The sequence below is a fragment of the Cyprinus carpio genome, chromosome A3 (assembly GCF_018340385.1).
Source record: "Cyprinus carpio isolate SPL01 chromosome A3, ASM1834038v1, whole genome shotgun sequence".
NCBI classification, from domain to species: Eukaryota; Metazoa; Chordata; class Actinopteri; order Cypriniformes; family Cyprinidae; genus Cyprinus; species Cyprinus carpio.
Genome location: NC_056574.1, coordinates 5228181 through 5372359, shown reverse-complemented (window position 1 = coordinate 5372359; position 144179 = coordinate 5228181). Strand labels below are relative to the sequence as shown.

General features: G+C 38.1%; 6 protein-coding genes, 1 long non-coding RNA gene and 2 pseudogenes across 13 annotated transcripts; 6 read left to right on the top strand and 3 right to left on the bottom strand.

Moving 5' to 3' along the window:
* The first annotated feature begins 3293 nt into the window (after positions 1-3293).
* On the top strand, positions 3294-24612 carry LOC109079178 (tripartite motif-containing protein 16-like). Its single transcript, XM_019094350.2, has 7 exons — positions 3294-3503; positions 12290-12884; positions 13553-13639; positions 15689-15922; positions 16017-16167; positions 16282-16341; positions 23684-24612. Exons 2-7 carry the CDS (start codon positions 12294-12296, stop codon positions 24223-24225), a joined length of 1665 nt encoding a protein of 554 aa, XP_018949895.1. The 5' UTR covers positions 3294-3503; positions 12290-12293; the 3' UTR covers positions 24226-24612.
* A 6870-nt stretch (positions 24613-31482) lies between these two features.
* LOC109110585 (E3 ubiquitin/ISG15 ligase TRIM25-like) lies at positions 31483-37693 on the top strand. Its single transcript, XM_042734413.1, has 8 exons — positions 31483-31601; positions 33613-34204; positions 34292-34387; positions 34643-34876; positions 35461-35611; positions 36031-36090; positions 36276-36844; positions 37041-37693. Exons 2-7 carry the CDS (start codon positions 33617-33619, stop codon positions 36812-36814), a joined length of 1668 nt encoding a protein of 555 aa, XP_042590347.1. The 5' UTR covers positions 31483-31601; positions 33613-33616; the 3' UTR covers positions 36815-36844; positions 37041-37693.
* A 2526-nt stretch (positions 37694-40219) lies between these two features.
* LOC109046583 (E3 ubiquitin/ISG15 ligase TRIM25-like) lies at positions 40220-55750 on the top strand. Of its 5 annotated transcripts, none has more exons than XM_042734387.1 (7): positions 40220-40301; positions 42906-43494; positions 46341-46436; positions 52956-53189; positions 53298-53448; positions 53562-53621; positions 54218-55750. In XM_042734387.1, the coding sequence occupies exons 2-7, from the start codon at positions 42910-42912 to the stop codon at positions 54745-54747; spliced, it is 1656 nt and encodes a 551-aa protein (XP_042590321.1). In that variant the 5' UTR covers positions 40220-40301; positions 42906-42909; the 3' UTR covers positions 54748-55750. The 5 variants fall into 5 exon arrangements, with proteins under 5 accessions (XP_042590321.1, XP_042590328.1, XP_042590336.1 ...); XM_042734394.1 differs by lacking the exons at positions 52956-53189; positions 53298-53448; positions 53562-53621; positions 54218-55750 and adding exons at positions 46572-46805; positions 46943-47093; positions 47180-47239; positions 47712-48281; XM_042734402.1 differs by lacking the exon at positions 40220-40301 and adding an exon at positions 41562-41601.
* A 648-nt stretch (positions 55751-56398) lies between these two features.
* LOC109046571 (ran GTPase-activating protein 1-like) lies at positions 56399-69958 on the bottom strand. Its single transcript, XM_042734754.1, has 17 exons — positions 69839-69958; positions 69121-69243; positions 68907-69034; positions 67650-67709; positions 67331-67510; positions 67079-67213; positions 65384-65542; positions 65004-65117; positions 64796-64895; positions 63647-63731; positions 63396-63504; positions 59640-59687; positions 59433-59549; positions 58357-58462; positions 58154-58242; positions 56647-56768; positions 56399-56560 (listed from the first exon to the last, which is right to left on the bottom strand). The coding sequence occupies exons 2-17, from the start codon at positions 69230-69232 to the stop codon at positions 56479-56481; spliced, it is 1746 nt and encodes a 581-aa protein (XP_042590688.1). The 5' UTR covers positions 69233-69243; positions 69839-69958; the 3' UTR covers positions 56399-56478.
* On the bottom strand, positions 59951-61802 carry LOC122139054. The gene is made up of 4 exons (XR_006155957.1): positions 61701-61802; positions 61292-61405; positions 61080-61180; positions 59951-59995 (listed from the first exon to the last, which is right to left on the bottom strand). It is a non-coding gene; the product is annotated as an uncharacterized LOC122139054 (long non-coding RNA).
* A 679-nt stretch (positions 69959-70637) lies between the features above and the next one.
* Positions 70638-88274, top strand: LOC109052582 (zinc finger CCCH domain-containing protein 7B-like). 3 transcript variants are annotated; one of them, XM_042734267.1, is made up of 23 exons: positions 70638-70910; positions 74905-74980; positions 75090-75126; positions 75323-75520; positions 76409-76567; positions 77384-77464; positions 77600-77656; positions 77790-77829; positions 79448-79653; positions 80047-80290; positions 80379-80437; positions 80519-80621; positions 81259-81420; positions 81535-81740; positions 82634-82734; positions 82827-83008; positions 83835-83890; positions 84213-84451; positions 84544-84649; positions 84825-84933; positions 86029-86162; positions 86262-86431; positions 86520-88274. In XM_042734267.1, exons 2-23 carry the CDS (start codon positions 74922-74924, stop codon positions 86698-86700), a joined length of 2889 nt encoding a protein of 962 aa, XP_042590201.1. In that variant the 5' UTR covers positions 70638-70910; positions 74905-74921; the 3' UTR covers positions 86701-88274. The 3 variants fall into 3 exon arrangements, with proteins under 3 accessions (XP_042590201.1, XP_042590193.1, XP_042590207.1); XM_042734259.1 differs by having other exon boundaries at positions 70640-70910; positions 86259-86431; XM_042734273.1 differs by having other exon boundaries at positions 70641-70910; positions 79463-79653; positions 86259-86431.
* Positions 88275-88547: 273 nt separating this feature from the next.
* Positions 88548-99576, top strand: LOC109052591 (annotated as a pseudogene).
* Positions 99577-105162: 5586 nt separating this feature from the next.
* LOC109065776 lies at positions 105163-107511 on the top strand. The gene is made up of 4 exons (XM_042734693.1): positions 105163-105262; positions 105533-105615; positions 106235-106543; positions 106750-107511. The coding sequence occupies exons 2-4, from the start codon at positions 105555-105557 to the stop codon at positions 107085-107087; spliced, it is 708 nt and encodes a 235-aa protein (XP_042590627.1). The 5' UTR covers positions 105163-105262; positions 105533-105554; the 3' UTR covers positions 107088-107511.
* Positions 107512-123882: 16371 nt separating this feature from the next.
* LOC109046513 lies at positions 123883-141464 on the bottom strand (annotated as a pseudogene).
* Between the last annotated feature and the right edge of the window lie 2715 nt (positions 141465-144179).

Here is a 144179-nt window from a genome sequence, read left to right as displayed (position 1 = left end):
AGTATTCTGTACATCTCCATCAGATAATCATGTGTTGACTCTGGATCTGAACTCAGTAAACAAGTTTATCAATCTGTCTGAAGCAAACACAGTGATTCTATTGCTCATTCTGGCACAAAAACATCGAGAACCGTGTGTCCAGTAGAGTAGGAGTGTATGTGGATCACAGTGCAGGGATTTTGTCCTTCTACAGCATCTCAGACACAATGAACCGCATCCACAGAGTCCAGACCACATTCACTCAGCCGCTCTGTGCTGTGTTTGGACTGGATAAGCAGACAGTGGTGGAACTGTCTAACCAATTAAGTAATTCAGACATTCTACAGATTGCTTTGCTATATCACAGAATGATGATGTTATGAGGCTTATTTTTAAATTAAAGGTACCACTACTGAAATATTAATAAGCACAACTAAATATTTTCATAGGTCTTATTCCTGCCTCTGTATCAAAAGAGTTGTCTTCACCTGCATATTCAGAACACAGACAATTTAATGCTGGCATATATTGTTCGCTAAATCAGTTGTTTGTTTAAAAGAAATTGTGTTTTGTGTCTGTTACTGGAACATTGTGTGCATGACTTAAGATAAAATACATCTCTAACATCTGTTTAAGAAATCTCGATGCTTCTGCTACTTGCAGATAATCAGCATTGTTTTTAGTTCACTATTTCCTCCAGTAAATAGATGAAAAAAAGTTTGAATATACAGGTGCTTCTCAATAAATTAGAATGTCGAGGAAAAGTTCATTTATTTCAGTAATTCAACTCAAATTCAATGCACACAGACTGAAGTAGTTTAAGTCTTTGGTTCTTTTAATTGTGATGATTTTGGCTCACATTTAACAAAAACCCACCCCGCCCTGGCTTTTACGGCTGGAGCCTTACTACCCCTCTCCCCCCAAAAAAATCACTGGGGGGACTTACAGGGCTGAACTTGGGGCACCAGGAGCCCCGTGGGCTTAACGGGGGATCAGGAGTCCTCCCTGGGTTTAACGGCGGATCAGGAGCCCTCCCTGGGCTAAAAGGGGAATTAGGGGACCTCCCTGCGCTTAACTGGGGATCAGGAGCCCTTCCTGGGCTGAGCTGAGGATCTGGGAAGTGCTTATGAGGTACTGGCACTGGATGGTGCTTTAGAGGAGCAGGTACACCAAAGCGCTTTTGAGGGGCTAGGGCTGACACTGGAGTGAGCTCGGGGGCTGGAGCCGACACTGGAGCGAGCTCTGGGGCCGGAGCCGACACTAGAGCTCGGGGGCTGGAGCCGACACTGGAGTGAGCTCTGGGGCTGGAGCCGACACTAGAGCTCGGGGGCTGGAGCCGACACTGGAGCGAGCTCTGGGGCCGGAGCCGACACTAGAGCTCGGGGGCTGGAGCCGACACTGGAGTGAGCTCTGGGGCCGGAGCCGACACTGGAGCGAGTTCTGGGGCTGGAGCCGACACTGGAGCGAGCTTTGGGGCTGGAGCCGACACTGGAGTGAGCTCTGGGGCTGGAGCCGACACTGGAGCGAGCTCTGGGGCTGGAGCCGACACTGGAGCGAGCTCTGGGGCCGGAGCCGACACTAGAGCTCGGGGGCTGGAGCCGACACTGGAGCGAGCTCTGGGGCTGGAGCCGACACTGGAGCGAGCTCTGGGGCTGGAGCCGACACTGGAGCGAGCTCGGGGGCTGGAGACAATACTGGAGCGAGCTCGGGGGCTGGAGACAATACTAGAGCTCGGGGGCTGGAGCCGACACTGGAGTGAGCTCTGGGGCCGGAGCCGACACTATAGAGCTCGGGGGCTGGAGCCGACACTGGAGTGAGCTCTGGGGCTGGATCCGACACTGGAGCGAGCTCTGGGGCCGGAGCCGACACTATAGAGCTCGGGGGCTGGAGCCGACACTGGAGTGAGCTCGAGGGCTGGAGCCGACACTAGAGCTCGGGGGCTGGAGCCGACACTGGAGCGAGCTCTGGGGCTGGATCCGACACTGGAGCGAGCTCTGGGGCCGGAGCCGACACTATAGAGCTCGGGGGCTGGAGCCGACACTGGAGCGAGCTCGAGGGCTGGAGCCGACACTAGAGCTCGGGGGCTGGAGCCGACACTGGAGCAAGCTCTGGGGCTGGAGCTGACACTGGAGATCGGGGGCTGGAGCCGACACTGGAGCGAGCTCTAGGGCTGGAGCCGACACTGGAGCGACCGGCAGGCTTGCCATAGGAATGGACGGCAGGTTAGAGTGCTGAACGGCTGGCAAACTTGACTTCTGAGCAGCTGGTTGGCTTGTCTTCGGCATGGCTGGTGGGCATGGAAAACAAAAAAATATTCAAAAAGGTGGATACAAACACGTGGAAAAGACGCCACTTACTTTTTGTTTAGGTCCGGTATTCTGTCACAGTGCTATTGTGAGGAAGCACAAAGCGAGGAACGAGGAGACCAGGAGTATCATCCAAGGGTAACAGGAAAACATAGGTGGCACAGGTTGACAAAAACAATACCGGACAAAGGAACTCAAAACAGGAAACACTATTAAAAAACAAGACAGGAGGAGGGGATGATGAGACACACATGGGATCAAGAGAAATAGATGGGGAACACCTGGAATCAAATAATAAACGATCAGGGAGCAGGAACCGGAAAACCAAATGGGGAACAAAACACACACAAAACATGAAACAGAGGCTGACAGTAAGCACCTTGTTTGTCTGTATTGACATATTTTCTGTTAGAAAATGAACATATTTACATGTAAAACTACATTTAAAAATGATAAGTGTTACACATTAAACAATGTGTTGCTTTTAAATTAGGCTTTTATTTCATATACAGTGGGTTAATGTGACTTATTTTTCAGTGTTACAGTTGCCCCCAAAAACTGTTACAATTGTCCCCACAGAGGACACAGTAACACTCTGACTTCTTGCATTTAACTTAATATTTAGTCTTGTCCTTATTAGTGAAAATATATTAATCGTATAATTAATTCGTGCACATATATTTGTTTCTTGTATAAAAATGTGACTAGTGTATTTCAAGTAGGTGAGCTATGAAGGAAAATTTAATTTTTTTTTTTACAATTGCCCCGCATGAGTCGAATCATAACGCAATGCCAGTCAAGACTAACTGATTCATAATTTATTAGCTCAGAAACAACATTCTGCTTTGTTTTGTTTATAAAGACTAAATATTACCGATGATGATACCGCGCATTATTAAAAAACAACAGGTGTAGTAATAAAAATGATCAAGTATCAGCAAATGAAAAGCGACCCACAGGCTTGGGCTTTTGGTTTTGCTTAAATATAAGAACTGTGTGACTTTCATTTTAGTGTTGATCAGATGAGCCTACGGGAAGCATAAAGTGTCCGACTTCACAGCCTCTGCATCGACTAGAAGACTCTTCTCACAGATCGACGGGTCATTTGTCCTTCATTCAACTAGCGAGTCAAAAAAATAAAGATAAAAAACCCAACTAAACGCACGCTGGAATCAAAGCCGCAGAACGCGCTGTTTGTGGTGATTTCTCCAGGAACAGGTGAATTCTTTGAATTTATGACTGGGCTTTTACTCTAACTGTGCTTTGCTGTTCTAAAAAGTTTTATTATATATATATATATATATATATATATATATATATATATATATATATATATATATATTATATATATATATATATATATATATATATATATATATAGGCTATATAACGTTAGTATAGTTCTGTTAGTTTTGGTTAATAACGCGGAAATAAACTGAAAAATAGGATTATCATTATTGGATATTGAGGGTTAATCTGAACATTCAATAAACATCAGACAATCAAGCATTTTTTTTTATGATAGAACTTTAATAATTAGAACTTAAACGTGGCATTCTTGTATGAGTTAAAACAGGCAGCTTAATCAGCCCATCATAGCTAAAGGCTATTTAATGGTTGTGCGTTATTTGTCATTAAGTATTTTTAAAGAAGACTGAAATTAAAAACTGTTAATTTAAATGTTTTGAACAGAACACTTTTTTATTTTTATTTTATTTTTTATTTTTTTTAGTTTTTGCTTAGCCTACTGGTCACCGGTAGATTATCAACTGTCGCGCTAAATCCTGTTGGGCTTTTTTATTATTTATTTATTTATTTATTTTATAAACTCAATTAAATTAAACGTAACTCTTGGAGTAGACCCATAATTCTGTTATTAAACGAAAACTGCCATATGTGAAATTTACATTTTTGTATAGCAAAAATCCGTTTTTATTTGAGTGTTGGTTATTAAAAACATTGGAATAATTAATTATATAATTATTAACCCGTTTAATCCCACCGGTCACAATAGTGACCGTAAAAAAGGTTTTCATTTATAAAAACATTACTGACTGATGTTTTAGTGCACTTCCTGCAAATATGGAAAGAATGTTGTATTTTTGTTCATTTCTTAATCTTGGTTGCCAATGCACTGCAGTGTTTAGCTCTAACCCTGATCAAACTCACCTACCTGTGATTTTCTAATGATCCTGAAGACACTGATTAGCATGCTCAGGTGTGTTTGATTAGGGTTACAGCCAAACTCTGCAGGAAAGTGGATCTCGTGGGCCAGATTTGAGGATCCCTGGAATAAAGGGTCTCAATTACATATGTGCAGTTTCACATGATTAGTGCAAATTGTCACATGACCAGAGCAGCTTACTTCCTGTTTGCACCTTGAGAAGATGATGGCTGTATCAAAGCTCCGAAACTAAAGGCTAGTAAAGTGTCTTAACATAAATATATGACAAAGATTTTTGGTACACGTGATCTTTAGGGTGTCTAGTATTAATATATGCATTCACATATATTAGTTTTGTTGAGTGTGATCCCAGAATGAGTAAACATGTTGATGGTCACAATAGTGACCGGTGGGATAACAGTGAACTTGGGTCTAATAAATCCAACTGCAGTTGCTGGTGAAAATGACAATAAAATGTTGCAATGACAAACTATTGCACTAAATTAAAAATTCAAATGTTACCAAAAAATTTACAATAATGATGTTGTAATACTCGAAGCATTAATATAAAAATTTCATGTTAGATTTTACAAAAAAAGTAACAATTTTGAAATTCGGTGATGGTGAATTTTTAAAATCAAAATTTTGTAATTTTATTTTTTATATCAATGTTGCATAAGGTTTTTTATGCATAATAGTAACCCTAAAATGTGATTAAACAATTTAAAATAGCTGGGCTAAAATATCTAACCATTTTTGTATGACTGCAGAAATATGTTATTTCAACTGTGACTGAACATGAAACACAATTGTTTTTAAAACTTAAATAAATATTAAAATTCAAAAAAATAATTATTGATTATTTCAAAGTGTTACTAATGACACATCCTTTGGATATTTTCATGTCTGGGAAAAGTTTGGGATTAAACGGGTTAAATAGAATTTAATCTCGGTTTCAGCTAAATGAAAACTTTAATTTCGTTTTTAAGTAAATATTTTTTATCACTTTGTTTTAATTATTTATTTATTATAATAATTATAATTATTATTTTAATTACAGATTTTTGATTGTGCTTTTATGAATATGAAGTTTAGGCTTATGTGACTTTCATTTACTCTAGATCAGATGACAGGGAAACAGTAAACGAGTTCACAGAAGAGTTTCCTCTTAATTAGGCTTTGATTAGCCCTGATAGCACACGTACGTCACGGAGATGTCTATTTGATGTCTGCCTTTACATCTGCAAGATGCATTTTTTTAGTGTTTGCTCATCTGCAATAGCCTACGTCTGATGTTTCCTATCAGATGTCAAAAAGATGTTTAGAAAATATCTTTAAGATGTTGAATGAATGTAAAACTGTCATCTTAGAGACGTTTGTCAGATGTACACAGCAGATGCTTTCCAGATAAAGATATCTTTAACATTCATCTTGCAGACCTACGTGTGTTCTATCTGAGAGAATCAGCGGGATCCTTATCGATGGATCCATCATTCAAATAGCGAGTCAAACAAAAACACGCAGAATCTTTTCCATGTTGATCGAAGTTTTTATCCTAACCTAATAAGCAGCTGGAACAACAACATACAAACTGTATGACAGTAGATAATATCTGGGGATTATGTGCTTTATTCAAAGTTAAACATGTCTAATATGAGTTTAAATAGAATTTTGTGTGACCTTATACTGAAAGCAACAACAGATCTTGAAAATAAATTAAAGCAAAGATGTCCATTAAATCTGTGAACTCACTGCGAACCAACGAGTGTATTCCATAACAAATATGTTTTCAGTCGCTCAGTATGTACACAGCGCCGCTGCTGGCCAAATGGGTGGCCTAAGCAGAATAGTATTGTTGTGCACCCTACCTCAAAAAAAAACAAAAAAAAACACCTACTATAAGGGGTCAAAATAGAACTTTAATAAAATGTATACGTAAATAAATAAATTGTAATTAATTGTATTATTAATAAATTACAATTGTAGCTCTAGACAATTAACGAGGTTATGAATTTATTAATGTCTGATTGATTTTATAGTCTCAAGCATTCAGAAATCACGCAAAATAAAATTAAGCAGTTTTACTACGATAACCATGGTTAATTTTGGTAAGGGCTGCGACGTGCACATGTTTTTTCTGAAGAAATTATAGAGGCTGCACCATTTCTGTTGCAGAAAGGTGGCCAGAAATTAAGTGGATATTTGAATGAAATGTTCAGTCAATATTAAACAAGGATCGTGTAATAACAGCAATTATCAAGCCTTTGGTGTCCTTTGCAGGCATTTGTAATAGTGTAAATTATTTAGGCTAATTTGTATTAGCCTACATTATGTATTTAAAGAGAGTTGAAACCATATGATTAATATTTATTAACCAATCACCTCCATGTTTTATACATTTTAAGTTTTGGAAACAAGAATATTAAGTCAAATGTGTTGTTGGTGGTTGTGAAATTAAAACATTAAAACAACATCAAAACACATTACTAAGGTCAACAGTCAAAAAAAGTTTAACAGGATTATGAACGTAGCTACCTGAAAGTGATTCACAGGCTTCATCTTGGGATTTTTTCTTTTTCTTTTATCTGCGCTGGACTGCGCTGATGTCTTTTCCCTGATATAGCCTAGCCCTTGTGCGCTCCTCATTTGAGAGTTACACTCATGGTCTTCGTGGTCAAAAGTGACCGGACACCTGAAATTTAACTTTTTTTTTTCCATCAGTAAAATCAATCTAATATATTTTTGTTCAATAATATTTTTTCTTTTTTCTTTTTTCGTTTGAGAGAATTTCATGGTACTAATTAATATTTCTGCAATAATTATTATACATTTTTCCCAATTGAAAATAGTAAAAAAAAAACAAATTCAAATTTTTTACAATTATTTTTCTATTAATACAGTATTTCAGATTAAAATAGATACTAGGCCTTTAAAATCTTATTTTTGAAGGCAGAATAGCACCTCCTGTTGAGAGCAAAAAAAAAAAAGAGAGAGAAAAACCTGTAATTTCATGGTGTAACCACTAGATTCCTGTGTAGGACTCTATAGAGAGGCTTGTGAATTCTATGTTGGAATGTGAATCTTAGTTGTTTTTATACATAATTGTTTTCTTTTATTAGGTTGTGGATTTAAATGTACACAGAACAGAACAACACAGAAAGCACTTTGTTACACAAAACATTAAAATTCTATAAAAAAAAAATGAACAGCAATGCTTTATCAGAGCTTAATCCTTCTGAGTCTGATATGATTTTAACCTCTTATTTCAGTCTTCTGACTCATTTTGGCTAGTATGTAATATTTGAGTTGCAGTGTTACAGTCACACCAGTTCATAGGTGTGTGTGTGTACAAGTGTGTATCCGCACGTGTGAGTTGGTGTGTTGATTTTGCACTCTAGATTTTTTAGAGTTTCACCCCTTCATTGCTGTGCAATTTTTTTCTGTATTGTGGGGGATCTGTAGATTGTATACATAAAAATGTTCTGTATTTTCGATTTTTTTCCCATTTCCCATTCATTTCCTATGGTCAATCATTTTTGACCGAAGACCATGAGTGTGACTATTTTTTTTTTACGACCACTTAGCTTTTTCGAATCATGCCCTCAGTTTTTTTGTGTGTTCACATACCAAGTGCCATAAAAGTCACCAAGTTTCATACCATTTTGGTAAATCTACGATTTTTAAAAATTCGAAATGTAAAATTCTCCAGTCAGAAATAACCGAAGACCCCACAAGGGTTAGTTGTCCATTAATTATGATGATCATTATATTCAGCCACAAACATGAGGTGAGAGCGAGTGCGAGTGCAGATGCGGGAATGCATTACGTGTGCTTATACTGTCTACTGCGTTCATCATAAAATGCACTTGATATAAATATATATATATATTGCCTATGTATGTGTGTGTGTTAGATTTTTATTTACATATATGTTAATATTAATATAGAACGAAAGGTTTTTTTTGAGCAACTGGGATGGTATCCCCCCTGGGAGTTTGTGCCCTATGCAGACTGCGTACTCTGCGTATAGGGAGCGGCGGTACTATATGTACATTTGATGATGTTAAAAAGCTTTAATATTTATGAATTAGATTATAAACGTATCCATTTCGTTGCGAGTGCAGTGCGCTTCCAAAGAGAGCCCACACACACTTCTGATTGGCTGTGATATTTGACTGATTCTGTCGCGTTGCATCTGGTGTGAACACCCAAATTGCTTGTCGCTGGAATCTTGTCGCGTGGCGTGTTAGCACACAGTGTGAGTCACCTGTGAGTTCACTTGCTGTTTTGCATTTTATTACAGTTTATTCAAGTTTTAACTCTTTTTCTCTCTGAATGTAGCCTAGGTGATTGCTAAACACAGAAAACGTCTCAGGTTACGAATGTAGCCATGGTTCCCTGAGTGCAACTATAGAATAAATAGGCGCCAGGAGAACATGTCATTCACTTCTTCGTCTGAAGCTCTCAAAATATGTTTGAGAGTCATCAACTCGATCTATGGTAATAATGCTGGAGCAGCTAGCAGTAAATATCTAGCCGAGGGGAAGGGCAAACACCCAACTCTTAAAAGAGAGAGGAGCTTGACCTTCCACATGTCCCAAAGCTGGAACAGCTAGCAATAGTTTACTTAACTGAAGGAGCACAACCCAACTCTCATGAGAGAGGGGGCTGAGCCTGTAGCATGTTCCAATGCTGGAATGGCCAGCAGTAGGCTACTTAGCTGAGGGAGCACAAACCCAACTCTCAAAGGGGGGGGGGGTTAACCTACAGTCTGATCGTACTGCAAGCGTAATGCAAGCTAGCCAAAGCTCAGTGCATCAGAGAGGCGAAGGAAGGGCCTAATTCACCTGATGCTGCTGGTTGCCAGGTGCTCTGGGGAAAAACAGAGGACTCAATTCTCACGTGAGAGGAGAACCCCGAATTCAGGAAGAGAGTAGCACGCTCATAGGCAGCCCTTTTTGGTAAAGGGGAGCGCTGCTAAACTACCACGGGAACAGTTTATGGAGTGAGGGATTCAACTCCTCAGAAGGGGAGAGAACTCGGGCGCTTAAGGGGAAACGACATGCTCACAATAGCCCTGCATTTTGAGGGAAGCGATGCTTGAAGTGTAGTAATAAAGACACACTGCGTAACCCTTACCGTACAGGATTTCAGAAAGTGCGCAGAGTTTTGCTTGCAGACTTACCACTTACGTGGATTTTAGAAAATGTGCAAAGTGTTCAATATGCACACTTACCACCATTTGGATTTCAGAAAGTACACATAGCTTAGCATGTGTACTTAAAGCTTCCTAAGCATCGCAGTAGGTGCCGAACTGAACGGGAGAGGCAAGCTCAAATACAATCCTCTGAGGCGAGGGAAGCACTGCCTGAGACAGCATTACACAAGAAGATTCTCACAAATGCAACCTATACTTCCCGCTCGATGCGTCAGCAAGAAGGGATATCCAGGTGACCAGGAAGCCCCTCAGGGCAACCCAGCGCGATGCTTGAAAGTGTGTTACTATAGACACACTGGTTGAGTGGAGCCCAAGGTACCAGGGTCTAACTAACTCGAAGCTGAGTGCATAACCCTTACCCTACAGGATTTCAGAAAGTGCGCAGAGTCTTGTGTGTACACTTACCACCTATGTGGATTTTTAGAAAGTGCACAAAGTGTTCAATGTGCACACTTAACACCATGTGGATTTCAGAAAGTACACAGAACTTAGCGTTTGAACTTAAAGCTACCAAAGCATCACAGTGGTGCTTAAGCGAATGGGAGAGGCAAGCTAAAATACAACTCTCTAAGGTGAGGGGAGCACTGCCAGAGACAGCATTACACAAGAAGATTCTCGGAAAAGTCACCTTTACTTCGCGCTCGATGCATCAGCAAGAAGTGATATCAAGGTGACCAGGAGAGCCCTCAGGGCGACCTTGCCAGACATCCAGGAAATTCTTGCAGTGCTGTGCCGGGGGCCTGATGATCAAGAAGGCTCCCGCAGAAGCCTATGACCTGGCCGCAAGATCCAGGCAGTGTGAAGCCGGAACCAGGGCTATTAGAACACTGCAACGAAATCTCACAGAGAATTAATACACACATGACCAATAGCAAATTAATACATATATATGTGTGTGTATATATATATAATGGATCATACTCACCCACCCTGGTTCCTGGGCTCGAGCCCCGCTCAAGGGGCGACTCCCTTTAGTCCGGACCATCAGTAAGGTGGTCACTATGAAACCATAGAACCAACCAAAAACATCATAGATCCAGCATAGGAGACTATCATGCAAGAGGTTCCCACCTAACCTCAGTCAGGTGGAGAGCTGGTGGTTATAGGGGAATTAGGAAGGGGAAGATGAGGGCAGATGTAAAACCCCCAAAGGGAATGAGTCAATACTCAAGTATTACTCTGATTCGGACGAAAGTGCTGACGCCTTGTCTGAATCACGTCTCTTAGGTCTTGCCTACCTTCCTTTGACCCGCGATTTCTCCTACCCCTACCGCAGGTGAGGGTGGAGCGCGAGCCGCGACACTAGCCTTCTGTACCCATCTCTGATCCTCAGACCGAGACGGACCAGGACCCCTATGTTGTTCGGGTTCAGACCTGGACCTTCATGGAATGAAGGATTTGAAGGCCGCTGAGCATGCCTTCGCCTCCATGAACTTGTCAACTACCGTCTCAACAGAGTTACTGAAAAGTTTGGAAACCGGAACATCGAGAAGAAAGCCCCTTTCTTCCCGATATCTGCCAGGTTCATCCACAAATGTCTCTCCGTTACTACCATAGTCGCCATAGACCTGCCCATGGCGGAGGCAGCCTGCTTGATAGCACGGAGAGAGAGATCTGTGGTGCGGCGCAACCTAACTACCTTATCGGGGGAAAGGCCCTCACCTTTATCCAGGTCTTTCGGCAGATCAGCCTGATATGCTTAAAGCACCGCCATCATGTGAAATGAAGCCACAGCTTTACCTGCTGCTACGTATACTTTGCCTGCCATTTAAGTGAGATGTATCCTGAAGGGGCTTAGATGGTAAGGAGGAAGATCTAAGAGAGGACGTGTCCCAGACAGAGAAATAGCTAGCCAGCATCTCTTCTACAGGGGGCATCCTCTCATAGCCACTTTCGTGCATCGCCTCGATGTTGGAATAACACGTATGCTGAAACCGATGGATGCGAGAAGAAAACGTCCTCTTCCATTCCTTTTCGATCTCTGTATGGAGATCAGGCAGAAATGGAAGGCTCACCTGAGCTGGAGGGCAATGGTCAGAAAGATAACGCTCGTCGAGAGGACCTTGCGTCATCACCTTGCTAGCATGCTTCCATGGTAAGTCCAACTTTGCTGTGGCGCGATCCATAACCTCCAACTGCTCTTCATACACAGGGCAGGAGGATTGAGAAAGCTCAGCCTCAGCTTCTTTTCCATACTCGGACATCTCCTGCTCTTTCTGGGCTGAACCCAGCAGAGCACTAGCCTCCAGCGGCTCGCTCTTGTCCACAGCCGACAAGCGCAAGAGGGAAAGTCCCTCTAAACTCCTCAGCCAGATCAACATGTGATCCCCACAAGCTCATTCTCCTCCGTGCCTCAGCATCGGCAGGTCCTGAACCGCAGTAACCAGATGGCTTCTCCTCTTTCCTCGAAAAGAGAGACAAACGAGAGCGGAGCTTTTTCATTGAAAACGCTCGCAATACACGCATATTGCTCCCTCAAGGACATCGCGTGCTTGCTCTTCACCCATACAAAAAACGCAAAGATTGTGTGAAAGATCAGTATACTACCTCAAAAAAAAAAAAGTAAAAATGCTTTTGGCTGTTTCAAAGCTGATTATTTTTTCTCTCTGACTGTGTTCATAGTGAAATGGCAGAACCCAGTATCTCATGCGCTGAGGATCAGTTCAGATGTTCAGTCTGTCTGGATCTGCTGAAGCATCCAGTGACGATTCCCTGTGGACACACTTACTGTAAGAGATGCATCTCAGGTTGCTGGGATCAAGAGGATTGGAAGGGAATCTACAGCTGTCCTCAGTGCAGACAGACCTTCGGTCCAAGACCAGTTTTATATAAGAATGTGCTGATTGCTGAAATGGTGGAGAAACTGAAGAAGACAAGGATTAAAGCTACTTTTCCTGTGGTTCATCACACTGGATCTGGAGATGTTCAGTGTGACTCCTGCACTGAAATTAAACAGGAAGCAGTGAAATCGTGTCTGGAGTGTCGGAGCTCTTACTGTCAAACTCACCTTGAACAGCATGAGAATCTCTTCAGAGATCAAAAACACAATCTATTGGCTGCCACTGGACGCCTGCAGGAGAAGATCTGCCCTCAACATGATAAAATGCTGGAAATGTACTGCCGTACTGACCAGTGCTGTATCTGTATGATGTGTTTGGTGGATAAACACAAAAACCATGACACTGTATCAACTGCAGCAGCGAGAACAGAGAAACAGGTACTGCTTAAAATTTGATCAGCGACAGCTGTTTCTATCCTCATTTGTTTCTATCCTCATTTGTCTTGCGATTTTTCTCTCAATCAGGGAAACAGATGTAATTAATTGTGTTTAGAGGTGCTGCACTTAAACTCACAGAGCCATTGGATCATTCTCTTTAAAATATAACAAATTACTGATAAGTTTTTTTTTTTTTTCCGAAGACATAAAATTTTATTCAGCATGGATGAAATAAATTGATCAAAAGCGACAGTAAATAGTATACATTATAAAGATTTATATTTAAAATGCTGTTCTTTGAAAATTCTATTCATCAAAGTATCCTGAAAAATAAAATGTATCTTGGTTTACACTAAAATATGAAGCAAGACAACTGTTTTCAACATAGATAATAAACAGAAACGTGTACTGAGCATATTACAATGATTTCTAAAGGATCATGTAAAACTAAAGACTGGAGTAATGATGCTAAAAATTCAGATTTGCCATCACAGGAATAAATAACATTATTAAAATATATTACAATAGAAAACTGTTTTTTTTATGTAATGATATTTAACAGTATTACTGTTTTTACTGTATTTTTGATTAAATAAATGCAGCCTGTGGTGAGCAGATGAGGCGTTGTTCAGAAACATTATTTACTTATTCACATATATTTTCTGCAGAGACATTTTGATGAAACACTGATAAAAATACAGAAGATAACCCAGCAGAGGCAGATAAAGCTGAGAAAGGCTGTGGCATTTCATAAGGTGAGTTTGGAGAAGAAGAGAAGTTTGAAAGACTCTTTCAGTGCTGGAGCTCCCTCTTATTGTCCCACTGAAACCCACTATCAGTGTTGGGGTAGTTACTCAAAAAATGTAATTAGTTACTAGTTACTAGTTACTTCTGTAAATGGTAATGAGATTACTTTACTAGTTACTGCATTTGAAAAGAAACTTCACTACTTATTACTTTACTTTCCTTTTTTAGGGCCCTATGAAATCCGTTTAAATTTTTTCCAAATTCCGTTTTTCCGTTTGAATTTTTCTGGATTCCATTTTTTTTCTGTTTTATTTTTTCTCAACTCCTTTTTAATGGTTCAATTTAATTGTATTAATCAATAGTATTAATTTAAATCATAACACTTATACATTTTCACAACAATTTATTAAAAGTTTAACAAAAATTACATTTTTAGGGCCCTATGAAATGTTTTATTTTTTCTTCACCATATGATTTATTGTTACCAAATTCTGTGTTTTAGAATGTCTAAATATGTAAATGCATAAAAACAACTTAATTTATTCAATTTTTTCTTAAAATAGCCTTTTTTTTAATGCATGTAAATATGTCAATGATTTGCTGAAGTGCATGAAAACCATGTATGTATTAGACCCGGAAATAATTTCTCTCTCTCTCTCTACTGTATAAAAAGTACATTATATATTATTATGTAAAGTATAATATTATACACTATAATATAATATAATATAATATAATATAATATAATATAATATAATATAATATAATATAATACAATATAATATAGGGCCCTATTTTAATGATCTAAACGCAAAGTGTAAAGCGCACGGCGCAGGTGCACTCAGGGCGTGTCCAAATCCACTTTTGCTATTTTAACGATGGAAAAACGGTTGGCGCGGCCCGGGCGCATGGTCTAAACGGGTTGTCCCTATTCTCTTAATGAGTAATAGGTGTTTTTTGGGCATAACGTGCAATAAACTAATCAGAGTCTCATCTTCCATTCCCTTTTAGAGATAGTTGCGCTCGTGCCATGACGGATTTGCTACAGTATTTACACGGCGGAATTTGGCAAGCGCAAAGACAGAAGGCGTCTCCGAGATGAAACGGAGCTGCTCGTGTGCGAGTAAATAGATACCCTAATTCTGATACATGCGATGACTGTCCATTATGACATGTAGGCATTTTTATATTTAATTAGCCTACAGAAAATTCTTATGCATTGCAATCCTTTAATTTTTAATATTTGGCATGTTTGTGTGCTGCTGTGCGTCCCTTTGTTTAATAAGCAGCGTGTACGTGCGTTGTGGACCCGCCTATACTAACACGCTCTTTAAATAACAAAGAAAAAACATTGCGCATGACTTTAGAGCAGGTTTGAGTTGGTCTAAGGCGCAGTCTATTTTCAGCTCCTTAAAATAGCAATGCGCCTGAACACACCTCTTTTTTAGAGGTGCGAATGGCGCCGGACTGAAACTAGCAAACACACTTGCGCTGCGCCTTGCGTCGCATTGCGCCGGGTGTATGATAGGGCCCATTATATTGTATTGTATTATAGTTATTATATCCAAGTTGTCTGTCTGGAACGCAGCATTAGGTTAACGTCAATAAACTATCGTTTATTACAATTAAGAGCCATTCTTTAAGGTGACATTTCAGCACTTGACAAACGGATAGCGACTCCTAAGTAGCACTTAAAGCACAGCTACATGCGATTGCTTTTACGTGCATTGTTGGGAAACGCACGTGAAACAATAACGAACGATCGTAAAATTACTCGTAGAAAACGTTCTTAAGCACTAAGATCAATCGTTATCGGGAAACCCGGCCCAGAACTTTACACACAGGCAAACACGGCTTGTGTAACGCAGGACAGCGCGTTCCTATAGTCTAGTAAAGTAGTGTAGTTACCAATATTATTAGTGTAGTGCGTTACTTTACTTCGTTACCCAACAAAGTAATATAGTTACTGTAATCTGTTACTTTGTAACTCGTTACTCCCAACACTGCCCACTATGAGGTACCAATACCAATGAGCTGTGATGTGTGTCCTGTAACAGCGCTCTGTACAGACAGCAGTAGAGGACAGTGAGAGGATCTTCACTGAACTCATCCGCTCCATTGAGAAACGTCACTCTGAGGTGAAGCAGCTGATCAGAGATCAGGAAAGAGCTGCAATGAATCGAGCTGAAAGACGACTGGAGCGACTGGAGCAGGAGATCGATGAGCTAAGGTGGAGAGATGCTGAGATGAAGCAGCTTGCAAAGACTAATAATCATGTTCATTTCCTTCAGGTAACAGAGATCCTCTCAAACACTGAGGACTTTAAAAAGCTTTCGTAATTACAGGGTTTTTGGAGTTTGTGTTTTTTTGTCTTTGTGTCTGTAGAGTTTTGCGTCTGTCTCTCTCCCTGGATATACAGATGACTTCACTGTCAGTTCTGATCTCTCTTTGGATGCTGTAGTGAAAATTGAGTTTCAACTCAGAGATGAACTGCAGCAGTTCTCCAGAGAGACTTTAGACAACATATCTGGAAGAGGTAAATATTAATTTATTCTTAAAAATTAGTTCTGTACCATTCATTAAATATATAAAAAGTTTAATTTAGTTTCTTCATGAGAATTAAACTGCAGATGTGTTTTGGTATCTGTAGTGAAATCCATCCAGGTCATTGGCACGCCTGAATATCAGACCAGAAAGGAGTTTCTTCTATGTGAGTTACTATGAAAACACACATATAAAGTTCAGTCTAGAGAGACTTTGACTGTTTTAAACTAAATTAATGGCATGATTTTGTTCAAAACCAAACTTTTTGTACTTTGTGTTTAAAATACATGCAAATTTTAGTCATTGTTGCATGTGTGAGTTTTGACACTGGCTGAAAACCTCCATCAGTGATGCCACTGAGAAAGTCAAAGTTTCCTTTCAATATGGTTCACTCACATTAACACTTATAGGGGAAGGCCAATTCTCCCAAATACTGCAGCCTGATTTGACAGTGTTTGTGTAGTTGCACATTGGCATTTCAGTCTTCCAAAAAAGGTGGGGCCGCCTACCAATATATGTCAGAGCTGAATGCCATTACATCAGAGTCTTTTTCCTTCAGCACAAAGATTGTCTTCTCGCTGGACTCTGAAGAAAGAAGAACAAAGAAGCTTAGTACTCACTGTAGAAGAGCACCAACTGCGGAAAGACGTGTAAGGATCCACCCGCTAGCCCAAAAAGCGGAATCCAGCGGCCTGGTAGAAGGTTTAATGCGTATTCGGTCTTTTCTTTGCGCTTCTGAATTTATCAGGATTTAGTTTGAATTTTAGTCTAGCTCCATGTTTAATCTGACTCCAATTTCACGTGGTCATTAAATTTAGGCAATATTTCTATCAAAAGCTGATCACAGATATCGATTGTTTATTAATTTAGATATTTGAGTATTCTGAAAATCCCATACTTTCAATTATTCGTTCACTGCGGACCCGGTATCGCTTTAGAAGTAGCATTTCGGCCGATTGAATGCTCTTCCCGAACACAAACTCGTCAGTCTGATCTTAAACATTGGATGCAGGGTAAATATCTACCTTTAAGTCGGTCGCACCCTGCTTACTCGTACAAAAAGTATAGTTTTTATATATTTACGAAAACTGCAACTTATTTAAGACAGTGATAGTCAGAAATCGAAATGGACTCAATTGATGTGCCCCATGCTCCATCTATTAAACCTTTCGTATGAGCAATCCTGAACACAGATTTGAGGTAATACCTTTGCTTTAATCTACTAGAAATAATGAATTAGGAATAATGCAGAATAAATCAAATATAACAATTTATTATCAGTCAGGTAAAATTGTATCATGCCAATTACATAATGAAAATAATAAGAAGCCAATTTAGAAAGGATAGTGTAATTGTTAATCACATTGTAGTTGTGTTGCAACTTTGCTCCTGCACATAGACACTATAGCCATATGAGGAACGGCCAAGTGATCCATGCAGGAGGCACACAAATTTAACATAGTCACACATAGTAACAGTTATCCTAATTTAAGACACATGGTCTAAAATGCATAGCAAAGCACTCAGGTGTTTTAGAGAATAAACTTAACTAGCCAGTGTGTACACGTAGTGGCACAAACAACTATACAGTGTGCTCTGTAGGCACAATGTGTTTAACACAATTACATAATAGTATACCTGACCTTCAGGAAGATACATAGTATGGAGCATATGAAATACACTCCACACTACGGGCTTTCTGGCAACAGAATCGCCCAGTAGTGTTTTGTCACTTCCCTTAAATACTCAGACCAGATAACAAAGAAATCTTCAAATCAGTTGTAAAACCATAAAAGACCTTTTGGTTTGTTTAGGTTCCTGTGGTCACATCAGAGTCACACCTGGCTGGAGATAAACATTCTCACAGACCCCTAAAGGGGGACACACCCCCTCCTCAGCAGAACACAATTCTACAAAAGTTTTCAATATTTCTCATAATACAAGTGACTACTTTGAAATTGAGACCATTTTACCAATCGGACAGAGACCTTTAAAATGATACCAAACATGAAAAGTTTACAAGCATGAATCCTGAAGATATAGTAAATGTTTTATGTGAGCGTAACAACTGTTAGATGCCTGGACCATGTGCCCTGGGGGGGGGAAGGAGGGGTGAAGGTACCAAAGAGCAAATGGTCTTTCTTCCAGATCTTCCTATCTGTTTGTTTGGTCCACGAGGAGATCAAAGCCCATTGTTTTGGTGCATCTGCATTTGCATTGCGAGAGTTCCTGAAAGTCTGGCTTCACAAAGAATTCATTTCATAATGAAATAATTTCACTCCTTACAGACGTTTCACTCTCACAGCGAAGCATGTGAAGTACTGTGAAGAAAAGAAGCAGCAGAAGTCCTGCTGTGGCCAGACCTCCCTCCAAGAAGTCGCACACTTGTCTTCCAATCCCCCATTCAGCTCTAGGCATTGAAGGCTCTGTGTTCACTGCAGACACTTGGCCCATACTACCTACCATGCATGCCCCCAAGCAAACTACTGCCGTAATAGGGGACCAAATTACAAAAAACAGCACTATTTCTCTTCGTAATGACTTAAAGGTCAGTTCCTGCCCTTGTGCAGTAATCTGCCATTCGAAAGGCTCAGCCCCCTCATCGCCTGGAGTCAGGCTTGGGAAGCTGGGTCCTGCAGACTATAAAACGAGGCTGCTTGCTCAAATTCGCTTGCAGACCTCCTCCAAGACCTTCAGGTGTGTTGTCCAAACTTTGGTCCAGGGCAACAATGCTCATGTTCTTCATTCCGAAATAGTGTCTGTCGGCGAAGGATGCCATTGAAACAGTCCTGCCAGCACACACCAAGTCTGGCTTCGACAGCTGCTATTTCCTCATTCCAAAGAAGGATGATATCCTGAGGCCCGTCCTCAATCATAAGCACCTGAACTGTGTCCTGATGAAGTTACCATCCAGGATGTATACTTTGATCCTCACACAGGTTTTCCCAGGGAACTGATTCTTATCGGTGGATCTGAAATATGCTTACATTCACATCCAGATTGTCCTTAATCTCAGACTGTCCTTGAGATTTATGTTTCGAGGGGGTGTCTTACCAAAATACGTTCCTCCCATTTGGACTGTCTCTGGCACCATGCACTTTTAAAAAGTACATGGACACGGCCCTTTTCTCACTCAGGCAGAAGGGAGTGTGTGTCAGGAGCTACCTCTATGACTCAGCCCAATTGGAGTATGAACGTTTTGCTCACAGGTCTCTGCTTTTCAGTCACTTGTAGCACCTTGGGCTCAGGATCAATTCAGTAAGAGTTCCCTGTCTCCCAGCCAGCTGCATTTATGGGGACAGTACTCGACTTGGCCCAGATGTGGGCTTGTCTCATGCTGGAACCCTCCTGAACATTCAGCAGCTCGTGGGATCATTTAAAGTGGGGGTTTGTCTTCCTCTCAGGAAACAGAAACTAAGCCTGATAGCTGCCGCCTCTTCTGTGGTTCCCTTGGGCCTATACATGCAGCCCTTTCCATTCTGGCTAAAAGCATATCTCCTGTCCCATGCTCGGAGGCCTACGCCTGTCAAGACTGAGACCCCTTGCAAGGCCTCTTGCCTGTATCAGACAGGCATCCAGCTGTGACTGGTTTCCAGAAGGAAGGTTGTCATGACAGATGCTTTGAACTCAGATTGGGGAGCACTGTGTGAGGGCAGACCGGCTCCAGCTCCTGGTCCAGCCTGGAGCAATTTCAAGATATCAACTGCCTGAAAATGATGGTGTTTTTTCATCCTCTCAAAACCTTCCTGCCAGCCCAAAAGGGGCACCATGCCCTCGTCCGATTTGGACTATTTGACAGTGGTGGCATTCATAATACAGTTCGACCGATAGTGGATTTTACCGATACCGATTGCTAGGTTGGACCAAACTGGCCGATACGGATTATTCAACCCATCATTATTAAAATGGATCTTGAACGAAAACCAAAATAGTGCTTTAGTATTAAAAAAGTACTGAACCATACGTTGTAAATGAATATTAATAATAATATTAAATTTGAATTATATATTGATCATTAAAGTTAGTTCATAGCTTATTAAATAATGTCAACAGAAGCAAATTCTGAATTTACAAATATTAGTAGATGTTGAAATTAACACTCTAACTAGATGGCCATCTTTAAATATCTACACAAAGGCCATAACATTGAAATTACATACATATGGATATCGTTTGTATACTCTCACACTTTAATTGCTTTTATTCTAGAACACTTGATGATTATCTAATAAAAATAACAAAATTTGGCAGTCGCACAACAGCCAAAAAATGCAGTAGAGCACCGTGTCTTGGAGTTGGAGTTTTCATTGACTATATCTGTGGGACAGCTGGCTGGTCTTCACAGTCTACGTTTGTTAGGTTTTATAGCCTGGACATCTCTACCCTTCAGGCACAGATTTTGTCCACCTAACCAACTTGTACCCTTGCCAGTGGTCAAGACTATTTCCCCCTTTGTCTGTTTGCCGCAGGGCCCCCTCAAGCAGTTGCTGGGACCGGGCTTGCAGGATGGCTTATCGTTCTGCACTTATAACATGGTGCTAATGGATTTTGTTCCATATTTAATGCAATGTGAGGGAACCCTATCAAATCAGGCTTCAGTATTTAGGAGAAACATTTGCCCCATTAGCTTTAGTGAACAGAATGCTCATTCCTGTTTGTGGGGAACCAAGGTTACATTAGTAACTTTTACTTTTACTTTAGTAGTGTTTTGTGAGTTCAGACATTTAACATCAATATGCAAATGTGTGCACATGCATGTCATCCAGTAGACAGCACCTACAAAATGGACTGCAATCATTTTTTAAACAAAACTTTTCACTTTTATAGAACATTTGTTAATTGATGTGAAATTAAAGATTTACACAAACCATATTTAACCCTTGTAACACAAATAATGTTATTTTATCATAAGTAACTGTAAAGGCTTTAGCCTTTAGCCTTAACCTTTAGGAAAAACTAAATTACAGTAACACAATACTATGTTCATAGGAGGTACCGATACAGCATTATTTATACTTTATAACTCTTTGCACATGTTCAGCATTCAGACTCATACATTTACAAATGTTCTTCATGGTCTTTAATTTGCAGGATGTGGCATAAGATTTCAAATGCAATTATCAGGCTTTTTTTTTTTTTTTTTTCAGACTAATCCATTATCAGAATTGTTGTAATTTGCAGCCTCAAATTAAATTCTTCTTGATTGTATAAAATGGATAGACTGATACATTAACGATTTTTAAATATAAGAGACATATTTAACCCTAAATGGAAACACCTGAAATGGAACCTTTTTTTCTCAGTAAAATCAATGTAATATATTCTTGTTCAATAATATTTTTCTTTTGTATTTACATTTTTTAATGAATTGCACTAACAAATATTAATGCAATAATGATGATAATTTTTTTCCCATTGAAAAAAAATAATAATAATATTTGTTTTCAATTATGACAGTATTGTTAAAATATCAGTATCATGTTAAAATAGAAACAATGCCTTTAAAATCCAATTTTTGAAGGCAGATTAGTTCCATCTGGTGCAATTCCACAAATATGAACAGGAATACTCTATCAGAGTTTAATCAGTCTGATTTCAACTTATTTGAGTCTTCTGGCTCAATTTGGACATATTGTTACAGCTACACCAGTTCATTTGTGTGTGTATAATAGTTTGTTGTCTGTGTGTGTATGTGAGTGTGTGTTTTGTGTTATAGACACACTAGTTCATATATGTGTGTATGTGTGTACTTTTCTATTCATTTCCATTGCCGTTCTTGTTGACTGAGAACAACACAAGTGTAACTACAAACCCGATTCCAAAAAAGTTGGGACTGTACAAATTGTGAGTAAAAAAGGAATTGAATAATTTACAAATCTCATAAACTTATATTTTATTCACAATAGAATATAGATAACATATCAAATGTTGAAAGTGAGACATTTTGAAATGTCATGCCAAATATTGGCTCATTTTGGATTTCATGAGAGCTACACATTCCAAAAAAGTTGGGACAGGTAGCAATAAGAGGCTGGAGGACCAATTTGCAACTTATTAGGTCAATTGGGCAACATGATTGAGTATAAAAAGAGCCTCTAAGAGTGGCAGTGTCTCTCAGAAGTCAAGATGGGCAGAGGATCACCAATTCCCCCAATGCTGCGGCGAAAAATAGTGGAGCAATATCAGAAAAGAGTCTCTCAGAGAAAAATTGCAAAGAGTTTGAAGTTATCATCATCTACAGTGCATAATATCATCCAAAGATTCAGAGAATCTGGAACAATCTCTGTGCGTAAGGGTCAATGCTGGAAAACCATACTGGATGCCCATGATCTTCGGGCCTTTAGACGCCACTGCATCACATACAGGAATGCTACTGTAATGGAAATTCGCCGTTGCCAGCTAAAACTCTATAGGTCAAAAAAGAAGCCATATCTAAACATGATCCAGAAGCGCAGGCGTTTTCTCTGGGCCAAGGCTCATTTAAAATGGACTGTGGCAAAGTGGAAAACTGTTCTGTGGTCAGACGAATCAAAATTTGAAGTTCTTTTTGGAAAACTGGGACGCCATGTCATCGCTCAGTTCAGAAGCCTGCATCTCTGATGGTATGGGGTTGCATGAGTGCGTGTGGCATGGGCAGCTTACACATCTGGAAAGGCACCATCAGTGCTGAAAGGTATATCCAAGTTCTAGAACAACATATGCTCCCATCCAGACGTCGTCTCTTTCATGGAAGACCTTGCATTTTCCAACATGACAATGCCAGACCACATACTGCATCAATTACAACATCATGGCTGCGTAGAAGAAGGATCCGGGTACTGAAATGGCCAGCCTGCAGTCCAGATCTTTCACCCATAGAAAACATTTTGCGCATCATACAGAGGAAGATGCGACAAAGAAGACCTAAGACAGTTGAGCAACTAGAAGCCTGTATTAGACAAGAATGGGACATCATTCCTAATCCTAAACTTGAGCAGCTTGTCTCCTCAGTCCCCAGACGTTTGCAGACTGTTATAAAAAGAAGAGGGGATGCCACACAGTGGTAAACATGGCCTTGTCCCAACTTTTTGGAGATGTGCTGATGCCATGAAATTTAAAATCAACTTATTTTTCCCTTAAAATTATACATTTTCTCAGTTTAAACATTTGATATGTCATCTATTTTGTATTCTGAATAAAATATTGAAATTTGAAACTTCCACATCATTGCATTCTGTTTTTATTCACAATTTGTACAGTGTCCCAACTTTTTTGGAATCGGGTTTGTAATTTTACGACCATTTAGCTTTTTCAAATCAAGTCCACCATAAAAAAATCATTAAGGTTTGTACCATTCGATTAAAAAAACAATTTTTAAAAATTCAAAACATTTTTTTTTCCAGTTTAAAATGAACACCCCCAGAGGGTTAAAAAACAAAAACAAAATTATGATTATATAATGATAATAGATCCATCAAAAGTGTTATATTAAAGATGAAAGGGAATAATTGTATGTTTATGTCCATTAGATTCCTGTCAGTTGACTCTGGATCTGAACTCAGTGAATTATTTCCTTCATCTGTCTGAGGGAAACACGGTGATTACTGTTGCTGACACAAATCAACATTATCCTGACCATCCAGACAGATTTGATCATTGGTGGCAGGCGTTGTGTAGAGAGAGTGTGACTGGACGCAGTTACTGGGAGGTGGAGTGGAGCAGCAGAGAGCCATCAGGAGTGGATATAGGAGTAACATATGAGAACATCAGCAGGAAGGGCAATAATCCTGAGAGTGTAGCTGGGTGTAATGATCAGTCCTGGAGACTGTACTGCACTCCTTTCTGTTACTCATACTGGCACAATAACATAGAGTCTGTCCTTCCTGTAGTAAATATTTCCAGTAGAGTAGGAGTGTATGTGGATCACAGCGCAGGGATTTTGTCCTTCTACAGCATCTCGGACACAATGAGCCTCATCCACAGAGTCCAGACCACATTCACTCAGCCGCTCTATGCTGTGTTTGGACTGGATAGTAACTCAAGGGTGAAACTGTGTCATCTGGCCTATTAGATCTACAGATTGTTTTGTCATATCACATGATGAATCAGTATCGATAAAAAATATCATGCAATATCTTTTCTAATCAGAAATACTGCTTACAATTATAGTTTAATATAATTGCTTTAATAATAGAGTAAAACTTCTCATCAGATAAATGTAATAATGGATGTATGTAAGAGAGCTGATAAAGAATGTTGATAAATATTTAAAAATTTGATGTAACTCTTATTTAACTGTCAAAAGTTTTCAGATCACCAAGTAAAATAATTTTAATGAATACAGTGGCAGGAAAAAAATTGTGAACCCTTTGAAAATATCTGGATTTCTGCACTGATTAGTCATCAAATGAGGTCTGGTCTTAATTTAATTTACAGTTGTAGACGAACACAATCTGTCTAAACTCACCACCCCATCTGCCCCCTGGCTGTCCGATGTACTCCGTGAACATCGCTCTAAACTCAGGGCTGCAGAGAGGAAATGGCTTAAATCAAGAAACTCTACCGACCTCAGTGTGTATCAGTCTCTCCTCTCCTCCTTCTCTGCAAACGTCTTCACTGCTAAAACATCATATTACCACGACAAGATTAACAACTGTTGTGACGCTCGGACACTCTTCAAAACCTTCTCTTCTCTTCTTAATCCGCCTCCACCTCCTCCTCAAAGCGACTCTTACAGCTGATGACTTTGCAGTTTTCTTCACAAATAAGACAAGAACCATCAGTGACCAATTCTCCACGCCGCAGACTGAGGATAACTTCACAACGACTAATGCTCACTTGTTCTCCTCCTTCTCTCCACTCTCAGAGACGGACGTTTCCAAACTTATCCTGTCCAATCATCCTACTACTTGCCCTCTGGATCCGATCCCCACTCACCTCCTTCAAGCGATTTCTTCTTCAGTCATACCTTCACTTACTCACATTATCAACTCCTCTCTTCACTCTGGAACATTTCCCTCAGCATTTAAGCAGGCTCGGGTAAGCCCACTGCTGAAGAAACCATCTCTAAATCCAGCACTTCTAGAAAACTACAGACCGGGTATCCCTTCTTCCATTCATTGCAAAGACACTCGAACGAGCTGTGTTCAACCAGCTCTCTATGTTTCTTGTACAGAACAACCTCCTGGACAGCAATCAATCTGGCTTCAAAAGTGGCCACTCAACTGAGACTGCCCTGCTCTCGGTTACTGAAGCCCTGCGACTGGCAAGAGCAGCTTCAAAATCCTCAGTACTCATTTTGCTGGACCTGTCTGCTGCTTTTGACACTGTTAATCACCAGATTCTCCTGTCCACCCTCAGAAAGATGGGCATCTCTGGAACCGCACTCCAGTGGCTTAACTCCTACCTGTCTGATAGATCCTTCATGGTGTCTTGGAGGGGTGAAGTTTCTAAGTCACAACAACTTGCTACTGGGGTTCCTCAAGGCTCAGTACTTGGACCGCTTCTCTTCTCCATCTACATGACGTCATTAGGATCTGTGTCGGATATCGCCAAGTAGTAAGGCACGAGGACACAGGATTGCCAACAAAAAAAAGGTTTTATTTTACTCAAAAATAAGAAAAAAGGTCTCAGTTACAAAATAAATCAACTTGTTCTAACAAAATAATCTAGCTAGACTTTAATAAAGTAAACAAAACAAGTTTTAATTCAATATAACGAAACTTAAGAAGAAACTGAACAAAACAAAACTAACTCCCCAAATGAGACAACAGACAGGTATTTATCACAGACGGTGAGCTCACTTAAACAAGACAGGGGGGGAAAACATACAATCAACACTTTATAAACCAACAAATTAGTTACAAGTTATCTAATCAAAGTAAATAGAGTAACAAACAAAACAATCTAATAATACAAAACAACAAATATTAATACTAAAAATAAATTGGAACCAATCAGAAATATAACTTCATTTCTTCACCCCCCCATGACATAGCATCCAGTTGGTATCGTCCAGTGGAATGCTCAGACCATAAATATTGACTGCCGCACGCGCCTCAGCCTTTTGTCAGTCAAGACCGCGATGACGGAAAGACGCACACCTGAGTCAACGCCATTCATCCAACCTCCATGCCACGGTAACTTAAACTCAAATAGAAACAAAGATAAGGAAACAGAAATAGTACAACGCAAGCCAGTAAGTGTGCACTCCAAACCAACGAACGAAGTACTAACATGTATAAATAAAGCTTTGCAATTTGTCAAACAAAGTCTGTGTAGTGATTTTCTTATACATAAACCTTAAATCCTATACCATAAATTCAAATATAAATGAATAATAAAAAGGAAGAAAATAACTATCAGTATGTAAATGAATATATGTATCGTGAATGAATGCGTTGATGTTACCCTTATCAATGTGTGGCCACAGGTTCGGCCATCACAATCTGTCATTCAGAAGCATGGCTTTTCCTATCACTGCTACGCTGATGACACTCAACTCTACTTCTCATTCCAACCAGATGACCCGACGGTAGTTGCTCTCATTTCAGCCTGTCTGAGTGACATTTCTAGCTGGATGAATGACCATCACCTTCAGCTCAACCTTACTAAGACTGAACTGCTGGTGGTTCCAGCTAACCCATCGTTTCATCACAACTTCTCTATACAGCTGGGTTTTGTCAACCATAAACTCCTTCCAGGACAGCCAGAAACCTAGGAGTTGTGATGGATCATCAGTTAAGCTTCACAGACCATATTGCTACAACGACCCGCTCCTGTAGATTTGCCTTATTCAACATTAGGAAGATTAGACCCTTCCTGTCAGAGCAATCCGCCCAACTTCTTGTCCAAGCTCTTGTTCTCTCCAGACTGGACTATTGCAATGCTCTCCTGGCGGGCCTTCCTGCATGTACTATCAAGCCTCTACAACTGATCCAGAATGCAGCAGCGAGGGTTGTCTTCAATGAGCCAAAAACAGCCCATGTTACTCCTCTCCTCATCAGGTTACACTGGCTACCAGTAGCCGCTCGCATCAAATTCAAGGTACTGATGCTTGCCTACAAAACGACCACTGGCTCGGCGCCAACTTACCTAAACTCACTAGTTCAATCTTATGCACCCTCCAGAAGTTTGCGCTCTGCAAGTGAACGACGCCTTGTGTTGCCATCCCAAAGAGGTTCAAAATCACTCTCACGGACCTTTACCTGGACTGCTCCCAGCTGGTGGAATGACCTCCCGATCTCAATTCGAACAGCTGAGTCTTTACTCATTTTCAAAAAACATCTACAGACTCATCTTTTTCGCCTGCACTTAACCAACTAATACTAGTACTTACCTTTTTTCTTTTCTATCATATTCCAAAAAAAAAAAAAAAAAAAAAAAAAAAAAAAAAAAAACCCTGGCTACGTGTTCTGTACTACACTAACTGAGACTTGTCATAGCACTTGTATACCGTTGTTGTTCTCGTTGATCTGATTGTTTCTACTGTTCTCATTTGTAAGTCGCTTTGGATAAAAGCGTCTGCTAAATGATTAAATGTAAATGTAAATGTAAATGTAATAACACAGAAACAATTGTCACATTTTTATTGTAATGAGTTGCATTGCAGGGTGGAGAAAGCAAGTGAAGCTGGTTCTAGTCGAATCACCTGGCATCTCTAAATGTCTTGAAGCACTTTTAAATTGATTGTTGCTTCAGCTGTTACACTATTTCTGCTGAGATCAAGTTCTGATGAAAAAGAAAGAAAGAAATGTTTTGTATATGTACAGATTACACCTGCATACTGCGTGAAGAAATATAAAATAAATAAATTATAATGCACATTCTGGAAAAATAATTAATAAATATAAATAAAGTAATAAAAAAATAGGCAAGTTAAAAGTAAAGCACAGGCTTTTGGTTTGCTTGCGTGAATATGAATCCAACTTTTATAACAACTTCAAGACATTTTCTAAATGTCTATTTAACATCTGACAGGAAAAGTCCTAGCAAACACTCTAAAAATACCTCTTCCAGATTTAAACACGCACATCAGATATAGTAATATTGCAGCAATACTTCAGTAAAACTGTAGTAACCATGTTTATTTGGTGCATACCATGATTTTAAAAATGATGATTTTGTAAAAAAAGAAGAAAAAAAAAGAAAATTAATTTAACAAAAATATATAAATAACGTTGTTGTGGTGTGGTTGTATTATTTAGAATTGTTGTAATATTGTATGAGCTTTAACACGTTTTGATGATAACAGAGATTAGATGCTCCAACAGCACCCATTAAATGTTTCATTTTTAATTTAACATTTTTAGTCTGCTTACTCTACACATTTTTATTACATGCAAGTGATCCATATTACATCTAATTTATTATTTACATGCATGCATAAAATCAGACTCCTCATCTAAATATATACATATATATATATATATATATATATATATATATATATATATATATTATTATTATTATTATTTTATTTGGTTGTGTTCATCGTGTGGTCTTGCTCTTTATGCGAAGATTGCTTAAATCCTTACTGAAATGCTGCACAGATTCTGTACAGAGATAATTCTGCTCAAAATTGTAATGCCCAGAAAATAACAAGATAAAATCATAATGTGCATTATGGAGTAAAACACACACACACACACACACACACACACACACACAAAATGTCAGGTGTAATTATTTTAAAATTTGACCCATCTTCTAGTTAAAAGGAAACCACATGCTTTTTAGTTTTGCTTATATGAACATATTATGAACTTTGTGCTTCCCATAGAGTCACCTGATCTATAAATAAAAGTCACAAAGTGTCACGCCTCTTTTAATCACCTGCTTGGAAACGTCGTAAATACATGCAGGTCGATTGACAGATCATTTATCCTTCATTCAACTGTAAAGTCAATCAGATATCACTTAAACTAACAGGCGCAGAAAACAAAATTTCAGAACGCGGTGTTTGTGGTGATTTTTTCTTTCTTTCTCCCAGATACAGGTGAGTTCATACTCTGAAATTAACTATATTTGGCTCTTTATTTAAGGGTTAATTCTAGTTTTGACAACAAGAAAGACTGCGCATAACAGCTTTCACGATTTCGTAACCGCACTAAACCCAATTATTTAATTGCGATTTAATCACGATCTGATTTTGATTCATTGTGCAGCCTTATTGTAAATGATACCACAGTCACAGCTTTTGTCCCTTTATTTCTGACAGTGCATATACTGCAACACATATCATTAAAAACACTACTGTAACCTTACAGTAAGTCACACCCTACAGAAAAACCTGTTTCTCAAGAATGTAATCAGGAGGATAAATAAACCCTCCCGTAAGGAGGACAGAACCAGTTAAAATGTTCAGTTTGTCTGCATCTGCTGAAGGATCCAGTGATGATTCCCTGTGGACACAATTACTGTAAGAGATGCATCACAGACGTCTGGGATCAAGACGATCAGAAGGGAATCTATAGATGTCCTTTATGTAAACAGTCTTTTACACCAAGACCAGTTTTATGCAAAAATGTGATGATTGCTGAAATGGTGGAGAAACTCAAGAAGACAAGGCTCCAGGATGCTGCTCCCGATCCTCCTGCTGATCCTCCTGCTTCTGTTCACGCTGGATCTGGAGATGTTCAGTGTGACTCCTGCACTGGAATTAAACAGAAAGCAGTGAAGACCTGTAGAGCGTGTCGGAGCTCCTACTGTCAAACTCATCTTGAACAACATGAGAGTCTCTTCAGAGGTAAAAAACAAAAACAATCTGATGGACGCCACTGGATGACTACAGGAGATGATTTGCTCTCAACATAATAAAATGGTGGAAATTTACTGCCGTACTGACCAGAGCTGTAAAAAAACACAATCTGATGGACGCCACTGGACGACTGCAGGAGCTGATCTGTCCTCAACATGATAAAATGCTGGAAATTTACTGCCGTACTGACCAGAGCTGTATCTGTATGATGTGTTTGGTGGATAAACCCAAAAATCATGACACTGTATCGAATACAACAGAACGCGGGGCCCAAGCCCCCGGCTCCTGTAAGCATATTTGAGGTGGGGGGACCCAAAAGCCAGGCCACCACAAGCATATTTGCTTTATAAATCTATTTGAGCTGATGATGGAGTCCCACACAGATCCTTTTACTCTGATTTACGTAAACATTTTATTTTGAAGTAAAATGTTTGGCAGTTAAAAATGTGTAAATTGCCTGTTGTTTGCACAGATTTGCCCGTCTGTTTGTTAGCTTGGTTTGTCTTAGGTTTTTGTTTGTTAAATGGAGACAGAGTATGTGCCAAATGCTGTAATGTGTCCTTACTGGAATCTAGTATTTTCATTAGATTTTTTTAAACATTCAAAAGTATATTAAATGAATGTGTGACAATTTAAATCCTGAATAAAATATCCCTCAATGTTGCAGTCTAATTTTCACAATGTTTGTAAAATGTTTTAATTCGGTTACAATTTCTTTCCTTTTTGGACTAAAATATTCAGTACATACAGAACTTCACAGTATTATTTAAAGCACTGAATGTTCTGCAGGGGTTTAGGAATGTGGTTGAAGAGATTTTCTACTTTTTTAGATTTCTAATTTTATTCTTCTTCTTTGGAACACTAAAGTCTGTGACAGCCGAGCTAGTTTGCAAAAGTACGGAAATCGGTAAGGATGCATCTTGCAAAGAGATAATCATAGTCAGTTCGGATTTCAGCCAACCAAACTGTAATCATTTAGTTATCTAAAAACAAATATCTACTCAGTTACAGTGGACACAATTATTGTAATGGATGCAGCTTAGGATGCTGGAATCAGGAGGATTGTATGAGAATCTACAAATGCCCTTTAGGCAAACAGTCCTCCACACCAAGAACAGTTTTAGGCAAAAATGTGTGAAGATATTACAACTGGTGTTACATCATCAGGTCACATGACCAGGAAGTTATATAGATTTGAAATTTTGAATATTTGAAAAATCACCAAAAATACACAAAATCATATTTCCAAAATCCAAGTCATGTATAATGCTTTAGAAGTGTTACTGAATATATTACAGGTGCCATATCAACTACTGTTTCTAACAGTTAAAAGAAAATGTTGGAATACAATGTAATATCAATGCAACAAGTCATAGTGAATATCCCATTCACATTTTAAAACCATTTATTAATGTCTTTCCGCTTAATCCACATCTTAACATTTTATTTGCATGATGCTTTGCATGTTTTCGAGTCTTGGAAAGTGTTGTGAATTCTTTCCTTTAAGTTTAAGACTTCTCTGGGATCTGCGTGTTTCAGTAATGGCTTGCGTAAATAACGTAGCTCCGTGTTCACAGCATGTACGGTCTTAGCGTAACTGCCTATTCACCAAGTTACTTCAGGCAGTCACAGCTCGTGCGCTCTCACTCAGGTGCAGCGTTTATGCGCAAGAGAAAGTGCTTGACAAAGTAAGTTACTTCGATGTATATTGTTAATTACCTAGATTATTTCTGAGGATTTGTTCACGTTTTAGCGCCGTTTTATGACTCTCATCCTAGTGTTTGTTTTAGTTTCGGTTTTGCTGAATCCACCAAAACGGAGTTAAGCAGAAAAATGTGTTTCATTTCTTATAATGTAGAGAAAGTAGGCCTACTCTACGTTTCGTTTGTCACTTTGTCTTTATTATTACGTTGTACTGTATGTAGAGTAATGCAGGTTCTTTTTCGTCACTAATAGCTGCATTTCCGCTCCAGACCTCACGCGCATGCGCGGGTTTTGTAACGCTATTTAAAGGCTGGGACAAACTTTATCAACCTCTGTTCACAACACAGCAGTTTTAAGAATTTTAAACAATGTACGATATGTTTTTTAAGAACAGTGGATATGATTTCTTGGATAATAAGGATTAAGCATAACCTCTTAACTTTTATGAAAGTTAAGTATTTTTAATGCAAACTTTGACAATTGCAACTATAACGTGCCATCTATATATGAATTAAAATGATCATAAACCCCGATCAGGTTTTCTGTGCCACCGATCCGAGTCACTGAATGTCGAGTATCTGCCGATACTGAGTCCCGATCCAGTACTTGTATTTTAGTGCTTGGTGCACATTTCATCTCAAGTATATTAAAGTTATTAAAATCAATCCAATGTATACAAGGATGTGCAGAGACTTACTCAGGGGCTCAAACGTCGTATGCACTTAATTTAATTACCATAATTTTTGTACGTTCTTTATGCTGTAATTAAATGTAATTAAACTTCAGACACAAGATTAAACGTTCCTTAAAGATAAAATGTGTTTCATTTCACCAAGTCAGAATATGGACGATTGCTTTTATTTAGCGATGTGACAGCGCGCGCACCTCCACAACTGACGCAGCACGCGAAAATACATTTTTCTGAGTTGTGAAACTTTGCATTTCATTTTTACTTCAGCTGTGTCTGACAGAAGAATGAGTTTTTCTGAGGTCAGTCTTACGATTTATAATAAATAAATAGGTTGATAAAATGTGTAAAACAATACATCAAAACAATACAAAGACGCATCTGAAATAACTAAAGGGGGCAATGATGTAATGTGTTTGTTGGGTGTAAACCATCTTGTAGCCATCTTCAAGAATCGGCTAAAAACATCTCTTCCATCTTTATTTGACCCTCTAACTCTAATTCTATTCTTAAAAAATAAATTCTTAAAAAAAATACATTTTTACATTTACTAACTGCTTTTTTTCTTTAAAAAAATAGCTTCTCTAATCTTTTGTATTCTATTTGTTTTCTTTTTATTTATAATACAATTAAGAAAAGCAAAAAAGGCCTCTAACACTAGCTTGTTCTATTTTTTTTCTATTTTATCTGTTTCCTTTTTATTTATTATATATATATATATATATATATTTTTTAAACCTTGAGACTTGTTACAGCACTTGCGTATCATTGCTCTCTTGTTGATTATGATTGATTCCATTGTCCTCATTTGTAATTCACTTTGGATAAAAGCATCTGCTAAATGACTAAATGTAAATGTAAACAAACCTGTTGTTGCAACAACTATGAAATTTAAAGCTACCAAACAATTTACAGATGGCAGAGCACTAAATAATATTACTACATAAAACAAAAATGAAAATTGTAAACTAGTGTTAAAACTAGAAAGCCAAACTTTAAATACTCTGTATTCTATTTCATCATTTAATTCCCTTTTCACATTCATCTTGATTGAGGGAGCTAAATTGCTGAATCAAGGAGAAATCCACCTGCATGTTACAGTACACACCAAAGCAAACCAGTTTAATCCAGTTAGCATGAAGTTAAAATGAATTTAACAAATAGAACACGTTCTTGCATTTTTGAATCAAGTAAAAAGATTAAATGTTCAGGCACATGAGACCCACTATAATCCCATCCAATGACCAACCCTTATAAACTATAAAATAATCATCTGTTGTGTTCTCTCTCTGTCTGTGACTTCATAGTTAAATGGCAGAAGCCAGTATCTCATGGGCTGAGGATCAGTTCAGCTGTTCAGTGTGTCTGGATCTGCTGAAGGATCCGGTGACGATTCCCTGTGGACACACTTACTGTAAGAGATGCATCACAAACTACTGGAATCAGGAGGATCGGAAGGGTATCCATGAATGTCCATTATGCAAACAGACCTTCACACCAAGACCTGTTTTAGCTAAGAATGTGGTGATTGCTGAAATGGTGGAGAAACTGAAGAAGACGAGACGCCAAGCTGCTTCTGCAGTTCATCGCGCTGGATCTGGAGATGTTCAGTGCGGCTCCTGCACTGGAATTAAACAGAAAGCAGTGAAATCATGTCTGGAGTGTCGTATCTCTTACTGTCAAACTCATCTTGAACAGCATGAGAATCTCTTCAGAGGCAAAGGACACAATCTGATGGACGCCACTGGACGCCTGCAGGAGTTGATCTGTCCTCAACATGATAAAACGCTGGAAATTTACTGCCGTACTGATCAGCAGTGTATCTGTATACTGTGTTTGATGGATGAACACAAAAATCATGACATTGTATCAACTGCAGCAGCGAGAACAGAGAAACAGGTACTGCTCCATACTGGATTTCCCTAGATTATTCACTTTTAGTATTGTAGTATTTGTCCTGTGTATTCCTATTTCTGTCTCCTACAGAGACTTTTGAAGGAAACACAGATGAAATTACAGAAGATAATCCAGCAGAGAGAGAAAGATCTTCAGGAGCTGAGAGAGGCTGTGGATTCTCATAAGGTGAGTTTAGAGAAAAAACATCTGTCGACAGCTACAAAAGAAGTGCAGTGCATACTGCTCAGCATTCGTTTATGTACTGAACTGCACATAACACGTGGCATTTTTATGTTTGTGGATTGTTTTGTGCATTCTTCTGGTGCATGAATTTGTGAATTGAGCACAATGCATTTGATGTGTGCTGCATGTGTGGGAGGTTATGACACTGTTTTTGACATTTCTTTTTATTATCAATGTTGTTTGTAATGTGTTTAACAGCGCTTTGCACAGACAGCAGTGGAGGACAGTGAGAGGATCTTCACTGAACTCATCCGCTCCATTGAGAAACATCACTCTGAGGTGAAGCAGCTGATCAGAGATCAGGAAAGAGCTGCAGTGAGTCGAGCTGAAGAACAGCTAGAGAGACTGAAGAAGGAGATCGATGATCTGAAGAGGAAATATGCTGAGATGGAGCAGATTTCACAGACAGATGATCATGTTAATTTCCTCCAGGTAATTTGGTGTATTTTATCAGACATTTAAGATATGTTTGTTGAATAGCCTGAATGAAGCCATGATTTTAGGCCTCTGTTTAACACGGTATTTCTCACTTCTGCTGAATTTGCGACTGCACTGATACCAAGGGCTCTTTTAGGCCACATGGCCTTCAAACATGTCCTTTTGGTAAAAATAATGAGGCAAACACACTTTATAATCACTTTGTGACATTTTGACACAGTTGGCAGTCTGCCACCTTTACAAAACAGAACAACAATTAATGAGGTGACCATGGTGTAAGAATTAGGGAGTATTGGGGAGTTTTTCAGGAAGAGAAAGGGAGGAGAACACCTTCAATAAGACCATTGGATAAAAACTGTTTAAAAGTGTGAGCTGCAAGTGAGATGGTCAGATGTTCTCGACATCTTGGCTTTGTTGTCTTCTTGCAATTGAGTCTAATTTTGACTTCTGGAACTCTGCCTCCTGAGGTTTATTTTGCAAGACAGAGAAGACTTTTCATCACAACAGTCACGGTACTGAGGACTTTAACAAGCTTTTGTGATTACAGAGAGTTTGTGTTTCTGTCTTTGTGTCTGTAGGGTTTTACGTCTGTCTCTCTCTCTGGATTTACAAATGGCATCATTGTCAGTTCTGATCTCTCTTTTGATGATGTCGTGAAATCTGTCTCTCAACTCAGAGACAAACTGCAGCAGTTCTCCACAGAGACTATAGAAAACATATCTGGAACAGGTGAATATTGATTTATTCTCAGAAATAAAGTTGAGCATTATTCATTAGATCAGTGGTTCCCAAACTTTTTCTCCCAGGTTCCCCTTTTGCAGAGAAAAATATTTTCAGGCCTGCTTTTTTATGCTCACCAAGGCTGCATTTATTTATTAAAAATACAGTAATATTGTGAAATGTGTCTGTTTAAAATATCTATTTGAATGTTTTAACATATACTGTATTCCTTTGATCAAAGCTGAATGTTCAGCATCATTACACCAGTCTTCAGTGTCACATGATCTTTCAGAAATTATTCAAATATGCTGATTTGCTGCTGACACCACTTTGCATTATTAGATAAAAAAATAGTTGTAGTTTAATTTCTTGTTGACAGAGAATTAAAGTGCTTGCACTGATACACACGTGTTCTTTGGTGTTCACAGTGAAACGTGTCCAGGTCATTTTCCCTCCTGATTATGACACAAGAGAGGAGTTCCTACAGTGTGAGTCACTATGAAAAACTGCTTCAATAAATAACTGATGAAACCGATAATGAAAACCAACTGCATTATGAAACAGATTTTACAAGTCAGAGAGAGACGCATATCCCAACTTTATTATTATACCCAGCTAATGTGTTATATTAATGAACTAAAGTCATGAGTGATTATGTGTTTATCTCCATCAGATTCTCATCTCTTGACTCTGGATCTGAACTCAGTGCATAACTGGCTCTGTCTGTCTGAAGGAAACACAGTGATGACTGTCTCTGTCACAGATCAACATTATCCTGACCATCCAGACAGATTTGATTCTTGGGCCGAGGCGTTGTGTAGAGAGAGTGTGACTGGACGCTGTTACTGGGAGCTGGAGTGGACTGGTAATGGGAGATTAGGAGTAGATATAGGAGTGACATATAAGAGCATCAGCAGGAAGGATGAGGGTCCTCCGAGTGCAGCTGGATGTAATGATCAGTCCTGGAGTTTGTTCTGCTCTCCAGACTGTTGCTCATTCTGGCACAGTAACATGGAGACTAAACTCCCTGTGGTGTCCAGCAGTAGAGTAGGAGTGTATGTGGATCACAGCGCAGGGGTTTTGTCCTTCTACAGAGTCTCAGACACAATGAGCCTCATCCACAGAGTCCAGACCACATTCACTCAGCCGCTCTATGTCATGTATGGATTAGGTGATGATTCATCAGTGAAACTGTGCCATCTGACCAGTTAACTTATACAGACACTCTACAGATTATTTTGCCATCCCATGATGAATCTGTATCAGTAAGATATCATGGGGCTTATTTTCCAATCATGAATATAATGAAAATTTATAACAGATATAACAAGAGTAAATCTTCTCATCAGATGAGTATAATAATGGCTGTAATGTATAGGAACAGATAATGAATGCAGATTTTTTTTATTATTATTATTATTTTTGTTTTTTACATAACTCTTGTTTGGCTGTCAGAAGTTATTTTTATACAACATAGAACACTTTCATATAGTTGTATTGAATTACAGTTGTCTTGATATCTACACATGCTGCTAGTCATCTAGTCAGTTTTAGTTTTCCAATATAAACATTTACTGTACAGTCACAGTTTATTTTGAATAATCACAATTTTTTTGTATGGAAAATGTTTGGCAGTTAAAAACAATGTACTAAAAATGTATTAAGCTAGCTGAAATCTAGTATTTTATTGCATTTGTTGAAACATTGCGCTCAAATGTTTAAGTGCAGAGTATGTTCATTTAAAACCAAAATGAAATCTCCCACAATTGTGCTAAAAAGAATACTCTGCTAAAAGAATAACTTACTGGGTATTTTGTCAAATGTTTTATTTTGGGTACAAGTTCTTTTCCTTTTTTCACTAAAATGCATTTAGTAATGTTAATGGATGAGATTTTTTATTTTATTTTGTTTTTTAAACGATAATGTTCCAGTAATGCAGACAAGCAACAACAGCAACATCAAAAATATACAGCACCTGCCACAGTATTTCAATCATTAAAACAGATGATGGATCCTCTATACAGGTAAGCAGATCAAAACAGATCAGCCTAGAATATGAATGTAATATGCTAAATTAAACAATGAGCGGTTTCTTTGTAGGTTTTTTTTTTGTGTGTGTGTCTGTGTGTGTGTTGTTGTTGTTATGCAAAAACTTTCAATCATGATCCAGTTATGATATTGTGTTGATTTGTAATGTGCCGCGAGGTAATTGGTAAGAGTATGGAAATCAGTAATAATACAATAATAGTAAGTTCAGAGTATTTTAACATTTGGAATCTGGGATCAGAAGGGAATCTACAGCTGCCCTCAGTGCAGACAGACCTTCAGTCCAACACCAGTTTTTTCATTTGATAATAAATTGATAAGCCAAATAAATCATAAATTGGTTAGTCTTGACTGTCAGCGAATCAGCTCACGTGTGTTCTGTGCTATGCGGGACTCAAAAGACAGAAAGTGACCAGAAGAAGCAGTGAAATGTAATTTTTTTATGGGTAAAAAGGTACAAAGATGTCCTTTTAAGAGTATACTGCTACGGTGTCAAACTGTTGTACCCCAAAAGGTGCAATTTTGACCCCATTTTTTTTCTGTGTGGCCTGGATGAGTGTGAGATTTCCCGGCCTGAAATTATGTCCCAGTCAGTCCTCATCATCACACTGGATCTCTAGAGATGTTCAGTGCGACTCCGGCACTGGAATAAAAAAGATGAAGAAGTGTCGGGAGGGTTGCAAGTGGAACTCTTACTGTCAAACTCACCTTGAACAGCCCGAGAATCTCTTCAGAGATAAAAAAAAAACACAATCTGATGGCCGCCACTGGACGACTGAGGGCAATGATCTGCCCCCAACATGATAAAATGCTGGAAATTTACTGCCATACCGACCAGCAGTGTATCTGTATGATGTGTTTGGTGGATAAACACAAAAATCATGACATTGTATCAACTGCAGCAGTGAGAACACAGAAACAGGTATGAATTGAAAGACTTTAGTTAATCTTGGTGATGTATTAGTATTGAACTATTTGCTTAGTATTACATTCGTACATTCTTACAAAAAAGTGCAGGTACTCTAAAGGCTAAAATATAGAAGGATATACTGCAAACCAGCCCACTTCAAGCACTGAATGTAGCCCAATTCCATCAGAAAAAAGCGGACCTGACAACCCGACAATCAAAAACGAGCTGTAGGAGTCGGATTTGACTGATCACGGGTTGAGAGGAGAGATGACTGACAGATCTGGAGGATTTGTTGCTCAAAAGATCCTGAGCTCATTAGCCGCATTTCCACTGTCGGGCCAGTGCGAGCCAGGGCTTAAAACGGGCCGGGTGGGGCTAATAGCCTCGGGCCAGTAGCACCGAGGCAAGAATAGCGCTGCGTTTCCACCATCGAGCCAGAAGCTCCGCTGCGCGTCACCAAAACCCGCCCTTTACACGCCTCTCAGGAACAACGTCATGCAATCCAATCATTTCACCAACAAAGAGAAGTTATCAGAAAACTAATAAGAAATAAGTCACTGGAAATAGCGCGATCACAAAACGAACATGATAACAGCGGCCTTTTGTTTGCTTGCTTTGTTAAATATTCAAATTCAAAAGCATCGATGTTTTACTATAAGTGATACATTGAGCATAATGAATCAATTTATCAGGACTCAAAATTAATCACACAGAAATACATGTATTTTCTATTTTATTTATTTATTTTTAACGCTTATGAAAATGAGCCTGCTTATTCAGTCGAGTCTGTTTCTGTTTATTTGTAGCCACAGTAGACTATATATGTCACATTTAGAATGAATGATAATAACTCTATTTTTATAAAAGCTCCCGAACAAAAAACATTATATGCTGTTTTATAACAAAGTTCGGGAGGAACAGTCGCAGTTCATTAACCTGATTAACACAAGTGGAGACCAATCAGTAATCAGCTCACGCCAAGGTATAAAGAACAGCAGAACCTACCTCCGTTCATTGACAGTTTTCAGCATCCCTCCTCCACCCCATTTCTCCTCACTTATAGATCCATCTACTCTTACCACAACCGGGGGGAGTACTCTGGGTTCGGGCCACATCCCGAGCTCGGAGCCCTCCACCCGGACAGCACGCCAAATACGCATAAACTTACAGTATTAATATACGTAGATGTGAACTCGTGAATATATATTTTATGATAGGCTACGTGGAGCTAAACTCTGTTACTAAATAAATACACAATTGTGATAGAGAATAAGAAGTTGATGTCTGATTTCTTCAAGTGGTTGCATTTACCATGTTTACTATGGTAATGTTAATGTCTAGCATGCAGTCTTTTACATCGCTTATACATATTTCTGCCTTGTTTAGTGATTATAATCCACATCGGATCAAATTATTTCAAACACACGCTTCTGACTGAAAGTGAGTTTTGAGTTCAACTTATTTAAAAAAAAAATTAATGCTGGTGTTATAGCTGTTAGCTTTCTGAAATGATCCGCAGAGCAAATGCTCTCTATTTTTATAAAAGCTCCCGAACAAAAACCATTATTATATTTTGATGACATGCTACTGTAACAGGTCAAATATGTGCTTCCACTTGCTGCATTTATTTTCATGTATGGCCCCTTTAATTGCACTCTCCGCCCAGATCTGGTAGGATGATGAACTGGTTCTGGTAGAGTCATTTAGACTCGCGCCAGTCGAGAGTGTGAATGACCGCATTGTGTGAGTGCTCCATGTCTTAAATATATTTTAGTAATTCTATAATCATTTTATAGGTTAATACTGAATTATATGTGTGTTTAGAAGTATGTTATATGATTTGGGTTTGTGTCACTGTTATATGTAGTGTAATATCAAGTTTAATGTTCACCTCCAGTATAATATCCACGAGGGTGATAACTGAAGCTGATCACCGCTGTTCTATGTTATCAACAGAATAAACATCCATCTTAAAATTAAGATTTGGTGTCCATCTGAGTACAACACAACGCAGAGACAACACTGTTACACTACGCGGAGCTAAACTCTCGAGACGAGACTTATGACAGATAAAATATGTTAGCTACTAAATAAATACACAATTGTGATAGAGAATAAGAAGCTGACGTCTGATTTCTCCAAGTGGTTGCATTTAGCATGTTTAGTATGGTAACGTTAATGTTTAGCGTGCATAGTCTTTTACATCGCATATACATATTTCTGCCTTTTATGGTGATTATAATCCACATCGGATCGCGTTATTTCAAACACTCGCTGCTGACTCAAAGTGAGTTTTGAGCTCAGCTTATTTTTAAAAGTTTTTAAAGTTGATGTTATAGCTGTTAGCTTTCTGAAATGATCCGCGGCGCTGATGCTCTCCAGACGCGGAGAAACTCCGCCTCTGTTCATAACCTCTCCTCTAGTCCCAGCTGGCCCGCTTTGGCCCAAGGTTTTCGTCGGGCCAAAAAACCCTGGCCATTGGCCCCGAGGAAGAACCGACGAGGCACGATCAATCCCCGGAAGTGACAGTGGAAACGCGACTGGCCCTGGCACGTACTAGCACGCCCGCTTTAAGCCCGACAGTGGAAACGCGGCTATTGACAAAGATCTGATCTTCCTTTACACAGAGCGCGGGTGAAATCGAAAGTGAACAGCCAGTGCTCATTCAAAAGAGATTAATATAGCCTACTCTACATACTGATAGCGGCTCCCTATCTCCCTAGCTATATAGACCAAAATAATTTTTTGAACCAGGCTGTAATCATGTTTTTTTATGCTGTAAAGTTGGGCATTTCAACATGGGGAGTCTATGGGACGGACTCCCTTTTGCAGCCAGCCTCAAGCGGCCAGTCGATGAATTGCAGTTTAAGTCACTTCCTTGTTGGCTTTAAGAGAAAGAACGGGTGGGTGCCGCTCGATTGAAACCAAATATTTCAGGAAGCTAATATTTTGTTACACCGGACCTGCAAGCAGAAAACTAAGACGCAGAGCGCGCTGTAAATCTCTCAAAATACAGGAGTCACTTATTCACAGCTTTGATTTAGTGAGTGCATTTTGCTCTTTTTTGAGGATTTATTCAAGCTTTAGTTTTTTATGACTTTAAGAGTCTCTATGTTGTAGTTGTAGTTTCGGTTTTGCTGAATCCACCCTAAACGGATCGTATGTGTGACCGAGCTTACGCCTCGGGTTTGCCTAAACACTTTTCAAATAATAAAATAAAGAAAGCAAAACTCAAGTATTATATGAACGATGTAGTTCTTATTCTTATTAACTCCAAAGAAACTCACATGGCACAACTAGGCGCTCTTGTTAACATGTGCGTGCCCCGAGGGACAGAAGAGCAATACACAAACGCAAACCTACAGCCTTGACATCAACTTCAAAATTTATGTTAAAGATGGATAAAATGGGGTTTATTTCTTTTAATATAGAATGTAAGTACTCAATAAAAGTTTAGACTAATGCATATTATTTTACGTCACAATTTTAAATCAGCTGCGTTTCTGCTCAGATGTAACGCGCACGCGCGATCTTTGATTTTTCTTAGATTAACAGGACATTCGAACAATATTTATCAGACTCACATCACATCGTGGCAGTTTTAAGTATTTTGAACAATACCCCTGATAGCACACGTACATCACGGAGAAGTCTATTTGGCGTCTGCATTTACATCTGTAATATGTTTTAAAGTGTTTGCTCATCTGCAATCCGTCTATAGGATGTCAATTAGACATTTATAAATTGTCTTTAAGATGTTTATGATTTAGAATGAATGTAAAACTGTAATCTTATCTGACAGATGTTTGTACAAAGCAGATTCTTTCCAGATGAAGTGATCTTTGACAGACTTCTTGCAGATACCTGTGCCATCTGGGATGCGTTATGCTTAAAATAATTTTGGATATCATAATTGGATATTTATGCATAAAAGCTGAACTTTTACAAAATATCCATCAGTTGTTTTTTTTCTTTCTTTTTTTTATGATAGAACCTTAGTAAGTAGAACTAAAACTAAAACAGCCATGTATTATTTAAAATTGTCATAAACAGAATAATTATCACATCCCTTTTCACATTCATCTTGATTGAAGGGGCTAATTTTCAGATTTAAGAGCGAAATCAGCCTGTATGTTACATACTTAATCAAATCAGTGAACTACAACTGAAATCATGAATTTAATAAATACATGTGACTTGCTCATTTCAATCAAGTCAAAAGAACAATTGGTCAGACATGTGAGACGCTCTAATAATCCCACCCAATGACTGAATCAAAGGAACACGAATAGTGCATTTATAAACTAATCAGCTGTTATGTTCTCTGTCTGTTTGTGTGTTATACAGTGAAATGGCAGAAGCCAGTATCTCCTGGACTGAGGATCAGTTCCGCTGTTCAGTGTGTCTGGATCTGCTGAAGGATCCAGTGACGATTCCCTGTGGACACACTTACTGTATGATCTGCATCACAGACGTCTGGAATCAGGATCAGAAGGGAATCTACAGCTGTCCTCAGTGCAGACAGACCTTCAGTCCAAGACCAGTTTTAAGTAAAAATGTGATGTTTGCTGAAATGGTGGAGAAACTGAAGAAGACGAGACGCCAAGCTGCTCCTGCGGTTCATCGCGCTGGATCTGGAGATGTTCAGTGCGGCTCCTGCACTGGAATTAAACTGAAAGCAGTGAAATCTTGTCTGGAGTGTCGTATCTCTTACTGTCAAACTCATCTTGAACAGCATGAGAATCTCTTCAGAGATCAAAAACACAATCTATTGGACGCCACTGGACGCCTGCAGGAGCTGATCTGTCCTCGACATGATAAAATGCTAGAAATTTACTGCCGTACTGATCAGCAGTGTATCTGTATACTGTGTTTGATGGATAAACACAAAAATCATGACATTGTATCAACTGCAGCAGCGAGAACAGAGAAACAGGTACTGCTCCATACTGGATCTCATGAGCGATGGTTCATGTTGTTTCTCTCCTTATTTGTTGGGTTTTCTCTCAGTTAGGGAAATTAATTAAAAATGTCAGTGAAGACATGGTGATTCAGCAGAAATATAATATCAAGGGTTTTTTTTTTCAAGAAAATCACGATTCACGATTTTATCACGATTCTGTTTCATGTTGGTTTTACTATTTTGCAAGCTGTCTGTGCAGTACAGCCAAACTAATTTCCATATTTGAAAAAAAAAGGTCTTATAAGCTCACAAACTATAAAATAAAAAAGAATGGCAGACATTTTGGCCAAATTTGGCGAAGATAAAATTCCTTGAAATTGTTTTATCTTTGTTATTAAAAAATAAGAACAAAGATACACATTACAAATACACATAATATACACATAAAACAAACAATGCTTTATTTTTCAGATACAGTAGGTGTATTTAGCAGGAGCATTCAAGAAATTGAATGAACTAATATGAAAATAAAACACTATACTGTACACTTTACTGTATAAATTATACATTGATTCTTATTAAAGCAACTGTATTTATGTTCTTGAGTCAAGAGCAGTGAGTGATTTTTCCCACTGTGTTTTGTTGTTTTATCAACATTAAAGGGATAGTTCGCCGGAAATGAAAAGTATGTCATCATTTGCTCACTCTCAAGTTGTTTTAAACTTGAATGAGTTTGTTTCTTCTGTTGAACATTAAAGTTATTTGGAAGAATTCAAAGACCAGCAACTGATTGGTTACCCACATTCTTCAAAATGTCTTCTTTTGTGTAAAGTAATTAATACAGGTTTGGGACAACATGAGCGTGAGTAAATAATAAGAGAATTTAAATTTTTGATTGAATATTCCTTTAATGACAAGCGGCAGCATGTTTAGTACTATTAGTCTGCTGTCACTTTAAAACCTGCACGCATACCTTTTTCTCTCAACTGTTTACTTTCACTTACAGGTTCATCTCAGTAAATTAGAATGTTGTGGAAAACATAATAAATTAGAATACTTAATAAGACCTTTAAAAAAACATTCTTAGTTTATTGTTAGCCTTCTGGAAAGTATGTTCATTTACTGTACATGTAATCAATACTTGGTAGGAGCTCCTTTTGCTTTAATTACTGTCTCAATTCGGCGTGGCATGGAGGTGATCAGTTTGTGGCACTGATGAGGTGGTATGGAAGCCCAGGTTTCTTTGACAGTGGCCTTCAGCTCATCTGCATTTTTTGGTCTTTTGTTTCTCATTTTTCTCTTGACAATACTCCATAGATTCTCTCTGGGGTTCAGGTCTGGTGAGTTTGCTGGCCAGTCAAGCACACCAACACCATGGTCATTTAACCAACTTTTGGTGCTTTTGGCAGTGTGGACAGGTGCCAAATCCTGCTGGAAAATGAAATCAGCATCTTCAAAAAGCTGGTCAGCAGAAGGAACCATGAAGTGCTCCAAAATTTTTTGGTAAACGGGTGCAGTGACTTTGATTTTCAAAAAACACAATGGACCAACACCAGCAGATGACATTGCACCCCAAATCATCACAGACTGTGGAAAACTTAACACTGGACTTCAAGCAGCTTGGTCTATGAGCTTCTCCACCCTTCCTCCAGACTCTAGGACCTTGGTTTCCAAATGAAATACAAAACTTGCTCTCATCTGAAAAGAGGACTTTGGACCACTGGGCAACAGTCCAGTTCTTTTTCTCATTAGCCCATGTAAGACACCTCAGGAGTGGCTTAACAAGAGGAATACGACAACTGTGGCCAAATTCCTTGACACGTCTGTGTGTGGTGGCTCTTGATGCCTTGACCCCAGCCTCAGTCCATTCCTTGTGAAGTTCACTCAAATTCTTGAATTGATTTTGCTTGAAAATCCTCACAAGGCTGTGGTTCTCTCGGTTGGTTGTGCATCTTTTTCTTCCACACTTTTTCCTTCCACTCAACTTTCTGTTAACATGCTTGGATACAGCACTCTGTGAACAGCCAGCTTCTTTGGCAATGAATGTTTGTGTCTTACCCTCCTTGTGAAGGGTGTCAATGATTGTCTTCTGGACAACTGTCAGATCAGCAGTCTTCCCCGTGATTGTGTAGCCTAGTGAACCAAACTGAGAGACCATTTTGAAGGCTCAGGAAATCTTTGCAGGTGTTTTGAGTTGATTAGCTGATTGGCATGTCACCATATTCTAATTTGTTGAGATAGTGAATTGGTGGGTTTTTGTTAAATGCGAGCCAAAATCATCACAATTAAAAGAACCAAAGACTTAAACTACTTCAGCCTGTGTGCATTGAATTTATTTAATACATGAGTTTCACAATTTGAGTTGAATTAATTAAATAAATGAACTTTTCCACGACATTCTAATTTATTGAGATGCACCTGTAAGACATAACCAACGGTGTTTACATGTAAACCTTGAGTGTTTTTTACAGTATTACCACAATCAGACACCAAAGAAAACGTAGTCCAGGAATCTGGCTCAGTTTGACAGGCTTTTTAGTGTTCACAATCAGAAAAAGCACATGTCAGGACAGCACATGAATGAAATGCTTAATGACTGTGAATAGGTGCAGTGTCCCGTGAGTGTAACTCTACTGCTAAATAATTTGATGTGAATGTATGTGGCGTTGTACAGTACATTGAGATGGAGGCGCGAGAACTGATTGAATGTGCACTGCAGCACGATACTACAATATTTTTTCAAAAGCAGATCGTGGAGACATTTTCAAAAGTCATCATATCGCACACCCTTATAAAGACATTATAGTGTTATAAAAGATTTATATTTTTAAAAAATGCAGTTCTTTTGAAATTTATTCATCAAATAATGTTTTCTGTAGAGACATTTTGAGGAAATGCAGAGAAAATTCCAGAAACTAATCCAGCAGAAAGAGAAAGATCTTCAGAAGCTGAGAAAGGCTGTGGACTCTCATAAGGTGAGTTTAGAGAAGAAGAAAAGTTTGAGACTCTCCTACAGTTCTGAAGCTCTTTTAGTCCCACAGAAGCCACTGTTGTTGTTTGATGTACTGATACTAGTGAATGAGCTGATAGTGATGTGTGTCCTGTAACAGCGTTCTGCACAGACAGCAGTGGAGGACAGTGAGAGGATCTTCACTGAACTCATCCGCTCCATTGAGAAACATCACTCTGAGGTGAAGCAGCTGATCAGAGATCAGGAAAGAGCTGCAGTGAGTCGAGCTGAAGAACAGCTAGAGAGACTGAAGAAGGAGATCGATGATCTGAAGAGGAAAGATGCTGAGCTGAAGCAGCTTTCAGAAACACAGGATCATGTTTATTTCCTGAAGGTATTTACATTTAATCATTTAACCTTTTTTTTTTAATTTATTTAGCAGGTATAACAGAGAGAGGTTTTCTCAAACATGCAGGATGGGTGATGTTAAGCTTCTTTATTTACAGTGAGTTTTTGTCTTTGTGTCTGTAGAGTTTGTCTTCTGTCTCTCTCTCTGGATCTACAGACAGCCTCAAGGTCAGTGCTCATCTCTCTTTTGATGATGTAGTGAAATCCGTCTCTCAACTCAGAGACAAACTGCAGCAGTTCTGCACAGATGACATACAGAAGATATCTACAAGAGGTAAATACTGGTTTATTTGTGGAAATTGTTATGTTAATTTTAATTTCCTCTTGACGTGACAATTAAACAGCAGATGTGTTTTGAAGTGAAAACCGTCCAGGTCATTCTGACTCCTGAATATGAGACCAGAGAGGTGATTCTACCCTGTGAGTTACTCTGAATAATTAACACAACAAATAATAATCAGAAATATTTGTCATTTTGGATTAGTTAAACTTATGAATTAAAAACTTAATTAGTGATGGATCCATTAGTCACTTTACAGTACAAATCTCAGTAACAGTACAAGTGCAATAACAGTTAAACTAAAACTATTAATTTTGAAAGAATATATGTGGATATATGTAGAAAAAAAAATGTAGGTTTAGATTTTACATTAACCATATGTGTCACTTGTAATGTTATTTTATCAGGTTTAGCCCTTAGCATACAAGAATAAATTACAGTAACACATTCATATGAGGTGAGACACTGTTACATGTTAAATAATAAGTTTATACGTACCATCATTGTACAGAGTGTTTACCTTAGATTTGTTCCCTAAATTAAATTATTCTTTATGCTCATGTGTATTATTAATGATAGAAGGTATTGAATAATTCTGTTTATCTCCATCAGATTCCCATCCACAGATGTTTTTTGATGAGGAGCGCTCATTTAATAGCGGATGGCAGTACGAAATGGGCGTAAACGATTACGATTTCGAACATACCGTCCCCCCCCCCTTCAGTCCCCTGTAAGCTTATTTGGGGTGGGGGGAGGCAAACCTCCTGCCCCCGCCCCGTAAGTATATTTGGGGGGTGGGGGGCGTAAGCATATTAAGTTGGGGGACTCCTACCTTTGTAAACCTACTTAAGCTTAAGTAGTCCTTACAATAAACGTTTTACTGTGATTTACGTAAACAGTTTATTTTGAATAATCACAATCTACTGAAATAAAATGTTTGGCAGTTAAAAATGTGTAAATTGCCTGTTGTTTGCACAGATTTGCCCGTCTGTTTGTTAGCTTGGTTTGTCTTAAGTTTTTGTTTGTTAAATGGAGACAGATTATGTGCCAAATGCTGTAATGTGTCCTTACTGAAATCTAGTGTTTTCATTTGATTTTTTTTTTAAACATTCAAAAATATATTAAATGAATGTGTGACCATTTAAAGCCTGAATAAAATATCCCTGAATCTGCTCTTCACAATGTTTGTAAAATGTTTTGATTCGGTTACAATTTCTTCCCTTTTTGGAATAAAATATTCAGTATAGACAGAACTTCTAAGCATTATTTAAAGCACTGAACGGGGTTTAGCAATGTGGTTGGAGAGATTTTAAAAGAGGATAGAGAAACTATTATCATGATGTTTCAGTAATGCAGACAAACAACATCAACAACAAATTGAACGGACACAAACCTGAGCTGACAAAACTAGTTTAAATGAATTTAGTTGATTTAACTACAGAACAGCTGGTTGCTTGTTCATGTTGAAAAAAAAAACAAAAATGCCTTAGAGAAATGCAATCAATAATAATATTAATATAAAAATCTGCTGATTTGCTTTCTTTGTAGTGTTTGTGTGTGTGTGTGTGTGTGTGTGTGTGTGTGTGTGTGTGTGTGTGTGTGTGTGTGTGTGTGTGTGTGAAATGTTTCAGTTTCAGTCATGATCCAGTTTTGATACTGTGCTGATGTGTTGTTGTCAGGAACTATCAGTATTTGGTTTATTTAGTTTTCATTATCATGGACTTTTAGTTGGTTTTGTTTCATTTCCTCTTGTCTTTGTTCTAGTTTCCTACTCTATTTAGTCACTCTAGTGAATAAAAAATCTTTTTGGAACCTTTTGCTTCTTCTTCTTCTTCTTCTTTGGAACACTAAAGTCTGTGACAGCCGTGAGGTAGTTTGCAAAAGTACGGAAATCGGTAAGGTTGCATCTTGCAAAGAGATAATCATAGTTCGGATTTCATGCCAACCAATCTTTAATGATTTAATTATGAAGGATCCAGTGACGATTCCCTGTGAACACAGTTATTGTAATGGATGCATCTTAAGACGCTGGAATCAGGAGGATTGGACGAGAATCTACAAATGCCCTTTAGGCAAACAGTCCTTCACACCAAGAACAGTTTTAGGCAAAAATGTGTTGATTGCTGAAATGATGGTGGAGAAACTGAAGAAGATGAGACTTCTGGAGATGTTCAGTGTGAGTCCTGCACTGAAATTAAAGCAAAGAAAGCAGTGAAATCATGTCTGGAGTGTCGAAGCTCTTACTGTCAAACTCACCTTGAACAGCATGAGAATCTCTTCAGAGGTAAAGGACACAATCTGATGGATGCCACTGGACGACTCCTTCAAGGAACACAAGGAGATGTCTAGAAGAAAGTCTGAGCTGCCCTTTTTTTTTAATGCAACAAGAGGACAGTCAGATTTTTGATGACTAAAAAGGATGAAAGCACCATAAAATTTTCCTAAAAGTCATCAATTCATCAGAATACATGCAAGTGGGATATTTTCAGTGAATATAGACTTAAATTCCAGGCAGTTCTTGACACAAAACTAGTGTATTGCTTTAGAAGACCTGGAATTTTTTGCACAGGTCATATGGTCTCTTTTATGGTACTTTAATGATGCTTTTTGTGCATTTTGGAGCTTGACGGTAAAAATCACTCTCCACTTTCATTATATTGAAAAAAAGCTCGGACATCAAACAAACATCATTGTATTCTAGAAGAAAGATTTTTGGGTGAACTATTTCTTTAAGACTCTCGTCCAATCAGTCGGTGATGTTCCCATAAGCAGTGCTGTGTTAAGTTACTTTTAAAAGTATTTCACAGTATTGCGTTACTCCATAAAACAAATTTAATATGGGGGATATTTAAGTTGGAGGGACCCAAACCCCCGGCCACCACCCACCCACCCTGTGATTTACATAAAGTTGATTTTGAATAATCACAATTTACAAAAGTAAAATATTTGACAGGTGATAATGTTTAAATTGCCCATTGTTTGCACAGATTTGCCTATCTGATGGTTTGATTGGTTTGTCTTAGGTTTTTGTTTGTTAAATAGTGATAGATGATGCGTCAAATACTAATGTGACTTTATAAAGTCTATAGAATTTTCTTTACATTTTTGAAACATTCACATGTATGAGTGTATGTTAATTTAAAACCTAAATAAATTACCCCACAATGTTGCAGTCCACTTGCAGGCATATCCAGCCAGGTATTTTCACAATGTTTGTAAAATGTTTTAGTTTGGTTACAAATCCTTTCCTTTTTTGACTGACACACATTTATGCAGAACTTCACAGTATTGAGAGCACTGAAGTTTCTGAAGGGGTTTAGGAATGTGGTTGGGTGAGATCTGAAAGAGGTTAGAGAAAAATGTTGCAGTAATGTGCGCAAGCAACAAAACCGGAGAAACACGCTAAGCATGAGGACAGCTGTTTATCTTTCCACATGGTGCTTGTTTGTGTAGGAAAAGTTTCAGTCATGTGACTGGGGAGTTGTGAAGATGAAAACCTCCATTTTGAACTGCCGTACAGACGTGTCAATTTTCCATCTGTTTTAAGCCAAAATATTTAGCTCACCTCTGAACAGAGTGCCAGTTTTGCACACTTGCGATCCATATACAGCACCTGCCTTAGTATTTCAATCACTAAAACAGCCAGCCATTGTAAAACTTGAAAAAAACGAAAGCGTTAATAAGCCCTATTAAAAACACAATTCAATATACACATTATTGATAATGGGTATTCTATACCAGCCAGCAGATGAGAATATGAACGCAACACGCTAAATTGCACTTTATTTAGTATAATGGTTTTCTTTGGGGGAAAAAGTTTCAAATTCAATGAAGTTTTCATCATGAACCCGTTGATATTGTGGTCATTCGTATTGTGGCATGATGCATCCTGCAAAGAGACAATCATGGTCATTTCGGTCATTGTCCACAATCACGGACAATCATTTCGGCCAACCAGACTGGAATCAGTGTAAAAAAAACTCAATAAAAACAAACAAACAAACAAAAAACCCCTGAAACAAACAAGTTACAGTAAGTCACTCCCTACAGAAAAACCTGTTTCTCAAGCATGTCATCAGGAAGATATATCAACCCTCCAGTTCATAGAAGAAGGAATTTGACTGTCGAGCTGCAGTGAGTTTCGTTTCTCTGTCTGTGTGTTCATACAGTGAAATGGCAGAAGCCAATATTTCAGTGGATCAGGATCAGTTCAGATGTTCAGTGTGTCTGGATCTGCTGAAGGATCCGGTGACGATTCCCTGTGGACACACTTACTGTAAGAGATGCATCTCAGAGTGCTGGGATCAGGAGGATCGGAAGAGAATCTACAGCTGTCCTCAGTGCAGACGGACCTTCAGCCCAAGACCAGTTTTAGGTAAAAATGTGGTGTTTGCTGAAATGGTGGAGAAACTGAAGAAGACAAGACTCCAAGCTGCTCCTGTTCCTGTTCCTGCTCGGCGTCTTCATCGCGCTGGATCTGGAGATGTTCAGTGCGGCTCCTGCACTGGAATTAAACAGAAAGCAGTGAAGACCTGTAGGGAGTGTCGGAGCTCTTACTGTCAAACTCATCTTGAACAACATGAGAATCTCTTCAGAGGTAAAGGACACAATCTGATGGACACCACTGGACGTTTGCGGCAGATGATCTGTCCTCGACATGATAAAATGCTGGAAATTTACTGCCGTACCGACCAAAGCTGTATCTGTATGATGTGTTTGATGAATGAACACAAAAATCATGACACTGTATCAACTGCAGTGGCAAGAGCAGAGAAACAGGTATGAACTGGAAAACCTTTACAGTTAATCTTGATGTGGTCGTGATAACTACAGAATTAATCGTAATTGTAAAATTGAGGTGTGTGGCTTTACTGGCACAAACACGAACAGGAATGCATTGGCACATGCCACATCTTTCAGGGTTTGGATAAGGTTTTTTTTTTTTTTTGAATCTGATAAAACTTAAGACTCCTCAGAGATATGAAAGATGCAATACTACTCTATAGGTACTCGAGAAATCAATACTATATAGATACTAAAGAAATAAATGATGAATCTGTGTTGCAAGCATAAATGTAATTAAGCCCATCACAGTGCGTGGTAAGTCTGAATTTGTGAGCATTTCATTAAGTTTGGGGATCTTTAAAGGCTCTGATATCCAAACAGTTTTTGTGCATAAAATAAGCAAGATAGAGTTAGGCTTCTTAGGACATCAACTTCCATTAACATGGAAGAGCTTTGTGCATCCTGCCTTTTCTCAGGTTTATCAGTATTTGTGTTTCACACAGGCACATTTAGAGGAGACGGAGAAGAAAATTAATCGGAGAATCCAGAAGAGAGAGAGAGATCTTCAGGAGCTGAGAGAGGCGGTGGAGTCTCATAAGGTGAGAAAGAGAAACTGCTGACAGATGGAAAAGGATGGAAAATCCGGCCGTGATTTATTTACTCTAGTGCTGTTTGAAATCCGTTCTTCAAAGAGCATAAGAAGACGTTCTGAGCTGCTCCTTTCAATACAATAAAAGTCCACAGTCATTTTTATTATACTGTTGAGGACCAAAAGAATGAAAGCACCATAAAAAGTGACTGAAATATCAGGTTGTTTTATTTTTTCTTCACAAAAAACTGTCAAACTGCTTTTAGAAGACCTGGAATGTATTGCAATATTTTTTTAGGCTTTTGTGCATTCTGGAGCTTGATAGATAAAAAAAATATATATACTTTCATTGTAAAAAAATACATATTGTGAGTAAAAGATAAATGAAGTTTAGTAAATGGGAGAACTATTACTTTAAGACTTTCCTCTAATCAATCAGTGGGAACCATTAGTGAATGAGCAGATTGTGATGTATTTAACAGCGCTCTGCACAGTCAGCAGTGGAGGACAGTGAGAGGATCTTCACTGAACTCATCCGCTCCATTGAGAAACGTCGCTCTGAGGTGAAGCAGCTGATCAGAGATCAGGAAAGAGCTGCAGTGAGTCGAGCTGAAGAACAACTGGAGCGACTGAAGAAGGAGATCGATGATCTGAAGAGGAAAGATGCTGAGCTGAAGCAGCTTTCAGACACAGATGATCATATTCATTTCCTGCAGGTAACAGAGATCTTCTCAAACACAGGACACTGCAGGACTCAAAGACTGAGGACTTCAAAAATCTTCTCTACTTACAGGGAGTTTGTGTTCTTGTGTTTGTTTGTGTAGAGTTTGTCGTCCGCTTCTCTCTCTGGATCTACCGAAGGCGTCACTGGCGGTTCTCACATGCCTTTCGACGATGTGATAAAATCTGTCTCTCAACTCAGAGACAAACTGCAGCAGTTCTTCAGAGAGACTATGGAAAACATATCTGGAACAGGTGAATATTAATTGAACTCACCACCATTACCTGAATATAAAAATACAGCATATGTAGGTTTCATTTCCTGTTGGCGTGAGAATTAACCTGCAGATGTGTTTTGGTGTCCGTAGTGAAAACCATCCAGATCATCCAGACTCCTGAATATGACACCAGACAGGAGTTTCTACAATGTAAGTTGCTAGAAAAACCCACACTTGTTAAACACTTGTTAAGCCTTTTCTGTAGCAATTAAACACTGATCTCACCAGGACCAGTTCATCGCTCCATGATATTCAAACTCACATTTCAATATTTCAAATCAGCAATAAAATCTGACATGAATGGTATCATAAACTCTGTTTTTTAAAACATTTTTGGTATCTGTGGCTTTCAATTATGGCTGCATTTGGAAGAGCATCCTTCCCATACTTGCTCAGAAGTAATTCAGCCAGAAGCTACAAACGGTGGAAACACCACTGACTGGTGGTTTTATTTAGAAGGCGGGACTTCCTTTACTAGAGCCGCCATATTGGGCACATTTCAGTTTCTCCATTCAATCGTTCTGTGTTCCGATGTAAACTCCAAACCAGTTCTCTAGAAACGAAGATAGCAAGTAAGATGGGTTTGGTTTAATCTACAGTATCTTTATAAAATACCCACCAAATGACACACCCAAGTGTCTACCAATAAATTATAATTACATGCAAAAACAATCCCGCAGAAGTTATGTTAATGATGAAAGTCACGCTTCAAGATTTAGATGCATATTATGTGTTGTGTCCATCAGATTTCCATCAGCTCTCTCTGGATCCAAACACGGTGCACCCATGTCTCCACCTGTCTGAGGGGAACACAGCGATCACTTACACCAACACATTCTATGCTTATCCCGATCATCCAGAGCGCTTTGATTACGCTCAGGCGTTGTGTAGAGAGAGTGTGACTGGACGCTGTTACTGGGAGGTGGAGTACAGCGGCAGTGAAGGTGTGTATGTGGCAGTGGCATATAAGAGCATCGGGAGAAAGGGACAGAGCTTGGAGTGTGCATTCGGGTGTAATAATCAATCCTGGATATTGTTCTCTTCGCCCTCGATGTGCTCATTTAGTCACAACAACATCAACTCTAATCTCCCTCTAGTGTCCAGCAGTAGGATAGGAGTGTTTGTGGATCACAGGGCAGGAACTCTGTCCTTCTACAGCGTCTCAGACACAATGAGTCTCATTCACAGAGTCCAGACCACATTCACTCAGCCGCTCTGTCCCGGGTTCGGATTGGGTCTCTACTCAACCGCAAAACTGTGTCGTCTACGCAATTAAGCTTAGTTCTTATACACAGCCGAGCTCTGAACCTGCTGACAATTCTGAGTAAAGATGGATTCATGGCACCTCTGAGCAGCCGTCAGTATAAAGACATTTACATGCCACTTCCGAAGCGCTCTTATGCCACCTTTCCGGTGCAAATTTGGCAAAATAATGTTAATGATACAGCCATTGTAGAAAAATATTGCTATATCACATGAATTAAGCACCACAATAAATCAGTAAAGGTGAGATGATATGGATTTATATTTTCGAATTAATAAATCAAGTGCTGAACTTCTAAAGACTTCAGATATGACATTGTCTCCTAAGGTAATAATAATGTAATAATGGTCGTATTGTGGGTACAAATGATAATCAGAAAATTTAGATGTGGAGTGATTATGTAAATAAAATTATTTCAGGCTTTTGTGGAATTTAATGGTTACATTTTCCTTTTCATGTTAGGTTACTGAAAGAAACTCTTATATTTTTATACTTTATTTGGATTCAATAAAGAACAAGATAATTAGTGGATTTAATTTGATGTATAATCTACAGCATGCTTTAATTGCTAACAGTTTTCTTCCTTTTCTTTTGATGAACTGGACTTACAAATGCTCCGTCAAGAGTTTTTATTTACACTTCTGAAGTTTTTGTTTACACTTGTTTTTGTTCACCATCCTGGCACAAAATCCCTCGTGGGGGCGGGGCCAGGAGCTGTGCGTTCTCATTGGCTGGTGAGTTTTTGATCGACAACTTCTTGACCTCAATGTCCCCTATTGGAATAAATGAAGAAATGGATCTTGCATGTTTTTTTTAAGTTTTTTTTTTTTTTTTTCTCAGTGGCAATACCCTTCAATTGTTTAAGCTCAGCTGGTGACAATTTTTAAATGCTGTTTCTTCTATGAGCACTGAGGAAAGCTATGGTATGAAACATTTGCTCACTGGTCTGTTTTTACTTTGCACTTTTTCATCTTTTTCACATGCAAAAAGAAAAGTTAAAAATCTATTTGTGATAGACTTTGGTCTGATTGTTTTTTCAGTGTGTGGGCAGCTTTGGTTACTTGGCTGACATAACTTCTTTTGTTTAACACACATGAGAATTATTGGAGCACTCAATCTTTTCGATGTATGCAGCTGCTTCACCTGGAGCTGAAGATGTCACTTGTTGTTTACATCTGTAAGAGGCTTCCTATTTCATTTTAGTGAAATAATTCTAGTTGTTTTTGCATCTTAATTACATCAGTTAAATCCACACTTATGTGTAAGTGTAAACTTGTACCTCATAAACAGTGCATTCAGTCTTAAAGTGACAGTACCCTAGTATATCTGCTGCCATTAATGTTAATCAAACAATCTCACTGCTCTTGACTGAATCACTTTTGTAACTTTAATACGCATAAATGTATATTTAATTTACACTGTGTAGCCTATGCAGTGTTTTTTTTTACATTTGATGACTTCATGCATTTCTATAGGCCTATCGAGTACTTTACGTTTTTCGGGTAGGTCTACTTTTTTTGTATTTATGTTCTATAGTAAATTATATATATATATATATATATATATATATATATATATATATAAATTTCCCACCCGTAGTTAGGCCGCTTGAATAAATCTGAATATTGGCCTAGATGGAAGAAAAACTAGGTAGGAAGACAAATGAGGTTTCAAGATGTTATGACAGTTTAATATTAAGAATCAGATGGAAGTCTTTTAAGCACACGTGTGTTTCAGGATGGTTCAGCTCTCAGGTGTGAGTTTCTGCAGGGTGGACTTCAGGCGGTCTCGAGCACCGCTGCACGGCTCCAGAGACTTACTCGGCCTGCACATTAAACAATCAAACACATCACATACTGATAATAAGAATGTTCTGTTCATGAATGTGAACACTTTTGTGTGTTGGGTTACCTGGCCATGAAAGCGTTCAGCACAGTGACGTGTTCTCGAGGGAAATAACTCTGTTTCACTGCATGCTCCAAACACTGCAGATGTCCTGGGACGACCTTCACGGGCTTCAGCTTGTCTTCACTCTACAGAGAGAAAGAGAGAAGAACATCAAAACCCTTTCCACCATCAGGCCTGACAGTTCTAGTCACAGCGAGTAATCCAAACAACTGCATTTCTGTCAGGACAGGGGTTTTCAAACTGGGTCCAGAGGGACATTTTGAGATGAAAAACCATAAACAATTAGAAATAAAAAGTAAATGTGCATTTAGTTTTGTGCACAAATTTATAGAATAAGAATTTCTGCTGGTTTTAAAAAGTTTTAATCAGTCTTAATTCGCTATTCCATAATTAAAGGCCTTAAATTGGAGCAGAAAGTCTTGAATTTATTTAATCATGGCATTAAATGTAGCATGCACTACAAAAACAAACATCTTTGTTAGTATTTGTCTGTAGAAATATCCAAACATTCTTAAATTAAGACATTTATTTTTGGAAACGGAAGAAAATAAAGTGATTTTTTTATTTATTTTATTTTGACTTATTTCTCCCCAAAAAAAAAAAAATCATGTTTTTTTTTTTTTTTTTTTTTAATAATGTACTGGAAAAATGAGACAAAAAAAAATTGTACAGTGTGATCAGCAGTTACAGTAAAAGTTATTTCCATATTCTAGTAAAGCTATTTTTCATTAAATTAATCAAAAGGTAGTAGAGATCAGTTTCAAACTTACAAGCTCTTTGTGTTTTTCTAAGACCATACTGACGTATTGTTTTCCCTTTAATTTATTCCTTACATTTTTAATATAGTCTTACATTTCCTTTTTTTACCGAACAACCGCCAAACTTTCACTATACTGTAATCATCATGATCATACTTGTAATAATCGCCTTAATGAGCTTGTGCCTGAAATTAATTCATGTTAGCTAACTGTACGATTCTATTACCTTGACCTGAATCTGTGAAATGAACATTACTGGACACATTCACCTCTGATAACAGATCACTCCAAATGTAATGTAGACATTTTTTTTGTCAATTTGAATTGAATTGAAAATTTAATAAAACCTGCAGAAACCCTGATAATATTTATTAAATATTCATTATACATTTGTATAGCATGAAGATTGTTATGAAGCATGTTATATATATGTTATCATAGCGTGCTTACTGTTTTTCCTCATAGTTTAAATGATCTGGTCTTTATATTTGAGAAGGAGGGTTGTTTGTAATATCAAAAAGTTAGAAAAACCAGTTCGATTACAAACAGTTCCACACACAGATTTCACAGAGTGGTTAGCTAAACACATTCAGCACCACAATCAGGATTTAGCAACAATAACTGTGTGGAAATGAGCATCAAATCACATTCATAACCTATTTTAGTTACATGACATTTCCAAGTGAAGCGAAGAAACTATACGTGAAGTTTGATCCATTCAGCGAAAAAATAAGTAGACTAAACGTTTGTACCTTCAACAGCCCGAGCATCACCAGCAACGACGACATGAAACTCAAGCCCTGGAAGGACGGAGTGAGGAAGGCTTTACTGAGCACTGCGTCTGGAACACACACACACACACACACACACACACACACACACACACACACACACACACGAGAATCAGTCAGACGTCTCGATCGTTCAGCAGCCATCTGACGGATGTTCATCTCACCGATACTCTCCAGCACGGCCGCTTTCACCTCTGCGTCGTCTTCCTTATACACAGAGGAGATCTTCAGAAACGCTTCAGCTGTCTTACTCGCGTCCAACACGTCCACCTGCGAGAAAACACACAGATCCACAGGTTTCATCAAGGTACATTTAAGAGTTTTTTAAGGCTAAGTAACAGGATTTCTGCTGGTCCTAAACAGTCCTTCCACAAAACCAGAGCAGAAAGTCTTAAATTCATCAAGTCATGGCATTTAATGTTGCATACATTGCAGAAAATGTTTGTCTTGTTTTCCAACAAATATCCCTAAATCAAGATACATTTACTGGAGATGCAAATTTAACATATGAAGTCTTGTTTTCTGAGAAACTGAACAAAACTGAGTGTACGTTTCAAACAAGAACGAAGGAATGAACACTTGTTTTTTCTTTGAATTAACTTTTTTTTTCTTTTTTAGCCCATTGGCAGATATTTGTTCTCGTTTCAATCATAAACTCATTTTCTCTGAAAACAAGACTCTAGAATACGGGAATAACTTTTACTGCACCATCTGATCACAAACTGCTGTTCTTCCTCAGTATTTCGCTCTTGTTTTCTAGTGCTAAAGTCTAAAAATACTTAAATCAAGAGAGAGCAAAATGACTTAAGAAAATGATAGAATGATCAAAATGAGTTTATGATTAAAATAAGAGCAAATATCTGCCACTGGGCTCAATTCAAAGGGAAAACGAGTTTTCTGACCTCACTGGCAGATATTAGTTCTTGTTTTAAGCATGAACTCATTTTGTTCAGTTTCTCAGAAAGCTAGAATTCATGTGTTTATTTTGCATCTCAAGTTGTTTCTTGATTTAAGGTTGTTTGTATTGGATAACAAGACAAATATTGAGGAAGATATTCATATGTTTGCAGTGCATGCAACATTTAAGCCACAAAATGTACGACTTAAGACTTTCTGCTCTGAGTTAAAGACTTTCTTCACGTCTTAAATTACAGAAGGGTGCGTTCAAACATTTTAAGAGCCACAGAAACCCTGAAATGAATTTAGAAGGCTGTAAAAGTCCCACGCTGGAGAGACTGACCTGCTGCTGGAGGAGGAAGCTTCTCTTTGCGCCGAGTCGCAGGAGTTTGTCTGGAGACGGAAAGCTCAGGAAAGTTGAGGCGTCTGGAGTACGAGGAGCTGAAGGCGGCGTTGAGAACTACGTAAAACAGATACACATTTACCTTTGTTCTCACTTATATTTCTGCTTGTAATGTTGATATGAAGTGTGCTTCAAATTTGATCAAACCTGATTTAATTCACTCTTTTTCAAGTCTCCCTCCTCTTCTTCTTCCTCCTCCACATCTTCATAATCACTCATCATCGTCCTCCTCCTCATCTTCCTCTTTCCTCAGTTCTCTCCCTCGGTCATCACTGTGACATTAGAAGGATGTACGCTCTTTCATACGCATGTGAACATGAGAAAACAAAAGCTGATGCAGATTAGGTCAAGGATTAAAAACCGTCATGAAACTGTCATGAATGTCACAGTGCAGTTTTTTGTTTAGTGTATGATACCTCAGATAGGAGAGTTTTTTTTGTATGTTATTTTTATGTTTTACCTCTCGCAGATTTTCACAGCCGTATCTTCACCCAGACTGTTACCTAAAGCCAAATACAACCAAAATGTATGTCGTGGATGTGATTGTAAATATTGTGCAGTGTGTGTGTGTTGTGTGGTTTTTTTTTAATGACACAAATTATATGTCGTCATGTTATTTTAGTATTATTTATACTATTAGTTTCTATTAATATTTTGAGTTTTACCATTTAATAATATTATACTACTACTTTATTAATTATAATATTTTTGAACATTTTTATTTTATAATATTCAGATTTAATTTTAATTTGTTAATTTTTTAGTCATTCAGCTCTTATCAGTTTTTTTATATTACTATTTAGTTTTTTTTTTTTCATTTTGTGTTTAGCATTTGTTATTTTATTTCCATTAATCGATCGTTTTAGTGCTTCAACCTAAAACTTTAAATTTTCATTTAAAGTTATTCATCTAATATTTATATTTTATGTCTGGTTTATTACAATTAACCAACATTTTTATTAGTTTTGGTTTGCGATTATAACCCTGTAACCGGTCTCATCATTGAGATACTAATGTAGTTTTATTAATACTTTAAATTCATTTTTATTTTTACATTTTATGTATTCATTTTAATTTGATAGTTTTAGTAATTTTGTTGTTTTTGTCCTTTTTATCAGTTTAATAATAAAATAAATAACAAATATTTATTTAAATTTCAGTTTTAGTTATTTAAGTACATATAGTTAAACAATAAAATTTACATTTCTTTGGCAACTAGCAAAAATAAAAATAAAAATTAAATTTTAATTTTTTTTTAATTTAATTTGGATTTAGTTTACTATAATAACCCATAATGACTGCTGTATCACCGTTAGTGTATTTTAATATTTAAACCGTTATGTATTAGGTGATTTAATAGCAATGCATCAACTTTAAGCAAACAGAAAAAATACACGGCCTTGACATAATATTTCATCTTAAATGTCTTTGAAAAACTGTCACAGAGTGGTTTATAACCTGTTGCACCACCACCATCACTTTTTTTGAGAACCAAACTTGGCTCGCTGACTGTTTGGATGTTTTGCAGATGAAATTCTGACAATGATAGATGTTTTTTTTTTTTTCTGTTTAAACGTATGATTATACCATTCAGGTCAAGTTTTTCTAACTGATCTTTATGCTGGACGGATCGAGCCACTTCTAGCGCAGCGTCCTTAGTGATTTTCCCCAAAAGATAGATTCAGCTCCTGATGAGAGTTGAGACAAGCACAGTTACTGATTTAAGCTTTAATCATGTCATCATTTGAAGTGCTTTAGCCCAAAGCTATACAGCATAGACACTGATCATCTACCAGTACCTTGAGAATTGGCAGTCCTTCTCTCAGGGTCTCTGATATGGCACTGGCGCCTTCAGACCGAACAAGGCAGTCACCAAAATTGATCACCTGCACATTGCGCAGGTGTTTCAATGCCTAACACACAGATAGAAACACCTCTGAAATTAAGGCAGAAAACTACAGGAATATCGATTGTTTTTCCATTCCGACAGCCCGTTTTTCCACTGTCCAATTTTGGGGCTCGTTTTTTCTTCCATAACATTTTCTTCTTTCAAGAAACCATCAAAAAATACAAACATCTATTAATTGAAATTTTAAACCCAATTTTTTAACAGCTTAATTTTTATATTTAGCTGTTAAATGTCGTACAGCTTTTCCAATAATTCAACTGATTTTCCATCTAAAGCACAGTCTTTGCTCTCCAGTGTACCTGAGCCATGGCGATTGCTCCTCTCTTGGTTGAAAGTGTTGTCGTTGAGGTTCAGCACTCTCAGTTGTGGGTTTGTGTTGCATTGCTGCGGCTAAATGAGCATCAAATCACATTCATAACCTATTTTAGTTACATGACATTTCCAAGTGAAGCGAAGAAACTATACGTGAAGTTTGATCGAAAACAAACTAGACTAAACGTTTGTACCTTCAACAGCCCGAGCATCACCAGCAACGACGACATGAAACTCAAGCCCTGGAAGGACGGAGTGAGGAAGGCTTTACTGAGCACTTGCGTCTGGAACACACACACACACACCACACACACAACACCACACACAACACACACACACGAGAATCAGTCAGACGTCTCGATCGTTCAGCAGCCATCTGACGGATGTTCATCTCACGATACTCTCCAGCACGGCCGCTTTCACCTCTGCGTCGTCTTCCTTATACACAGAGGAGATCTTCAGAAACGCTTCAGCTGTCTTACTCGCGTCCAACACGTCCACCTGCGAGAAAACACACAGATCCACAGGTTCTCGCGTCCAACTTAAGAGCTTTTTAAGGCTAAGTAACAGGATTTCTGCTGGTCCTAAACAGTCCTTCCACAAAACCAGAGCAGAAAGTCTTAAATTCATCAAGTCATGGCATTTAATGTTGCATACATTGCAGAAAATGTTTGTCTTGTTTTCCAACAAATATCCCTAAATCAAGATACATTTACTGGAGATGCAAATTTAACATATGAAGTCTTGTTTTCTGAGAAACTGAACAAAACTGAGTGTACGTTTCAAACAAGAACGAAGGAATGAACACTTGTTTTTTTCCTTTGAATTAACTTTTTTTTTCTTTTTTAGCCCATTGGCAGATATTTGTTCTCGTTTCAATCATAAACTCATTTTCTCTGAAAACAAGACTCTAGAATACGGGAATAACTTTTACTGCACCATCTGATCACAAAAGTGCTGTTCTTCCTCAGTATTTCGCTCTTGTTTTCTAGTGCTAAAGTCTAAAAATACTTAAATCAAGAGAGAGCAAAATGACTTAAGAAAATGATAGAATGATCAAAATGAGTTTATGATTAAAATAAGAGCAAATATCTGCCACTGGGCTCAATTCATATTTCGCGAAAACGAGTTTTCTGACCTCACTGGCAGATATTAGTTCTTGTTTTAAGCATGAACTCATTTTGTTCAGTTTCTCAGAAAGCTAGAATTCATGTGTTTATTTTGCATCTCAAGTTGTTTCTTGATTTAAGGTTGTTTGTATTGGATAACAAGACAAATATTGAGGAAGATATTCATATGTTTGCAGTGCATGCAACATTTAATGCCACAAATGTACGACTTTAAGACTTTCTGCTCTGATTTAAGACTTTCTTCACGTCTTAAATTACAGAAGGGTGCGTTCAAACATTTTAAGAGCCACAGAAACCCTGAAATGAATTTAGAAGGCTGTAAAAGTCCCACGCTGGAGAGACTGACCTGCTGCTGGAGGAGGAAGCTTCTCTTTGCGCCGAGTCGCAGGAGTTTGTCTGGAGACGGAAAGCTCAGGAAAGTTGAGGCGTCTGGAGTACGAGGAGCTGAAGGCGGCGTTGAGAACTACGTAAACAGATACACATTTACTTTGTTCTCACTTATATTTTCTGCTTGTAATGTTGATTTGAAGTGTGCTTCAAATTTGATCAAACCTGATTTAATTCACTCTTTTCTCCCTCCTCTTCTTCTTCCTCCTCCACATCTTCATAATCATCATCATCGTCCTCCTCCTCATCTTCCTCAGGTTCTCCCTCGTCATCACTGTGACATGAGAAGGAATTACGCTCTTTCATACGCATGTGAACATGAGAAAACAAAGCTGATGCAGATTAGGTCAAGGATTAAAAACCGTCATGAAACTGTCATGAATGTCACAGTGCAGTTTTTTGTTAGTGTATGATACCTCAGAGAGCCCAGTTTGTCTGCCATGTTCATGTTCTCCATCACCTCTAGCAGATTTTCACAGCCGTCTTCACCCAGACTGTTACCTAAAGCCAAACACAACCAAATGTATGTCGTGGATGTGATTGTAAATATTGCTGCAGTGTGTGTGTTTTTTTTTTTTAATTACACAAATTTATGTCATCATGTTATTTTAGTATTATTTATATACTATTAGTTTCTATTAATATTTTGAATTTTACCATATAATAATATTAATACTACTTTATTAATTATTAATATTTTTGAACATTTTATTTTTATATATTCAGATTTAATTTTAATTTGTTAATTTTTTAGTCATTCAGTCTTTATCAGTTTTTTTTATATTACTATTTAGTTTTTTTTTTTCAGTTTGTTTTAGCATTTTTATTTATTTCCAATTAATCGTTTTAGTGCTTCAACCTAAAACTTTAAATTTTCATTTAAAGTTATTCATCTAATATTTATATTTTATGTCTGGTTTATTACAATTAACAAACATTTTTATTAGTTTTGGTTTGCGATTATAACCCTGTAACCGGTCTCATCATTGAGATACTAATGTAGTTTTATTAATACTTTAAATTCAATTTTTATTTTTACATTTTATGTATTCATTTTAATTTGATAGGTTTTAGTAATTTTGTTGTTTTTGTCCTTTTTATCAGTTTAATAATAAAATAAATAACAAATATTTATTTAAATTTTAGTTTAAGTTATTTAAATACATATAGTTAAACTAATAAAATAAATAACAAATATTTATTTAAATTTTAGTTTAAGTATAAAAATTCAATTAACATTTATTTTACTTTAATTAAAAATGGATTTAGTTTACTATAATAACCCATAATGACTGCTGTATCACCGTTAGTGTATTTTAATATTTTAAACCGTTATGTATTAGGTGATTAATAGCAATGCATCAACTTTAAGCAAACAGACAAATACACGGCCTTGACATAATATTTCATCTTAAATGTCTTTGAAAAACTGTCACAGAGTGGTTTATAAACTCTTCACCACCATCGGTTTGAGAGCCAAACTTGGCTCGCTGACTGTTTGGATGTTTGCAGATAAATTCTGACAATGATGCGATGTTTTTTTCTGTTTGTATGTGTGATTATACCGTTCAGGTCAAGTTTTTCTAACTGATCTTTATGCTGGACAGATCGAGCCACTTCCAGCGCAGCGTCCTTAGTGATTTCCCCAAAAGATAGATTCAGCTCCTGATGAGAGTGAGACAAGCACAGTTACTGATTAAGCTTTAATCATGTCATCATTTGAAGTGCTTTAGCCAAAGCTATACAGCATAGACACTGATCATCTACCAGTACCTTGAGAATTGGCAGTCCTTCTCTCAGGGTCTCTGATATGGCACTGGCGCCTTCAGACCGAACAAGACAGTCACCAAAATTGATCACCTGCACATTGCGCAGGTGTTTCAATGCCTAACACACAGAGAAACACCTCTGAAATTAAGGCAGAAAACTACAGGAATATCGATTGGTTTTCATGCACTGGTCAATTTTGGGCTATTTTTCTTCCATAACATTTCTTCTTTCAAGAAACCATCAAAAATACAAACATCTATTAATTGAAATTTTAACTAATTTTTTAACAGCTTAATTTTTATATTTAGCTGTTGATGTCGTATAGCTTTTCAATAATTCCACTGATTTTCCAGCTAAAGCACAGTCTTTGCTCTCCAGTGTACCTGAGCCATGGCGATTGCTCCTCTCTTGGTGAAAGTGTTGTCGTTGAGGTTCAGCACTCTCAGTTGTGGGTTGTGTTGCATTGCTGTGGCTAAAGCTGTGACTCCTTGGTAATTGATGCCGTTCTGGGGCATGTGCACTTCCTCTAGACTGCCGATCAACTGAGAAAATAAAGCAACACCAATACATTAATGGAGAAGATAAAGCAATGAACCAATGGACCAACACCAGATGACCAATGATGAAGATAAAGAAATGAACCAATGGGCCAACACCGGATGACCAATGATGAAGATAAAGAAATGAACCAATGGACCAACACCGGATGACCAATGATGAGGATAAAGAAATGAACCAATGGGCCAACACCAGATGACCAATGATGAAGATAAAGAAATGAACCAATGGACCAAAATCAGATGATCAATGATGAAGGTAAAGAAATGAACCAATGGACCAAAATCAGATGACCAATGATGAAGATAAAGCAATGAACCAATGGACCAACACCAGATGACCAGTGAAGAAGATAAAGAAATGAACCAATGGACCAACACCAGATGACCAGTGAAGAAGATAAAGAAATGAAGCAATGGACCCAACCAGATGACCAATGAAGAAGATGAAGAAATGAACCAATGGACCAACACCAGATGACCAATGATGAAGATAAAGAAATGAACCAATGGACCAACACCAGATGACCAATGAAGAAGATAAAGAAATGAACCAATGGACCAACACCAGATGACCAATGAAGAAGATAAAGCAATGAACCAATGACCAACACCAGATGACCAATGAAGAAGATAAAGAAATGAACCAATGGACCAACACCAGATGACCAATGATGAAGATAAAGAAATGAACCAATGGGCCAACACCAGATGACCAATGAAGAAGATAAAGAAATGAACCAATGGACCAACACCGGATGACCAATGATGAAGATAAAGAAATGAACCAATGGACCAACACCAGATGACCAATGATGAAGATAAACAATGGAAACCAATGGACCAACACCAGATGACCAATGAAAAGAAGATAAAGCAATGAACCAATGGTCCAACACCAGATGACCAATGAAGAAGATAAAGGAAATGAACCAATGGGCCAACACCGGATGACCAATGATGAAGATAAAGAAATGAACCAATGGACCAACACCAGATGACCAATGATGAAGATAAAGAAATGAACCAATGTACCAAAATCAGATGACCAATGATGAAGATAAAGCAATGAAGCAATGGACCAACACCAGATGACCAATGGAGAAGATAAAGCAATGAACCAATGGACCAACACCAGATGACCAATGAAGAAGATAAAGAAATGAACCAATGGACCAACACCAGATGACCAATGAAGAAGATAAAGAAATGAACCAATGGACCAAAATCAGATGACCAGTGAAGAAGATAAAGAAATGAACCAATGGACCAACACCAGATGACCAGTGAAGAAGATAAAGAAATGAACCAATGGACCAACACCAGATGACCAATGATGAAGATAAAGAAATGGACCAAAACCAAAGGACCAGTCAGCTAAGAAACTGATTGAAACATCCATAATGGATCAAATGACAAAGTTTAGCAATCAGGTAGATTTTAAAACACCAAATTAATGAAAAACAAGAAAAATATTAATATTATTCTGGAGGATGTGTCAGTTCTCATATGTTTCAGCACCTGAAAGGCCTGTGCCAGCGCTGTGGCTCCATCGTTCTCCAGTCTGTTCCTGCCGGCGATGAACACCTTCAGCTGCAAGGGGGCGCCGAGCGCACTCGACTCCTTATGACACACAGTCAGAGCCGCTGCCAGGATCTAGAGAAGCAGGTAACACCAAATTTATAAAAAAATTAACTGGCCTTATAAAAGAGCACAACTGTGGTGCCCATTTTTTCAAGGGATGATGACATCATCAGCATAAACTCCACCCACCTTTCCTCCTCCGATTCCCATTCCGCAGTTGTTCAGGCGCAGTTCCTGCAGCGTGTGGCAGGTGGCGCTCTTGAGCAGCTTCTCGATGCCTTTCACTCCATCGGGCCCGAAAGCGTTATCGCTCAGATCCAGAACCTTCAGCCGAGCTCCAGCCATGATTAACGCGTCGCCCAGAGAAACCTAGAGAAGACTCGTTTAGTAGCGTTAAGCGGTCGGTTATAGTCATGACTACTAAATATGAGTGGACTGGGTTTGATTAAGAGTTTGCAAGTCCTTGCTCTAAAAGATGAAACATTAAATCATTAAGTGTTCATCTTACCAGCGCTGGAGGAATCTCAGCTCGAAGGCGGCCGGTAAACATGTCGCTCCAGTGGCAGCACTAACATAAGAGAAGAAAAGAAAAAACAGAGATAAAGGAGATAGTTTTATTTTGTTTCTGAATTTTATGTCACCATATGACAATGTGATTCGTAAGCAAACATCATTATAATCACAATATTATCATCTAAACATGGTTTCTTGCGTCTGGCAGCCAATAATTCAATGTGCAAAATACTGTACTGATTTCATAAGCAGATATGGTGATAAAATATATAGAAAATATAAGATGGGAGGAAATATTATATAGTAAGACTGTACAATAAGATTTCACCATGTTTTTTGTTAACATTAGTTAAAGGTGCTGTATGTAGGATTGACACCAAGTGGTTGAACTTGGTATTGCAGTCCAAATTCAAAATATTGGAGAGGGTTTTTTCACCCGGCCCCTCCTTCTCAGACTTGACACAGATTGAACGACACTAACAGGAAAGAGTGCACTTGATGATGAATGAAATGGAATATTTTCTGGCAACTGGCAACCCGGGGTGTGGAAATACAACTGGGTAAAACTGGCAGTGGGCTGGTTTCACAAACCAAAACAACGACAGACATTCCGGCCAGAACACACATTTTCAAAGGAGAATAACTGACTGTAGCATTGTTTTTCAGATAAACAAATATGTTAACTTAGCATGTTTCTTAAATATCTGCAAACATATTACGGTATTTTTATGCTTTAGTAGAGTCAAAAACTTACATACAGCACCTTTAATATGAACTAACAATGAACAAAACTTCTATAGCATTTAATTTGTGAATAATAAAAAAAAATTCTCGCTGCAAGCGAACCTGTATAAAATGTCTGGGTCGTATTTGTTCATGGTTTTTTTTTTTGTTTGTTTTTTTGAATGAACTCAAGTCGCACAACCTGACATCGGTCTTAATTTGATGAAATTCCATCAAATGACAGCTAAATGTGTAAAGAAAAAAAAGAAAAGAAAAGTACCCTTTGAAGTCAAGAACAAAATAGGTGTAATTTGTCTTCTTCTCCTGCTTTTTAAAAGTTTATAAGTTGGTTTATTTTTGTCCTAATGATGTATGACTGGATGAATTTACTTACTTGATTTACCATTGTTTTCGTTTAGTTTTTTCCTGTCTTTAAACTTTTCAGGTCATGATCTAACATTTGAGAACTACCGATATGTTTAGGGTTTAGGTATAAATGAAAGAAGTCGAGATGATCTGGCATATGCACCTGCAGGTCGCTCTTCTTCTCCAGGGCTTTAGCGATGGTCTGCGCTGCCTCCACGCCGATGGTGTTCCCCTCCAGCCTGAGCGCACGCAGCCCGTCAAACTCCTCGATCGCCCTCACCATCTTCTCCACTGCACACCACACAACATTACTATCTCTGTTACTCTTTCAGAAAGATGCACAAGCGTGTGAACTCAGGAGATCACCGGCGGCTCACCAGACTGAGCGTTGTCCAGTTTAAGGCCTTGTCCTTTATAACTGAGCTCGCCCTCATCCACTTGAGTTTTCGCCAGTGAGTCGGCGAGATTCGCCACATCATCTGATGCCATCTTGACACCACCTGAAGAAAACACACGAACACACGAGAGTTCAACGTGATTTTAACTCTTCTGCTAAAGACACAAAGAAAGTTCATGTGAATTATAAAGATAACATTTGACAAACATGACAATCAAACCCACTACATTTTTACCAACATTATCTTCTTTTTTTATTTACCATTTTATATATATATATATATATATAAAAAATTATTTTTTTTATATATTTTTCTGACCTGTGAAACATTTTGAGCTGCAATTAAACTAATGCATTACTGTTAATTATTATTATTATTATTAATAAAATAATACATAGTTACTATTATTAACAATGTAAATTAGTAATTAAAATATTTTTATTAATATTAATAAAACTTCACTGATAAATTCATCCCATGTAACCTACTTTACATGTTAAAAAGTTAAATATTCGTATTAATAGTGTAACCGCTGTTGTTCACCCCTAAAGTGAAGTATGTTTACATAAATGTAATGTACACCATGACACATGAACAGCACACAAACCACGTTTTAAGTGACGCAGCCTATTTCCTAGACACTACACTCGTTTCCGGAACAAACGTCGCGAATACATAATATTCAGTTTGTACTTACAGGTGGAGTTTGATGTGATTTTCTGGGCGCAGATGTATTTCTGTTGCACCCAGTTTCTTCCTCCCGCTTGTTCTGATGACGCAGTCGCGTAGGCGCGCAAGGGTTCATGGGATTTGTAGTTCGTATATTTTATTTAGCTGGCTTTTGACTGGATTGACTTCTACCGTTAAAATGACCACATACAAACCATAAAGACACTATTTATTTATTCTTATTTCTTATTTATTGATTTGTTTAGGATCATACCTTGGCTAATTTAATTATTTTATAGTATTTTACCCCCAGGAACGGATTGGGCTAGTTTTGAGTAGCAGTTATGTTGTGAAAACCTGGCAACCCTGAAACTAATTTAGGTTTAAGCTTATTTTACGAAAAAAACAGGTCAATGCATGTTTTTGATAGAGTATATTCAGTGATCTCTTTTCTGTAAAACGTTTAAGTTTTTTTTTATATATATATTGATTTCCAACATATAATGTTATTGAACAAATATAAACTACAAAAGAGCAATAGTTTAAAATAAAGTTTTAATATACAGGTAAAATAAAATAAAACTATAGAGTTTAACAGCGCAGCGTCATTGTCACGTGATAGGTGTTACTTTACCCAGCGCTGCTCAGGATGGACCAATCAGAGTTGTTCGTTGATTCATTGACATGGATTACTTGGACATAATTTTATAATCTTTCACATAGTGTATTTTAATTTATATCCCGGTTATTAATTATATAAATTAACGTGCTCAAAATAATATGTTTCCTACACTATATACGTTTCCAATAATGCGAAAAAAACGTCCAGAGAGTTGAATTTATTTGAATGAGGGACTGGGCTCCTGCAGCCACCGAGCGCCTCCCGGCGGAGTCAGCGCGAGCGCTTATTAGCTGGAAACATTAGTCGGGTTCACAGTGAGGGAGCAGTGACACGTTCACACAAATACATTTGGCAAATATCTTGAGATCGATCAGATAATAATCTGTCAGCTATCCCACCAGTGGTTTGCACACAGACCGCCAGCCAAACACGCGTGACTCTGAAGAAAGCGCTCTTTCTCGTGGTTTTCTCCAGACAGGTGAGTAAAGAGTCTACAACTGTTGTCATCTGGAAAGTTTTCGACTTCACAGCTTGCGATTCTAATGACGAGTTTATCCTGGAGGGTATTTGCTCTTTTGTGTCCGACTTTATGGATTACTGGGTTGTCATTCTGGATGTTTATTTCCAGCTGCTTCAGTTTCGTTTCTGTAGAAACTGTCTGTGGGAGGAAGTGAAGTCGAGTGAGTTTGGGCGTGCTTCAGATCTTCAGTCGGAATGCGCTTTAATGCCAGCTGTGTTCACACATACGAGGAATTTGTTTCAGTGACAGACGCTCCACAGTGTGACAGAATGACAGCGACAACACAGGACACAGATAATAAAAAGAATAATATACAAATACACGAAACAGACAATGTACAAAATAGCAAAAACACAATATATATATATATATATATATATACACAGATGCTGTTCATATAATTAGAATATCATCAAAAAGTTGATTTATTTCACTAATTCCATTCAAAAAGTGAAACTTGTGTATTATATTCATTCATTACACACAGACTGATATATTTTAAATGTTTATTTCTTTTAATTTTGATGATTATAACTGAAGAACTTATTTTCCCAGCTTTACTAGCTGCTGCCTGTCTGTCAGAAAGCTGTTGATCCACTGACAGACAGAGGTGGGCACAGATAGCTGAGTTAGTTTGGCAGAAGGAGGTTTGGGATGATAGTGTTAAAGGTAGTGGTTGACTGATATTGACTTTTTGATAGCTGTTGCAGATATCTGGGAGCTGATATAATTTAAAAAAAAAAAAAAATTATATTTAAGAAATTTTAAATAATTTGACAATGGATTAAAAAAATAAATGTGTAAAATAAACATACTTATACATTAGATGACAAAGTATTTTTTTTATAATAAATAAATATTTAATAAAAAATATAATTAAAAAGGAAGTAACAGGGCACTCAGTATTCTAGGACGTTTGTGTGCATTTGGGAATCATATTTTTCAAATAGAGCCAAGGTAACACTCATTTTTCATACAGCACACAGAGAAAATGACATGAATATGACAGTGGGCAAATGCATAAAGCAAAGCATAATTTGAAGTATTCATTTCGCACAGCTGGATAAAAATGCACACTTAACAAGATCTCACAGCTGAATTTGACTAAGTTTGCAAGGATTGTAAAATTAAATGTTCATTATTCATTAAAAGATTTGTTTAAATTATATAAATGCGTATTTGCTTAATACTGAAGGCAAATGAAAAAGTATTATAATGTTTGCCTTTCTATTACTAACAATATAAAAGCAATCGTTATAATACTTTTTGTATACATTTATTCCTTTTTTTAACTATTCTATCTGATTATTAGACAGACTTCTATCCATATTAGACAGAACTGTTAACAATGACAGTAAACGAGGGAGAGTGTGAGCGCCTTGAACACATCGGCCAAGCAGAAGAACTTATCGGCCTTGGCGATATATCTGTCGACCACTAGTTAAAGGCCGAGCTGAAGTCCACAAACAGGATCCTCACATAAGTCCCTGGTCTGTCTAGATGTTGCAGGATGTAATGCAGTCCCATGTTGACTGTATCATCCACAGACCTGTTTGCTCTGTAGGCAAACTGCAGGGGGTCCTGTAAGGGTCCAGAGTTGTCCTTCAGATAAACCCAAACCAGTATTTCAAATGATTTCATGGCCACAGACGTTAGAGCCACAGGTCTGTAGTCATTTAGTCCTGTAATTTTTGATTTCTTTGGGATGGGGATGATGGTGGAGCGTTTGAAGCAGGAAGGGACTTCACACAACTCCAGAGATCTGTTGAAGATCTGTGTGAAGATGGGGGCCAGCTGGTCAGCACAGGTTTTCAGACGGGCTGGAGTAACACCGTCTGGGCCTGGTGCATTTCTTCTCTTGTTCTTTCTGAAGACCTGACGCACATCATCTTCACTGATCTGGGGTGTGGGTGTGGGGGAGAGGGGGGTTGCAGGAGGTGTGAATGTTTTTTTCTTTTGAACCTGCAATAAAACTTGTCCAGATCGTCTGCAAGTTATTGATTCTCCACAGTGCTGGGGGATGGTGTCTTATAGTTAGTGATGTCTTTCAGACCTTTCCACACCGATGCTGAGTCACTGGAAGAGAATTGGTTCCTTAGCTTTCCAGAATAATTCCTCTTTGCCACTCTGATCTCCTTTTCCAGTGTGTATTTGGCCTGTTTATACAAGAATCTGCCCCCATTCCTGCATCTTCTTTGGCCTGATGGAGCTGTCTGAGTTTTGCAGTGAACCATGGTTTGTCGTTGTTGTAAGTTAAATGAGTCCTAGTAGGAATGCACATATCTTCACAGAAACTGATATAAGATGTTACAGTCTCTGTGAGCTCGTCCAGATCGGTGGCGGCAGCTTTAAAAACACTCCAATCAGTGAGGTCGAAACAGGCCTTTAAAGCCCACTCTTAGTCCGTCTTTTTACAGTCCTTACTACAGGTTTAGCTGATTTCAGTTTCTGCCTGTAGGTTGGTATAAGATGAACTAAACAGTGATCAGAGAGCCCCAAAGCTGCCTGTGGGACAGAGTGATATGCATCCTTTATTGCGGCGTAACAATGGTCCAATATATTGCTGTCTCGGAAGGGGCATGTAACGTGCTGTCTGTATTTTGGCAGTTCACGGGAGAGATTTGCTTTATTAAAGTCCCCGGGAATGATTAAAACCGAGTCCGTGTGTTGTTGTTCTGTCTCTGTGATCTGATCAGCGAGTTTCTGTAAAGCTGAGCTCACGTGCGCTTGTGGAGGAATATAACACTCACGAGAATGAATGAGTTAAACTCCCGCAGTGAATAGAACTGCTTACTGTTAATGAAGAGCGCTTCTAGATCAGGACAGCACATCTTCTTTAACTCTGTTACATCTGTACACCACCTTTCGTTGATGTAAAAAGCATTTCCTGCTACCACGTGATTTTCTCGTTGATTCTGCGTCGCGGACCGCTATGAACAGCTGAAAGTCCGGCAGATTTAACGCGCTGTCTGGAATGGTGTCATTCAGCCAGGTGTCCGTCCTAAAGCACGTCCTAAAGCGCTTGATCAGTGCTGCTGCTCCGTCAACTACAACGTTCAGCAAAACATCCGAATAATCGAAATACGGTAGAAGATTTTGTGGTGTGTTCTGCTGAATGTTCATCCCTGGTAAAACTGATTATGTTTGAGAAACAAAAAACTGGAAAAACTAACAAAAACAGTACAAACACTGGAGAGCCAAGCACTGAGGCGGCCGTCTGCGGTGATATGTTGCCGTATCCTTCTGTTATGGTTATTTCCCTTCTGTTACAGTAGTGGTTTTTTGAGTGTTATTCCAGCTGAGGGAACGTTAGCACTTCTGACAAGGTTTTCTCAAAGTTACAAACATTCTTTCAGTAACATTAATGGAACGTTCATTCCAAATTATCCGGTCTTTAGTAATGTTCTTAAAACTTTAGCTTTTATACATCATTCATGGACTATTTCTTAAACCTAGTTGGATGGTGATCTAATTTTTTTTTTTTCTCATAAAACATTAAAAAGTAACTTTCCCATATTGTTTGCAAAATTATAACATGAAACGTTTCTGTAATGTTTACTCCAACGTTCTCTAAAAAAACTGGACGTTTTGATCATTCAGAAATACCATTTTCATAACTTAACAGGAATGTTATCCAAATGTTCTTAGAATGCCTTAATAATAATGCTGTCTTGGTAGCCAACTGGGTTTTGACTCATACCAGCAAACACAAAAGAAAACCTATAAGTACACTGTTGAAGATGCATAAATATACTGTACACTGTGATGTTTTTATAGTGTAATGATTAAAACTTTGGTGCTTTAATATTTAGTGTATATGCTGGTGTGCATAAACCAAATGTTTGATTTATAATACACACTTTTACATAGAAAGCATTGGTGTCTTTTGAGAGTGTAATGGTGAACAGCTGGTAAACGTGAACAATTGCACACGTGTTTGTTTGTTTTTCAGCTTTGTGATGGTCAAACATGAGCGGTGAGCGTCAGAAGCGCCAGCAGGAGATTCAGAGAGCGCTGAACTTCATCAAGTACTAAAAAATAAAAAAAAAATTATTTTGGTTTGAGTATCATTCATTCCTGCTGACTGTCTTATCTCAATTGTAGTGTTGATTTCTGTTTTTTTATTTGTGTCTGCAGGTGTTCTCTGCCTTATCCGGACCCTGAAGGCTATGAGGTTGGGCTTGAGGAAATATTTTTGCATGCAAATGCTTATCTTAATGATGACACATTCACGTTTGCTCTCCGAAGCAATCCGTTCATACATTTAGCATGATTGGACCAGTTTAAAAATTAAAACAAATGTTAAAAACGTTCTCCTGTATACTATGTTCTCTTTGTTTTGTTTCTTCTGTCCTGTTGTTGTTCATCAGGGGTTTGTGGTTCAGCTGGTGTGTAATCTCTTAGATGAGGGCAATGCCGCGTTTCGAGAGGGCGACTGGATGCAGGCGCGCGGTCATTTTGATGAGGCTGTCAATGTGGCGCTATATGCTCAAGCCGAGGGGCTGAACGTTCCCGCCGCCCTGCTGGAGAGTCTGTACATCAACCGCGCAGCCGTCCATCAGAACATGGTGAATTTGACACCAAGATCTATTTTTGTAGGCCAAACCAGAAGTTAGCATCACTCAGATTCTTTTGATAAAAAACCAATGGGATTTTTTCTATTGGTTTTGGGATTATTGCAGAAAATAAGCTCTGAGACCAAAAAAAGTTTACGATTCTAACAGGTTTTGCTCTTTACGATAATCAGAACACAACTTTTAGGAATTTCAAAACCTAAATAAAATGGCCAGGAAATGAAAAAAATCCAGAGTGAGTGATTTAAAAGTCGAATAAATTCCGACACTGCGGTCGATTTTCAGATATGACCATTCAGACTTAGGTCACATTGATTTAGATAATTTAGATCCGCGTATGGAAGTAGCACAAATCAGAAAGCGGATTGTGCTGTTCACACTGTCATGACAAAAACAGATCTGAGTCACACGTGAGCAAAAAAACATTTGCGTGCAGTGTAACCGTAGCTTTCATGACCCAGAAAATCTTGTGCAGCAGAAGTAGAAGTGTTCAGGTCATCTGTAAATGCATGAGAGGATAATACGAGCTGGAGGTTTCCTGCTGACATGTTGCAAGCTTTATTTAACATCACAGCTGAGTCAGATATGCAAATGGTTATGTATTGACGTTAGTAAAGGGAAATAACCTGATTTATTAATAAAGTCATGTAAACGCAACTTACTTGCGTTGTCAGGTTACCGATGTGCATGTAATTGGGGAAAACTGGTTGTTTTAAAAGCTGATATATGTGAGTTATCAGCTTACTGGTGTGCATGTGAACATGCTTAGTTGAAGAAAGGAAGAAAGTGCTAAAATTCAGTTAGTTTCTGGAGTTTGGCCTTTAAAGTTCCTGTTGGATGCTTTATATTTTTTGTGATGTGAGTTTTCTCTCTGTCTGTCAGGGCGAGTTTGACAGTGGTGTGAAGGACTGCGATCTCGCTCTGGAGGTGTGTAAGGACAGCACTAAAGCGTTATATCGTAAAGCCGTGTGTCTGAAGGAGTCTGGGAAACTGAGAGAGGCGTATGACTGCAGCGCTGCATGTCTGCTGGCCTCGCCGCAGGTAAACAACACACATCTGTTATTATCCCAAACCTTGCTGATCATTAACGTGTGTTGATATATTATTGCTAAATAAATGTGATTAGTTGTAATTCTTCTGTGATCAAATGGACCCTTTTCATATTTAAGGCTTCTCAGAAGTCGTCAAGAGTTGGCAAACCTCAATAGTAGTGAACGCAAACTATAATAATAACAATACAACTACAATAATATATATATATATATATATATATATATATTATACACACACACACACACATGCATACAAAAACAGTCTATGAAAAGAGTTGATTTAGTGAAAAACTAATTCTCTCATTATTTTGACTAGATTTTTACTGTATTTTAGATTTATATTATATACCATATACTTTTCAAAATGTTCCATTTCATTCTATTTAATATCACTAAAAGGCCAAACAGATGATCATATTTATTTTTTTCTGCTTTAATTTATATCACTCAAGCCTTATGCTTTTAATACATTTAAACTAAATATATAAATTATTAATTTAAAGCAGTGTGTCTATTTAAAACCCATTAAAAACATTTAAAGTAAATTGAAAATATTGGTTGACCGCTGGTCACAATCACAAAATGTAAGCAATTTAACTGAAATACATGGTTAACTGGCATAATTAGGTATAAAATTGGAACTTAATTTACTTAATTTCATTGTTTGTTTGATAAAGTCAGGAAGGATATTTACTCATTTACTAGTCAGCTGTAACTTTCATGTTATATTGCTATCTGGAATATCTGCTTCATTAAACCAAGCCTTCTTTTATCTGTTGTGTCTATGTTTTCGTATGTTTTTCAGGATCAGTCGGCCAGTAATTTGTCCAAGGAAATCGCAGCCAGTCTGGGCTTGAAAAGCAGAAAAGCGTACATCAGTTCTCACGTGAGTACCCAGAATCCTGTGCATGCTGTTGAAATATTTTTAACAGCATGTTTGAGAGCAATAAGGAAATGTTTCAGAAAGATATTCATATTCTGGAGCAGTGTTATTTTCCTGAAATCTGTTCTTCTGTTTCAGAGGGAGAAAGCAGCAGGATCTGAGGACGACTGTGCCGCGCCGTCACCGTTAGATGAGGCAGGACGTCATTTATATAAAAAAACAAAAACCTAGGATTTTAAACTCTTATTCCTCATGAATATAATTTGTGCATTAAGCCTTAGCTAGCTGATGAGGAGTAGATTTAGACGTCTTTTGTGTTTGTGTGCAGATTTCTTCTGTTGAGCTGGAGGAAGGGACTGACTCTGCAGGTATTTCAAAGAGACTGAATATCATGCTAATAGTAGGCATGCCACATGTTTTCCTGTAGCTCAGACAGTCCAGCGTGACGCTAGCAACACCGCGGCCATGCACTTGATTCCCAGAGAATGCAGGAACTGAACGGTTGTTTTAAATGCAGTATCTCTTTTTATAAAACTGCCTGCCAAATGCATACACATTAATGTACAAAAGTTTTGGGTGAGTATAATTTTTGGAAGGAAATTAGGATGCATGAAATTGATCAAAAGTGACTGTAATCATTCTAATATGCACTAAATCTGAATATCAGAATGATTTCTGAAGGATCATGTGACACTGAAGACTGGAGTAATGATGCTGAAAATACAGCTTTGATCACTGAAATAAATTACATTTTATTATATATTCACTTAGAATATGTTATTTTAAATTGTTAGAATATATACAGTACAGGTCAAAAGTTTGGAAACGTTACTATTTTTAATGTTTTTGAAAGAAGTTTCTTCTGCTCAAGCCTGCATTTATTTGATCAAAAATACAGAAAAAAATGTAATATTGTGATATATTATTACAATTTAAAATAATTGTTTTTAAATTTATTCTACTTTAAATTATCATTTATTTCTGTGATGCAAAGCTGAATTTTTAGGATCATTATCACATGATCCTTTAGAAATCATTCTAATATGATGATTCATTATCAAAGTTGGAAACAGTTCTGCTGCTTAATATTTTTTCAGAACATGTGATACTTTTTTAGGATACTTTGATGAATAAAAAGTAAACCAAAATAAAAAAGAAGCTATGTTTTTAAAATATAAATATTTTGTAATAACAATATACACTACTGGTCAGTAATTTGGGGTCAGTAATTTTTTGTCTTTCTTTTTTTAAATAAAATCAATACTTTTATTCAGCAAGGATGTGTTAAATTGATAAAAAGTGACAGTAAAGAAAATATATTATTAGAATATATATTATTAGAATTTTTTTTATTTTGAATAAATGCAGTTCTTTTTAACCTTTTATTCATCAAATATATTAGACAGCAGAACTGTTTCCAACACTCATAATAAATCAGAATATTAGAATGATTTCTAAATGATCATGTGATAGACTGGATGTTACATGTGACACTGAAGGCTGGAGTAATGATGCTGAAAATTCAGCTTTGCATCACAGGAATAAATTATTTTTTTAAAGTATATTCAAATAGAAAACTATTATTTTAAGTTGTAATAATATTTCACAATATTACTGTTTTTTCTGTATTTTTGATCAAATAAATGCAGGCTTGATGAGCAGAAGAGACTTCTTTCAAAAACATTAAAAATAGTAATGTTTCCAAACTTTTGACCTGTACTGTATATATATATATATTTGATCAAATAAATGCAGCCTTGGTGAGCAGTATAGACTTCATAACTATTTCCAATATGAATTATATATTTATTATATACTTAACTTAATCAAACTACAAAAAGTTAAGATGTTTTTAAACAAAACTGATTAAAATATGTATTTCGCATGCTGTTGTACATGCTATTTTTATATAAAAGAAGCCAGTGTATAGTGTTTTATTACAGACCTGTCTGGTCTAACTGTGCTGCTGATTGTGTTGATGTTCAGTGTTTTCTCTGACAGCTGACTCTGATTGGCCGTCCCCTGTCTTACCTGCGCCGGTCCCTGTGAGCGACCCCCATGAGGCCCCGGGTCAGTCCGGAGCCGTGCCGCTCTCGGTGCCCGTGTCTCAGTCGCTGGAGGACAGTGAGCTGATGGGAGACGAGCTGGACAATCTGCTGGACTGCATGTCTAAAGAGGAAGACGCATCGCAGGTGAGGACACTGACCAATCACACACAGATGCCATATCTAACACTTACTAGTCGATTATAAAGCGGAGAGTTCCGGTCCTTGATTCTGATTGGCTGAGCCAAGTTCGCAGCTGTTATAAATTACTCTACAAACATACACCTTTGTTTACTTCTGTGTTGCTCGGCAACCACTTTATTGGAACCGCAACCATTTCTGAGGAACTACATTGTTTGGCGGAAGAATACTGTTTTTATTAACATCATTACACTTTTTTTTTTTTTTTTTTTTTTGTGAAACCTTGCTACGTATATGGAATTACTGTTTTATAAAAAATGCCTCTTAGCTGTTATAAATTCACTGTAAACCACGGCTTCTTGGGGCTCATTGCTTTATTCTCTCCTGTCTGGCTCTCAGAGTGGAGTGGTTCCCAGCTCTCTGCTGTGCTTCTCGTCTCCTCGTCTTCCTCCTGCCTTCTTCTCCTCCTTCGGGAGTCAGCTGAGCTCTCTGGACTCCTTCACTAAAGCTGAGCTGAGCTCGAACTCCTCCAGCGGCGATCTGGACGCGCTGGACTTCATCTGTCCGTCCTCCGTCTCCCCACAGCACCCTCTAGTGGTGGGAGGAGACGCTCTCGATTCGCTGTCAGAGTTCAGTCTGCCAGGTCTGCGTGTTCAGATCGACTGGTATACTTGAACATGTGATGATGGTTGATTGATTTTGATTCTAGCCTGTGTTTATTTCTCTGTCAGGTGGGAAAGTCTGTCGTAGTTTTCTGCCGTCGGTCAAACTGACAGGTTCTCCTCATACGGTACGGTTTGTGTTTTTGACAGTCTGAAGGTGAGAGTGACCTCTGAGAGTGTGTGTGTGTGTGTGTGTGTGTGTGTTACAGAGGAATGGTCACGTGACCTCGACTCTGTCCAGGCTGACGAAGAACCCGCTGGAGCACACGCATGATTTCACTCAAGCCTGCAGCAGCTGCTTCACCACTACAGGTCATTCACACACACACACACACACACACACACACACACACACACACACACACACACACACACATTACTCACATTTTATGTAAAGTTTTAGTGTTTAATTGTTCTAACCATTGTTTTTTTTTTTCATTCTTTGTGTCATTCTATTTATTGTTTTATCATAGTTGTTTTATTTATTGTTTTATCATTCTATCTTTTGCTAGAATATTTTGTGAGCATCTATCCATAGTTTTATCATTTTCGTTCTATTTATCATTTTATTGTTTTTATTGTTCTCTCTTTCTACTGATCTTTTCATCTATCATTCTGTTTACCATTTTATCTGTCCCTCTGTTTATCATAGCTATTGTTTTATCATTCTAATAGTTATATTTATCATTTTTATCAGTCATGTTTTCTTTCTGTTTATTGTTTTATATGTATTTGTTCCATTTAACGTTCCGTTTATTGTCCTTTTTTTTGTTTTTTTTTTTACTGTGTTTTTGATCAAATAAATGCATTTAATTGTTTGAATTATAATTGTATCTCTAGTTCTATTTATCATTCTATCTGAAACTCTATTGTTTTAGTCTGTTGTTTTATCTGTTGTTCGGTCTGTCTGTCTGTGTCTTTGACTCATCTATCCGTGTGTCTCCCTCAGGTCCAGGTGTGCTGGATTTTGAGTTGAGGTCTGATGTGACTCATAGATGTAAGAAGGATCTTCTGCTGTGCAGGAGAAGGGGCGGGGCTAGCTCTCCCTGGAGGCGGATCCGGCCCCGCCCAACTCGCAACAACTTCCAGGCCTCCTTCGTGCTCTGCAGAGGTGCTTCACCTGTTTACCAGTCAGTGACTGATGAACTAGTGCTTACAACGAGGTTTAATCCTCCCTGTGTGTGTGTGTGTGTGTGTGTGTGTGTGTGTGTGTGTGCGTGTGTAGAGGTGTTGGAGAATCAGGTGTGTAAGTACGGTGAGGGATGCACGTTTGCGTATTGTCAAGAAGAGATAGACGTGTGGACGCAGGAGAGGCGTGGCTTACTGGTCAGAGAGCTGCTCTTCAGTCCGCTCTCGACCAATGAGAGACAAGCACTCGGCGTCATCGAGCTACTGAACATACACTCGGGCATGTTCATGTTCCTCTGTGAGGTAAGAGCACACACGTAATTTCATGATTCAAGTCAGCGTAAAGTCTAGAGTCTTACAGTGGGGCGTTACTGAAGGAAGCCGTGTTCAGCTAGTCATGTGATCTCAATATAGCAGCCGTAAGTGTTCATTTCAAGTCTTAATTACTCTTTTATCTTCAGGGCTGTTCACCTCTAATAACCATATTAGCTCCACACCAACACATGCTAACGAACAGTTTATTTTAAGTGTGCACTGCAGTTTAGTCGTCCATCGCTTTAAATGAAGAAGCTTTTTGAAGAAGGATCAATTCTGATTGGCTGTAGATGTTTTTTTTTTTATTTTATTTTTTTATATCAGTTAGCTGTTTTGTAAGTGATTACAGTGATAATTTTTCTAAATGTCGTTATTGTTATAGTTGTGGTCAGATATTATTATATAGTTAGAATAGAATCATTATCGTCCTTGTGTGTCATATTTTTTTTTTTTTGAGAGAAATATCATTTAAATTTAGTCAGTTATTTAACATCATGTTCATTAATTTCCGTCAGTGTTATTCTAAATGAAAAACAAAAGCTTTTGCACCTAATTTTGAGTAATAAGGCATTTTATTAATAACCCAAAGCGCTACTAGTATGGCACAAAATACATTCATTAGAAAAAGAAAACACAACAGGAATAGAATACAAAAGATATAATTAAATATATATCAATAAAAAAAGATTAGTTCATTGTTAATATTGTGCCATTGTTTCTTACTTGTCATATTTTAACATTTAACATCACCACTTAACAGAATGATTGAATTAAAATGCATGCAATTATTAATTTACATATGAAAAAATTTGATATAATGGCCTGTTGAACCCCTCTGTCTGTTCTGCTGCTGAAAGGCATGTTGTTTTGTTCTTGCACAGGCCTGTTTTGACTACAAACCCAGAATGATCAGCAAACGCTGGAAGGAGAATCCGGCTCTGTGTGCGAACGCACCGACACAGCATCAGTTTGATAAGAAGAAGTACGTGAGAAACATGGTCACGTGTTAATAAAGACGTCACAGCTGAAGATACGGGCTCAGGTGATCATGAGTACTCTCTGTGTCTCGGTCAGGTGTCTGGTTCATGTGGTGAAGAGCAGCGCTGTGAGCTACAGTAAGATCCGAGCGGTGAGCTCCCGCTGTCACTTCGATGTGTGTCGTCAACAGCTGGCTTTGGGCTGTAAGAAGAAGGACGGCTGCTGCTTCGCTCACTCGCTCATCGAGCTGCAGATCTGGATCCTGCAGAGAGACACAGGTGCACAAACAACACGCTGAACACCGACAGCATTACATACATCTCTCACTCAAAAGGCACAAAGAGGTATAAGAGTGTTAAGAACATTAGTTTAGTCAAGTACTGTATGTGTTTGAACGTCAGATTTACAGAAGAGCTTTTGAGTTTGAATTTGTGCTTATTTCGTCTTCTGGGAAACATGCATGTATTTTCTGAAGGGCAGTACTAAATGAAAAAACATATTTAAACAAAAAAAGAAAAAGGTCTTCATATCTTCATCCAGTTCCAAAGTTTTCACCCTCCAGATCTCAGTGCATCCTGTTTGCTTCTCGAGCATCTGTGAATGTTCGATCCGTTTTGTATTAATAGCGTACGAGTCCCTCAGTTGTCGTCAGTGTGAAAAGATGGATCTCAAAGTGCAAAGGTGACAAATATACATAAGATGCTAGAAAAGCAAAGAATTTGCAGGATCTGGAAGATTTTTCTGAAGAACAGCGGGCAGTTTACTGTTCTGGACTCATGAACTACTGTACCATCACAAAACAAAACAGAAATGTAGGTAATGACACAGTGATAATAATCACGCAATCAAGAAGAATTATGTTTTTAAAAACAATTCTCATTTAAAAACACCTCATGATTTTGCCGTTAAAAGAAGACATTAATACTAAACAGACCAACAAATATACAAAACTACTAACCTAAAATCAAAGAAACATGATCTGCATTTATTCAAGACATTTCAGTCGAAAGCATCACAGCACACAGATATCTGTCTGTGTGAGGTCCTGTATTACATCAGTGAGTGGAGACACTGAAAAACTACTCAACTCATCTGTGTTTTTAGGAATCAGCCATGAAAAGATCGTGCAGGAGTCCAAAAAACACTGGAACATACAGCGCGTGAGTTTCATCTCAGTTATTATTGAGTAGAAATATAAGTACTTGTTCATCATTATTTACTCCCGGTGTTGTTCTAAAGTCAGATTAGCTTTTCACAAATGCAGAAGTTTGAATCGGTGTTCTTCACACACTTGTCATTTAACAGCAGTGGATGGGTTCCTTCTTTTTATTTTGGGTGAATGATGCTTGTTATGCTTAGTGTTAGATAACTTCTAACTAGTCACCTCTGACTGTTACTAGTAAGGACTGACTTAGTAAACAGCACTAATCAGTACCATAGACTTTCACAAAGCGTGTTGTGATCATTCTGTGTGTCCATCAGCCTGCGGTCGTGGCTCCACGCTCTCCGAACAGAATCACTGCTGCTAAATCAAAGAGTCCAAGCAGAGCGGAGGAGACGAATGGGAAGGCGGGTCCTGTGCAGGGAACAGGAAGTGCTGAGGTCAAAGGTCACGGGCTGGAGCTGATGATGAAGTTTGTGTGCGGTCAGTGCTGGAAAGATGGGCTGCTCAGTGAACCGGACCGAGCACTGAAATACTGCACTGCTAAAGCCAGACACAGGTGCAGACGGACGGACAGATGCTCTCTCACACACACACACACACACACACACACAGCTGTCTCACTCTCCTCCTCTGTCTGTCTCTCTTCAGCTGGACCAAAGACAGGAGGGTTTTACTGGTCAAATCTCATGAGAGGAAGAAGTGGGTCGCAGTGCGACCTTTGCCTTTTGCCAAGACCTTTCCTCAACAATACGATGTACGTGATTCAACGTGTTAGCTCTTTTTGAAGTAGGGATGTGAAATACACTGAACGCATTTGTTACACTGCAGGGCAATTAAAATGAAGGAAAAGAGTGAATAAAAACCCAAATCAATCAATTCAGATGTGAAAATGGATTTCTTGGTGTCTAACACTGACCGTTTCCTCACAGATCTGCGTCCACGTGCTGAAGCAGCGTAAATGTCATTACATCGGGAACTGTAGTTTCGCTCACAGTCAGGAGGAGAAGGATCTGTGGACGTACATGAAGAACAACGGCTGTGAGCGTCAAATCAAACACACAATCAACACTGATGTTCAGTTACAGTCGAATGAAGCATGTTCTTAATACGTTTTGTGAAGTTCTGAGGTTTCATGTAAAATAGAAAAGTTTGGGTATATTTGTTCATGGCAACATTTGTAAATGACTCCCGGTTACAGCCATCAAAATACTAAAGTTCAAATAGTTTTTTTTTTATAATTATTGATCTAGGCAGTCAAGTGATTTCAACTACATACAAGACTAGAAAAGTAGGAGTTATTTATAAAGTAGGTTTAAACTATGAAAAATCTAATATTTAACACACAATTTGAATGACAGCATTTCTTTAGGCAGAGGAGATCTAAAGCTTGATATGAATATTGTTTGATAATTGTGTGAAACATTCCATTATAAACAATAATTATTTCTAAAATATGAATATAACACCACCTGGTGGTAGCCACCAATTTTCCTTCAATTCTGCCTCAGTTAACCTTGTTTAATAGCTGCTGAAATTTAATTGGCTGATGATGGCCATGTCTTTCAAGATATGTGAACAATAGGCAATGATGGCACCTTAGACAAAGACATTGCCTAACCTTAAGTCAATCGGACCAGTAGGTCTACACTTGGATTCAAGTTTTTTCCTGTTTCAGTGCCACAAATTCCCCAAGCTCTGCAAGTTTTCACGTGTGGCCTCAGATTGAGCCCATGCATAAATGCACCAAGTTTGGTCAAAATATCTCATTCTGTTTAAGAATAACAGCCATTAAGTAGAAATGGCCATCCCCTATACCTTTATGGCAATGTGCCTAAAATATTGATATTTCATTGATATTTGTCTGCAGAGAATCTTTCAGCACTGTTTTTTCCCCAATGGGCAAAAACCTAGGACTAGTTTTGCAAAAAAATAAATAAAAAAAAATGATGAAAATGAAGTAGGAGATATAGATTTAGTTCATCTTGAGCCAAGGATTCCAATGATATAAGACACTTGGATTTACAGTATGACAACGTGTATTTTGCTGTCAGCAGCGCAGTATGTTATTCTCATAGAGCTGGTCTGTCTGAATGAATGAGTGGTTTAATTGAGGTTGCATGTTCTCCGCTGCAGTCAGAGACATCCAGCAGGTGTTTGACGTCTGGCTCTCGACCTCCAATCAGAACCGAGCATTTGACTGCACCTCACCATCTCAGCCAATGGAAGAGAAGCAGATCACCATGCCGACAGACTTTGCTGAAGCGACGGTACGTTCCCGCAGGTTCATTCTCACCGTTCTCATGTTGACTGTCCCTGCGTGTGCTGATGGAGCCGCTGGTGTGTGTGTGTGTGTGTTGGTGCAGCAGGACGGTTTCTACTGTCCTCTGTGTGGGAAACACAGTAACAGTGATCGGCAGTGGCAGCAGCACATCTCCTCAGAGAAACACAAGCACAGAGTGTTCAGCGGCGAGGGAGAGGACGAGAGCCTGGCCTGGTCCCATCGCTTCCCTGGACCCTGCTTCTCCATCTGTCCCAGGTGCCCCATCATCAAGTCCAGCCGGTCAGTCGTGGATGATGAAGGGTGTGTTATTAACCGTGCTCTGTGTCCTCATTGGCTGTGACAGGTTGGATGAGGGTTGTGCTGATGGAGCGAGCTGTGACTTCGCTCACAGTGAGGAGGAGCTTCAGGAGTGGTGCAGACGGAGGGACTTCCTGCGCAGGATGCTGAACAAAGCCAGAGCCGACATGCTGATCTCTCCAACTGACAACAACTTTGGGATCTACAACTTCCTGCTTCAGAACTGAACAAACAGGCTCACATTTGTACTGTGTCTATGAGAGTTTAATCAGGTGAGAGTTACCGCAGGTCCTGATGAGTGTTCAGCGGAAAGATGTTACACCTCCAGACGTGACCCAGAACACGTTTCATGGTTGATGAAGGATATAGAGAATAATAAATAAATAGAGAATAAATGTTGTTAATACTCTGAATAAAAGTAAGTTTGTTTTACTTTTACTGTATTTGTTTATAAAAGAAAATGAAACATCATTCATAATAATCACAGTATAATGCAGTAAACATTATTTTTGTGAAGCTCTTTTTTTGTATTTTATTTTTTGTTGAGTAAATTGTACTTTTATTTATTGATGCTTTTATAATTGATGTGAATCAGAGGAGATGGATCTGTACTGATGATCGCATCATACCTGCTGCTTCTTTCAAGTTTATTTTGCCTGTTGCACAAAAACTCAGTGTTGCAGAGTCTTACAATCATTTCATGTCTTATTTACTTTCTTGTGTTATTACCGCTTTTGAACTAGGCTTTAGCGAACGAGTCAGTGTCTGAGAATTAAAGTGAAAAAGTGGTTTAAACGATTAAGTAAATGAAGACTGAAGGCTGTTTTAGTGTTATGTGATCGTATGCCTCGCTCAGACTACACGACTTCAACCGTCGGCAGATGGCTTTGCTGCTCAGACTACATGACTTGCTGTCTGTCTTGAGGTCATTGTGGTGTTCACACTACGTTAATGATCTGCAACATGAGGTCACACACACTACACCAGCTGACAACAACTCAATCCTGTCCTCAGATCAATGCATGTGAAAATGGACATGGGGAAGAAATTAGTTAACTTAATTTCATAATTCACTCTTCGTTAGGAGTGTGTTTGATAAACGATCAACCAATCTTAATGTTGAAATCACCATTTTGTCTGACATAAAATGGTATATTGACATCTTTCCATGGTTGAAATATCATACCTTCTAGGGCTGCAAGATATTTCATAATCACTTCACAGGATGTGCGATATTTAGTATAGTGATCGTTAATCCGTATGGACCAGGGTTCGAAACGCAGGTGATTCTTGGATTAATTGTGAAGTTTAACCATCATACAATGAAGGTTCATCATTTGCATGTGTTTCAGGTCCTGTCTGTCTAAACATTCAAGCGACTTTAAACCATTCGAGCATGAGAAGGCACTAAATAGAGCTCAATTAAGAACAGGTGCTGTTTTCTGTGCTCACACACAGAGCAGAGATGCACATCAACACTGAATTCTGTTCGTCTATTTGTGCCTGAAATGACACTCAACAGGAAAAATGCATGTCTCTGCAAGTGTCCTTATAAACACAGTTGCTTATAGCTTAGGTGAAGGTAAACAATTGAGAAAGAAAAAAGGTGTAACCGTATATTGGTTCACAGCAGTTTAATGTTCCTGATGCTTTCTATGTCATGAATGTCAATCAACGACAAAACTTCTAACTCGATTAAATTACCGAAAGCGATACAGTGTTATTTTACAATTGATTATTCAATTTCTGTACCTGAATACTGTTAGACTTGCCTGAAAAATATAAAGCACCATTTAATTCATTTGTATCTTTGTTCTATTATATTTATCTATGCTTGCATATTGTTTATTTTCAATGTTGATTTACTCGCCTACAAAATCCTATTATTTATTTTTATTTTTTCCAAATCGAGCTATTCAAGTCATCTGGTGATTTGCAGTATATATATATATATATAGTGTGTGTTCACTGCTGTGTGTGTGCACTTTGGATGGGTTAAAAGCAGAGCACGAATTCCGAGTATGGGTTACCATACTTGGCTGTATGTCACGTCACTTTCACTTTCATATCGCAGATAAACAAAATATGGCATTGTGAGTTTTTTTCCAACATTGTTTAGCCCTTGATGTTATTTCGTGCTGTAACTAGTAATGAGGAAGAGATGATAGCCCCGCTGAAAAAAAAAAAAACAACAACAGCTAAACAATAGAAACACATCACAGAAATTCTATTGGTTTCCACTACAAATACCATTACATATTACAAACCATCAACTATTAACCATTAAAAACTGGTTTCCTGCAGTGTTTTGTCTGGACACATTAAAGAGCCACAAATCGGTATTTATTGTATGAATTTCTTAAATAACAAAATTTGAAAGTAGATGCTTTTTGCTATTTTTTTATGTTGTGTTGTATTTGTTGGCTCTTTAAACAAAGATGCATCACTTTGTTATATTACTCTTTTTGGTTTAAAGTGTCTGCTAAATTAAGAAATGTATATGTAAAATGTAAATACATTTTCATCATTCTCATTCAACGTGACGGTGAGTGAGGATGATGAAGAAGAAATGAGACCGACAGAAACTGGTGTGGCTCTCCAAACACTGACAATCAGCATAAAGATGACGTGTTTAGTGACTTGAGCACGTGAAGAAATCATTTTGACTCGTGAGGTTCGAAAAAAGAATACATTGAACACTCTAGCAAATAAAGTGTGTTGAATCTCTTTTTTATGTGGCTGACTCGAGGTTTTGTGGCATTAAAGTTAATTTTGAACGCATTTTGTTCACATTAACCTGCTGCTGCATGATGATGATCAGAAACTCCTTCCTCTTACACAACACCAGGAAGAAGAGATTCGTGATTTCCCTTCCTATCATACTGACTCATGTTGGACAAAGGATTTTTGAGAAGTTTGTTTTTGAAGGATTTGTTTGTTTGTTTGTTTGAACTGACATTAGATCTTTGTGATTTGAGTTCATAAAATGAAAGTGAACTTTAGTTTGCTTGAGGTCATTCTCGTGATTCTTGGAGGCATCAATCAGAAAGTGAAAGTAAAGTTTAGATTTCTGACGCTCAAGCGCTGAAAATGGATTCGCCAGCTGATTATGATTACAGTTGTCCCGTGTGTCGTGATGTTTTCAATGTTCCTGTTATTTTATCATGTAGTCACAGTTTCTGTAAAGAGTGTCTTCAACAGTTCTGGAAAATCAAGAAGTCTCGGGAGTGTCCGGTTTGCAGGAGATTGTCAAAACATGAACCTACGAGTAATCTGGCGTTAAAAAACTTGTGCGAGTCGTTCCTGAAGGAGAATAACGAGAATCTTTCATCAGAGTCTGAGGAGCTCTGCAGTTTACACAGTGAGAAACTCAAGCTCTTCTGTCTGGAGGACAAACAGCCGGCGTGTTTAGTGTGCAGAGATTCACAGAAACACATCAATCACACATTCAGACCCATCAGTGAAGTGGCTTCTTCATATAAGGTAGGAGATGTACATTTATTAAGATTAAAGTTAAGATAAGATTAAAACTTGTATAAATTGTATATAATAAACAATGCATGTCTCTGTATGTGTATTTAATGAACATCTAGCATGAATCGCTCATGTGGTTTTTCACTTTCAATTCTAGGAGGAACTCAATCCAGCACTGAACTCATTACAAGAGAAACTAAAACACAAAGAAAACATTAAAGGCGAATTTGAGAGAACGGTTCAACACATCGAGGTGAGAATTGATTGCTTTGAAATCGAATTTGATGAGAAAAACTTAATTGGTTGTCTCACATAATTGTATTTAACTTTGACTGGAAAACAAAAATATTCAATGCATGTTTTTATTTCATAGTATATAATGATGTAAATTATTATTACATAATTATATACAGACATTTATGGTGTAGTTTATAAAATATGCAAGAAACAACAACAACAAATAAACAATTAGACATATGCATCAAAGGGGTCATATGATGTTGCTAAAAAGAACATCATTGTGTGCATTTTGTGTAATGAAATGTGTCTGTGGTTTAAGGTTAAAAAAAAAAATACTTCTTTTCCACATAAAGTACATTATTGTTTCTCCTCTATGCCCCGCCTTTCTGAAATGTCAATTTTTACAAAGCTCATCGTTCTGAAAAGCAAGGTGTGCTCAGCTATCCAGTGTGTTGTGATTGGCTGAATGCATAAAGCATGTGACGGAAATGTTACGCCCCTTAACGTACTGTGATGCATGTTCTGGTCAGAACACCAGTGAGACAGTGTTGCATCCAGTGGGGACATAATTACAGATTATAATGATTTATACTTTTTTTACGCCTTGCTTTGCATTACGCTGCATAAACATAAAACCATGTTTGCATTCGTGATCGGAGAAACGACAAACAACAAGCGCTACTCTACACTGCTCAAAACTCACGTTTGAATCATCAGCGGCAAATCCTTTACATATGTAAACGTACTTATAGACTGTGAGTCAGAATAGCCGGCATTGTAGTCTTCTCTCCCAGGATCAGGAAACAGTCCTCTATAAAATGTGCTGCACACATCTGAATATTTGGGATGAACTGTTTTCTAGTTGTGTCTTTTTTTTTTTGAATTTTTGCTTTTGCAATGAAACAGCGTCTCCACAACATGGTGCCGGCAGCAACAGCAATAATTAAAGAACATTTGGGCAGCATTATGCAAATCTTTCCATATTGTGACGTAGACATGTGGGGGCGTGTTTAAACAAGGCATTTTAGGAGGGCGTGGACGAGTCTTAACTTTCTATAAAGAACATCTCTTTGGATTTGAGACATTAGTCTTTGTAACTTATCTTTTCACAAACCGCTTGTAACAATCCAAAGAGAAAGGAAAACTTGAAATCGCATCATATGACCCATTTAAAACCATTCAATATTCCCCTTTCTTATGGTCACAGCAACTATTATAACTAGGACGACATGCCACTTTTAAAAATAATTCATATTAAGTTTATACAATGTAAAGAAACTGAAAACAATACAGAAGCTGAAACTTCTGATTGCTGGTTGCTTCAGCAGTGGGTGGGACTAACATGCAAGGGGCAATCCCATTGCCTAGTGCTCACTTTTCACACTCTGCTTTCAGCAACTTAATTTAGTCAAGCGCAGACAATGTGATTAATATTCATAAGCAGTTGGTTCATTTAAATTCAAGCTTATTTGTATAGCGCTTTCACGATACAAATTGTTGCAAAGCAGCTTTACAATATATGTCACAATAGAGGTTATGAATGTATGTACTAGCTTTTCAGAAACAGGTAACGTTTCGTAGCTTGGCAGTTTTACTGAGATGGAAGAAAGCTGTTTTTGTAACATGGGAAATATGATTTTCAAAAGACAAGTTGCTGTCTAATATAACATCCAGATTTTTGACTGTAGAGGAAGTAACAGTACATCCATCTATTTGTAAATTGTATTCCAAGAGATTCTGTGTACTGTTTTTTGGTAATTTAGATCATTTAGAAGTTTCATCTGCTCTTGAGATATATAGTTGAGTATCATCAGCATAACAGTGGAAACTAATCCCAGTAATATTATTTTTAATAATATTACCAAAGAGGCAACATGTATACTGAAAATAGCAGAGGACCTAGGACAGATCCTTGTGGCACCTTGTCACACAAGTGATAGAGAGGACTCCCCATTTAAATAAATAAAGTGGTAGCGATCAGACAGATAGAATCTAAACCATCTTAGAGGGGTCATATGATGCAATTTCAATTTTTCCTTTCTCTTTGGAGTGTTTCAAACTCTTGGTGCATAAAGAAGATCTGTAAAGTTTCAAAGACTAAAGTCTCAAATCCAAAGAGAAATTCTTTATAAAAGTTATGTGGACATATTTGCGTAACACGCCGAAATGTTTATGCAAAGAAAGAAGGCATGGTTTCAGTACCCGCAGTTAGTGTTGAAGCAGCCATGTCAGGGAGATGTTGTGTGTATCTAGGAGAAAGCAAAAGCACTTTATTTGGCCTTTCGTAAGTAGATGCATTTTTCTAGGAATCTTTAATATTACTTGCAACAGAACAGCAACACATTTTATGGACGACCGTTTCATGAACCTAGGAGAGGAGATCATTCTGACTTTGCTATGACAATCTGGCTCTTCTGAATCAGCTACTGTAAGCATGTTATTAGTTTAAGTATTTGGTATTGAATGTTCAAATGTGGAGTTTTGTGTGTGTACGAGAGAGAGAGAGAGAGAGAGAGGGTCACACAGTGGAGTCAGCTGTCTTAGCCGTCCGTGGCTTGTGTACTTCAAACACATTCAAGCTTCATCACTGTGTAAGGACATTATTAACCTTCTTTACATTTGTTTTGAAAGATGATGCTCACGATTATGGAAAGGGGCATTACATTTCGGACGAGTGCTTGCGCTGTTCGGCCAATCACAGTGTACTGGGTCAGTTGGGCAATCAGAGCAGACTGCGCTTGTCGGAAGGAGGGACTTTGAAGAAAAATACGCGTTTGAGAGAGGCGGTGTATAGAGGACCTACAATAATGTACAGTATTTGAAAAATAATGTGTTTTTTGAACATTAAAGCATGTCAACATATTCTGTTACACCAAATACACAAAGTAATGATATTTAAAAAAGCATCATATGACCCCTTTAAAGCCTGCCCTTGAATACGCGTATAGTTTTGTAATTGATCTACGAGTATGTGTCAAATGCAGCACTAAGATCAAGTAAAACTAGCAATGAGATGCAACCTATTCTGACGCAAGAAGCAAGTCACTTGTAAGTTTAATAAGTGCAGTTTCTGTGCTATGGTGGGGTCTGAAACCTGACCTGAAATTCTTCGTACACATCATTTTATTGCAGGAAGGAGCACAGTTGAGCAGACACAACTTTTCCCAAATATTGTGAAATAAACGGAAGATTTAAAATGTGTCTGTAATTTGCCAGTTTTCTAGGATCTAGTTGTGGTTTCTTAATAAGAGGCTTGAATGGTTTTGGGACATGACCTAAAGATAACGATGAGTTAATAATATTGAGAAGCGTTTTTTCTGCTACAGGTAACAACTCTTTCAGTAATTTAGTGGGAACAGGATCTAATAGGCATGTTGTTGGTTTAGATGCAGTGATAAATTTATTTAGCTCATCATGTCCTATAGTTTTAAAGCACTGCAGTTTATCTTTGGGTGCGATGGATGAAGCTGAAGTTCTAGACACTGCAGAATCTACATTTGTTATTGTATTTCTGATGTTATCTATTTTATCAGTGAAGAAATTCATAAAGTCATAACTATTTAACTGTGAGGGAATATTTAGATCGGGTGGCGTCTGGTTAATTGGTAATCTAGACACTGTACTAAATAAAAACCTTGGATTGTTTTGGTTATATTCTATGAGTTTGTGGATATGCTCGGCCCTGTCAAATGTATACAGATATATATATATATATATATATATATATATATTTATATATATATATATATATATGTGTGCGTGTATATTTGTGTGTGTGTGTGTGTGTGTGTGTGTATATATATATATATATATATATATATATATATATATATATATATATATATATATATATATATATATATATATATATATGGAGCATAGCGTCCTGGAGATGTTGTCTGACAGGAGTTCCACTCCGACTCTGCTTGAGTGCAGGCCATCAGGAAAAAGCCTAGGTCGCTCCCAGAAAAGATTCCAATTATTAACAAAGAGCAGTTTTTTATCTGTTTTTTACACTAGGGCTGGTTCGAATATAATTTTTTGAGCTTCGAAGCTTCGGTAGTAACCAACACCGAATATTCAAAGCTTCGTAGGGAGGGGGCAGAACATATTCTTCTCTCTAACACCATGTCTACACCGGATATGTGCGCACGGCTGGTGTGTTATATTTTTTATATACTGAAACAAACTTCAAATGATTTCAATGGTCGCTTTGTTGCGTCCAGTGTAGCCAGACTTTAGCTGTTGCGGGGCTGTGCGACACGTCAAGACAACAGTCGCGTCCAGTCTAGACACAGTGTAATAACGGCAGGAATCTCTGCGTGTCTGTCTGTCTGTTTACATTTTTATTATGTCGATAAACGTTCATCCCAACGACTTCACGCATGGCGGGTGTGTTGTTGCGGACCCAAGGGAGTGCAGTGCCTCATTTTGGTGCAATATGGACACGCGACACGTTCCAAATGAATAAACTTTTAATAAACTACAGAACACCATGACCCAGAAGCGGCGCGCCTCACATGGGCAGGGTGATTATTATATTCTCTGAGAACAGCCACTGCACTAGTGATACAAAACAGCTCTCTTTGCTCTTCAGGATCATGGGTATCTGTGCAGAAACATTGAGAACACGAGCACCAGAGAAACAGTGAGTGTGCACTTTACCTTCAGCTAACGTAGCACAGATGTGCCGGTCGATGGAGTTTCTGGCAATCACAGTATTGCGTTCCACCTCATGGAGGGGAGCGAAGCGAAGTGGTGCCTGGATCATGTCTTCCTGGATTGCGGGTGCACCCAGGGTCCGTAGTGTCCTGGCGCCAGAGTAAAGGACATCTGGGAAGATCGCGTCCTGGGTGCAAATCAAATCACTCAAATCAAATCAAAATTTTTGCACAGGGCCTGGGCAGAGAAACACACGGAGTACAGGTGGTGGGAGTGTTAGCAGCGTGCTGTAAATTTACCTCGGCCTTGTGAGCGTCAGCACAAACTAGCCAAGACCGCAATCTGCTGTTTAAAATCTAAGCTCAGAATCGATTCAAGAGAGAATCACCATGCATTCCAAAAATCTCAGAATCGATCCATGAATCATGATGCATTGATTTACTGTCCAAGACCTACTCAATCCCGGCAGGAATTGTTGTGGGGAGTGAATAAACAGTGCTCTCTTCCACCTTCAATACTCCTCTCTTTAGCAAGGCACTGACTGAACTCCCAACTGCAGCAAATGACTGTCCACTGCTCCTGGTGTGTGTTAAAACTTACTGTTAAATGCAGAGCATAAATTCAGAGTATGGGTTACCATACTTGCCCACATGTCATGTCACATCACTTTCAGTGTCAGTGTCATTCATAATCTAAAGATAAAAAAATCTGCAACCATTAAACACTACACTATTTTCTGTGGAATCTGTCAACTCTAATCTGCAGATTGAGTTTGACTTTTTGAAATTAGCGTCGACTTCTTTGCACTGTAAATTGGGGGAAAATCAGGGCAAAAGTTGTGTAGTATATTCCTGCCTTTAAGCCATTTAACACAGTGGAATTTTGTGCTAACACAGATTTACTCATTCACTCTTCATGCTGCTTCAGAATCAGTCACGTCTTTGATTTCAGTCTCAAGCTGATCACACGGAGCGTCAGATTAAACAGCAGTTTGAGAAGCTTCATCAGTTTCTCAGAGATGAAGAAGAAGCTACAGTCACTGCACTGAGGGAGGAAGAGGAGCAGAAGAAGCAGATGATGAAGGAGAAGCTGGATGAAATTAACAGACACATCTCAGCTCTTTCACACTCAATCAGAGACATGGAGGAGATGATGAATGCCAGTGACGTTTGCTTTCTGAAGGTCTGATTTCAGATTATTGTTTGATTAATTGATTGATTGATTGAGTTCTTGATGATAAATTGTGTCTTTGTTCTGCAGAAGTTTCCAGTCTCAATGGAAAGGTGAGTGATCTGCTGCTGTCTCTGCTCTCTCTCTGCTTCTGATCCAAATCCACTTCAGTTCTGATCCTGAATGTTCTTCCAGAGTCCAGATCTCACAGCCGGATCCACAGACTCCTTCTGGAGCTTTGATTCATGTGCCGCGTTACTTGGGCAACCTGCCCTTCAGAGTCTGGAAGAAGATGCAGGACATCATCCAGAACAGTGAGTCTGCAGAAGATCTGTGCTCTTAGGGTTCACACCAAACGCAAATGTAATTATTCGCATGAGTAGATTACATACAAAGTCAATGCAAAGACGCAAACAGAGGTGAATTTGCACCAGGCAAACTGAAAATTTGCCTGATGCATTCTCACGCAAGCCAATCAGCGAAGAGTTTATTGACACGTCCGGCTGTATCAGAAATTGGGGGAGCGAATTATTATAGCCGTCTGGAGAAGACATTGAAATTAATCGAGTTGTGTGTACCTCTATATGGTGCTGCGAACCCAGGCACATCTGCGTTTGGCTTTCCGGCATTTTTGGGACTTCCCCAACAGGTACAAAACAACAATCATATTTATCCACACCATGCTGATTACTCAGAAATTTTGACTAGAATTTGTAAACAAGCTTGAACAGTTCCTCACTGCAGATTGGCTCATAAGAACAATTTCTTCAAGAACTGGACATTTAACTGGTGTCAGATCTCCCCCAATGGAGTCTTTTTAAGGGAATGTGTTGCCAAATCTTTTGGCCAACATCAACAGTAGAATAAAAATTGTGGGTGGGGGAGGTGGGGGAGGGTTGTCACAACTCTTCTATCAGACTATTCAATTAACTGGCATAAAACATACCGCGAGTAATCTAGAGCGAGTGATGTGATATGCACAAATGCAAATGTAATTATTTGTGCAAGTAGATTACATACAAAGTCAATGCAAAGATGCGAATATATGCATAAAAAGCAGCGATCGTATCTATCCTCACCATGGTTGATTATTTGAGCAAGTGAGGTGAAAAACATCCCGCGAGCAATCTAGAGCGAGTGATGCAGTGCGCATATTCGCTTCGCGTTTGGTGTGAACACACCATTACACAATGATGAATGAAAGTTTTACAGATTTTAGAATTATGTGTGAAGAATCAGCTGAGCTACTGCACCAAAATGAGCCATAAGACAAGAACATGATATTTACAGTTACAGTGATACAGCAGATTGATTTTTGTCAATATCAGTTTCTGATATTTACATGCGATGAAAATCTGAAAATGTTCATGGATGTATTTACTAACACTGAGTGATCAGGGGAAAATGTCTGATGTGATTGATCAGCAGTGTCATAATTCATGGTAATCTGTGTTCAATCTTAATCATTGTTTTATTTTTCATAATTATATAAGCTTTTGATTGTGTTTAATTGTTTATTGTGTTTCTTGATCTAATGTGTTTATGTATACAAATACTGCGAATCCAGATCTCATCCTATCTGATGTTGTGATTGGTGTGTCAACCTCTTCCTGATAATCCAGAGAGATTCGACGAGTATGCCTGTGTTCTGGGTTCAGAGGGTTTTAACTCAGGAACACACTGCTGGGATGTGGAGGTTAAAGACAGTCTGTACTGGAGTGTTGGAGTAACTACAGCGTCAAACCAAAGGAAGGGACCTGTTTTCTTTAACACTGAGGTCTGGTGGGTGCAGTACGGACTGGATGAGCGGTTTGGTTTTCCTGTTAAACAGAGGCTGGACAGGGTGAGAGTTGATCTGGACTATGACAGAGGAACAGTGTCATTCTCTGACCCTGTAACTAACACACATCTACACACATTCACAACCATCTTCACTGACACAGTCTTCCCATTCTTCTGGTGTAATGATTTGAAAATTGTACCAGTTAATTGAATAGTCTGATCAAAGAGCTGTTTGGCAACATGTTCCTCAAAGTGACTCCATTGGGGGAGATCTGACGCCAGATACTTTTGATGTCCTATTCTTAAAGAAATTGTTCATTTGAGTCAATCTGCAGTAAGGAACTGGTCAAGCTTGTTTACAAATTCTAACTTTAGATCCTGGGTGATGATGCAAGGTGCACAGCCAAAGCGCCACACAGGACCTGAAAGAGCTGGTTCAAGTATAACTGTCAAAGTTTGACTAGAATTGTCAAAAGTATTGGTACCAAGTTGGTACTTGCATTTTACAAATGTACCGGGTTAGTTCAGTACCCACTGATAGGCTGCTGTGCGTTCCGTATCTCTGTGAGCACTCTGTGAAAATAATCCAGTGTTCCTTTTTATTAGTTTTTTGAAGCATTGAGCATTGCAGCCAATCACGGACATGTCTGTGGAACGTTTTACCACTTTTGCCAAAGTTAAGTCAGAATCTGCTCAACATTGCTCAAAATGTCAGTTTTTGTTCCACACACTCGTGTATCCTTTAAATATAAAGTATAAAGACAATGAAAATAAAAGATTCATTGTGCAGTGTAGGTAGCTTCACTTATAACAGGAGTTTTCTTTCAAGTGCAAAACTCCATGAACTTTTGCTCAAAACTGTAGCGATCGACAGCTTCAGTGGTTATAAAAGGAGAGCTCTTCATAACCTATTCACAATTTGAATAAAATATGTATTTTAACATGCTGCCAGGTACACACTGCAAAGTTTCAGGAGTGACAATTGTTTTGAGACTGAACCCGAAACTGCAGTGACTGTCATAGTAATAACAATAGCACCAAACGAAAAAAAAAAAAATTCTGATCCTGTATGTCAAAATAGATCAGCGCATCATATGTTTCACACTAGCACTTTTAGTGTGCACCTGGGTTTGTTTTGTATAATATGAACACTGTTTACTGAACTCAGGTGTGCACTCACAAACTGTAACCGAGTCCATCTTAAACGGATGGTCTTCTAGGGCATGGTCAATGGAACTCTGGTACGGTTCGTATCTGATGTGAATGCAATTGTACAAGGTCACTGCTGTATGAAATTGTCAAACTGTGTATTTGTGTTTTAACTCACATGCTTTCCTGATATGCCTGACTGACTTACTGTGAGCAGAGAGAATTTATATTTCATTTTTGGTTGAAGTAATTGATTGCCATGTTCTTTTGAACCCTTTGCTTTACATTCATGACAAATGGATGCATGTGCCGTTCAGTCTTTCCGCTTTTGAGACTAAATCAAAAGTTTCAAAATCCGTAGTACCAAACTGAAGCGTCCATTAATTTTGCCATCTTCTGCATAGTTGTTACCTAGCAATGGGGGCAAATGGCTGTGACTCATTCCATGCAAACATTCCATGGTTGGGAACCAAAAATTACCGTGTCAATACAATCTAATTTGGACCAGGCAATCAAACCAAGTGTGAAAGCACTCTAGACTTGCCACTTGTTTTATGTAATGTGTTTCTTTTTTCTTTATTATTTACTAGCATTTTACTGGAATTGTTTAAAGGATTTTACAAATATTTGAAGGCTACATGCTGTTTTAATATATTATTTACTTATTATGATTATTATTATTATTATTATTATTGTTATCATTAATAAGTATATCATTTACCACACCATTTTTTTTTTTTTGTCAAATAGTTAAATAAAATAGTTAAATATAGATCCAGCGAAGTGATGCAGGGATTATGTCAAAATCTGAGAGACTGATTTGCTGTGGGTTCCCTCAAGGTTTTCCTAGAGGGTTTTTCCAATTTATGAGTAAAATAAGGTCTGTGGTAATTCTAATTTAACAATACATTTATGTTTTGTTCTATAACGTAAACTGCACACCCCCCCAAACCTCATAGGAAAATCTTTTAGGGAACTCGTGGTGAATTAGTCTTCCCTTTTGACATAATCCCTGCTCCACTCCACTGTTAAAGCCGATTACTGAAATTCTGGTAATGAATAAAATATTTTTAAAGCCACAGATATTTGTTTCTGTGTATTTTGTGTGATGTTACTAAAACAATTTATTAGTAGCATAGTTTTTCAGTTGCAATTATAATTCTTTATTCAAAGTGTTTGGATTGATAAATTGAAGAAATCAGATTTCTTCAAATGTCAAAGATGACATTGTGCCTGCATTGTGACCCAGTGAGCCGGAGACCCACTTCTTTCTTTTTATCTGCAAATTGTACTAGTCAGTGCATTACTGTGACTTACTGTTAACTTGGGTCATAAACTTTCTCTTCTACTTTCTCTGTTTCTCTGTTTCCTTCCTCTTCCCCTGCCACATCAGACCAAAAACCCCACTGCGTGTTCAGCTTGGAAATGAACAAGTTACTATGCACATGCATTTGTACCACCAAGGACTTGAACAAGCCTGATGCGTCATGTAAGTTTCAAAAATGCAATGTAACAATTTAGTGCGAGTTTAAAATTGTAAGTTTAAAAGATCGTAAGCTTAAGCCATTAAATGTGACTCGACATTGTCATCAAAAACCATCAGCAGTCAGTTCTCAGCTCCACGTACACAGGAACTGAAACACATCCACTGCTGAAACTCCCCTCTCTTCTTCTGTCCCCTCACTGAGGAAGAAGTATCAACACTTTTCCTCTCCAGCCATCCTACAACCTGCCCTCTAGACCCAGTCCTTTCACACCTTCTGCAAGCAATTACCAGCACTTACACATATCATCACACAGGTATTTTCCCCACCGCATCCAAGCAGACTCGTGTAACCCCACTGCTCAAAAAAAAAAAAAAAAACATTAAATTAAATGCTTCAATTGTAGATTATTTTTAATTCCCACAAATTTTCATTCTCCTTGCTTTCTTCGATCAACTCTAAAATAAAAGTAAAAGCAGTTAATTTTTTAAGTAACTTGTAAAAAGCAGAGAAATGTGGACATAAAAATGAACCCTGATGTAACAACGGTGTAAAGTAGTCAATTGCAATACAAAATTGTGATCATTTAGATGCATTTTTATAAATTATACATCCCTGAAACTTTCCACTCATTGCTCTTTAAATCATTATTTTTTAAAACATTATAGGATTAATGAAATGAAATGGAGAATTGAGTGAAGTTGAGGAGAAAATTCATGTCAAAACTGGAGAAAAACTTCTGAGCTGCTCGCAAACCAAACAGAAAGATTTAAAGAAAAGAAGAGCAGAGAATCTTTCACCTGAAAACACATGAGAGGATCCACACTGGAGAGAACCCTTATCATTCGTTCATTTTCTCTACACACACATACAAAAAACAATCACAGTCAGTAGATCATCTTCAGCAAACCTTCAGGTCTGATGGAGCAGATTCAACTGGGAGATTCTCTTCACCTGCGCTGCAAGTAGTTCTGATAATTCGCTGTGAACCCACTGTTTCCTAAGAATGTTTTGATTAATGTAGTGTAGCACACAGACTTTATAATCATTGTGAAATTGCTGTTTGTTTTGCTTCACCGACAGTTCTAGAGTTATGCGGGAGAGACGAGCGAGGTCTGTGATGCAGCTGTTCTGATTAAAAGTTAAGACAGAGCGTCTTTTGTTCTTCAAACATTACAGTAGACATATTTTGGTTTACAAACTGTATTGTTTCATCAGATAGTCATTATTATAAGAATGGATTGGTGCACTATATTATTGTTTTATGTAAAGGTGCTTTGTCAGTGGTAGCGCTGGCTAACTGGCTCAAGGACTCCTCTCTGTGCCGATCACAACAGGCTTGTTCAGTTGAACAATCAGAGCACATTTTTAATCATTTCTTCACTCTTGTTTTCTATAAGTTTCAGAGGCTATATGTAGTCTTTTTTTGTAAATTATATATACTATATTAAAGCTAATGACATTGACAAAAAGAACACTTCAATTTATGCCACACTTCCTGTTGCCAGCTGGTGGCGCTATGACTATATCTACATTTTGGCATGTAGATGTCTTCAGACCAGGACTAATATCAAACATGTGGGGTTTGGGGCAGATTGGACTTTGTATGCTTGTGTCACAGCTTACTGTTTCATGCATTAGTAGTATTAACACTTAGCTAAGTGTTGTTAGCATGTTTTAGCATGTTTAGCACATGCTGTCATAATTTAATTTGTTGCTAGGTGTGCATCACAGTGTTAAATATGTCACTTCCGGTTTCCAGCAGGTGGCACTATAACTGAATATTGCCATATAGATGTGTTCAGGATAGTACTCTTATCAAACAAGTTTGGGGAGATTAGATATTGCATGCCTGAGTTCTGGGGCGCTGTAAAGGGGGGGTAAACGATGACAATTCTCGGGGCCCATGACTAAGAGGGGGCCCAGAGAAGCCCCCAATAAAATTGTGGTGCTAAAAAAAAAAATTGATATAAAAATTATAAACTTTAAATTATTCTATTTGCTGTTTCCTGGTGTCAAAAAAAAATTATTTGTTCAGGAAACACAAATGTCCGTGGGCCCCTCTCCCCCTCTCGATTATCATAAAATGGTTCAGCCCACCCAAATTGTATCCAGTAACCAAGGCAACACAAACAGCTTGACTTCACTTATAGCGCCGGCAGATTCAACTTGACAGAGGATGTGAAAATGCCTCAAAATCTGGAAGTCAAAAACGGAAAGAGAAAAAAAAATAAGAGAAAGTGAAATAGGCAAAGGGTCGACAGTATGTGTTACCCAATATTTCACAAGAAAAGGTGGGTTTGTAAGTAGGCCTAAATTGTTAGTGGACCACCCGTGACAATGATCGTAGCCTACGGCACTTTTCTGTGCGTACGCACGCTTTGTACATGAGGCCCTAGGTCTCTACGGTAGCATTTTTCGATAAGTTAGCACGTTTCGATAGAGCAGGGTGCAGCGGGTGCACGGCTTTGCCTCACATGCAGCCGGTGTCGGCATCTTTGTATGAGGCGGCGCCCACATTCAGCACCCTGCTGCGGTCCACGCTGTTGCACCTGTCTTGCAAGCAGTCTAACTTCATGAACTCTGATAAAAAATCCTCTGCCAGCTACTGTACAAACTACTATCAGCTGTTTGTGAGGTTTCAGTGCATCTCTTGAAGATGATGTGGAGTTGTATTACTACAATGTCCCCTATTGTCAAATACAGCATGATTCATCTCTGCCAACTATCTTCACATAATACTTTCACATTATCTGATCCAGACCGTCGGCAAAACTCAATTTAAACAGCGCAAAATGACTGCCTGAGGACGTTTTAGGTAGAAATGATTATATTTCTGTTTTTATTCACACAATAAATATTTAAAATAATATTTAAAATTCATGTAGTTTTAGGAAAAGTCAGGGAGCAGCAAGGCTTTGTGATTTATTTAGACAAAGTTATTGACTATGCAAATTTCAAAACGGGTCAAAATGATGCCTTGTTCATTCTAGTGTTAAAGATAATTACCATAAGTTTAAATAAATATAAATACATTTCATTGTATTAAGAGTGCTCAGTGTTTTCGTACATTTCAACTGTCATGTTAAAAATATTAGGTTAGATTAGATTAACTTTACTGTCATTGCCAGTGTACAGTACAAATATGTACAGTACATTCATACAAATATAAATATATGTGAATACACCATATGACACATGTACAGCTATGCACAGTATATACATTATACAGTACTGAAGTAGTGCAGTATTACAGAGGACAAATTACGGGTGTGGACATGGGATGGAGTTCAATTGTCTGATTGACTTAAATATATGAGAATGATAGTCAAAATACCATAAAAGTGCATGATTTTATGTAAATTAATATGAAAAAACTCTCAGCTGTGTTGGGGGCCCTGTCAAGATTCTTTTCATGGGGCCCAAAATCCTTAGCAGCACCCCTGCCTGAGTTACAACTTCCTGTTTTATTGTATTAATAGCATGCATTTAGCTAAGTGTTCCCAACATGTTTTAGCATGTTTATAGCATGTTGCTATCCTATTAACACTTTTAATGTGTTGCTTGGTGTCCATTACAGTGTTGTATGTGTCACTTCCTTTGGCCAGCAGCTGGTGATAAGTGACTATGACTGAATATTTGCATGTAGATGTCCTCAGGCCTGAACTCTTATCAAACGTGATGTTTGTGGCAGATCAGACATTGTCTGCCTGAGTTACACCAACTTCCTCTTTCACTGCAAAACATCAAAATATTTGCGTCGCCAAGGCATTAGTATAACAATCAGAAAATGTGAAGATGATCAGATTAAAACTGTTGGAGTTTGTTAAAGTATGATGCCTGAAAATTACAAAAACTGCACAAAAACATTGCAGAGGAAACTGACTTCCTGTCAAGCGAAGCCTTATCATAGGTTTCGTTCCGAGAGACTTTTTCGTAGGAATTGGGACACTACATACGTGTGTGCCAAATTTCGTATATTTAATGTGAAATGTAGCAGGAGGGGCATCACAATTCCAAAAGGTTCCTTGCACCTTTGGTTCTCAAGCCCTTAAATACTGTATATTGTAAATAATTCTAAATTATAAAAAAAACAGTAAATGGAAAAATTAAAGCTTATACAGATAAATCTGATGGCAACAATTACAGGTAAGTAACTACACTGAAGCATAATAATATCTAAATATAATTTTCTAATAACAATACAGTAATGAAATGATTTACATGGTGTATTTTTATATGTGCAGAAACTTACAGTGATACAATATTCTCTAAACAAAAAGAAAGAAATCTAACTGTTAATGTTGCCTGCTGTTCTAAGAGTTTAAATCAGCAAACACACTGTACCTGATGAAAAGATTGCAGAAACTAATAATTTACAACAACCTTTAAAAAAAAAAACCTTTAGTGTATTGCTGATATTAAGAGCCTCAGATAACTTAATACAAAGTTCCCCTTCCACTCATATTATTGCTGGGCTTGTCATTAAGTAATGTTCTATTATAAATCAGTTTTTCTTGTGTACATGCACAATAGCACATAGAGTTTGCTGTGTTCATCCTCTCCTATGATTTTCATCTTACTGCTGACATTTGGTCTTGAAAAGAAGTACAACCATCTACATCAATGGTAAACTGAAGTAGGAGGAATTATGGTAATCTGTTCATTTGCTTACCCAATGAATTCTGTTCTAAAATCAATGAATATGCATAAGAAAAGTATATAAACTGTTTCTGACCAATAAACTGAAGGAGACTGAAGCAAACGACTGTGTGTGTGTCTCGTTCTTCCCGTGTGTGTTTGCATGAAGAGAATCTGAAGAAGAACGGTAGGAAAACGGAAAAATGTTTTTTTCTTAACCCAGATATGCTGACAGACAGTTCTTGTTTAAATGCCTGTTGCAGTAATTAAACTAAATTTAGTTTTTTTTTTTTTTTTTTTTTTTTTTTGTTGTTGTTTTTTTTTGTAGTTTTTTTGTTTGATCACACAGTGTTTGATCCAAGCTTCACAATAGCTGGCCTGATTTGGTCATTGTTTAAAGTAGTTTAATGACGACTAGTTCTGCTGTGAATTGTGATCCGTCTCTGCTGTGTTGCAGTATTTCCAGCAAGAAAAGAATCATGTGTCTTTTGTGGCTTCTGCTGTTTCTTCTTGTTTCAGCACAGTGTCAGACTCTGTTTGGTTAGTAAACCTTTGCTTTTTTTAAATGTAAAACACATCGTTTGCAGTATTTTTTATTTGAAGGATTTTCATGAGTTTCAGATAAAAACTATACAATGTCACAATAACTATATTTGTAAACTGTTGAATATATTAAATATGATCTATCCAGTGGTCTATTTGGAATTTGACAATAAAACATGTCTGTTGCAGCAACAATTACAGTTAGCTGCAGGTTAAACACATTTTATTGACTGCTTTGAACATTTTCTGAACAGTTTTTTTTCCCAGCGCAGCACAGAGGTTTAAGAAATCAGGATAAATGTAACTTTTATATCACTGGGTCCTACTGTCATTTACATCTTTAAAATATTATATGATAATGCCACACTATTGTTCAGCATCTGGGTTTTCAAATTTATTTCAAATGTATGGATCAGAGACTAGTTTTATCCAATATCCTACAGTAAAAACTGGAGAAAAGTCATGTAAAGTCAGTCTTACTAATATTTAAGAGAAATCAAAACAAAATAACTTTTTTTTTTTTTTTTTTTTTTTTGTCTTAAAAACTGTTTTAATTTCAGTAGATCGTCTAAGGCCAACCCTGAGCTTGGTTCTTGTTTTTTCTTACTCCTTGTAGATAAATTCTCACTGGAGCTGAAGCCACCAAATGAGAGAGAATTATTTGTCAATGATAAAGTTGTCTTGGAAGTTGTTGTTTCTGGAGATAAATGTCAGTCAGCGGAAAAGGCTTCAGTAGCATGCAAAGTAAAGAATGAATCTGTATCAGGAAATATACACTTTTCTCAGGACACTTCACCGTTTATAAGAGTCAAAAATGTCACTGTTGATGCAAATAAATGGTTTGATGGTGAACCGGTCACCTGCACCATTCATGACCCAAATAACAACAGAGACTTCCAGTGGGAGATCCGTTTCGACAAAGGAGGTAAATAATCAAACAAAATAATCAACTTTGTGGCTCTGTGTGCATTTATAGATGATGAAAGTTTGCGGATAATTGTATTATCTGACAGAAAATGCAAGCATATTTGAAATGCCCTGTGATACACTGAAATTAAACTATTGATATCCACTATTATTTGATCCTTCTGTTTGATTGTTTAATCAATCTTTATCACTCTTTTAATTCAGATGGACAGAAACCCAGTGTTTTCATTTACAAACCCGATTTTATTGACACAGACCAGACTAGAGTCTCTCTGGTGTGTGAGGTCACCAGCCCTAAACTTGGCAATGTCTATATCATGTGGAAAGTTGACAATGAGCCTTACAGAAAGGGCTTAACCAGCGCTCCCATCCATCAACCGAACTCCACATCTGTACTCAGCATACTAACATTGTCAAAACAAGAGTATGCAAAGTTCAACATCATCACCTGCGCAGTCATACATGCCAACATGAATAACAGAAGAGCTCCATTACAAGTTTCAGCATTCCAAAGTAAACAGCCAGAGTTATCTTGTGATTAAAGAACTGGACCAAATGATCACTGCGTTTATGTTGTTGACTTCTATGTTCTCATCAGATCATATATCTTCGGTGTTTGTGCACTTTTCTGTCTGTATCTGTTTCACTGAACTGCATCGTTCAGACATCAATACCAAATTAAAGTCCGAACTATGTGCGTAATATGTTATTGCATGCAAATAAATATGTCCACACAAAACATATAATCAGCATAAATATCATAGTGTGAAAATTCAAGTGTTTTCAAGAACATGTCCTGTGCTTTCTGTACTGCTGTTTACCCAGTCATGCCATGTAATATATTCTAACATTTTCAATTTTTGTTTACTAAAATTATGATTTCAAATCCAAAACAGTTGATTTTGTTGTTTTAGAATATTAAAGGGATAGTTCACCCAAAAATGAAAATTATGTCATTAATGACTCACCCTCATGTCGTTCCAAACCCGTGAGACCTCCGTTCATCTTCAGAACACAGTTTAAGATATTTTAGATTTAGTCCGAGAGCTTTCTGTCCCACTATTGAGAATGTATGTAAGGTATACTGTCCACGTCCAGAAAGGTAATAAAAACATCTTCAAAGTTCTCGAGTCAAGATCCGGTTGCATCAGTTTTCGGATCACTGGTAGTGATGGGAAGTTCTGTTCTTTTCCGCGAACCGGTTCTTTCGGACAGTTCGATTCAATAAACCGGTTGCCGAAAACGGTTCACCAGTTCTTTTGCGCTCGAAGTAATGACTTCATTGGCGATAATTGCCCTTGATTCAAGCCTTCGGTTTACCCGCGTTCATAACATTAGCACAGAATCGGTTCAGAATCAATCACCAAAAGAACCAGTTCGGTTCAGACGCGCTGTGTGTCAGTCTGCTTCACGCATGCGCAGTATCATCAGCTCCTCGGTTCTCAAACCGGACGTGTCCGACAGAAACGGTTCTTGACTCGAGAACGAGTCAATCTTTCGTTCGTTATCTGGCTCGGTTCAGTCAGTGTACTGTTTGAGTAAATGAATTACTCCGGGATATTGATTTATTTGAACTCAGAGGGAGTGTCAGCCATGTTAAAAAAGTTAACAGCTTAAGTCATTTGTGGATTAATGCTTATTGTTGACGCGAACCGTTTCAAATGATTCAGTTCGATTTGGTGAACTGGTTTAAGAAGATCCGGTTACATCGAGTGATTCGTTCGCGAACCGGATGTGCTGTGAACGCGCTCATAACAGACCCGGGAGAGAAGTCAATGCTGAATAAAGTCGTAGTTTTTGATATTTTTGGACCAAAATGTATTTTCGATGCTTCAAAAAATTCTAACGGATCCTCTGATGTCACATGGACTACTTTGAAGATGTTTTTATTACCTTTCTGGACGTGGATAGTATACCGTACATACATTCTCAATGATTCAGTTCAGCTCTCATGTGGTTCTTGTTTTTAATTTATCTTGTTCTGCATAACACTTTGGCCCTGGAGGAACGTTGTTTCATTTCACTGTGTACTGTACAGTATATAGCTGAAATGACAATAAAAGCCGACTTGACTTGATTTAACCTGCTGTCCAGCAGTAACAGACAGACTCCAGACAATGACTTTTTATATATGTTTTATATGTAATATTTTTTCTCTGATATAACTGGTTCTTCACATGAGCAATTCAACAAACCTCCCCTTTCTGTCTTGGGAAACAAATCTGTTTTTTTGATTACTTCAGCTTGTTACTCAAGTCATGGGTTGTAATGGTTATTTTTATATTCAGACAGATGTCTAGCTGTCTTGCCCATCCGCATCCATTATTGCAACACAATGACTAAAATGTTGGGGAGAGTGGGGACGTTTGCAGCCAGAGTTTTAATACAATAAAGCCACATCTGTCATCTACTCATTGCTATAACACGTGTACATATGATTGTATACATACAATTTATCCTTGAATAGACAAAGTCAAATATTGCAACTGACCCCACAGCAGAGGACGGTTGCAACAGTCCACAGGGGCAGTGGCAACATTCATTAAAATGTAATTAAAACCATTCTTAAATGTCATTTTGCAATTTCTTTATTTTATTTGTACACATGTATTTAATAAGTTTAATTGCCTGTATAAAAACAAAGAAAAATGACTGGAAGAGACTTCTTTCAAGTAACAACCATGTTTTGGTTAATCAATACAATACATTTGAACTACAAAATATTAATTTAATCAAAATCAAGACACTGAAATTTAATAGCCTACTTCTGTTAACATCTGTGAAAGTTTACTGAAGTGAGGCCAGTTGCATAAACATAGGCAATATTTCTACGTCAGTCTTTAAGATCAGTCTTACTTTTCAAATTCAAATTAGACAAATCTACCATTTTATATAACTGACTTTATAACTGTGTGTGTGTGTGTGTGTGTGTGTGTGTGTGTGTGTGTGTGTGTGTGTAAGAAAGAGAGAGTCAGAGTGAAGGAAATTAGTCCACCTTAGACTCAATCAGATTTTTAATCTACTTGAAAGGAGAAATTCCTAATTATTAAAAGGTGTTCTTTAATTTGTAAAATTACGATTAAGTAATGTTATGGCAAGCTTTTACATCAATTGTTTTTTTTTTTTTTTTTTTTTTTTTTTTTGTAGAAGGAATGGTCACATGTGCCTGATTTCTTCTAGGAATGATGAGGGGCCGATTAAGCATGTGCAATATGAATATCATCACTGAAGCTCTTTCCTGATTAAAAAAAAAAAAAAAAAAAAATCCATGTAGCAACTGCTCCCACTCTCCCCTACTCAAAAGTAAAAAAAATAAAAAACACATTTTGATTTTGATGGCTGCAACACTGTCCTTTTAATTACAGTGGTTTATTGTTTGGGAATTGAAGATATTGTTGAAGTTTTGTAAGCAAAACCTTTGTCCAATTTCACTTGATACAAGACTTTAAATTACTTTTTTAACACAATCTGAATTGTCAAGAGCTCATTTGTTACACTGCAGTACCATTTAAAATGAACTAGGGAAGGAAAAGAGTGAATAAACAGGTATTTAACTTAACTGTCACTCACATTTAACTGTCACTCACATTTCTGAACATAGAGTTGAAAGAGCACAATCCAAACTTAATTTTTTGTGTGAATGGGTGTTGACCCTTTAACGGTCACTCACGTTTTTGAAATTTTGATTTTAATTTGATTTCTGATTTTAAAATGTATTTCAAAGGATGAATTTGGAACTTTTAAGATTTAATTGATATATAATTTCTGATGATATCTAAACTGTGATAGAGAAAAAGGCAAAAAAAAAAAAAACTCCTGTTATGATGTAGATTTTTGAGGTGCACTCTTGTCATAAATTAATCTATTACTTTTCCTACATAATTTTTTAACAAAAACATTGGTAAGATATCTATTTAGGAGTCTTAGACCTTTCCAGAGATATATAGTTTTTCATGATTAGATTAGATTTAATTGTAATATAGTGAAGTAAACGTAGGCGTCCCACAGAGGGGACGGGTGACAGTTAAGAGGTTAACAAGATGTACATGTTGTTAGAAGATATAGCCTATAAGAAGATCATTTTTAACCTTCTTTTAAACATCTTTAACTCTGCTACATTGTATTGTATTGTAAGAAATAAATTACACTATTAAAAATATTTCCTACAAATTTAAGAAAATAAGTTATTTCAAACTTACCTTTGTTTCAAAGCTAGCAAAACTTGCAAATAAAGTTGAAGACACTTGAGTTTAGCATTTTCAGTGTTTACAATAGATTGTTCTGAATTCTGAAGGAAACATTTTGCGATGCCAGTTACAAACATATTTAGTCATGACTGTACCATTACAATGTTGGAAAGCTCTAAGATGTTATAAAACTTATTTCATATCAGTTATTTCACTATTTTCTTTCTTCACAATGCTCTTTGGGTCAGATTTATCAATCAAATACCATTCTTCTAAAATCAATAAAATACATGAACCAGTGAAAAACAGTTTACAGATTTAGGCTTCAGAAGTGAACTTGGCCTAAATTACTTCTGTTCATGTTGCGTAAATGCAACTCAAGAAGTTTCACTTCTCTAAGGGAACTTGCATTTTGCTGTCTACAAATGACAAATATGAATTGCTGAGTCAGATAAGATTATTTTAATCTACAAGAAATATTGTTTGTGAAAAGTGAGGTCTGGTGTAAAAAATATGTCTTTTTGACTTCGGTAAATGATTAACTTATTGATCCCCAAATGGGGAAAAGAGTTAACCCAAAAAAAAAAAAAAAAAAAAAAAAAAAGACTAAATTGAAGGAGTTATTATTATTATTATTATTATTATTATTTTTTACAAAAGTTCTGACCTTGGCCGCTGGTCTCTGTGTACAATCACACATTCATGAGAGATCTTTCTGATCAGTTCACTTCGATTTACCCAGAAAAAGTAAAGAAGTTTAAGAAATCAGGATTAATCACATCACTGACCCTTCCGTACTTTTTGTAACACTGGGAACTACTGTCATTTACATTTACAAGACCATGGGAACCATACAAGATAATGTTTTGCTTTCTTTGGAACTGGAGACAAGTCATTTTGAGTCAGTCGTATGGATGTTTAAGGGAAATTAAATCAATGCAATATAAACTGTGTAGCACAGCATCATAGTTTCATTGTATATAAACCCAAATCATTTTAATTCAGAGGATCCACAAACAGCAACCCTGAGTTTGGTTCATGTAATGACTCAGAAAAGTACGTTTGTCATGTGTGTTATTGAGGATTTCAACCCCAAAAACCTTACTGTACAATGGAAAGTAAATGAGAAGAAGAACTTCAATGGTAAGTCATCTAATGTTGGTTTGCGCTAAGGCTCTCACTTCTATAAATCCAAATTTACACAACCATTATTTCTACTTTTAGCTAATTTCTCACTGGAGCTGAAGCCACCAATTGAGAGAGAATTATTTGTTAATGATACAGTTGTCTTGGAAGCTGTTGTTTCTGGAGATATAAAAACAAAAAGGGCAGTGGAAGAAGCTTCAGTGTCATACAAAGTGAAGAAGTAACCTTTGACCAGTGTAACAGGAACTATAGACTTTTCTCAAGAACATTTCACAGTTTATAAGAATCTACAAACTCACCGTTGAGAAATGGTTTGATGGTTAGAGGATGAAAGGACATAATTTTATTGTCTAATAGAAAATTCAAGCCCATTTGAAATGCTTAGACACACCGTCAAAAGCTGGCTTATTAAACTATTGTTGTTCACTATTGTTTGAGTCTGCCGTTTGATTGTTTAATGAATCTTTATCACTCTCTTAAATTCAGATGGACTGAAACCCAAGTCAAGTCACCTTTATTTGTATAGCACTTTATACAATACTGATTGTGTCAAAGCACCTTTACAGAGTCAAAAAGGAAAATAGTTTGTCAGTGACGCAAGAAGACAATAACATTTTTCAGCTAAAGTCAGTTCATTGATAATTCAATGAAGTCATCATCCAGTTCAGTTCTCTTCCAATAGTATCTGTGCAATCAGTCAAGTGTCCCCAACTAAGCAAGCCAGAGGCGACATCGGCAAGGAACCAAAACTCAATCGGTGACAGAAATGGAGAAAAAACCTTGGGAGAAACCAGGCTCAGTCGGGGGGGCCAGTTCTCCTCTGGCCAGACGAAACCAGCATGGCGTGGTTTAATTCCAGGCTGCAACACAGGTGCAGAGGTCTTGTCTGATTCCCATGGTCTTGTGCCGATGGCCGTCGAGGTGATGAGGTCTTTGCAGGGGATCTGTCTCTGTGGCTCATCTAGTTGACGTGGTCTCCACTGACATTCGGGGCTGTAGAGGTCATCTCTAGCTGCTGATCCACCATCTGAACTGGATAGGGTTGAAACGATAAGTCAACATTATCGACAACGTCGGCGATAAAAAATTGTCAACAAATCTTTTTGTTGTCAAGTAGTCATTTGATCTCATATGATCCAATGTAAGATCCCGCAAAAATGCAGCTTGACCAGTGTGGCAATGTAGCGCAAGACTGTAATTCACACCTCCTGGAGGCAATTCAAGAGAAGAAAACACAGTGCTCCAGTTCAGAGCAAACGCAGCCGAACCTGAAGCTGCTGAGTGGCGTTTGGATGAATATGTAAATATATGCTGCACACTTTCATCTCAATAACAAAATGAACACAACAAAAACTGACCGCAGTGTGAACGCAGCAGTTATGACAGCATCTGATTACATCGATGTGGATGTTACACAAGCTCTTCAGTTTAGTACTCTAGTAAAGTCTTAGTACTTTATGCAGTAGATTAAATCAAACAGCTTTACAGTATTAAACATGAAAAACCAGAGTCAGTTTTAAACTGACAGAGTGTGTCTGCCTCCTGAACAATGATAGGTAGATTGTTCCAAAATTTGGGCATTAAATAGGAAAAGGATCTGCCAACCACATTTGATTTTGATATTGATATTTATTGAATAAACACGAGCGCTGCGCATTCAGAGTCTGGTGCTGCTCTGCTTTGTGTTCTGCCGTTACAGGGGAAACAGTTATACAGGTGCATCTCAATAAATTAGAATGTCGTGGAAAAGTTAATTTATTTCAGTAATTCAACTCAAATTGTGAAACTCGTGTATTAATAAAGTTATATGCACACAGACTGAAGTAGTTTAAGTCTTTGGTTCTTTTAATTGTGATAATTTTAAAGTGAAAGTGATGTGACATACAGCCAAGTATGGTGACCCATACTCAGAATTCGTGCTCTGCATTTAACCCATCCAAAGTGCACACACAGTAGTGAACACACACCCGGGGCAGTGGGCAGCCATTTATGGTGCGGCACCCGGGGAGCAGTTGGGGGTTCAGTGCCTTGCACAAGGGCACCTCAGTTGTGGTATTGTCGACCCAAGACTTGAAACCACAACTTTATGGTTTGGAGTCAAACTCTCTAAACATTAGGCCATGACTTCCCCAACTTTTAGCTCACATTTAACAAAAACCCACAATTTCACTATCTCAACAAATTAGAATATGGTGACATGCGAATCAGCTAATCAACACAAAACACCTGCAAAGGTTTCCTGAGCCTTCAAAATGGTCTCTCAGTTTGGTTCACTAGGCTACACAATCATGGGGAAGACTGCTGCTCTGACAGTTGTCCAGAAGACAATCATTGACACCCTTCACAAGGAGGGTAAGCCACAAACATTCATTGCTAAAGAAGCTGGCTGTTCACAGAGTGCTGTATCCAAGCATGTTAACAGAAAGTTGAATGGAAGGAAAAAGTGTGGAAGAAAAAGATGCACAACCAACCGAGAGAACCGCAGCCTTGTGAGGATTGTCAAGCAAAATCGATTCAAGAATTTGAGTGAACTTCACAAGAAATGGACTGAGGCTGGGGTCAAGGCATACAGACGTGTCAAGGAATTTGGACACAGTTTTCGTATTCCTCTTGTTAAGCCACTCCTGAACCACAGATAACGTCAGAGGCGTCTTACCTGGGCTAAGAAGAGAAAGAACTGGATTGTTGCCCAGTGGTCCAAAGTCCTCTTTTCAGATGAGAGTTTAGTTAAGTTTTGTATTTCATTTGGAAACCAAGGTCCTAGAGTCTGGAGGAAGGGTGGAGAAGCTCATAGTCCAAGTTACTTGAAGTCCAGTGTTAAGTTTCCACAGTCTGTGATGATTTGGGGTGCAGTGTCATCTGCTGGTGTTGGTCCATTGTGTTTTTTGAAAACAAAAGTCACTGCGCTCATTTACCAAGAAATTTTGGAGCACTTCATGCTTATTTCTGCTGAATAGCTTTTTGAAGATGCTGATTTCATTTTCTAGCAGGATTTGGCATCTGCCCACACTGCCAAAAACACCAAAAGTTGGTTAAATGACCATGGTGTTGGTGTGCTTGACTGGCCAGCAAACTCACCAGACCTGAACCCCAGAGAGAATCTATGAGGTATTGTCAAGAGGAAAATGAGAAACAAAAGATCAATAAATGCAGTTGAGCTGAAGGCCACTGTCAAAGAAACCTGGGCTTCCATACCACCTCAGCAGTGCCACAAATTGATCACCTTCATGCGCCGAATTGAGGCAGTATTTAAAGCAAAAGGAGCCCCTACCAAGTATTGAATACATGTACAGTAAATGAACACACTTTCCAGAAGGCCAACAATTCACTAATTTTTTTATTTTTTTTATTGGTCTTATGAAGTATTCTAATTTGTTGAGATTTTGGTTTTTGTTAAATGTGAACCAAAATCATCACAATTAAAAGAACCAACAACTTAAACTACTTCAGTCTGTGTGCACTGAATTTATTTAATACACGAGTTTTACAATTTGAGTTGAATTACTGAAATAAATGAACTTTTCCACGACATTCTAATTTATTGGGATGCACCTGTACATTGGTATATATCTGACAGGTGTTTTCTTACCAAAAAAAAAAAAAACTTATTCTGAGGATCATGTTAAGGTAACTTTTAACATGTTGCTGCAATGTTGACATGATCATATTGTTGAACTACTTAATGCACATCATGTCTGTAAAACAGTAAAATAATTGTCTGTTGTAAACAATGAAAGTGTGGTTTGTGATGTAAATCTGCATACTGTCCTCTGGTGGTGAGACTGTAGAACTGCAGCTCCACTTGTGGAACAGCAGAATTATAGCCGTTGCATAAAGTTACCGCTACGTTATTACAGGCTTTATGCAGAGTTAATATGAAAAGAAAATGCCATCAAAACTTTCCTGGCTGAAATATGAGTTTATAGGTATGATTTAAACACAAAAAGATATTCATTATTCACCATCATTTCATCCTAACCTTACTCCCTCTGACCCTCACTCATCTGGACAACAATGTGCCATATATTCAAATGCTGTTCATAGACTTCAGCTCAGCATTCAACACCATCATTCCTCACCAACTGACCGGAAAGCTGAGCCCGCTAGGCCTGAACACCTCCCTATATAACTGGATCCTGGACATTTTGACCAAGATACCTCATTCTGTCCGGATCGGGAACAACACCTCCTGCAGCACCAAACTGAGCACTGGGGCCCCACAGGGCTGTATGCTCAGTCCCCTGCTGTTCACACTGATGACTCACGACTGTGCAGCAATGCACAGTTTGAACTACATCATCAGGTTTGCCAATGACACATCTGTGGTGGGTCTCATCAGTAACAATGAGTGAGCAATCAGAGAGGAAGTGCAAAGGTTAACAGTCTGATGCAAAACCAACAGCCTGTCTCTGAATGTAGACAAAACAAAAGAGATGGTTGTTGATTTCAGGAAGAACATTCAGTTTGATCACTCCCCACTGAATATCAATGGCTCTTCTGTGGAGATCATCAAGAACACCAAATTCCTTGGTGTTCACCTACAGGAGAACCTTACCTGTTTCCTCAACACCAGCTCCATTACAGGAGACCCAGCTCCCAGCTCCCACCACCCATCCTCACCACTTTCCACAAAAAGACTAATTAGAGGATCCTGAGCAGCTGCATAATGGCCTGATTTGCGAATTGCACCACCTCAGACCCTTCAGCAGACAGTGAGAACAGCTGAGAAGATCATCCGGGTCAACACACTACATCTGCAAAGCCACCAGCATTGGCCGGTCACACACACACCACACACCCACTCTTCACCCTTTTCATCCCAGACTGTGTAAGAGTTTCTTTCCACAAGCCATTCAAGTACTCAATACAAAAGGACTGGACCAATACACACACATACACAAATTTATTGAAACTGTTCTGCTCAGATTGCACAAATAATATCCTTGATATTATAGGGATCAGGGCCCACTCCACCAGAGGTATGACCTCCTCTTGGGCTTGGTCCAGTGCAGTGGCGGACTGGCCATCGGGAGCACCGGGACATTTCCCGGTGGCCTGATGGTCATTCTGGCCTGCCGGCTGCCGCTGTACAGTCGATCAGGGTGACGTGCAATAGGCTGGGATGCAACTGCGAATTAATTGACGGATTTATGAATCTACGAATCAGGCGATCGCAGAGTGAAAATGACACCACCACATGACCCAACATCAGCGAAGCACTGCCTAATTGGCTATATCCAGAGGCAGGCTTCATCTTAGAAAACCGTGCTAAAAACGGAGCGTAAAAGCAAAGGTTGTGATGTTAGGGGTCTGTAGTACGTCTACCGGATGTCGTTGGAACGTAGTAATTGTGTTGTTTGTAAATCCCAGCCATGTTCACCAGTAAGGGAGCAGGTCGGTCAGCATTACATTTACATTATATTTACTAGGTGGGACGGTTCACTGAAAAAATCGAACTGTTCGGTTCTCCACACACGGTTCGGCACGCGCTGGAAACGCTGTTCAACTTAAATCTGACAAAGCATCTGTAATGTGGTTTACTATAAATAACACGTTAAACAAACAGGGTTCAGTTAATATATGTTTCTGTTGATGGATGAACATTCTGGCTTCCCACACATTATAACAACAGCGATAAAAAAAAAAAAAAAAAAAAAAACCCGTGGCCAAACCATTCACTCTTGTTTCAATACGAATAGAACACTGGATCAGTGCATTCTTTTATAGTGACAGTCTTTATATTAATCGAACAGCAACAACAAAGAAATCACTCACTGCTCTTGATTGAAAAGCTTTAACTTTAATAAAGATTTATAGTTCATTTGTAGTCCAAAATGCAATGCTGTTTTACATTTGATTACTTTATTCAATTTCTGTACCTAAAAACTATGCTATACCTACCTAAAAAACTCTGAAAGTCAGTTTATTTTATTTGTAGCTTTACTCTATTGTATTTATTTGTGCTGTTGCTTGTAGTTAGAATATTCTTAATAATATGATAAAATATATATTTTTTTGAAAGTATAGTTTTTCCCATAAACATAGCACATACAACGGTAGCGAAACAGTGACTCTAAAACCTGTGAAACAAACCTAACCGTGAAAAAGTTGAACTGTTCCACCCCTTATATTTACGTAATCATTTGGCAGACGGACGCTTTCATCCAAAGAGACTTGCAATAGATACAAACTATTCTAAAAAAAAATTACAAATATATATAATGCTAGAAGTTTTAAAAGAGCATCTTTATGACAAACTAGCACACTGTTTTACATATGGGGACACAGTATTTTTTTAGTGCCAAATTTGACCAGAAATTTTGATTTTCCATTTCTAGCCTACAATATGTTGTCTAGTCTACAATGTTTATTTATTTATTTTGAAGGTGACGAAGGAAGCAACAGTAGCACTAGTGCTCCAAGTGCTCCTGCTGTTGAACAAGAGGGGATGGACAGTTCAGCTTTTGAGTCAGAGCAGGAACCTTCCGGTAAAGTTTAAGCTATAAGCAAAACTAAACATGCTGGCTATACTCTTAGAACAATATGTGCTTTTATGATTTATAAGATCATCAGTAGTAGGACTGTGATCATGGGGACATACAATTGATGGCTGCACGATTAATATAGATTATTGAAAGTGCTTATTTCATATTGCAGAGAAGCTAGATGTGCAGAGTGAGAGAGAGAGGGATTCAGGGAAAGATGATATAGATGGTGGATTCCTAGTGAGTTTTTGAGGGTTTATTTATTAATCCATTCATATTATGTATGGTAGATACCTGTTACATCAACTAACAGGGTTAGCCTACAAGTTTAGCAGTCTGGTGGACACATGAATTGGGTGGTGGTGACTGCAGCAACAGAGGTGGCCTGGGGTGGAGTCAAATTCCCGGCCTGATTTACTGTCCCAGTCTGCCACTGGTCCAGTGGAATTTCTATCAGTAAGATTTGTGCAGCCACCGGATGGTCGTTGCTGTCCACATTTGCCAGATTCTATAACTTAGAATTTTGTCTATTTAATCTACAGTCCTCAGCTGGGTTTGGGACTCAGTTTGACTCATGACTGTGCAGTCGCCAGCTGGATGGAAATAGTTATATCTGCAGTCCCCAGCCGAGCTTGGGACTCAGTTCGGCTCATAAGTCCTTAACTTAAGTACACAGAGCAGGTTGTTCTGTATCTGCTCATAGCATGGTGTGATTGGATGCTCTAAAGGATGTTCTAAAGGAAACGCTCCAGTTACTGACATAACCACGGTTCCCTGAGATAAAGGAACGAATGTTGTGTCACTCGCCGTGCTATAAGCTGCGCGTGAATTGATGACTGTCACTTCAGTCGAGTGATTCTGATCAAATGGCCCTCTGAGCCAACTTATATAGAGGTTGGGTCTGCCCAATCTGGTGGGTTAGAGCGCCATTAGTTTGTGCAACTACACAAATGTGAACAAACCAGGCTTTAGTAATGGTGTAAACAGGAGTTTCACCATACACAACACTCGTTCCCTTATCTCAGGGAATCGAGGTTGCGTTCTACATTCTTGTCTGAAATGAATGTGTATCTCCCAAACTTTTTGCTTTATGTTCATTCTGTTCATACACTGACTAAATATTTCATTTATTAAGGCATTTTGACTTTCAGTTGTTGACCTGGATGTAGGATTTGCCAAGACTTCAGTAAGATGGGGATAGGCCTGTTATTTTTGATTCCTACTATAATTAACATTTATACAGGAAAATCAAACACTGGATGTGTTGATTACAGTGTAAATGTAATAAACATTAACGGTTAACAAACATAAACATAATAGTCATGATTTTTATTAGTTACTAGAAATTTTATAAATTGAACAACTTAAAACTCAGTGATTAATGTTTATATCTACAACTTATTTCACTATAAAATACAGAACGAAAATCTGATGTTAAAAAATACAAATCTATAAAACAGCACAATTACAACTCAGTTTTGTTAAATATTCTCTACAGTTCTTTAATACATTTAGAAAATTCTAACCCAAATTCTTTTTTGTCACTTTTCTAGCTTCGTAGACCAGTATACTTATAGATTGAATGTTGTCTTTAAACCTCTCGTATCCAGTGTGCCCTTAAGCCTCTGTAAGGTGCAGATGAGTTCAGACTCGATTTGAAACTGACTGTGATCTGTGGAGACTCTGATATAAAACATAAGAGTCTCATTCTTTGTTCTAAATAAGATGCATTAATCTACACTCTCAATATCATCCAGTTTTGAGTATTTTCTCCATTTATCTGGGATCTTACCATTACCATCAAATGTTTCACTATAGTATTTTTCCAGATCTTTCTGGAATTTGCAAACAAACTATTTTCAGTAGGGCAGTTCAGAGAGATCAGAGGTGATGCTCCAGTTAGCAAACCTTTCTCCTGCTTTTCTGTAATTTCTAGATTTAAAGGTGCCATGTGTCATGTCTGGCAAAAAAATCAAGTCATACTCCACATTCCATACCAGATGGGGGCAGTATGCCTCAATAAAGTGAATTGGTCTACTCTAGAGTAACAAACGAGAAACGGCATAGTCTCTATGCTCCGCCCCTACCTTCACAACAACCCTAGAGCCATAGCGGGGACTAGTTTTCTAAACTACGTTTGAGTTTCGATTCTTACCACATGACGTCTGCGATTTTCATGTACCAATTTGTGGGGTTATAAGATCTGTGTGTTTATTACAGAGGTGGGAGGGTCTGTTTTGTGCATCTGGGCGTCACAGAGATCACGCGCTCTGCATGCGTGCATTGCATATAACGTTAGTCATTCGGATTGATTACCATTAGTATTATTACACAATAAATACTAAAAACTAAATGGCTAGTATAGCAAAACCATGTTAATGTGTGGTTTCTTTAGTTTAACTTGTTTTTTTATTTTTATTTTTATTTATTATTATTATTATTTTATTTATTTATTTATTTTTTGTAGTAGGCTAAACCCATGTTTAATTTTCATAAAGGTACATCTGTAATTAAAACATTATGTAACTGAGTGCATAAATGAACGTGAGTAATCTTACCTGATGCTGATATTACAATAGCCAGTATTAATAGTTTACGTGATCTGGCTTTTGATTTTATTATTTTTATTTTTTTATCATTATTATTTCTTTGCCGGGAAGAAAATATATCAAACATGCGTGCGGTAAGAGCATCTACGGTAATTCACGTTGGCCAAAACACACAAGGAAACGCGTTGTGAAATAAAATATCGCCGGCAATCACAGACATTCGCATTCGGACGGGATTAGTTTTCTCAGAGGATCACTGAGTTTGCTGAAAAACAGTAGGTAATTTGCTCTGGAATTATCATAGAGGTTGTGTGAGAAAAATACAGACGTGGCAGATTCGGACGGGATTAATATCACCAAGTACGTCTGTGAAACACAGATTTCTCTAACGACCCCCTGTAAAACTAGTCCCGTCCGAATAGGGCTTAAGAGGACGTTTTGCCTCCAGAGGAACGTTGGGTGATGTCAAGTGATTTTGAAACATGACATCTTCAAGCTACTCCCCTTCCCCTTTACCAGTGAATATGTTCATATACGTTTTGTTCATATTACATTTTGAGTTGTATATACACATTATTTGAATTAAATTAATTTGACAGACAGCATTCTGTCAACATCACTGGTCAACATCAGACAGCTGATGTTGACCAAGCTAGCGCCAACCAACGTAACCAGAGCTGCCAACTCTCAAGCATTCATCGTGAGACACAAGCAATTGACTCTTTTCACACGCTTTCATGCCACACATCAATTTTCTCACGCACAGAAAAACCACGAAACAAAGAGGACACGGAGACCAACATACTAGACAGAGCAGGTTTGTTATGATATAAAAAAATATCAGATTCTGTCAATTTTATGACGCAATTCAAACAATACCGTTTTGATTTGTGATTCCGAGCGTGGTTGTTTCCCTGTAGCGGGTGGTGGTGGTAGGTGTCTCTTGCCAAGGGCTTCAGCCATCCTTCCGCTCTCTTCCCTGAACTGAAATGAAGTAGTGGGCTGTACTTTCCACACGATTGACATCAGGTTCTATTGCGAAGGGATTCAGTGATAGTTATTCTCTCTTCCCTGAACTGAAATGAAGTTATGTTGCCCGCATACCTCCTCCCATGGCCGAAACTGGTATTACGACACCTGTCGGGCCGTGGCTAGTAATGCTAATGCTAATTAAGGTTAATATCTCTGCAGCACTATAACTTGACATTTTTTTAATGACATCATCGCCCTTATTGTCACATCCGGGATACAAGGAAACACGGTGAGAGATCCAAATGTGAATACGTCTTTATTTAGGGGCAATCCAAAGAGTAAACAGTCCAGGCAGGGGTCAATATCAAACATATCCAAGACATAAACAAACAAGGACACCAGACTAGAACATGACTAGAGACGGACGAGGATTAACAAGGACTCCGTGACACATACTAAGACAGACACAGGGACATGACACAGGGACATGACAACCGCTAATGGGGAATTGACTGCGTGCAATGATTACTAACCAGTGACAGCTGAGTGCAATGAGGAGACAGGGATCGTGGGTAATGTGGTTCATTAAGTGACAGACACCGTGGGGAAGGAGGACATCTAGTGGTTACCCAGGGAACACAACCCAGACACTGTGACACTTATTTCTTCTCATTCTTTTGATGCATGTAGGTCATTTTTTGGATATTTTTACCTCAATTTTTACACATGGCACCTTTAAAATTTCCATCTAGTGTATTAAAATACTGTTCACATGCCACTAAATTTGTACAAATATCAGCACAGAGATTCTGTCTCAAACTGTAATATGTACCATTAATTACAGTCATTCTGTAGAAAAAGGAACACTGTGATCGCCATCATGGTTTTCTATGGTGATGGTGTAGATGGCTCCACAGAATGGACACTGAGCGGCACTGACAGAAGTGATCAGTCAGAAGCTGGTCTGAATTTACAGTCCAGATTTTCTGGAAATGTTTCTGTGTTGAATCCACTGCTAATGTCAAATGTTATAAAAAAAATAAATAAATAAAAAATAAAAAAAAACCTTTGACTCCACTGAGGTCTTTTTCAGAGAGGATCAGCTCAACTTCTGTTCACTTAGATTGATGAGCTGCTTTCATGATCTTCTGCTGCATGAGTTTAATGTTCACCTCCATCTTGGGTAAAACACTGACACTGACACTGAACTTATCGTTGATGTACGAGAAAGTTTCTCTTTTGTTGATCTGAAGGAATCTTTAACAGATCCTGTAAATCCACAAATTTTCGTGTACTGTGCATAATCTGAATAACTTGGCAAAGAGAAAATATCACTGCTCAGCCTTAAGTTTACAGGGAGACGTCCCCCAGAGGATCACTGAGGATCTCTCTTGCATCTCATCATGTCAGTTTCTTTAACTGTAAGGGTGTCTTTGATTATATTTTTCACACTCTGTTCCCAAAACAAATCAAACTCTTTCTTCAGTTTCATCTTTTTTTCTTCTTTGAGTTTTAAGGCAAGTTCTTTGCTCTTTTCATTGAGTTCAGAATTTGGCTCAGTAAATTTATTATCAGTCAACAGATTTATTGTCAGTTATTTATTGTATTTTGATTAGTCACATTTATTGTATACCACTTTATATAGCCTACATTACTTATTCCAACAAATTTGACTTTGAAGCTGATACCTTTAAGCCTTTTGATTTCTCTACAGTTGATTCTTATAATTTTGATGTTGACCCAGGTCAGATTTTTTTTTCCATTACTGAATGCTTAAGAAGTCTATCTAGGAATTATGATAATTTAATTCTGTGTGAACTTGGCCTATATAAAGCTTGTCATAAAAAAATTTAAAAAATCGAAAATGTGTTTTATATTGTCTGTATTTAAAAGCTACGGAGATAAAGGAGAACCATTGCCTAAAGTGTTGAGCAGCAGTTCATCCAGTGAGGAAAGGATGTCTAAAAAGAAGAGCCATAGAGAGAAACATAGAACTAGACGAGGTAAGAGTAATGTTTATTATTAGAAATGGCACATCTCATTTTAAATACTGTTAAGTCCAATAACTAGTCTAGAACAAAAGAATCCTATGAAACAAATAATACATATATTTCAAATTTTCATTTGAGCAAAATATATGCAAGTGTTTGTCATCTATCTCTGGCCTGACTCTATTTCTAGCAAAGCTTATACCCTTTTACCTTCTTTTAACAACATCTTTCCACACCTGTTTTTAAATATGAGGTGTCAACAAACATTTCTGAAATAACATTGTTTCAAAATCCTTTAAATTAACTACAAATATTCAGAAATTGTGTATGCTATGTGATAAATTCTATGAACCCTGCTGTATCACATTTGATTTCTAAGGCCTCTAAATGATCAACACTTTTCTGAAAATCCTGCTGTACACAATCTACTACATGCCTTCTGTTGTCTTGCTGATAGTTTATACTTTTTAGCAAGTAAAGGGCCTTTTAGTATAATTGAAAAAGTAATTTTGAGAAAATCATGTTAAAATTCTTCTGAATTGCCCTTTTCTTCTTATTTTCTAAAATATGAAAAAAAGAGATAAGAATATTTTTGTATCCTCAAACTTTTCTTAATGTTTTTTTCTTAAGAAAAGTAAATAGAGATGACTGCGGCAAGGAACTAAAAACTCAATTTTAGTGTCTTCAGTATTTTATTGTCTTTGCTCATTAAATGTATTGACTTTTTTGTGCAGTCATAAAGCCAGAAAAAGTTATTAAATGCTACAAAGAAGTACTGAAGACTTTCAGAAAAGTGAGAATAATGTCTGCAGCCTTCCATCAACATGGGTTGGACTGAGAAACTATTGCATCCACTGCTTCAATTGCAGATCCTGGTTTTTACCAAGAGATCAAAATAATAATAATAATAATAATAAAAAAATCTAACAAGAAACACTTATTAGAAAGTCTTATTCTATATCTTTTCTTTTAAAGGTATTTATTTAGACTTTCAATAGCTTCCTGTTTTGTGTATTGTCTCCATTCATCTGGTATCTCAGCATAACCCTCAAATGTTTTTTTGTGGTATTTTTCCAGATCTTTCTTGAATCTGCACACAAACCACTTCCAGTAGGGCAGTTCAGAGAGATCAGGGGTGATGCTCCAGTCTGCAAAAACTCCTCCTGCTTTTCTGTAATCTCTCCAGAGAACTTTGTTATCTGAGTCATTGGGATAAAAACATAGATTGTTGCTTGCTACTGCTGATGTGCAGATATTAGTAGACAAGTTAGATGTATATATTCCATTCAGACCAATACTACGATGGAAAGGAACACTGTGATCTCCATGATGGTTTTCTATGGTGTTGGTGCAGATGGCTTTACAGAATGGACACTGAACCCAACAGCACTGACAGAAGTGATCGGTCAGAAGCTCATCTGGTCTGAAGTTACAGTCTAACTTTACCGGAAATGTCACTGTGTTAAATCTACTGCTGATATCAGATATTATAGCATGAAGTTTGTTCCTCATCACATCTTCTAGGAGGTTGAAATCCTCAACATCATCATGTTTGACTCCACTGAGGTCTTTTTCAGAGAAGATCAGCTCATCTGAGAGCTGCTGTGTGAAACTCTTCAACCACAAACCAACATCTCCACTGTTCACTTGAACATGTTCAGTAGATTCATGAGCTGCTTTCATGATCTTCTGCTGCAGGAATTTAATGTTCTCCTTCATCTTGGGTAAAACACTGAGACTGAACTTATCAGTGATGTACCGAGTGACTTCATCTCTGATGAAACTCTTGAAGTGATCTTTAGGATTATGAATGTACTTCATGTATTTGTCGAAATCCTCCTTTTCTGCCAGTGTCTTCAGGATGTGTTTCTCCAGATTTGCTCTGCTTCCATTCAGTGATTCACAGTTTGTTCTTATTTCATCAGTCAGATCTCTGGCAGTCTTCTTGTAGACACTCTGCTCAATGGGCTCTTTAAGTTTCTGACAGATGATCTCACCAAAAATGGCAACTGATGTTGCTCCATGACAATATGTCTGGAAAATACTATAGTACTCTTCTCTCTTCTTCTCAACATATGTTGTTTCCTTGAAATTTATGTGTTGGTCGGTGATCATCTTGTTTGCTTTTTTACAAATGGAAAGAACCAAATCGATAAAGAATTCATCCTTGAACACATATTTCACTGGTCCTTCCTCATGTTCTGTTACTCTTTTCTTGATATAATCTATGAGTTTTTGAATGCAGCTGATGTTGTAGCCCATCTTTGAAATGTTAAATGACTGAATCATTGTGTCTGTCTGCTGGTCAACATCTGAGACTAATGATCTAATTTGAGCTTCTTTCTCTGGAGACAAAGTTTGAGCATATCCAAAATATTTTCTCAATCTTCTCCAAGCATCCTTTGCAGTCCTTTTAAAAACATTTTTTTTAGACTTGTAAACATATTTAGAAAAATCTGACACAGTGAAAATGTTGATGTCCTCTTTAATGTGGTCAGCAGGGAGATCCCCCTCATAGATGTCACTGAGGATTTTTATCACATCTCTCATTATGTCAATGTCATTGATTGGAGGCCTCTCTGAGATAATCTCATCTACAGTCTGCGCCCAAAACAAATCAAACTCTTTCTTTAGTGTTTCTTGATCATTTGCTTTGAGTTTTAAGGTGAGTTCTTTGCTCTTTTCATAGAGAGTGTTTTCATGATCTGTTCTCTTAGCTTCAGTCGTTTTCTTCAGTGTTTCTGCATTATTTGCTTTGTCTTTGAGTTTTAAGGCAAGTATTTTGTTGTTTTCACGGAGAGTGTTTTCATGATGTGTCCTATGAGTATCAAGAATCCCGTTTAATTTCCTTTTTGTTTTCTTTCACAATGTTTTTCTTTGAAGCTCTTTGATTTTAGTTTCAAATGATGTTTTCCACTGAAACAATATATCTTTATCTTTGTCTTTCTCAAAGAATTCAGACATTTGCTTTTCTACTTCTTCACTTGTTTTTTCAGTTCTCTTTGAAGATCAGTTTCCTCAACTTCATGAACTGCTTCATTTTTTATTTTGTTGTGTAGTTTGCTCTCTGTTTCCATCATGGCACTGCGAAGACTCCAGGACCACTTGCTGTATTTTGTCTCTAGTTTCCGGTAGGCTGAAATCTCCAGAGAATTTCTGAAGCTGAAGATGAATCGTTCATTTTTTATAGCCTCCCAGAGATCTTTGATACAATCTTTCAGGTGTCTCACCATCATTCCATGTGATTTTGAGGCATGAGAGAAAATAATTTTCTTTAGTTCTTGAATATTATCACAATAGTTTGGGTTTGGTGGTGCCATTGGTGGGCTGCCCTCCCAGAGATGAGCGAAATACTTCACATCATTCTCAACATCAAATCTAATGACGTCACTGAAACATTTTGCATCAAAGACTTCATCCTTAGCAACAATTTTTGTCATCTCATCCAGTTTCTTCTGCAGTCGTCTCCTTCCCTCCTTATTTTTCTCTCCAGCTGTGATGTCTGAGACGTTCTGATGCACAAACACACAGCTGGGATTCAGTCTGACCTTCTTCATCCTCATGAAGGCCTGAACAACAATCTGAAGAATGTCCTGCATCTCAGATGGGTTTTCTCCAAAGATGTTGATCAAGGTCAGATTTGCAATACCTACAACAAGTGTGGCCAGTTCATTGTCATGATGACTTGTTGTTCTTCCAGCCAGTTCTAGAGCATGAAGACCCTCAGTATCAACAACCAGAATATAGTCAAAGTTCATCTGTGGTTTCATCTCATCTGAGACTCTGATCAGCTGCATGAAAGCTCCTCTGGTGCACCTGCCAGCACTGACGGCAAACTGGAGTCCAAACATGGCGTTCAGCATGGTGGATTTCCCAGAGCTCTGAAGCCCTAAAACTGACAGCACAAAGACTCTCTGGTCTCCCAGTTTCTGGATGAGTTGATCTAGAACAGCAGAGATCCAGATCACAGGAACATGAGCAGCATCTCCATCCATCAGCTCCAGTGGAAATCCAGAGATCATCATCTCAGCTGCAAGACTCGGGAGAGAAGAGAAGTGAACCTGCAAGTCTTTCTTGTTCTCATTAACAGATGAACATGATTCATAGATCTGACCGATCTCCCTCATGATGTGCTCCAAACCAAAGCCTGCAGCTTGAAGATCCTCAGATATTCTCTCAAGTTCAGTTTGTTTAAGTGTCAGTTCTTCTGGTTCATACTTCTCTTTAAGTTTTAAAACCGTTGACCACGTTTCATAATATTTGTGATGAAGAACAAACAAGTCAGCTGATGTATATTCATACAGGAGTATTCCGAACCATTTAATGAAAAACATCTTATGTCCAGTATCTGAGTTAATTTCTTTAATGAAGAACTTTATAAACTCACTGATATCAGTTTTATGCTGCATCTCACGGATATTCTTCATCTCCTTTTGTTTTCTGCTGATGTCCATTTCTAGCTCATTTCCTTGAGCTTGATGTAGTTCTTTGTTTTTCTGACTCCACTGATGCCACAGTTTCCCCTGATGAGGCAGAAATGATTCTTTGATTTCTGTCAGATCTTTCTTCTCCAGTAAACTCATCATCTGCTGTGCTGCTTCTCTTCCTTTCCTGCAGTCACCATCATCTTCCTCATCTACTCTGATGTCTGAGTGTTTGGACACATCTTCAAGTCTGAAAATGGAAGATGATTCTGAGAGACAATCTTTTATAGCTCTTCTGAGTTCATCAGATACTTCTGACTGATTTCTGTCTTTTAGACCAATCCGGTATTTTTTCTTCACCGCAGTTACAGCAGATTCATCCTCAGTAAAAAGACAAATGAGTGGCTTTGAGCCCTTATAGAGTTCTTGAAGTTTTGTCATGCTTCTGTCATTCCTCTGAAGTTGTGGTAGAAGGACAACATTGACTGAGCTCATTTCAGTGAGGATCTGCAGCTGTTTCTCATGGTCTCCTGCATCACCATGTAGATTACAGAATGCAACACACTCACTGAATTTATCTGTGTTTTTCCCAGAAGGGCAGAACCAGGTGATCTCCACCACTCCATCCATCAGGACTCTGGTTTTGCTGCTGCCTGAGCAGTTCCTGTGGAAGAACGTGTTGTGTTTCTCATTGATCAGACTGTTCATCAGCTGAGACTTGGATGAAGACACAGAGCCAAACCTGAAGAAAAACACCATTGGAGCTTCTGCCTTGTAGATGGGCTGGGTTTGACTGATGAGTTCATTGTTAATGTTTCTCATCTTCCAGCTCTTGTTGATTTGTCTGAATGTCCAGAGAGGAAACTCAATCTGTTGAGTGAATGGATCAGGAACAAGCAGAGGCAGAGCGTACTGACACTGGGACAGTTTAGTGACCATCAGCTGCTTCAGAAAACTATCAGCACAATGAAACACTGCCATCTGAACATCCATCGGGTGAATTCTGTCAGATTGGCCTGTTTCTTCATTAGACACTGACCCTAAATTGTCAAAAAAATCATCAGAATCAGCCCCTTCTTTAAATGATTCATAGCTGGCTTGACCATTGTGAACTTCCTCATTGTTGTCTTTAGTTTTAATATATCTTGCTCTGTAGTCCGTTATCAGTAATTTTTGTATGAAAGTCTGAATCAGCTGTTCTTCAGCAGAAGACCCATGGGAGTGTAATGAATGTGCAGTTAACTGAAGAACATCTGCAGCTCTCAGTTTACTGTGATGCTTGTCTTTCAGAAGTCTGTGAAATAGATTCTCTTTTTTATTCAACAGTTCCTGATGTAGGTGTTGATCTGTACTGACTTCTGATGTTCCACAGTGCTTGTTCTCTGCCTGTTGAGGTATTACATATTTCATTAACTTTGATTATTTTGTTTTGGTCTTAAACAATTAAAGGGTAATATAATTTTACATTTTACAATTATGGCATTTAGTGGATTTCTCTTAAATCTCTCTGTCACACTGACTGATGCTGTTCTGTGAGTAAATAAATATATTGTGGATGTTGTGGAACACTTTAATTTATATAGTGTTGTAAGGATCCACCCGCCAGCCCAAAAAGCGGAATCCAGCGGCCTGGTCAAAGGTTTAATGCGTATTCGGTCTTTTATTTGCGCTTCTGAATTTATCAGGATTTAGTTTGAATTTTAGTCTAGCTCCATGTTCAATCTGACTCCAATTTCACGTGATCATTAAATTTAGGCAATATTTCTATCAAAAGCTGATCACAGATATCGATTGTTTATTAATTTAGATATTTGAGTATTCTGAAAATCCAATACTTTCAATTATTCGTTCACTGCAGACCTTGTATCGCTTTAGAAGTAACATTTCGGCCGATTGAATGCTCTTCCCGAACACAAACTCGTCAGTCTGATCTTAAACATTGGATGCAGGGTAAATATCTACCTTTAAGTCGGGTCGCACCCTGCTTACTCGTACAAAAAGTATAGTTTTTATATATTTACGAAAACTGCAACTTATTTAAGACAGTGATAGTCAGAAATCGAAATGGACTCAATTGATGTGCCCCATGCTCCATCTATTAAACCTTTCGTATGAACAATCCTGAACACAGATTTGTGGTAATACCTTACAATGTAAATCACATTGTAGTTGTGTTGCAACTTTGCTCCTGCACAAAGACACTGTAGCCATATTGGGAACGGCCAAGTGATCCATGCAGGAGGCACACAAATTTAACAGTCACACATGTGACAGTTATCCTAATTTAAGACACATGGTCTAAAATGCATAGCAAAGCACTCAGGTGTTTTAGAGAATAAACTTAACTAGCCAATGTGTACATGTAGTAGCACAAACAACTATACAGTGTGCTCTGTAGGCACAATGTGTTTAACACAATTACATAATAGTATACCTGACTTCAGGAAGATACATAGTATGGAGCATATGAAATACACTCCACACTACGGGCTTTCTGGCAACAGAATCACGCAGTAGTGTTTTGTCACTTCCCTTAAATACTCAGACCAGATAACAAAGCAAATCTTCAAATCAGTTGTAAAAACATAAAAGACCTTTTGGTTTTTTAGGTTCCCGTGGTCACATCAGGGTCACACCTTGCTGGAGATAAACATTCTCAAAGACCCCTAAAGGGGGACACACACCCTTCTCAGCAGAACACAATTCTACAAAAGTTTTCAATCTTTCTCATAATATAAATGACTACTTTGAAATTGAGACCATTTTACCAATCGCACAAAGACCTTTAAAATTATACCAAACATGAAAAGTTTACAATCATGAATCCTGAAGATATAGTAAATGTATCATGTAAGAATAGTAACTTGAGTTCTTGGCATTTCTCTGTCAACTTTTAGTGCCTGGACCATGTGCCCTGGGGGGAAGGATGGGTGAAGGTTCCAAAGAGCAAATGGTCTTTCTTCCAGATCTTCCTATCTGTTTGTTTGGCTCCACGAGGAGATCAAAGCCCATTGTTTTGGTGCATCTGCATTTGCATTGAGAGAGTTCCTGAAAGTCTGGCTTCATAAAGAATTAATTTCATAAGGAAATAATTTCACTCCTTACAGTGTTTACATTAATTTATAGTTTGTGAGTGTCTGTTTAACCCATTTGTGTGTTATCGGCCTTAGGGGCATGTGTTGTGATCAAAAACTTATGTTATTATGTGAGGATTGATAAGCAATAGGACAAATAAATACAGAAAATGTAGGTAATTTCGTATTTATTTCAGAGTTTTTTTTAGGGGTGGTTTGTTTGTTAGGGGTTCAAGGTGATCATGCAGAACAAACCTAAGTCCTAGAGACTTTTTTGCAAAACCTACTTTTGCTTAACTCAGGTGCTGTCCATTTCTTCTGATCATCCTTGAGATGGTTCTACGCCTTCATTTGACTCCAGCTGTGTTTGATTATACTGATTGGACTTGATTAGGAAAGCCACACACCTGTCTATATAAGACCTTACAGCTCACAGTGCATGTCAGAGCAAATGAGAATCAGGAGGTCAAAGGAACTGCCTGAAGAGCTCAGAGACAGAATTGTGGCAAGGCATAGATCTGGCCAAGGTTACAAAAAAAATTCTGCTGCACTTAAGGTTCCTAAGAGCAAAGTGGCCTCCATAATCCTTAAATGGAAGACGTTTGGGATGACCAGAACCCTTCCTAGAGCTGAGCTATCGGGGGAGAAGAGCCTTGGTGAGAGAGGTAAAGAACCCAAAGATCACTGTGGCTGAGCTCCAGAGATGCAGTCGGGAGATGGGAGAAAGTTGTAGAAAGTCAGTGGCTTCACAACAACTCCGTGACTGTTCTTGAATGGCCCAGCCAGAGCCCTGACTTAAACCCAATTGAGCATCTCTGGAGGGAACTGAAAATGGCTGTCCACCAATGTTTACCATCCAACCTGACAGAACTGGAGAGGATCTGCAAGGAGGAATGGCAGAGGATCCCCAAATCCAGGTGTGAAAAAACTTGTTTCATCTTTCCCAAAAAGACTCATGGCTGTATTAGATCAAAAGGGTGCTTCTACTAAATACTGAGCAAAGGGTCTGAATACTTAGGACCATGTGATATTTCAGTTTTTCTTTTTTAATAAATGTGCAAAAATGTCAACAATTCTGTGTTTTTCTGTCAATATGGGGTGCTGTGTGTACACTGAGGAAAAAAATTAACTTAAATGATTTTATCAAATGGCTGCAATATAACAGAGTGAAAAACTTAAGGGGGTCTGAATACTTTCCATACCCACTGTATTTCCAAAACAAGACGATATGGACATTACTGAGTAGTGATGTGTCGTTCTTGAACGATTCATTCATTTTGAACGAATCTTTAATGTGACTCGGGAAGAACGAGTCATCTTGGGGAGTGATCCATTCAGTCGCGCATGTGCAACTCTGTACTGGAATTAGTCGTTCTGGAATTAGTCGTTCACCTGTTTCAGTCAATGCAGTCTGAGCCGGAAAGAGAACTGACTGGTGCGTTTCCCAAAAGCATCGTTAGCCAATTATGGTCACAAGTTACCAGCATCGTTCAACGATCCGGTGTTTCCCGAAACCATAGTTCAAACGAACATTCGCAAACTGCATTGCAAACTTGTCGTTGGAACGACTGCTCTTCACTAGGTTAGAGGCATAGTTCGTCGTTAGTTTGCTGTGTCTACGTTGTTGATTGCGCCGCACCTGGGCTGTGTTCTATTCAGAGTTATCCACCCTTATGCCCTATTCCTTTCGACGATTTCACAATCCACTTTGAGTGATTTGGAAGAAAGTTGTGGTGCGTAGATCTTACCTAATTCACCTTTAAATATTTTTTATTTATCACAAATTCAGTGTGAAACTATATAGCAGCATGGTCCTCGCAATTATTATCCCTTCGAAGTGCCCTCTGAAAGCATTAATCATGCCGTTTGTGTGAAGAAAATGTGAGTTTTTCAAGTGAGTATTTTAAAACATACATAAACGCATATTTCTCATATAACAATATTGGTAAAACAGTATGTTAGAGGTTCTCACTTATATTAAATGTTAACACTCAAATCACAGTATTTTAAATGAATTTACCCAAATAAAGTAACAACAATGTACCAATAAGTGAGTGATTTTGTTGTTTTTACAGAATTAGAAAATAGAATATTCTCTACAAATGAGTGTGTGTGTGTGTGTGTGTATAATACACACACACACATACACAGTATATACACTGTTTGCAAAAGTATTTTTTATTTTTGTTCATTTAAGTCTGCGGGGCAGGGGCATATTGGCAAATAAACAAAATATTTAACAGAAGTTATGTCAATTAAACAAATGGTTTAAGCTGCAATGGTGGCTGGATGCTGCACAGGTGTCAGGAGGTATGGGTGAAGAGGATATCCACTGTCTCCCAGCAGCCAGCTGTCACCAAAACCATTCACCCTCTTCAGCCACCTGCAAACTGCAGAAGTAGCCCACACAAAAGAGTCATGTGTGCTTAAAAGCCATTTTGCTACAATGTCATTGAACATCCCCTTGTGACCACACACTATTTGAACATTTATGGCTGGATAGCCATTCCTGTAACTGTACAAGGGCTCATTTACCACAGGGTTTGACACTGGGATAAGGGTGCCATCAGTGATGCCAATAACTCTGGAGATGTTGTCAATACTGTTGATTGGCCAGCTGGATTTCTTCAGGAGTTTGGGGGGAAATCAGGATGTTCTTCATAAGCTGTAACCGCAAAGGTGTTACTGCTGTCACAGTTTTGCTGACTGAAGATTTGCTGAGCTCCAGGCCATGACGCATCACCTCCATAAAACTTCCAACAGCATAATAATGCAGTGTAGCTAACAACTAAACTTAAGGCATTGTTTTTGCCCTCTGAAAATGTGAAGCCTGGTGTTAGAGGCCACAGAAGGGGGGGCCTGATGTTGGAGGGCCAGACTGGAGAGGGCCTGATGTTAAGAGGCCCAGGGTGGATAGGGCCTGATGTTGGAGGCCTGAACTTTGAAAGCAAAGGCCGGGTTGATGCACATGTATCTATACCTCCAAGGATCCTTCCAATGCAACAGGCCCCAGGATGGCCAAAACTTTCTCTACCTCTGTAGGGAGAGGAGGAACTGAATTGATACCCCATCAGTATTGTTTGCTTCCCTCTTACATGTCGCAGCCCTCCGTTTTGTCACCCTTGCAAACTCCCTCCACTTATTCCTGATTTCTTTTGGGCTTTGTTCGTATCCATAGCCAGCATCATTTATTTTTTTAGTGATTTCTGCCCAGATTTTATTTTTGTCAGTATTTGTAATGCTGTTTTTCAGCTTTGAAAATAGCTGGACTTTATTATTTTCCACCTCCTCCAAAAGAACTGCAATTTCATGCTTTGAAAATTGGGGTTTTCTTGTTATTTTCATTAACACATGGCTGAATGGCAAGGAGACTTAAATAGGAAAAATTGAGCAAAATAAGAAACAGGTGTCCACAACACTACATCACAGTTTTTTCAACTGTTTCAACTGTGCTTATGTAGGCCTATCAATATTAAATAAGAAATGGTATTTAAATGAAATTGTGAAATTATAGACATTGGGATCAGAAAAGAGCACATTTTTTACTCCATGTGTGTATATATTGCAGAACAAATGAATGATTCGTTATTACTCGACTCCTACGTAACGTCATTTCAGAAGCGTAATTCCAGTCAAAGAAAAAATAAAATAAAACCAAATTACTGTAGGTGGCGGTATGTGCTCATGGCTCCAGTCAGCCATTAGATCGAAGAAGAAGAAGAACGACAGCTCAAACCAACGTAGTTTGAACGATGGACCTGCGACACAGGTACCATGGTTTCGGGAAACAATCGTGACTAGCTAGTTTGTTTCCATAACGATGCAACGTACTATGGTGGTTAATCAGCGAATTACGTAGTTGTACGAGAAACGCACCCCAGATCAATTAATGATTCTTCGGGTTTGAGTCGTTCATTCATCACATGACAGACCCATAAGCTTAACCTATGCAGTCTAAGCCGATGTATGGAAAATAACCATCATGACAGAAATTCACACATTTATAAACTGTAAGAAGTAAAAGGCTGCAATTTGAGACCAGAAAGAGTAAATGATAATTATAATAATGATGATGATAATAATAACAACTATGTACCTGTTTGTAAGGAAGCTTGTAAATAAATTTCTCTATCCAATGCTGTCACGTCACGTGACAAAAGAACGAACGATAGGTTAAAGCCTTTTATACAGTCTTTTTTAAATTATTATTATTATTAAACAATACAAGCATTAAAACATTAAGGCAGTAAAATCATAAAGACAAAAAAAAATAATTAAAGAAAGAATATACACACAGATTTGTAGCCAGGGTAACTCCAGTCTAAGGTCAAAGTTTATGGGACTGTCACGTGATGAAGGAATGACATAGGCCGTGTCCCAAATGGTGCACTTCATGTGGACTTTCGGTCTCATGGACTTAAATTGCGCATGCTCGCCGAGTCTACGAGTCCGTAGGCCGTCCCATTCAGCATTTTAACAATCTGAAGTGTGCTCAGCAGCGCCCCCTTTGTACCCTGGAAGCGGTCTTCCACGAAGCCCGCATAGATGCAGGCTCAGCACACTTTAACTACCCAGGAATCCTTGCGAAATGCCAATCAGACAACGGATGGGAGGAGATTTCGCTCAATAGCAATTGATGACATGGCTGAGAAGAAAATATTTAAGTGTAGGTATCATTACGGGTTTTATGACCTAGGTGTACATTTTACCAGTTGTTACCTACAGTTTATACAAACATTATGGTCATCGACCAGTGGTTGATATCTCAAACATAACAATAGCGCGTTGAATAATACGATCACATTACCCACTGGATCCGATCCCCACTCACCTCCTTCAAGCGATTTCTTCTTCAGTTATACCTTCACTTACTCACATTATCAACTCCTCTCTTCACTCTGGAACATTTCCCTCAGCATTTAAGCAGGCTCGGGTAAGCCCACTGCTGAAGAAACCATCTCTAAATCCAGCACTTCTAGAAAACTACAGCCCGGTATCCCTTCTTCCATTCATTGCAAAGACACTCGAACGAGCTGTGTTCAACCAGCTCTCTTTGTTTCTTGTACAGAACAACCTCCTGGACAGCAACCAATCTGGCTTCAAAAGTGGCCACTCAACTGAGACTGCCCTGCTCTCGGTTACTGAAGCCCTGTGACTGGCAAGAGCAGATTCTTCTGTCCACCCTCAGAAAGATGGGCATCTCTGGAACCACACTCCAGTGGTTTAACTCCTACCTGTCTGATAGATCCTTCATGGTGTCTTGGAGGGGTGAAGTTTCTAAGTCACAACAACTTGCTGCTGGGGTTCGTCAAGGCTCAGTACTTGGACCGCTTCTCTTCCCCATCTACATGACGTCATTAGGATCTGTCATTCAGAAGCATGGCTTTTCCTATCACTGCTACGCTGATGGCACTCAACTCTACTTCTCATTCCAACCAGATGAGCCGACGGTATTTGCTCGCATTTCAGCCTGTCTGAGTGACATTTCTAGCTGGATGAATGACCATCACCTTCAGCTCAACCTTACTAAGACTGAACTGCTGGTTGGTTCCAGCTAACCCATCGTTTCATCACAACTTCTCTATACAGCTGGGTTCGTCAACCATAACTCCTTCCAGGACAGCCAGAAACCTAGGAGTTGTGATGGATCATCAGTTAAGCTTCACATACCATATTGCTACAACGACCCGGTCCTGCAGATTTGCCTTATACTACATTAGGAAGATTAGACCCTTCCTGTCAGAGCAAGCCACCCAACTTCTTGTCCAAGCTCTTGTTCTCTCCAGACTGGACTATTGCCATGCTCTCCTGGCGGGCATTCCTGCATGTACTATCAAGCCTCTACAACTGATCCAGAATGCAGCAGCGAGGGTTGTCTTCAATGAGCCAAAAACAGCTCATGTTACTCCTCTCCTCATCAGGTTACACTGGCTACCAGTAGCCGCTCGCATCAAATTCAAGGTACTGATGCTTGCCTACAAAACGACCACTGGCACGGCGCCAACTTACCTAAACTCACTAGTTCAATCTTATGCACCCTCCAGAAGTTTGCGCTCTGCAAGTGAACGACGCCTTGTGGTGCCATCCCAAAGAGGTTCAAAATCACTCTCACTGACTTTTTCCTGGACTGCTCCCAGCTGGTGGAATGACCTCCCGATCTCAATTCGAACATCCGAGTCTTAACTTATTTTCAAAAAACATCTAAAGACTCATCTTTTTCGCCAGAACTTAACCAACTAATACTAGTACTTACCTTTTTTTTTCTTGTCTATCATATTCAAAAAAAAAAAAAAAAAAAACCTGGCTACGTGTTCTGTACTAGACTAACTGAGACTTTCATAGCACTTGTATAACGTTGTTGTTCTCTCGTTGATCTGATTGTTTCTACTGTTCTCATTTGTAAGTCGCTTTGGATAAAAGCGTCTGCTAAATGATTACATGTAAATGTCAATGTAAATGTAAATGTAAATTATGATTCATTAAATAAATAGAACCGAATGTCAGGGCTTTACTGAGTCATATGTAAACCTAGTATTTATATTTAAACCTGTAAATTAATCTGAAATTCACGCACATGTTTATTATGTGTTAAAATTGTAATTTTAGTTCAAACGGAACATTTGGAACAAATGGAACATCCCCGAACCTGCAGCTCCTGTCAAAAAACAACCAGACCGTTATTTCCAGCGTGACGATCGAGTCCGTCCCAAAAATACCTCTCAATGCGCCCTCGTGGACTCGCGCCAAGGGGCCTATAGGTCTGCACTACATGACGTCACTGAAGTGTGGACTCTGAGGAAGACCACAAGTCCGGAGTGTGCCATTTGGGACAGTGTTTTCCTCAAACCCGAAGAATCATGAGATGAACTAATCAGTTCTCTTTCCGGGTCAGACTGCATAGGTTAACTCAAACCCAAGGACTTGTCAGATAAAAGGTGAGGTGAGCTAATCATAGACTGAAGAGAAGACCCAGGTAAACAATGAATTAATCTTTTCTGTTTATTATAGCATTATAGTTTTGTATTGTTTGATCAACGTTTGCGTAAGTAGGCTACTAGTAGACATGGTAGGGTAACAAGTAAGATTTTAATTATATTTGGTAAAATTAATGAAATGACTCAAAAAGATTTGTTCATTTTGCTGGACGAGACTCAAAGGTCCGAGTCGGTAAAATGATCCAAACTTCCCATCACTACTGCTGAGTGCTAAACACTCTCGTGCAGTGCATGTTCCATTCATACTCGAAGCCAGAGGGCGCTGTCGCGCAGAAAGTCCAAAATGGCCCAATAGAAGTAATAACTTATGTGCAGGAAATTCCTAATATGGATAAAGGCATGCCACAATTCCTTTAGCTAAAAAGGTCATATCAGGTCATTTCGAGGTAATAAATACAACATATGAATAATCCAGTGCTAATTGACATAACATTTAATACAGTATAGAAACTATTCTGTGTTACTATGTATTTGTATAAACCAATCCATTGTCATTAAGAAAATACAGAATATATATATATATATTATAGAATACAAATTATTTGTTATCATGCAGCAGTATATTTGATTTCTTATCCAGTTAAAATACATTAAAAAAAAAATAAAGCCTGTCAATTAGACAAAAGTCAAACTTTTTTTCCTGTCCCCCATTTCTGCTTTTCCTCTGCTACACACACATCCTTGTGTAAGTGTTCTTTAGCCTGTTGATTTTTATTAGTATTCACTTAACAAGGAAATATTTTGCAATAAGAGTTAGAATAAATGTGAATATCCAAGATTTTTTATTTATTATTATTATTTACCTTATTGGAATCACTATATAACATCAGTCGAGTTTGAAACAGTTAGCTTCTATGGTTCCATGTTGCTTCTTATCACAGTGAGGCAGAAAATATTCTTTATAAAATTCTATACTGTGATACAAGCTATGTCAATTAGCATTGCATTGCAATTGTGTGTTTATTGTTTTCAACGTTTCATCAGTCAAAGCTTCTCTATCTGCATGTTATTCAGCTGTAGTGATATCTGATGCATTTGTCCACATAAGGGATTTCCTGGGTCTCACATGTAAAACAAACATTAAAGTCCATAAGTGTTAGGGTTAGGGTAGATACTGCTCCATAATGCTCACATCGTCTCATTTTGGGTAAAAATAGAAAAGTATTACTAAAGTACTTTGTAACGCAGTAACTTGAGTAGTTTTTCAGCAAACTACTTTTTTACTCTTACTTGAGTCATTATTTTTCAGTGCATTTACTTGTACTCAAGTAAATTATTCCTTAAGCTGCAATACTTTTACTTAAGTACAATTTCTTATTATTTTGTCCACCACTATTCTGTACACAGCTGCACAAAAGTGAACAAATCAGACTTCAGTAACATTGTAAACAGGAGTTTCCCTTAGCGTCATACACTGACGCAAAGAGAGTTCACGTTCGAAAGGAAACTGGATGTGCACTTTGAAATAGACAGTGTTGAAATGGATCTGCTCTCTCAGATATTGCGTGTGCACCCTCAAACTTTGCCATTGCATTATTGAAGACCAGAAGGGCTTTTTTTTATTTGGGTGAAGAGTATGCTTATCCCACTAAATGGAAGCAAGCTGATTATAGTCAGCCTTCTCTAGTTATTTATTTTAATATTTAATACTTATTTGAGTTAAGCCATATTATAAATATGCATTTATTCAATTATTTTATTTAGTGCATTTGTATTTTGATGTCATTCCCGAAACTTTGCAAAGTGTGTTTGGCCGAAAAACAAAAGTTCTGCATTTTGAATGGATTACAGCCTAGAAAGCTTGCAAAGAGCACTGCCTTTTAATAAACACTAAAAAGTTGTCACTCTGTTCATTGCGATCTCACAAAGTTGTGTTATGACCAATGAATCTCTCTGAAACTGTGCAACCAATCTAATATTTATGTTATAGTGACAGGATTCAACTGTACAACTCAGCAAGGAACAAAAACTGGTGTGTGTTGCAGCCTTTATGAGACGAAACCAGCATGTGCTGTCATGGGGATGAAGAAAATGTTTTCATTTGAGTAAAGCCTTTAAGTCCCTTTTAGTGTACAATCTTTCAAGTGGTAACATGTAATTTATTTGATTTTATTCAACCCATAAATATTAACCTATACATTAGGTTACAGTGAGAAAATGAAATTTAAGAGTTAGATCAAGCAAAAATAGCTCCCTAAGATAACATTTGCAGGTTTTCACTTCTTAATAGTGTAACATAGATTCTACAAGTTTTTTTTTTTTCTTTTTTTTTCCTCATTATGCTCATTTTGGTAATTTTGAGGCAGTGCCCCAGCCTATAACCCACAGAAATTCATTGAATGTGAATGTTATCATTTTTTCCATGTTCACACCCAAAGTTAGTGCTGTTTGTTTATACCTTATATTTATACTTATGCATGTATTATACACCATTTTTTAAAGCAACGTAAACTACCAACAGGATTCAATGTAAACATTTTTTGAAAATGTAATGTTTTTTCTCTACCCACAATGGATTCATTGCTTTGATTTGTCAAATTGTCTTTTTTTGGTAGAGTAATATAATTTGGTGGTGGATTATATGTACACACACACACACACACACACAATACCCAATACACAACTAACCTCTAATATTTTTAATTGTGAAATAATGAAGTCAAACCTGAGTATTGAAGTCCTCCATATCTGTATTATCAGTTCGGTCATGGGCTGCATCTGTAAACTCTGTAAGCTACTGTTTGTCTATTTATATGGCGTGATGCGGAAAATGCTGTGCATTCTTAAAATCACCTGTTATCCCAGTAAGAAAGTGAAAGTGTTTGTGTTACTTATTTTTGTTGGAAGGTCTTTAAACTGAGGTCACCCTTTTTGCATTTACTGAAGATGTGAATGTTTAATTTCTGCTATTTTTGTCTTTATTATTTTTATGATTTTAATAATTCACTGACTATATGTAATATTTGTTTTAATTAATGATATGAACAGAATGTTAGAGAGGATATGCAAATCTTGAAAAGGTTTAACTAGAAAGAAATGCAGAGGAACTAGTTTTTTCCAAACTGTTCTTTAGAAAAGTATTTCCTCATTTGTGATTTAGAGTATCTTTTTTTTTTCTTGCAGACCTTTTCTTTCTCCCCTTTCCAGTCAGACAGGTTCTCAAGATCACTGAAAATATATACTGGTAGAAACCTTAACCCTGATAAGTTAACAGAACTCCAAAAAAAATAAAAAAAAGGAAAAAAGGGGGGGGGGGGGGGCAATTGATTGCCTTAATTTTTTGAGTTAATAAACTTAAAAATCATGTTTTTAGAAGTTAAACATTTGAATAACGTTACATGTACTTTTTGACTAAGGTTTAATTAAAAGTTTTTTTTAAGTCTACTTAAATATAAGTTATTATGACTCGATCACTTATTCTATTGTATTAAGTTAACAAAACTTAAAAATGAAGTTATATAAACTCAGTAAATATTAGTATTACTTAGTATTACTTAGTAGCACTTAACTCAAACACTTTATTACTACAGTACACACAAAATCATGTGGTTCAAAACTTAAAAACTTTGTGGCAACTGATTACCTCAAACACATTGAGTACAACTAACTCTAGTAACTGGAGTAATGTCTTTTGAACAGTATTTTCTTGACCTCTTCCATTTAAAACAGAGCAAATCAATATTATAAAATACAATAATATATTGTGGAATACACGCGCACACACACACTGTATAGTTTAAATAAAATCTAAATTTTCTACAATACCACAAATATTTTTACAACCCCATGTAAAATTCGTTGACAATATCAAATGCACATGTACTTTGGTATATCTGCATAAATGAAATGGAATTCTTTTTAACAACTTTTTAAACAAAAGCCTTTTTATTTTATTTATTCATTTATTTATTTATTTATTTATTTATTTTTTGCATAATCAGAACTCAGAACTTACACCAGATGCACACTAAGGGTGAAACAATTTAAATATGTACATTGACACATTATACTTTAAAGTGGTGCTTGATTCATCAACAAGTAGTTCAAATTAAAACAAATAAAGTTTATTTAAGGGGTCCTATTATGCTTTTTCACCTTTTCAACTTTTTGAAAAGTTAACAAGCTCAAAGTCCACTTCAAAAGGAGATATTTTATTTAACAGAAATCACTTTAAAAACAAACAAAAGACTAATTTTGACTACAACACATATTTTCCAGGATTTGTGATATCACAAATACTAACGAATGAGACAAGACCTGGTTGAGCTGCACTAAAGGCGGCAATGAGTGTTATCACTATGCGCCTCAGCACATAAAAGAGCATTTCCTTAAAAGAGCGATTTCTCTAAAAGAGCAATAAAGATGACGGATCGTCCATGTAAGGATGCTGTTTCACCCGTGCGTTTCTGGGTGCGGTTGTTACCTGGTACCGGGTGATGGTCACGATCTCTGACTCACATGTCTGGGCATCAAGCATGCTGAGGTGGCCTTTGTGGATGAGTCATCTTCCTACTGTGGGAAGATGACCATCTCGGAGCTGCCAACCAGGCTCTGCTACCTTAAGGGGGGCAGAGTCCCGTTGCCGCTGCCGCGATCTGGGGCTCGATCTGGTGGCCAACAGACAAAAACCACTTCCAGCAGTAGCGCAGGTGGTTTGAGGGTTACAGTGGTGGCAAACCCAGCAGGGAACCAACCCTCTGGGAACCATCACTCCTCCAGCACCTCTGAGCAACCAGCTGGGCCTTCTTCAATGAGCGTACCAGTGGTATCCAGTGGACCTCCCACTGAACAGATGTCGATCTCAGCATGGGAAGGAGAGCTCTCTGAAGAAGATTCGGCTGCGCTGCCATCCTCCTGGCCCAGCAGCTCTCGGCTGCACAGAAGCAGACTGAGGTGGTTCATAGCACCCTGCCCCGGTGGGATGGTGAAGGCACCTCTTTCTCCCCTGGATGAGGGCTGGGTGGAAAATTTGGAAAATCTCGACATGAGTGTGGTTTTCTCTATCTCTGGGTCCCAGGAGGGCATGGAGAGTTGCGGACGGCACCGGACCTCACTCATCCTCCTCCTTTGCCAGATGGCAGCAGAGGGCGGTTCGAGAGCGTCAACAAAGGCCCTACTCACGCACCCTCTGCCAACCTGTGAAACCATGTAAGCCTTGCACCCCATACTCACACCCCTCTCCGGCCCGCTCACAAGCCGCCCGGCTCACAAGTTGGGTCCCTGTGTTCCACCTCGCTACCCCACTGTGGGTACGGCTGTGGTTCCGCTGGTCCCACTTTTACGGTTTCTAGGCACCTGGTCAGCGCTACCCAGCCCATCTCGCTGGCTTCTGTGGACCATCAGCCTCGGCTATGCAATTCAGTTCACCTGGCGTCCCCCCAAGTTCTGCAGTATCTGCTTCACTACAGTGAAAGTGGCGGATGCCCCTGTTCTGCAAAAATTGCAGTCCTACTGGCGAAGTACGCGATACAGCCATGATACAGCCAATATGAGGTCAGGGTTTTACAGCCCTTACTTCATTGTACCCAAGAAAGGCGGTGGGTAACGGCCAATCTTGGATCTGCGAGTTTTGAACCGGGGCCTTCATCGGCTACCGTTCAAAATGTCAACACAGAAACGCATCTTCGGGTGCGTCCGTCCCCGAGATTTGTCTGCAGTGATCAACCTGAAGGACGTGTACTTTCATGTGTCGATCCCTCCATGCCACAGACAGTTTCTGCGGTTTGCATTCAAAGGACGGACATATCAGTACAAGGTCCTGCCCTTCAGCCTGTCCCTGTCTCCCCGTGTCTACACAAAGGTTGCAGAAGG

What these genes read in the sequence shown, in the direction of transcription:
- LOC109110585 (XM_042734413.1), top strand. Translation starts at nt 33,617, where the DNA reads ATGGCAGAAGCCAGTATCTCATGGGCTGAGGATCAGTTCAGCTGTTCA. An exon ending in ATCATGTTAATTTCCTCCAG is followed by an intron (nt 34,877 to 35,460) that starts GTAATTTGGTGT and finishes TTGTGTCTGTAG; the next exon opens with GGTTTTACGTCTGTCTCTCT. An exon ending in AGAAAACATATCTGGAACAG is followed by an intron (nt 35,612 to 36,030) that starts GTGAATATTGAT and finishes TGGTGTTCACAG; the next exon opens with TGAAACGTGTCCAGGTCATT.
- LOC109046583 (XM_042734378.1), top strand. Translation starts at nt 51,273, where the DNA reads ATGGCAGAAGCCAATATTTCAGTGGATCAGGATCAGTTCAGATGTTCA. An exon ending in TGGCAAGAGCAGAGAAACAG is followed by an intron (nt 51,879 to 52,387) that starts GTATGAACTGGA and finishes TGTTTCACACAG; the next exon opens with GCACATTTAGAGGAGACGGA. An exon ending in GGAAAACATATCTGGAACAG is followed by an intron (nt 53,449 to 53,561) that starts GTGAATATTAAT and finishes TGGTGTCCGTAG; the next exon opens with TGAAAACCATCCAGATCATC.
- LOC109079178 (XM_019094350.2), top strand. Translation starts at nt 12,294, where the DNA reads ATGGCAGAACCCAGTATCTCATGCGCTGAGGATCAGTTCAGATGTTCA. An exon ending in ATCATGTTCATTTCCTTCAG is followed by an intron (nt 15,923 to 16,016) that starts GTAACAGAGATC and finishes TTGTGTCTGTAG; the next exon opens with AGTTTTGCGTCTGTCTCTCT. An exon ending in CAGAAAGGAGTTTCTTCTAT is followed by an intron (nt 16,342 to 23,683) that starts GTGAGTTACTAT and finishes TATGTCCATTAG; the next exon opens with ATTCCTGTCAGTTGACTCTG.
- LOC109052582 (XM_042734259.1), top strand. Translation starts at nt 74,922, where the DNA reads ATGAGCGGTGAGCGTCAGAAGCGCCAGCAGGAGATTCAGAGAGCGCTG. An exon ending in CAGCCGTCCATCAGAACATG is followed by an intron (nt 75,521 to 76,408) that starts GTGAATTTGACA and finishes TCTGTCTGTCAG; the next exon opens with GGCGAGTTTGACAGTGGTGT. An exon ending in GTACATGAAGAACAACGGCT is followed by an intron (nt 84,934 to 86,028) that starts GTGAGCGTCAAA and finishes TCTCCGCTGCAG; the next exon opens with TCAGAGACATCCAGCAGGTG.
- LOC109046571 (XM_042734754.1), bottom strand. Translation starts at nt 69,232, where the DNA reads ATGGCATCAGATGATGTGGCGAATCTCGCCGACTCACTGGCGAAAACT. An exon ending in AGAAGAAGAGCGACCTGCAG is followed by an intron (nt 67,710 to 68,906) that starts GTGCATATGCCA and finishes CTCTTATGTTAG; the next exon opens with TGCTGCCACTGGAGCGACAT. An exon ending in GACAAACTGGGCTCTCTGAG is followed by an intron (nt 63,505 to 63,646) that starts GTATCATACACT and finishes CTCATGTCACAG; the next exon opens with TGATGACGAGGGAGAACCTG.
- LOC109065776 (XM_042734693.1), top strand. Translation starts at nt 105,555, where the DNA reads ATGTGTCTTTTGTGGCTTCTGCTGTTTCTTCTTGTTTCAGCACAGTGT. An exon ending in ACAGTGTCAGACTCTGTTTG is followed by an intron (nt 105,616 to 106,234) that starts GTTAGTAAACCT and finishes TACTCCTTGTAG; the next exon opens with ATAAATTCTCACTGGAGCTG. An exon ending in GATCCGTTTCGACAAAGGAG is followed by an intron (nt 106,544 to 106,749) that starts GTAAATAATCAA and finishes CTTTTAATTCAG; the next exon opens with ATGGACAGAAACCCAGTGTT.